We start from the raw sequence: 144,179 nt of genomic DNA, 5'->3' as shown, positions 1-144,179 counted from the left end.
GAAAGGGCAGTGTGGAGTGCAATAGAGATTGCATCATCTGTGGATCTGTTGGGTTGGTATGCAAATTGGAGTGGGTCTAGGGTTGGCTTCCCAGTGATTTTACCCACGCACTGCTAATGTTGGGGATAGAAGCTGTCCAGAAGCTTGTCGGTGTCAGACTTGATGCACCGGTACCGCTTGCCATGCAGAAGCAAAGACAACAGTCTGTGTCTTGGGTGGCTTTTTGGGCCTCCCTTTCACATTGCCTGATATAGATGTCCTGGATGGCAGGAACCTCAGCACCAGTGATGTGCTGGGCTATCTGCATAACCCTCTGTAGTGCCATGCGATCAAGAGTGGTGCTGTTGTCATACCAAGAAGTGATGCATCCAGTCAAGATGCTTTCAATGGTGCAGCTGCTTAACCTTTTGAGGATTTGAGGGCCAATGAAAAAACCTTTTCAACTTCCTGAGGGGGAAGAGGCTCTGTTGCGCCTTCTTCACGACTGTGCGCATGGACCATTTTAAGTCCTTAGTGTTTTGGACACGTAGGAAATTGAAGCTCTTGACCTGTTCCACTGCAGCCCTGTTGATGTGGATGGGGGGCATGCTCCACCCCATTTCCTGTAGTCCACGATTGTCTCTTTGTTTGATGATTTTTTGCAAATCCAATTCGTTTTCCATGTTGATTCAATGTCATCAAACAGATCTTTTGGGTTGAAATGACGTGGAAACAAAATTGATTTAACCAGTTTTTGCGCAGTAGGATACTTTAAGTAATTTTGTGAAGTCATATCTATCCGTTTCCAAAATAGAATAGAACAAGCTGATAGGCCAGAACCAGTGGAAGTCACTCCAATTTTCTACTGTCACATTCTAAACCGATCAGTTCCATACATTTTTTTAGAACTTCTGTTTTTGAGAGTTGACGAGAGTTCCCTTAAACGAAACAAGACATTTTTGTCTGTGAGCCAACAATAGTGCAAACAAGGTGAGGCAGAGCGATCAGAATGTCTAACAGAGAAGTGAGAGAAAAACAGACTTACAGATTCGAAAAGCAACTCGTGTTTTGTCTCACAGCGAGTCATCAACAACAGGTGAGTTTGAACCAGCCGGGGGAAAAACTGCTACAAGGATTTACACACGACGAGCAGCACGCTATGTAAACTGCACTTTGATTCTCTTGACAGTGTTTTGGCGCGGGAGTCTCTCGCTGATGCAGTGCTGAGGCGAAAATGCAGCAGGTGCTCATTCCAAGCAACTGCGGTGGGGACACACATGAACTCTGGGACATCTCTTCATTCTGTGGTTTACTTTGCACACTTACCCTATGCTCGACTTCTGGAACTCACAAACTCAGCTGTAAAACTGCATCTCAGCCTCTGCCACATGCAGCAGTGCAGGCCTGCATTGGCGCACAGCACATAAACTATTGCTGCCCCTGCAAACACATGCATATGGACAACAATTCCATAGCTGTCAAGTAGTCTAAGCTATCAATTCAATTATAGAATGGTCCCCATGATAATACAAAACTCATTTTTCATATTATCTCAAAATGTTCTACTTCATTGTGACTGATTATGGCATTTGAACACAACAGCTGTCCCTCTTGTATATTGGGCTTGGGCACACAAAACATAGCTTTATGTTCTTTTCAAGACATCATACAGCAGGCCTCAGAATCCTATGCACAAGGCCCATGGCCCTACCATCAACCTCACATCCCCATACTACTTTTAAACAGCACACCATCTCAACATTCAGCACAGAGGTGGGAGGATATATTCAAGGAAACGATGGTGAAGTTGTCCAACCCCCGCAAACATCAAACACCAATGGGGATAGCACAGAGGTGGGCCTGTTGACTGCCCCCATAGTCCCCCAGTAGATTGGGTTCATCCACCATGGCAATGGGTGTCTGTGGGACCAGGGACCATGACTAAGGAGACATGGTTCGCAGATGACTACACTGATCTGGGTCATCGGATCAGAGCAACAACCATCCCAACTCTGAACATTCACTTCCTGTGCCATGTGAGATATCTTATCCTCTTTCTCAGTTTGTGGGGACGGTTCAACCTTCTAACTCTGTTTCTCTTCTGCCCTTTCTCCATTGCTATTCAATGGTGACTTGAGTGGAGCAGGTGATTGTGGCATAGACAGGATAGGTGATAAGATCCCATGGTTCTGCTAGTGATAGCACTCTTAGACATCTCCTGGTGTCTTCACAGTTTTCTATGTTTGGGCATGATATATACAGTACTCTGCAAGCAAACACACACACACACACAGGGGCGCAACATTGGTTTTAGAAGTGTGAGGGACATAACCTTGCGGCCTGGGTGTCCTCCCTAAAGCTAAACCATTTTGGGGTCACTTTTATTGGAAATAAGAATAGAATATGTTTCTAAACACTTCTACGTGAATGCTACCATGATTCTGGATAATCCTGAATGAATCGTGAATAATGATGAGTGAGAAAGTTAGACACACAAATATCATACCCTCCCAAAAATGTTAGCTTCCCCTGTTATTGTAATGGTGAGAGGTTAGCATGTCTTGGGGGTATGGTATTTTTCTCACTCATCATTATTCACGATTCATTCAGGATTATCCGTAATCATGGTAGCATCCACATTAATGTAGATGTGTTTAGAAACAGTCTATTCTTTTTTACAATAAAAGTGACTCCAAAATGACAATATGTCATTTCTATTTGGCACAAAATAATCTAAAACACAATCTAAAACGCATCCAACAAATTTGTAGAGTCACAAGCTTGATGTAGTCATTGTGTGCTATGAATGTGGGACAAAATACTTGTTACTACACATACAAGTGAATTTGTCCAAATACTTCTGCTCCCCTAAAATGAGGGGACAATGTACAAAAAGTAGTCTAATTTCTAAAATGTCCACCCGATATGGATGAAAATAAGCTCAAATTAAAGCGGACAGTCTGCACTTTAACCTCATAGTCATTGTTTGGTTTTAAATCCACACTTTTGGTGTATAGAGCCAAAAGAAGATATATCATAGGCCTAGATCTCTATCATACTGTAGAGCTCTTTTTACTTGCACACAATATAGCTGGATCAACCCGTCCTGCCCCTAGGGTTCCACCACCCTGCAGCCCCCCAACACACCTCACTCAGCTTTAGGATTTTAGTGAAACATTCATTATTGGTTTCAGGTGTGTTAGGCCTCTGTCTAGAGTGACAACTAGTACGGCAGAACCCCAGGGCCGGGATTGGGCAGCCCAGCAGCTAGGGATTGCCTAAATAGGTATCTCCCCTGACGTGGGCATGTTTGCAATACAGAATCCTTTTGTCGTATAGTATCCCATGTAACGCATGACCTTATGAAAGTTACACTGTATACCTTTAATCTGTAATTAAATCAAATCTAGTGATACATAACTTGACATTTCTGACATCCATTGTGACATAGTGGAAGGCTAACCAACATTACAATTAATGGCAATGCATTTCTTAGCCACTATAAATGCTAGGTCACAGTTTCTTCAGATAAGTCTCCAGGATCAACATTTCCAAGCAAACAAAAACAGTCAAGGAAGAATCTGTAAAAATGCTGAGATAAAAGAACATACTCTTTGCCAGAATACAGCCAACCTTCACAAGAGCAGGATATATGCAAATATGTCCTCTTGTGTTTTACACCTCCAGCAGAGACATTACATTTCAGAGTCCATGATATTCCGTTTCACTGGCATCTAGTACGTTCTATGGATGGTCTTAAACTGCAGTAATTTATGACTGAGATGATATGAACATGACTGGGCATTCAAACACATCTGTATCCATTCATCTTCATCAAGAGTGTCTCCCAGGTCTTCCTCACATTTTTGTTTTACATGTTCTGTGTCATCGGGAAAAGCCTCTATCAACCCTTCATACAGTTTGGAAATCAACTTTAGAGGTTTGTCAGACTGGCCTTAATATAGTTTCAATCTTTGAAGCTTCTGGCTTTGCCAGTGTTTGCCGTACAAAGTGAATAAAGTGTTGCATCTGCAAAAGTTAATCTCAGCTCCATCACAGACTGGACTTCCCTGGTTGCCTGACCCTGCTGAGACTCCAGTCACCATCTGATCATTCTCAGATGAGGCATGACAAAGAATTATCTTGGTGTACATTTATACATGAAATTATCCAAGAATAGAATAAATGCTTCAATAATCGAAATTACCATTATTCCCAGATCCCAGACCCGAGACAGTAGCCCACCCATCAACTCAAGATAAAACTTTGTATCCCATTCACTGGTTGTTATAATATACTGCAACATTCACCTGAGCTTCGAAGACTGGTCTTACTTGGCTGTCTGACCCTGCTGGGACACCTATCATCATCTGATCCTGCTAGGACATGATGAGCATAGTGTTGTGTACCGACTATACACCATGACAATGAAGCCTGTAGAACGGACATATCAATAACATTACATTGCTATACTGACAACAACAACAAAAATGACATTGCGCTGTCAAAAAACACCAGAATATCAGTCTTCAATCATTTGACCGCTGGTTTCATCATTTGATTCAGGTCTAGACTAGTGTGATTGAGGCAAAAAATAATAGCTACAGTTACTGAGCTAGCTACCTAGCTAACGTTAGCCAACTTTTTGCTAGCTCTAATGGTATATCAACTGGCAAAAGCTAGCCAAGTTAATTTACTTCTGTTGAAACAGGACAAAACAAGGGCTACAAAACATTTCCATACCCATAACAGCTGTTAGATATTGCTTCCTGACAGATAGCTAGAGGTTAGAGCTGAACTGGCTGTGGTAGCTGCAGTACTAGCTAGCTAGCTAGCTCATTCACTTCAGAGAGAACTTCATTCGAGGGGGGATGAAACATGTAGCTAATGCATTAGTTAACGTTTCATGTCAGTCACACTACAAACTCAGCACTGTGAAAATATATATATATATTCTATTAAGTCAAGTAGAAGTTACCTTGCCAGCTAAAGCAATCAAATAAAGAGTAGCCAGTTTCTGCTCTGCTTGCTTTTACAACTCAGAGAAAAAGCACACATAAACAGCTGCCTCTATTCACATGCTCTGTGGTGTCTGCACGGTCCTAAATCCAGCCGGCTGGTACTACCAAACAGCTCACCCGATCGCTCTGAGGCGTCCGCATGTCCTAAATCACACCAATGCCTCTTTTTGTATCACAGTGCAATTATAAAACTGGGGGGGACAAAAATGCAATTTCAGAATGTGTGTGTGGGGGGTCATGTTTCCCCGTCCCCAGTGAAAGTTGTTTCCCTGCACACACACACACGAGGAAGAAATCATGCCTGAATAAGATAACAGGAAGAGCCCTTGTGCTGCAGGGAAAGATAAAGATCATATCCATTGTGTGGGTGTGTCTGCCCCTGTGCGACTGTGTGAGTCGTGTGTCCCAGTACTAAATGAAGACTACAGATGACCTGTAGCCTACTGTTGCTTACTTAATTGGGAGAGTCCCCAATGTCTCATTGACAAAGCTTGTGTCAAAACCTAGGAGGCTCATGGTTCTCACCACCTTCCATAGACTTACACAGTAATTATGACAACTTCCGAAGGACGCCCTCCAACCTATCAGAGCTCTTGCAGCATGAACTAACATGTTGTACACCCACTCAAAGGATCAGAGAATGAATATCATACTGAAAGCATAAGCTACAGCTAGCTAGCACTGCACTGCATAAAATGTGGTGAGTAGAGAAAGACAACAGTTTTGACAACAGTTTTAGACAACAGTTTTAGTTAAACAGTTTTGAACAAATACATTTCTTTAAAAAATGAAGGAGAAGCAAGCGTGAGAGAGGCTGCAGTCCCAATTCAAAGTCGACAGCCCTCGGCCCTAAACCCTCAGCCCTTGAATTACATTTTATATAGGCACATCCGAGTGTACCTTAAATGTCCCTTGCCCAAGCAAGGGAGAGTGATGATCAGAGGCGCAACATCCTTGGTGGAAATCTTGAAATTGTTTTTAAGCTCAATCAACCTAAAGCTATTAATGTACCCTGCAAGCTAACTTAGCTAGCTAGCACTCCTGTCAGGTACCTAGCCAGCTACAGCTGACTAGATAGTTTTATAGTTTGGTCATTTTTTCCAATATGTTTCAGAATTCCCCAATATATGTTTTTTTACATGTATTTTTTTATTTAACTTGTTTTTGAAGCTAGCTACGTAATTATAGGGTCCTCACTACTAGATTAAGCCAATTTGCCAGCACTAAAATCAATGTCATTTATATATATTTTTGCAAGCTAGCTTCATAATCTGACATGCCGATAAGGCAGTCGTGTTGATTAAATTTGACACTTCGCAGCCACTGGAGTATGACACGTGAGTACAGTTTGCATTGAATTGTGGGTCATATCAACCCCACAAGTGATCAAAGTTCTTAACCCTTAGATTAAATTGAGGGCCGAGGGGACAACGTTAGTAAATTGGACCTCCGATTAAGATGACAATTAAACTACATCCAGTTTCGGGAAAGTGTCTAGCGCGAGGGCTGAGGGGGGAAAATAACGTGTTTGGACTGCAACTAGAGAGCTAGCTATATTTCATATTTTTTACACTTTCACTTAAAAATACACTATGCAGAAATCGCTCCGCCATTTCCTGGTTGCTAAAATTCTAATAGTTTGCTTAATTTCAGTTTATGTGACAAAACAAGCAGGTATAGTAAAGAGAATCATTGTACCTTCTAAACCTCTGTGAAATATTTTTTCCATAACCAAAAATATTGTATTTTCAACTGTTTGAAGCTGGTGTACAAATCAAAAGTAAAAGACGCAAAAACGAAACATAAGAACGGGAAGCATAGAAATAGCGCACCTAGAACAGATCTACCGCTCCTTAGACTTGTTTTTAATAATATTGACAGATCTATAACATGCATTTCTATGTGAAAATTACATATTGCAGCGAGATAGCGATTGCAGCTAGCTAGTTTAGCTAGCTTGCTTTACACTGTTTGCTGTTACACGCATTAGTTCGAGTAGCTACAATATATATACAAAAGTATGTGTACACTTTTCAAATTACTGGATTCGGCTATTACAGGTAACAGGAGTATAAAATCGAGCACACAGCCATGAAATCTCCATAGACAAACATTGGCAGTAGAATGGCCTTACTGAAGAGCTCAGTGACTTTCAACGTGAAACAGTAGGATGTAAAATTTCTGCCCTGCTAGAGCTGCCCCGGTCAACTGTAAGTGCTGTTATTGTGAAGTGGAAACATCTATGAGGAACAACGGCTCAGCCGTGAAGTGATAGGCTATAGAAGCTTACAGAACAGGACCGCAGAGGGCAGAAGCGCGTAGCGAGTAAAAATAGTCTGGTCTCGGTTGCAACACTCACTACCGAATATCAAACTGCCTCTGGAAGCAACGTCAGCACAAGAACTGTTCATTGGGAACTTCACAAAATGGGTTTCCATGGCTGAGCAGCGGCACACAAGCCTAAGATCACAATGCGCAATGCCAAGCGTTAGCTGGAGTGGTGTAAAGCTCAGCGCCATTGGACTCTGGAGCAGAGGAAAAGCATTCTCTGGAGCGATGAATCACGCTTCAACATCTGGCAGTCCGATGGACGAATCTGGTTTGACATATGCCAGGAGAACTTTACATGCCCGAATACTTAGTGCCAACTGTAAAGTTTGGTGGAGGAGGAATAAAGGTCCAGGGTTGTTTTTCATGGTTCGGGCTAGGCCCCTTAGTTCCATTGAAGGGAAATCTTAACACTACATCATACAATTACATTCTAGATGATTCTGTGCCTTCAACTTTGTGCCAACAGTTTGGGGAAGGCCCTTACCTGTTTCAGCATGACAATGCCCCCGTGCACAAAGCGAGGTCCATACAGAAATGGTTTGTCGAGATCGGTGTGGAAGAACTTGGCTGGCCTGCACAGAACCCTGACCTCAACCCCATCGAACACCTTTGCAATGAATTGGAATGCCAACTGCGAGCCAGGCCTAATCACCCAACATCAGTGAGTGACTAATGCTCTTGTGGCTGAATGGAAGCAAGTCTCAATATTCCAACATCTAGTGGAAAGCCTTCCCAGAAGAGTGGAGGCTGTTATAACAGCAGAAGGGGGACCAACTCCAAATGAATGCCTATGATTTTGGAATGAGATTCTCGATGATGTCTAGCGGTTAGCGGTTATGGTATAATATTTTGGCTTGGAAAACGTTTTTTTCGCCAGGTCGCAAAATAGCTCACAGATGCGAGAAGTAATCAGATAATGAGCAAAGTGATCATGCTGTTTGTATGCGGCTGCTATAAAAGTTAACTATATTTGGGGAGGATCAGGGGTGTATTCATTCCTCTGATTCTGTTGAAAATTGTTTCTTAAACAGAAGCAAATGGAATGAAACGGGGATGAACATACCTGAATTTGTCCAATAGAAACTCTCATTTGCAACTGTTTGGACTAATGATTATACCCTAGATCAGCTAGATGCAGGCAAGAGCGTGCAAGGCAGTATTGAATGTGTCACTGTCTGTCACCACGATTACTCAAATGTTTCTCTCGACCTATGTTGTAAATGTTAATTTGTAGGCTAGGTGGTAGCAACCTCATGATGGGTATAGGGAACATTTGAGTATCATGTAGTAGCCTAAACCTATTGATGTTCCATTGAGCTGGGTGAATGGAAAATAAATTAAAATCATCCAATATGCTGTAATAGAAATAAGGTCATGCTCATGAAAAAAAAATATCACCCTCCATAATCTTGAACAGCACTGACCGCTACTGCAGTGTAGGTATGTGTAGGCCAACGCTTCAGAACTGATCTAAAGACAGAGGTAGCATACTGTGCTTGGGTTTTCCTGTAGTTGCTATGGTGGGTAAATTATGTGTTGAAAACATGTCCGGTCTTGGCTCTTCTCGTTCTCGTTATGTTTTCGGTTGGCTTTGGAACTTGAAAGTGTTGTTTGGAATATTCAAGCCTAACGCTCCTCAATTGTGATCCTTTTTTAATTTGTATAAAGTCTTCGAGGGGGTGGGGGGTGTCCTCTGTGGCACTACCTGGTGGCTCCCGCCTGTCAGCGGTGAGGGTGACCTAGACGAATTGATCCTGTCGAAAATAGAACAAAAGATTTTGATCAAGCCCTTGCATAAGTATCTGTGTGGCGCCACGCACCCCCTACACCTTCTTCACTTTTTATTTTCCTGTTCTTATTTACGACAAAGGATGGGGACAGACTGTACACAGAAAAGCCCCCAAATCCCCACCCCAGACATCACCGACTCTATGTCAACCCAAGCCGCCTTCTCTCTCTCTCTCTCTGTCTATTTCCCTTTATCCACCCCCCCCCACCCCCCCTCTCTCTGCGAACAATAGAACTGTGGTGGTGACAGAGGAATGTGGGACGGAGGAATGTGAGTGTTTTGGGGCAGTTTCATTTCAGCATCTGAACCAGTCTGGAATGTTTGGAAAAAATGAATCACCTCTTTACCTCCAAGCCACGGTCAAGGCCGTTATCTCAATACTAAAAAAAAATACACTACATGAGCACGTTTGGGGGCAGTTTGACCGACACGCATGCACACACACATACACAAACGTCTCTAAACTAAACCCCAGAAGACAGGATGCTGTACCTTGCAAACAGGAAGTAGTACCTTGTGATGGGTTGAAAACACAGGAAGTTCGTATCATCATGCGTGAAATTCTTGCATTGTGTTCTCTGCGCAGACCAAGACACGCACAAGTACACACACACACACAACACAAATGACGAACGACACCCACACTAAGGGCCACTGAGATATTAACCATGAATACATGGTACAGTAATTCTCATATACTGATAACAGTTCCAAAAGTGGTTAGTTGGATGAGCAGATACACACGGTCATACATTTGATGATAAGTCATTCAGAACTACAGATACAGGAATATTTCCCACGAGCCAGGCGTTAGCTGCCAACAGACAGTCAGCCAAATTACAATATTCAAATAACTGGAGACATAGCACATATAAGCAGAAACAGGCACGGGCTGGAGAACAACCAAGATTTACATTTTTTTAAAATCTAAATATGAACATACCAATATGTTTTTCATAACTTCTCGCAAAACCGAGTAAGTGACACTGCCCAATTTCAATTCAACTACTTCAGTAAAATGAATTCTCTATAACCAGGTTTACATCCAACCATTTAATGCGGATTCATTTCCTGACTGATAGCAACCAATGTCCAGTGAAGTCCACAAAGCATATTGTATGTACAGTAACATCATAAAAGTTACATGACCTACAACATGGTCAGCCAAGTTAATGATTTCGACATTTTCGGAGCACTTATTAACAACTATTGTTTTAGGACCACAGAGAGTCGCAAAGAAAACAGGAGCTGCCTCCACCATTCCATCACCATTTCAACATCATCAAATCTCTTCTGCTTAGTCTAATACAGTGACAATTAAAACATACAAACAACTATTTAGTCCAATCAAAGTAAACTGAATGTGATGTGGCTGTCCATGGTTCTGATTTATGTGTGCATGCACAGTCGTGCAAGTAGGCAAACATGTTGACTCACCCAACTTGTAGGGAAACGCCAATGCCATCCTCCTCCCTTTCATGTTGACGAAACGGTCTGTCACTCTGTCATACAGTACACACTTTTATTTGTTGTTGACCTTGGCTACCTGGCTAAAATGTCATCTCGCTAGCCTAACTTCCATTCATGGGCAACGTTAGCTAGTTAACATCCTACATCCTCTCGGGCCAGGGGGCACAATAATGTGTGAATTAATGGTTTGATCAGAATCGCCATTATAATCATTGGCCAGCACTGAGAATTAAGTTTAAAAAATTCAAAAAAATTCAAAACCCTATCTCCATCTATGTTAAATTTCGGAAAGGGACACTTTTAGCTAGCTAGCTAGCCACCGGCGGACAACAATTCAAGTTTTTCTGTCAACGCTGATTGACGACTTTTTAACTATTTTTTTGTTGTCAAGGGCTCGCATGCGTTCTCCTGTAAAATACACATATCCTTTTGCGAGTTGAAGGAAAATTATGAAACACAGATTTCCCTTGACAGACATGAATACACGCTGACGCATGAAAAAAGTGACGACGGCATGTTATAAATGCCGACAGACATTGTTTTTGTTGGACATTGAGATCTATTTGTGTCGGTATTATGTATTATGCGGGAAGTTGCAGTGGAAACGCATTTATGTGCAAAATATTGATATAACACCTATATCGAAGTAGGCTAAACTTGGGAGTCATGGGATGGTATGTGTGGCCCTCCCTCCACGACTCGGGAAACCATGCAGTTTATTAGGCTACAGATGAAATAAATTGGTGAAAGTGCACGTGATGAGCTTGATGCTCCTTTCCAATAGATATCGAGGGTCCTATTCTGGTGACATGATGATCGATGTGGCTGCCATTTGACAAATAAAAAGAATATCGCTCAACAGTTTTTGTGACGAAACCATCAGTAGAGATGAACAAGTGATGGGAACCGTTAACTTGAATTTTTCATTTGGCGGTACATGGGAATTAAAACGTAAACGTTATTTTGATGTGAACTACTTTTATCTGCAATAAGTCCGTTTGATGGAAACATCTCTGGTGGGAAAATGAGCATATTATTTTATCCAGATTTTAGAATATGTGCATGAAAATCTGTCGCAAATTGGACGGAAAACCTATCTTCAAAGTGCGGCCGAAATTGAACCCTATTCCCTATAGTGCTCAATTTTTTTGATGTTCTGTAAACTACGTGACGTAGCCCTCATCTCTACTCCACTTTTTCACGTTTTCTGGAATGATGCCAAGAAAAGCAAAAAACGGGTCCAATCGAGTAGCATTGTTGAGGCCCTTTACTTCAATAGGAGCTAAAAGGAAGAAGTAAAGTAAGGTGCCAACTTTATTGGTTAGGCTCGAATCCAGCCATGATATAAGGTGTAATGGGTAGGATCAAGTTCCCAAAAGAGCAAGGTTCTAAAGAGACTGCATAATTCAGAGAAAGCAAGGTGACAAGAGAGTGAGTGAAAGTTAGATACTCTTACTCTAGCGTGAAGGTGGGTCAAGCACATCATAAAACATAAGTAATGGTTGAAAAAGAAAGGGGGAAAAAAGGGAAGAGAGGAAAGAGGTAGTGCTGAGTGCCCTGACTAGAGGGATTATAAATCTCTGATGGGGTGTATGAACAGCTGTTTCTCTCTCACTCCAGATGTATGTCCGAGAGAGGGGCCACAGAGACAAGGGTAGACAAGAGGCTTGAATTATCCAAGCATGTACTGTACGTTATGTATATTTTCTATAATATGTGTCTGTAGCAGTGGAGGCTCCTCCACTGGAATGGAGTGAATGGATGATACCCATGTGTTTGGTACCATTCCATTCAATGCATTTCGGCCATTATTATGATCCATCCTCCCCTAGTTATTTTCCCCCTCAATCTATACAGAGTACCCCATAATGACAAAGCAAAAACAGGTTTTTAATACATTTTTGAAAATGTATAAACAATTAAAAATGGAAATATCACATTTACATACGTTTTCAGAACCTTTGCTCAGTACTTTGTTAATTAAAGCATCTTTGGCAGCGATCCTGACTTGTCTCCCAGTCCCTGCCACTGAAAAGCATTCCCACAGCATGATGTGCCTCCACCATGCTTCACCTTCGGGATGGTGACAGGATTCCTCTAGACGTGACGTTTGGCATTCCGGCCAAAGAGTTCAATCTTGGTTTCATCAGATCAGAGAATCTTGTTTCTAATGGCCTGTGAGTCCTTTAGGGGCCTTTTGGCAAACTCCAAGCGGACTGTCGTGCCTTTTACTGAGGAGTGCCTTCCGTCTGGCCATGCTACCATAAAGGCCTGATTGGTGGAGTGTAGCAGAGATGGTGGTCCTTCTGGAAGGTTCTCCCATCTCCACAGAGAAACTCTGAAGCTCAGTCACAGTGACCATCAGGTTCTTGGTCACCTCTCTCACCAAGGCACGTCTCCCCCGATTGCTCAGTTTGAACTTCTTCCATTTAAGAATGATGGAGGCCACTGTGTTCTTGGGGACCTTCAATGCTGCAGACATTTTTTGGTACCCTTCCTCATATCTGTGCCTCGACACAATCCGGTCTCGGAGCTCTATGGACAATTCCTTGGTTTTTGTTCTAACATGCACTGTCAACTGTGAGAACTTTTAGACAGGTTTGTGCTTTTCCAAATCATGCCCAATCAATTGAATTTACTGCAGATGGACTCCAATTAAGTGGTAGAAACAGCTCAAGGTTGATCAATGGAAACAGGATGCACCTGAGTTCAATTTCAAGTTTCATAGCAAAGGGTCTGAATACTTATGTAAATCAGATTTCTGTTTTAGATATTTTATACATTAGCTAAATTAAAAAATGTAAAAACCTTTTCACTTTGTCATTATGGAGTATTGTGTGTAGATTGATGAAGATTTTTATTTATTTAATCCATTTTAGAATAAGGCTGTAATGTAACAAAATGTGGAAAAATGTGTATACTTTCTGAAGGTACTGTATGTGACATATAGGTCATATCCAAAGCCATAGTCATTTTATTCTTAAATAATAATAAATGTATACATTAACCTCTGATGTTAACCCTGATAATATTAGGATAGGCACAATGAGAATCGCTATACAGAAAAAACACGGGGGGGGTCATCATAGCACATCCATCTGGTGACATTTTCCTTTACCTGAATGGAGCATTTGGGGAAGGAAAGTGTGACAGAAAGCTTGTTTCACAACATAATCTATTTGTATGATCGCCTAGAAATAGGCCTACAGCACAAAATACAGGAAAACAATTGGCACAATTTTTCATATATCAAACTACTTATCATATCTCATATAAAGCATAATATAAAATGTATATTATATTGAATATTTCAGAAATAAATAGGACTGACAAATCGTTAACACAAAGTTAAGGGCACCAGATGATCCAACAGGGCATATATAGTGTGCCAAAGACTAACATTTGCTCTGTGCTGGTGAAGAATTCATAACTTTGGGGAGACTGGGGATGGTTCTAACACTTTTAGCATTTTTGTCAATTCCTCAGATTGTTTGAGCTGCTACATTCAAAATGTGATAGGAACGGCTTCCATCTGTCTGCTACCAATAGGTATAGGTGTTATCTCTCTAAATCAAAAAGACAAGGAGTGAAATGCTACAATTTATGTCAACTCCCAGGTCAGTTGTAACAGGGCCTGGGGTGAAATGTAACAGTTAAAAAAATGCAGAAATCATGATATGCAACAAAATATTGAAAGCCTTACTGAGACCATGAGAACAACATTGCCACGTCCCCTTAAGGATCGGACCCTTTTTTTTCCAATTTTCGCCTAAAATGACATACCCAAATCTAACTGCCTGTAGCTCAGGACCTGAAGCAAGATATGTATATTCTTGATACCATTTGAAACGAAACACTTTGAAGTTTGTGGAAATGTGAAATTAATGTAGGAGAATATAACATTAGATCTGGTAAAAGATAATACAATGAAAAAAACATTCCACTGTAACAGCTACTGTAAATTGGACAGTGCAGTTAGATTAACAATCATTTAAACTTTCTGCCCATATCAGATATGTCTATGTCCTGGGAAATGTTCTTGCTACTTAAAATGTCATGCTAATCACATTAGCGCACATTAGCTCAACCGATCCCATAGAGGGTAACATTTTGTGCAGCAGAAATAATAAAGTAATAGTAAAAATCATAAAATGTGTATTATTGTTTTACGTTCCATTAACTGGCCCTTCTCAACCACTACAACAACATCTGGACTAAACAACAACATCTGGACTAAACAACTGAATGTGGTGTCCCTTATGTAAAAAAAAAACTCATGAATTCCACAAGTGAACACGTGTGATCTTGTGTGATCACGTGTCATTTTCTGTGAAGTTAATGTGATAAAATGTGACAACGTGAGCATGTGAGACATTGAAGGGACATTTGATTATCTGACACAGGTTGCCCCGGCAGGAGTTTGCCCTGGGTAAAAAGTCATTGCATTTGGTTTGGAACCGGGCTGCCTCCCGGGCGTGAACCAGGTGCCCCGCTCAACGCCCATGGCGAAGTTGGCTCAAAACAAAAGTGACATACTATAGATTAAGCAAGTGGATGTTCTCAAGACACTTGTTCTACCAGTCGTCAGGACGTCACGATGGTCCCAGATGATCCCAAACCATTATAATAAAGTAATGGTATGGTGGTTTTAAAGTAAGTGGTAAGCTGTTCATCTAAAATATAATTCCACCTGGGATTTGACCTCATAACCACTGGAGTTGAGGTGTGCTGATCTTTCTGCAGCACCAAAATGTCTGGCAGCATTCCTCCTGTGGCAATTTGCATGCCGAGCACCCAGACCTCCTTAGGCTAACCCTGACCCTTGCAGCCATGAGCTATCTTCAATTTTTAGCCACATGATCAAACTTTAGCATTGATAGCGTACATATAATATATCTACACACTGGTTATAAACCTGATAAGTTTGGTGAACGACAAAGCAGGTGACGCTATCTGCAAAATACATTTGGTCAATTTGTTTAATTTCTTACCTCAAAATCATATTTTTTTCAATAAAATCAGCAGTCTATCACAGGGTCTTGCTTCTTCACAATAAATAGTGCACAGTGAGTCACATGATTCTAGCTTGTTCCTGATTAGAGATATTGAGAGTGTTACAACTGTCCTGTGTTACAACCATCCCCGGTCTCTCCTAACTATCCCCGCTATGATAACCTTTCAGAAGAGGATACACTAAGTCTGAGTCCCAAATGGCACCCTAATTCCCTACATAGTGAATAAGGAGGCATTTGGGACTCAGCCTTCACTCACTACTGTGTGCCCTCTTCTGATGTGTAACACGGGGGATTTACATATATCTACCTATTCCTGTAGTCGATAGTACGGCACATTTCTATACGCGAGGGGAGGTCCTCGGGACTAATCTGAAACACACAGGTTATCTAACATCAGGGAGTGGAGCATGGGAATAATAGGCAGAGGTATAGTGAACAACCCACAAATATTTGACACCATAATTTCATCTTCAGCTCCAGGCATACATGTTCCTTGGAAGCTCTAGCTCGTACTGATTCCCTATCACAGGACATTAAAAAAACTTTAGGGGACAGACAACTCCTCAATTCTATTCAATATATGCCTGAGCTATGGCATAACACAGATCAGATCAATTACTCGTGTTCACAGAACATGTTGCACAATACTCTCACGAGGGAATGCCAAGGGGAGAAGGAGAGTAGGTCAAATTGGCGGATATACTTCAGAATTTGGACTAGCCCAATGTTGCCACTCCCATCCTCCCTGCGCATACCAACCTTCTCATGGTAATGCGACTATGTAGAACAACAAGAACAGCCATGTTAAATACTGAAGGCCACACCCGTAATTACGATCAACAGAGGCACAAGGCTGCATTCATCAACTCAACAGTTCCACCCTGTCATATCTTTCCCCTCGAATTTTGAAATGTGTCCTCACGTTTAACCAAGGAAGCAAAAGGTTTGCCACGCTGACCCTCAACATGTGAGCCCCTCAGGGGTGCATGCTTAGTCCCCTCCTGTACTCCCTGTTCACCCACGACTGCTTGGCTGCGCACAAGTCCAACGCCATCATTAAGGCTGCTTAGACCACCTATAGAGAGGAGGTCAGTGATCTAGCAGTGTGGTGCCAGTACAACAACCTCTCTCTTAACATCAACAAGAGAAAGGAGCTGATCGTGGACTACAGGATACGGAGGGCCGAGCACACCCCTATCCACATCGATGGGGCTGTAGTGGAGCGCGATGAGAGCTTCACGTTCCTTAGTTCCACATCACTAAGGAATAAACATTGTCCACCCAGACATTTGTGAAGAAGGTACGACAATGCCTCTTCCCCCTCAGGAGGCTGAAAATATTTGGCATGGGCCCTCAGATCCTCAACGTTCTACAGATGCACCATTAAAGGCATCTTGACTGGTAGCATCACTGCTTGGTATGGCAAATGCTTGGCATCCGACTGCAAGGTGCTACAGAGGGTAGTGCGTATGGTCCTGCCATCCAGGACCTCTATACCAGACAGTGTCAGAGGAAAACATTTGTCAAATACTCCATCCACCCAAGTCACAGACTGTTCTCTCTGCTACAGCATGGCAAGCGGTACCAATGCACCAGGTCTGGAACCAACAGGACCCTGAACAGCTTCTACCCCCAAGCCATAAGACTACTAAATAGTTAACCAAATAGCTAACCAGACTATCTGCATTCACCCTCTTTGCACTAACACTGTTGCTACTGTTTATTATCTATCCTGTTGCCTTGTCACTTTACCCCCTTTACCCCTCTACCTCAATTACCTCATACCCTTGCACATCAACTCAGTGCTGGTGCCCTGTGTATATAGTCAAGTTATCGTTACTCATTGTGTATTTATTCCTTGTGTTATTTTCTTTCTATATTTTTCTCTCTGCATTGTTGGGAAGGGCCTGTAAATTAAGCATTTCACTGTAAGTCTACACCTGTTGTTTACGGAGCTTGTGACAAATTACATTTGATTTGATTCTGTAACACAACACTTTTCAGCCCATGGGCCGACCCCTGCTGTAGAACGACAGGAACAGCCACCGGCACTGACAGAGGCTTAAGGCTGCGCTCACCAACTCAACAGTGCCACCCTGTTATACATGTACCATCCATGTGATGTGGTGGAAACCTGGGATTCTGTCCCTGAGTCACCTTACCACCCAGAGAGGAATGGCTTACTGCACTATGCTTCTGTGTTTGTAGTTAGTCCTTACAGTAGAATCCATAGGCCACCTCTGAGTTCAACATATACACAGTAAGTACAGTGCTGCCATCTGCTGGGCATTGTGAGTAATCAAGGGAGGCTACTGTATGAGGCGCCACAGTTTTCCCTCCTAGAAATAGAAGTGTTTTTCAATCTCAACCCAGTCTTCGGGGACCGCAAAATCACTAGTTTTACACGTGGTCCATTCCAACACTAACACACCTGATTGAACTAGCCCAACTAATAATCAAGCTCTTGTGATTAGTTGAGTCAGGTGTGTTAGTATTAGAATGGATTAAATATTGAGAACAGTGGCCTATAGAGGCCCTCATGTCCTGAGCATGTATACCAGCATTAGATGGGATTAGCTAAGTGGCTAGCTGGGACAGTCTGACATAGGGATCCTCCTTGCACTGCTCCTCCTGCCTCCTCTCTCTCCTCCCTGCCTGCTGCTCTTGACTGCCCCGTTTAGGTGGCCCAGAAGACTGCACATGGCCCCAGCCCCCAAGTGCCTGTAGAGCCGGGAGGAAGCAGTACCCAGAGGTATGTAGGGTAGTGTCCACTGGGGGCAAGGTGAAGGGGGTGGTGGTGGTGGGCCTGTACGCTGGAGGAGGGTCTTCATTCTCACTGGGTGGGGAGCAGGTGGACATAGAGCTAGGTTGGGGTGGGAGGAGCTCTGACTTGGGCCATGCCATGATGACGACATTGTTGCCGTTGTTGTTACCAATGTTCTTACTGTCGTCCGTTGTTGATCTGGACAGGCCAGCACTGACCTGAGGCATCACCACATAGCCCTCACTCGACTCCAAGGGGGATGGGGCAGACCTCTCCGAGGAGGAGGGAGAAGAGGGGTCAGAGTTAGAGAGAGTGTTGTCGGACTCCTCACAGGGAGGCTCCAGACTCAGAAACTCACTCGGCGCCGGTGAACTGTCACCACACAAGATGTAAGGGCCACTGAAGCTGAATCCGGATGAGTCTAGAGCAGGAGGGCAAGATCTGTCCACAGACAACAGAAGTATTGAGGAAAAGTTTGGGTCATACTTCTTCCACTCCTCCTTGGTAATAGAATGGAACAGTCCATTGGCCTTTACATCTGGGGTCAACCACAATGGATTATCTGAAGAGCTGCAACACAGAGTGAGTTACGGTTTAGGATTGAGCCATGTCACCGTGTGTACGAGTATTATTTTATAAGTGTTGGATAGTGTAGGTTAGAAGCATAAAGATATGAGCTCATTTTACCAGCTAAAGCAGAGACTGATATCCTCCCTGCTCTCCAGTGTCTGTACGCTGCAGATGTAGGTATTTTCACTTCTCTCACTCTCGGGAAATAACAACCTATCAGGAGACTTCTGGGAAAGAGAGGACATACCATTATCTGTGAATGATGAACTATGAAAGATGGATGCATGGAGGCACGTGCACAGATAGAGGTCTACCTGAGCCCGAGCACCTGCCCCTTTGCCCTTCCACACCCGTTTTCCCTCACACTCGCCCTTTTGGGTGGCGGTATATTTTTTGTATACCGTTTGTCGTTGTTGTTCTGAACCCATTGTCCCCAAGTCGTCGTGACATCGTCAAGTTCACTAACTAGCAGATGTACATCAATCGACATTCAGAGACACTATAACTAGCTTGCTTACAATTTTGTAAATGAGTGTAAATAGGCCAATGCTAAAACATGTTTAAATTTTCACTACAGAGGCTGTTAGTAGGTTATGAATTTCGAGATATTCATTTTGAGCACCAGCCCCCTGAAAGGTCTGTGCACAGCCCTGGATACATACATTGTCATTTATAGTGGTTATGAAAAATCATTTTTGTACACAGTCTAAGACCATTTTTATTATTATTGAGTGCAGTTGTCATATAGCTGAATAGTCCACAGTGAGATGCTTTGTGAATAATGCTGGATGAATACTCAGCCATTCAGATGTATTCAGACTGACCTTAATGACCTCTCCCAGTGCCTTGCTCTTGAGGGGCGACGGGACAGACACCTCCCACAAGACTAGCCTCCTATAGACAGAAAACGAATCAATCAATCAATGGATGGAAAAATGAACGAATAGAATGACAGGTAACTGCCAAAATAAAGGATAGGGTGTTGGACCACCATGAGCCAGAACAGCTTCAATGCACCTTGGCATAGATTCTACAAGTTTCTGGAATTATATTGGAGGGATGAGACGCCATTCTTCCACGAGAAATTACATCATTTGGCGTTTTGTTGATGGTGGTGGAAAATGCTGTCTCAGGCGCCGCCCCAGAATCTCCCATAAGTGTTCAATTGGGTTGAGATCTGGTGACTGAGAAGGCAATGGCATATGGTGTACATTATTTTCATTCTCATCGTGACCACTCGTGGCCTGTGGATGGGTTATTGTCATCCTATGGGGGCATTGCCCATGTAGCCAAAATAATGGTCTGCCCAGCATTTTTATACATGACCATAAGCATGATGGGATGTTAATTGCTTAATTAACTCAGAAACCACACCTGTGTGGAAACACCGGCTTTCAATATACACTACTTTGTATCCCTCATTTACTCACGTGTTTCCATTATTACCTGCAGTTTAACACTAGTAATAACACAAGGGCAAATTCAAATTATAGAAAAACAATAAAAACAGTTGGAGAAGTCTGATTAATCACCTGTGACAGGCTGGTATGGTAACATAGAGAGTGATGAAGACAATGGCCACCAGTACACTGATGAAGACGTAGAGGAAGGTGGTGATGGACCAGGAAGCTACCAGGAGACATGGGAAAAAACATGCATATGTAAGAGTGGAAAATGTAGTTGATTGATGAGTAATTGATTAGTAGTGTCTGGAAATTCCTGTCTGTCACGTGAACTGATTGAGATGGCGGTTGCTTCAAGAGAACAAAGTCACATTTTATCAGCTCCTGTATGCTGCCTTCATCAAGTCTAGTCTTAATTTCTTCTCGTTTCACTCTCTGAACCCTCCAAACGGCGTGTTACACACATTTCAGTATTATGGTAGTTCAATGATAAAACATCCAATTCATCCAAGCTCATTGTTCACATGAAAGCAAATATCATGACTTCAGATTAGACTAACACATGGAAGCAAATATCATGACTTCAGATTAGACTAACACATGGAAGCAAATATCATGACTTCAGATTAGACTAACACATGGAAGCAAATATCATGACTTCAGATTAGACTAACACATGGAAGCAAATATCATGACTTCAGATTAGACTAACACATGGAAGCAAATATCATGACTTCAGATTAGACTAACACATGGAAGCAAATATCATGACTTCAGATTAGACTAACACATGGAAGCAAATATCATGACTTCAGATTAGACTAACACATGGAAGCAAATATCATGACTTCAGATTAGACTAACACATGGAAGCAAATATCATGACTTCAGATTAGACTAACACATGGAAGCAAATATCATGACTTCAGATTAGACTAACACATGGAAGCAAATATCATGACTTCAGATTAGACTAACACATGGAAGCAAAGAAAACGCTCTTCAATACATAATGAAAGTCTCTGTTTGTTTTTGAAAACCTTCTTCAAGGGATTTGAACTTTGGTGCTTTTTCATTCAGCATCACATTATAGTTTTTTGAGCTCCACTCTTTTGATATGGATCACATCCCCTCATTTGTACTTGTTTTTGTTCAGACTGGTTATCTCTGATGATAAAATATGTTTTCAGAGTTATAGGCAAAAAAATAATAGAAATAGCTTGGTCCAAGTTTGTGCTCTTGCCAACTCCATTGCTGTCATCATCAAGCCATATATAGCAAATGACATGACAATGAATGACAAGGAGTTGGCAATGATGGCAAAAACAGATGGCAAAAAATCAGGCTAGAATAGAATAATAGAATATTATAAAAACATGCTTCAACTAGGAGATACAATCTAGGTCCATTACCTGGTTGTGAGGTCCACTCCACTGGGTCGGTCCATTCTGAGGGGGGTCCTTCGAAAGTATCACCCCTTCCCGGGACCACCAGGGCTCTCACCTTAACCAGGTAGCACTCAGAGGGGCGCAGGGACCCCCCCAGGATGGAGAGTGAGAGGGACCCCTGGGAGACATTGAGGAACCTAGTATCCTCCTGAAAAAGGAAAGGTTGGACAGAACCAAGTGAGACATCAGTCATCATCAAATGATCTGTTCATGAGATGCTTAAAAAAGCAAGTCTATCTCGCTTGATGAGCGTTCTTTAGATGATGACCTAGAGATTATCAAATGTAATACTGAAAATGAAAAGACATTGCTTTTGGATCATCCCACTTTCTCTGCAATTATAGCACAAAAATAGATCAAATAGTTATCCTACCTGAGTGTCATTACTCCAGTAGTGCACCTGATAGGTGAGTTCAAAATTTGATTTTGGCGGATTCCATTTTAGAATCCAGTTCCCATCTCTCGCTTCTATCTGCACGTGGAGTGGACGGTTTGGACGAACTGTATAGATAGATACATCAAAAATCAGACATCAAGAATCTTGAAAGAGATTGAACTTGATCTTAAACAGGCTGGTGTGATTATATTCAATCTCTCTCTATCCCAGTCTGCTGTTCCCACATGCTTCAAGATAGCCACCATTGTCCCTATACCCAAGAATGTAAAGGTAACGGAACTAAATGACTATCGCCCAGTAGTGCTCACTTCTGTCATCATTAAGTGCTTTGAGAGACTAGTCAAGGATCATATCACCTCCACCTTACTTGTCACCCTAGATCCACTTCAATTTGCTTACCACCCCAATAGGTCCACAGACGATGCAATCGCCATCACACTGCACACTGCCCTATCCCATCTGGACAAGAGGAATACCTATGTAAGAATGCTGCTCAGCATTCAACACCATAGTATCCTCCAAGCTCATCATTAAGCTTGAGGCCCTGGGTCTGAACCCCGTCCTCCTGTGCAATTGGATCCTGGACTTTCTGACGGGCTGCCCCTAGGTGGTGAAGGTAGAAAACAACACCTCAACACTGGGGCCCCACAAGGGTGCGTGCTCAGTCCCCTCCTGTACTCCCTGTTCACCCATGACTGCGTGGCCATGTGCGCCTGAAACTCAATCATCAAGTTTGCAGACGATACAACAGTAGTAGGCTTGATTACCAACAATGACGAGACATCCTACAGGGAGGAGGTGAGGGCTCTGGGAGTGTGGTGTCAGGAAAATTATCTCTCACTCAAAATCAACAAAACAAAGGAGATGATCGTGGACTTCAGGAAACAGCTGAGGGAGCACCTCCCTATCCACATCGATGGGACAGCAGTGGAGAAGGTGGAAAGTTTAAAGTTCCTTGGCGTACATATCACTGACAAACTGACATGGTCCACCCACACAGATAGTGTGGTGAAGAAGGCAAACTGACATGGTCCACCCACACAGATAGTGTGGTGAAGAAGGCACAACAGCACCTCTTCAACCTCAGGAGGCTGAAAAAAATTGGCTTAAAGATGCACAATTGAGAGCATCCTGTCAGGCTGTATCACTGCCTGGTACGGTAACTACAGCTACTGCACCCAATGTCACAGTACGGCCAAAAAGATCATCAAGGACAACAACCACCCGAGCCACTGCCTGTTCACCCTGCTATCATCCACAAGGCGAGGTCAGTACAGGTGCATCAAAGCTGGGGCCGAGAGACTAGAAAACAGCTTCTATCTCAAGATCATCAGACTACTAAATAGCCATCACTAGCACAGAGAGGCTGCTCCCTACATACACAGACTTGAAATCATTGGCCACTTTAATAAATGGAATGCTAGTCACTTTAATAATGTCACTTTAATAATGTTTACATATTTTGCATTACTCATCTCATATGTATATACTGTATTCTATACTATCTACTGTATCTTAGTCTATCCCGCTCTGACATTGCTCGTCCACATATTTATATATTCTTAATTCCATTCCATTACTTAGATTTGTGTGTATTAGGTATTTGTTGTGAAATTGCTAAACACGTGTATGTGACCAATACAATCTGATTTGATTTACGAACGTATGTATTTTTTGCAGGATGTAACATATCATACGAAATGGATAGTTGTGCACAATTCCCTGGGCCAGTTTTGGCTCATGAGCACAAATTTCTTAACTACTGGCTAAAATTATACAAAACCTTCTAGCCTCACTTTTGATAATATGCTTCCGGAATCAGCAGAAAATTGTGCCTGTGATACCACAATACAAACTCCAGGTGGCAGCACTGATACACAATCACTGAGGCAGTATACATATCATCATTAATTGAGTATCAGCTATGAGATTTTATTCTCCTTCAAATATCACCCCTGTGTCGGAGTGAAAATAACTCACTGTTTTTATGTGTTTTAAACGTTTTGCTGTTGCATGTGGGGATGAGCTCCACCTCTAGCTGTTCTGAGTCTGGGACAGGGAAGGAGCAGCTGTATTTGAGCATTGGACCCCTGGACGGAGCGCTGACCATGGTGTTAGCACAGCATTTCTGGGCTCTGGAGAGATGGCGAAAGGGATAGATAGAGAAGAGGGAGGACAATGCTGTGAAGGAGAGTAGACATCCTTGAGACTGAAGTGAACTGTTTTGTCTCTCATCCATGGGCACCCACACGTGAACGCATGCACAAACGCACACACACACAGTGCTTTGGCAGCAGATCCTAACTCACGGTGCAGTGTGGTTGCGTTTGCAGGACAGATGGAAGGTAAGGGACTGAGCCAGGTCTCTCTTCACCTCCCAACTGCATGTCACCACTTTCTCGTCATCCACCACACACTGCGCACTGGAGGGGCCTGGCACAGGGTCTGCGTGAGGGAGGGAAGGGAGGTGAGGGAGGGAGGGAGGGAGGGAGGGAGGGAGGGAGGGAGGGAGGGAGGGAGGGAGGGAGGGAGGGAGGGAGGGAGGGAGGGAGGGAGGGAGGGAGGGAGGGGGAGGGAGGGAGGGAGGGAGGGAGGGAGGGAGGGAGGGAGGGAGAAGAGAGAGACAGAGAGTCAATTACGGAGGACGTGAGTGAACAAAAGGGGAGAAGACATTGATGCACGGCTGAGCAATGCTATTCCAAACACATGACATGATGAGATCACAATGCCCCGACAATGCCTAAATCACACACAATGCTATAGTCACTCATAAGAATTTAATTACAAACTCATTACAATCCTATAAAACTAATAGATTAGGATGAAGTATGTTTATGTACAATTAATTCGGAAAGAATTTAGACACCATTACTTTTTTCACATTTTGTTACGTTACAGCCTTATTCTAAAATTCATTAAATAGTTTATTTCTCCTCAATCAACACACAATACCCCATAATGACAAAGCAAAAACAGGTTTAGACATTTTTGCAGACAAAAAAAAACAACTTAAAAAATTAAATATCATATCTTCTTGTGTATGACGCTACAAACTTGACACACCTGTATTTGAGGAGTTTCTCCCTTTCTTCTCTGCAGATCCTCTCAAGCTCTGTCAGGTTGGATGGGCACAGCTATTTTCAGGTCTCTCCAGAGATGTTCGATTGGGTTCAAGTCTGGGCTCAAGGACGTTCAGAGACTTGTAGGGAAGCCACTCCTGTGTTGTATTGGCTGTGTTGCCTTGTTGGAAGGTGAATCTTCATCCCAGTCTGAGGTCCTGAGTGCTCTGGAGCAGGGTTTCATATTTCCCTCGATCCTGACTAGTCTCCCTTTCCCTGCTGCTGAAAAACATCCCACAGCATAATGCTGCCACCACCATGCTTCACCGTAGGGATGGTGCCAGGTTTCCTCCAGACATGACACTTGGCATTCAGGCTAAAGAGTTCAATCTTGGTTTCATCAGAGCAGAGACTTTTGTTTCTCATCATCTGAGAGTCCTTTAGGCGCCTTTTGGCAAACTCCAAGCGGGCTGTCTTGTGCCTTTTACTGAGGAGGGGCTTCCGTCTGGCCACTCTACCATAAAGGTCTGATTGGTGGAGTGCTGCAGAGATGGTTGTCCTTCTGGAAGTCTCACCCATCTCCACATAGGAAATCTGAAGCTCTGTCAGAGTGACCATCGGGTTCTTGGTCACCTCCCTGAACAAGGCCCTTCTCCCCCGATTGTTCAGTTTGGCCTGGGGGCCAGCTCTAGGAAGAGTCTTGGTGGTTCCAAACTTCTTCCAATTAAGAACGATGGAGGCCACTGTATTCTTGGGGACCTTCAATGCGGAATACATTTTTTGGTACCCTTCCCCAGATCTGTGCCTCAACACAATCCTGTCTCAGAGCTCTGCGGACAATTCCTTCGACCTCATGGCTTGGTTTTTGCTCTGACATGCACTGGCAACTGTTGGACCTTATATAGACAGGTGTGTGCCTTTCCAAATAATGTCCAATCAATTGAATTTACCACAGGTGGACTCCAATGAATTTAAACATTTCAAGGATGATCAATGGAAACAGGATGCACCTGAGCTCAATTTCGAGTCTCATAGAAAAGTGTCTGAATACTTATGTAATTAAGGTAATTATTTTTTTTTTTTTTTTTACTGTTTTCACTTTGTCGTTATGGGGTGTAGATTAATGAGGGGAAAAAATATTTAATTAGTTTTAGAATAAGGCTATAAACGTAACAAAGTGTGGAAAAAGTCAAGGGGTCTGAATACTTTCCGAAATCACTTTATGTACAGTAGGATTGCCACTCACCGTCCTCAGTCATCCAGGTCACTAGAGAGCTCCACTCACTCCACAGTCCCGTCTTCCCCTTTGCCCTAACCTTGGCCTCATACTGGCAGCCAGGCACCTGAGCTTCAGGCTCCAAACTCAGCTGGGTGTCTTGAACCTTCACTGCCTGCACAGAGAGAAACAGACAAAGACTATGGATGAGTCCCAAAAGGGCCTCACAAGGCTCTGGTCTAAAGTTGTGTACTATAAAGGCAATAGGGTTCCATTTGGCACACACATTATGTGTGCATCTCAATTCACTAAAGTAGCTCTCCATTGGGCACATACATCAACTCAACGTCTATTCCACGTTGGTTCAACATAATTCCATTGAAATAACGTGGAAACAGCATTGATTAAACCCGTGTGTGCCCAGTGGGTTCCTTTGTGTGTGCCCAGTCTCATTCCCTACATATGCACTAGTGTGAAGCACCTGTTCTGGACAGGTGAAAGTAGACTTCCTGACATAATCTTTAAATTGCTTTCACCTGTCCTATAGTTTCAAATCAGTGCAGATGAAAGGGTGGAAACCACTTCAGACTATTGAGACAGAGCCCTGATCTTTATCTGACTTGGTGGTATTGTTTTCTGTACTTCCGCCGTGTGACATCCTCTCAGTCTCAGATAGTGGCACGGTAAACTTTGGTGAGGGTTTTGATGTGCAAGATGAGCGAAGCAGGAACATGGACCCTCACCAGGACCTAGCTTTCGGCACGTTAGCCCTGAATGATTTTCGGTCAGCCCCGAATCTTTCGCCCTACTGCAATGGTGAAAAACAATGGTAGTTACAGTTCATATAAGGAAATCAGTCAATTATAATAAATTAATTAGGCCCTAATCTATAGATTTCACATGACTGGGCAGGGGCGCAGCCATTGTTGAGCCTGGGAGGGCATAGGCCTACCCACTGGGGAGCCAGGCCCAGCCAATCAGAAAGATTTTCCCCCCACAATAGGGCTTTATTACAGACAGAAATACTCAGTTTCATCAGCTGTCCGGGTGGCTGGTCTCAGACAATGCCTCAGGTGAAGAAGCCGGTTGTGCAGGTCCTGGGCTGGCATGGTTACACGTGGTCTGCGGTTGTGAGGCCGGTTGGACATACTGTCAAATTCTCTAAAATTATGTCGGTGGCGGCTTATAGTAGAAAACTTAACATTACATTTTTCTGGCTGTGTTTAACCCGATCTTCTCTAAAATAGGATTAGCTCGGCCAGTTAGCCACACTTACTTACAACATTCAAGAAGATCAAAATCCATATTCCCATGAAACTGATTGGGATCAATTGGTTGGCATGCATGCAGCATGGACGTTTAACCTGTAAAACGCGAAGAATTATACATTTACGATTGACAGTGATGATGGCCTAATTTATAATAAGGTAGGTCTAATTTGGTGTTTTAGGATTTTGGCTTAATAATAATTTATAAAATGGCGCTCCAGGAGGCTACCTAAAAAAATAGCACTGGTTATAATAAACGTAAAGCAATCGCCATGTGTGGTCAACTGATCCCCCCCAACACCGTTTTGATTGGGACAGGTTCCTTGTGCTGCTTTGGGACAAGCATGGGAACTCATCTTGATAAATCAATCAATGTCAGATTTTTTGTTTTCACCGAATCTCCGTTTGGATGTTAGGTTACAATTATGCTGGGTAATGTTAGCTAAGTTGCGGTGAGTGCTCATGGTCATTAGTCTAGCATTTAAAAGCATTGCAGATATTCTCTACACACATACACTAGACCTATAGCCTACCTGTTGAGCTACGCTGATATTTTCCTCAACTTTCCAAGACTTTTCTGATGCATTTCAGTCACTTAGCCTACTGATGTGAATACACATTGTACACTATTCAAGTCATTTGACATATTTTTTGTTATTGTTTAAAAAGGTCATGCAGTAAGGACTACATTGTTTTAATAACAATATAGCTGAAACCACTATTGGCTTCATTGATTTACTGATTTTATGCTATTGTAATTTTAGGCTAGGCTACTAGCTGATATATTACTTTAAATATTACTCTAACAGTAGGCCTTCCTATACAATAACAATTGCGGGGAAATTCTGTTTAAATACGTGAGTGCCACTGGAAAGTTGGTGTGCTATAGTTTCCTACTCATATTGTAGGCCTAAGATCTGTGTATCCACTCTTTTCATTGGCCTATGCTATGTGTTGCATTTAAGATATGGGTTGTTTGACATTTACATATTGAGATCACTAAAACAGAGTAGCTTGACATTTTGATAATTTGTGTGGTATAAAAAATATATTATTGGAATGTCTCCAGTCATGTAAATTATAGAATTATCATTAGAATTACAGGAAATGATTTCAGAAAATGTCTTGTTTTCTCACACAAACCCCTCAGCCCCTGGTGTTCAGGACTGAGCCCCCAAATGTTATGAAACTCTGGTGACACCCCTGGGCAGGAAGCAGAGAGGTTGTAATGAAGGATTCTAAAGAAGTGATTAATGAGCAAAACTACCCTATGCTTGTGCTTGTTTTGCGTGGGATAGCTCATGCCATGATGAATAACCATGAGAATTAGCATGTCTTTTTACAAGAGGGTCGGAAAACATAAGCAATATGTTAACTAACAGTCCTCCTACACTCTTAGAAAAAAAAGGTGATATCCAGAACCTAAAAGGGTTCTTCAGCTGATCCCATAGGAGAACCATTTTGGGTTCCAGGTAGAACCTGGAAGAACCTTCTACATGAAACCCCAAATAAATCTAACTGGAACCCAAAAGAGTTCTAACTGGAACCAAAAAGGGTTCTCCTGTGGGGACAGCCAAAGAACCCTTTTGGAACCCATGTTTCTAAGAGTTTGTATTGTATTTATGAAGATTCAGAAGCACATGTCTTAGATGAACAGGAGTCTTTGAGAGCACATTGTATGTTAACCTGGTCCCAGATTTGTTTGTGCTCTTGCCTGCTATCCGTGACAATGAGTGATAGGGAATTGGCAATATATAGCACAAACAAGATATGGTACTCAAGCTAATTGTTTGTTACATACTGTCCAGTCATCCTGGTTAGACCTCTTGTAGTTGACCTGATAGTTGAGAGTGGGGGTCAGGAGGGACGTTGGGGGGTAGGGGCTTTCCCAGCTGAGCAAACGGCCCCCTCTCTCTACAGGCTGCTGTGATAAATGGACTGGTGGACGCACCCTCACTGTAATACACAGAGGCAAATCAACACATAAATGAATAGTCAAATATAGATACAGGATCCTATATATTTGGTCATCTGCTAGCTAACTTGTAACTAAAATTAAACATGTAGATGTAAAATGATTGAGAAGCAATGATTTATGACAAGGCCCTGTAAATGTTTAAACTCACAATTCTTAGACAGAAGCAGGGCAGGGGGACAGGAGGTCTTGAAGAAGAAGACATGGTTGGTATTGATGCCAAAGTCACAAGTGTTGTACTGACACTGGGCGGTGAGCTTGCTGTTGTTGGCATTCAATGCTGGCTGACCATAGGGTTTACACAGGGACTCACTGGAGGGACAGAGAAAGAGAGGGGAGAGAAAGCGAGAGAAAGAGATAGAGAGAGGCATGAGTTAATTGAGTACGTTGTTTCTCGGTGTCCACATTTTCCTTCTCCCTTCCCTCCCTCCCTCTTTCTGTCCTCTCATCACCTCTATCCTTACCGGTTCTCAGTGTCGTCCCAGTAGTATAGGGCTAACAGGGCTTGTGAGGACGCGTGTGGACTCTCTTCCCAGCTACAGCGGACGTAGGAGCTGTAGTCATTGTAGCAGCGCAGGGACTCAAGCACAGGGGACACTATGGAGAGAGGGAGTGGGAAGAAGGATATAGACATAGAATTGGACCGCATTGTGCTGTATGATGTAGTGTACAGTTCTCTCTATAGGGCATAAAAATACATTTCCAAGTGGGTTGCAGTGTTGTGATATTGTCTCAGTATTAATAAGACTTTCTATAATGTCCACAATTAAACATTTAACCATATGACCACATTACACATTTTGTTGTCATCGATATCTGCTAAAAAAAAAAGACTTTTAGACTTAAACCCTACCATGATATTGTTTGTTCTCCTGGATTGTGCAGCGGTCTTTTCCATTATAGCAGAGGACCAGGAGAGGGAGAAGTGATCCACAAGACATCCAGAAGATAAGCATGTTTCCTGGGGAGCGCAGGAGGACAGGTCCCCTGGAGCAGAAGAACATGGGCAAGGGTCAGCAGGTGGGTCTCAGTAATTAACCTTCCAGATCTAGACCATCCTGGGCACGCATTATGTGGACTGACTGCTATATCTGTCAGGGTTCAGAGAAAAATGGCTCAGATACAAAAAGCCTCTCTCTCTCTCTCATGCGCACACTAATATCATAATTCTCAAAATTACACCATTACCACTCACTTCCCTTACAGTATATTCTTCACTAAGTGACTCTGATGTTCCTCACACCATCCACTGTGACCACACATCCGTTCTTCTCACCCTGGTTAGCTTTCTCTGTCTGTATGTGTTCCAAATGCCCCTCTATTCCCTATATATAGTGCACACTACCCTATGGGACCTGGTCAAAAGTAATGCACTTTATAGGGATTATGGTGGTATTTTGGACGTCGCCTCTGTTTCTTATGACAGTGGTAATGTCTTCATTGTAAAGCCATTTTATCAGGCACAGACACTTTGGAAGAGAAGAATTAAAACAAAGTGACAGACAGTTGTGACTGTAGTGGTGTTGAGAAATCCCCCTCAGATACAGTGTGTGTGTGTCTGTGTCTCTGTGTCTGTGCATGCATTTAATGATAAGCATTCTAAGAATACATTGTGGGATAATAGAGGTTAAAATACAAAGAGATGGTAAGAATCCCAAAAAATGATCACTTATATGTAAGCTTATTTATACAACTTAAGTTATTCTCACCTAGTCTCCTCTTAAGTGTTCAGTGAATTCGGTAGTCCTATTTCCAAGAAGTTATGGTGTGTGAGGAAATGTCAAGACTCAAGCCAGATCTGTTCTGTCTGTAGCCTCAACTTTATCTGCTTCCTCTTTTCATGCGGCTGTTTACCATGTGGTCATAAATGACACTTAATCAGCATTCAGCTCCATCACAGTGTGATCAGTGTGCTCCTGGTGAGCACAACACATTGAAAAAAAAAACACTTTTCAACCAGAAATACATCTTTTCAACATCTTTTCAACCAGAAATACATCTTTTCAACATCTTTTCAACCAAAAAGGCTTCTTTTCAACATCTTTTCAACCAAAAAGGTGTCTTTTCAAAAGTTTCAACATCTTTTCACATCTTGTGCTATAGTATGGAAATGAAATGCTGCCCTGAGGGTAGTATAAGTAGCATAGTAGGTATAGTATGCATGAATTATGAATATCACTTTCACACAATTTATTTCAAACTAACTTATTCCTTTTCTGTCATCTTAAAATTGTATTGTTGTTACACAAGGGTGAGACTCTAGCCCAGGTATTTTATGAGTGATGGGGATTTCCAACGAGGTGCTACTAAACAGTGTGAAAATTGATCAATGAAGTATCTTAGTTGGTTGAGGCAGTGGCATGTCACTACAGCAATTGACTGCATCACAAATGGCACTCTATTCCCTATATAGTACACTACTTTTGACCAGAACCCTATGAACAAAAAAATAAAAAATAAATGCATAAGAGATATTCGACAATGTATTCTCAATGGAGTATTACATGAAATCAAATGTACATATTCATTTGCAAATTATTTGTATTAATTAAAGTAGGTGCAAGACTTAACATGGGACACAGGCGAGGGACACTACAGCAATTGACTGCATCACAAATGGCACTCTATTCCCTATATAGTACACTACTTTTGACCAGAACCCTATGATTCCTGGTCAAAAGTAGTGCACTAAATAGGGAATATGGTGCCATTTGGGATGCAAACAATTGATGTCATTTAGGTCCCTTTGGCATGCCAGGACTGCACTTCAGTAGCAGAGCAAATCCACCGTATAATACACCGATCCTTAGCTAACGCACAGACAGACAGGGAAATGCCGGAGTCTGGATGCTATGTCAAAAATGGCACCCTATTCCCTACATATTGCACAACTTATGAACAGAGGCCTATGGGGTGCCATTTGGGACGGAGACTGGAAACGGTGCTGGGCTGCTAGAGTAGCTTATCCTGCTCCCTGTGGCGTGAAGGGAGAGGCACAATATCTGTAGAAGAACTCATGTCTAGTCCCTAGCAGGGTGATGATTTGACTCTGTTAAGTGTATGATACTCACATAGACCACTGATGAGGTTTATAAGCGGACTCAAAAGGCCAAAACCAACAATCGAACATCATTACTGTGACACAACACAGAAAAAATATGATTTTGCGGTAAGAAAGACATTTTTTTGGACCAAATTTACATTGTTGTTCGATTCAGAAAATGTATACCAGGTTTATAACCAGTGTGTGTAGATATATTTGATGTAGGTTAGCAGTGCTAAAGTTTGAACGTAGCTGAAATTGAAGATAGCTAATGGCTGCAAGGGTCAGGGTTAGTTGGAACAAACCTCAGGAGGTCTGGGTGCTGGGGATGCGAATGATGGGCCCACCAAGCCTGTATCCCAGGACTACCATACCACTGTCACAACTGTGACTCTGATTGAGTGAACATGTCCAACATTCACTCACACACACACACGCAAACATGGAAAAAACACGTGGCTTTGGAAAACTTCACATGACATTTCACATGTGAATTTACATGTTTTTAGAACACTTCACATGTGAAAACGTGTTTTTGGACAACAACAAACAGTGTCTATGATACACACACACAGTGCTTTTAACAGTGTTTTCATCTTACATATTTGACACACTTGACTACATTGTGTATGTTATTTATACAATAATTATTATTCAATATGTCATCATCTGGGATTTGATCTCACAACTGCTTGGTTCACGGCATTATGATATTTCTGCTAAGCCACCACACCTGTATTGCTACACTTTGGAGTTATATACTCAAGAAAAACTATACTACTGTATTTATCATAGTGATTCAGGGGAAACATTAAAACATAATAATATGACCCACCAACAAAAAAAAACAGAAAACCGAGAGATTGCTGAGATAAGTCAATTAAATCAATGTTGAGAGAATAGTCCGATTAAAATGAGAACTATTTTGATAAATGCCTACTGTAGATCAGTGGTCACCAAAATTTTCTGAGTCAAGATCACTTTCGCAGTCAAAAAGCAAGCTGAGATCTACTGCTCTGATGATTTATTTGTATATTAACCTCACACAGTTTTGTAGGAATGAGGTTTGTGCTGTAGGCCTAATACATTATCACAGCACATTGGCTATATGATTGGCCTGCCAATATTATTAATCAGACCATATTATATTTCAAAACTCGAGCTTTGATAACAAAATAGATCAGTTGGTTTAGCACTTGGGAGGCACTGTGGAGCATGAATTGAAATAATTAGCTTTTTTATTTTACTGGACTGATGGAACCTGCATCTGGTCGTCAACGAGATCAAATTACGTCGTGAGTGGTCTTCAGGTCGAAAAGTCGGAGCTCTAGAAAGATGACCGACTTTCCGACTTGGAATTCTGATTGGATGACCGTTTAAAACGATTTTTCCCAACCGCCTCTCACGGTCCCCGCTCTCTCCTTCCTTTCCTCCGGTGAGACTGACCAGAGCGAGGGGACACCGTCTTCCACCTGATGGCGAAACTCGAGTCGCACCGCATCTGCCTCATGCACAAATTATTATGGTTCCTATGACCAGAGAAAGTGAAATATTCCTTAATATGAAAATCAACATGACGAGCTGCTAATAATAATAATAAAACGCAGGGCTATCGGTACTTGGCTACTCATTCATTACAGCTGCATCTCGAGCGGAAGTACGGAGACGCGCGTTTTGTAATATTGTTGAATAAAAACAGTGACAGTGCTGAATATAAACTTAAACATGAACTCACTCAAAAAACAACAGTTATTAGCTGTATTCGTTGACAGTCTCTCTGTGGTCATGAATTGAAAAGTTATTCAATCTTACGTAGGCTAGTAGCCTATTAACCTTGGCTCTGTAGGCACGGTGATTTGAGCTATCCGATTGGGCAGAACAGTAGTTGCACTCGATTTAGTCACAGATTTGCCGGTCCGCCGGGTTGGCGGAGTTTGTCTCATGGGAACACTTCGCTACACGGTGCGCAGGACTTTTGAATCAAGTGCATCTACTGGCAACAGCTCAACACGGTTTTAAAAAAGGAGCGCAAGCCTTTATCGTTCGTTGGCTTTTCCACAATAAAATATTTGGTGATATTCTAGGAATGCCTTGAAGATCAATTGTACTAGATGGCAATAGGCGCTCGCGTTGCCACTAGTGACGGTAGGAAATTGACATTGAAATAAAACGAAACCCAGTGCCATAATTTCGCAATTTCAATTATGGCACTGGGTGTCATATTCCATATTATAGTGTCTGGCCTGTGATCAGGTTAGGGCCTGTGTCACAAATGGGACCTTATTCCCTACATTATGCACTACTTTCACCCAGAAAATGAGTGCACTCTATGTAGTAGGTTTCCATTTGGGATGCAACAAGGCCTTATTATGTTGTTTTTACTTAACTTCCATAACTACCACAAATAAACCAGCCCTTTGCCATCTGTTCCTGGCTGTAAGCTCTCTGAACATCTACTGTTGTATTCAAATAAAGTTATTCTATTTGATTCTATTCATTTCTATTCAATTTGATTCCATTATATTTCCTTAAGGCCCCTCACCCCTATCCCTCATGAGCAGCAGTCATACAGTTCCCTTCTAATGACAAACCTGGCATGTCTGTGTCAAAGTCACACATACAATTAACCCCTGAGTCCCTGAGCTCAAATCAGATTCTCTCAGCTCACAGCAACACTGTTCACTTCACTCGCACCAGAGTCCACCTGGTCACGTACTCAGAAACACTCCTCTAGTCAGTCAGGTGTGTTTGTTGTTCTGCATTTGAGAAAACACCACTTGAGAGAACACCTGACTTTTCACAAAAGCATCCCTTTCTGTGGCTTATCAAGTATACCATGTTGGACTATGACGTTGTTGTTTAGGTTAAAACAATCTGACATACTCTTAATCTCTACTCAGTCCAGTCAGAAGAGGATGGGCTACACATCTGACCCGGGTCTCCTTTCTATGTTTCTTCCCTCGGCTGAGTTTTTTTCTGGCCACTGTGCTCTCGCTTCTGCTTTTCTTGGTCTTTGGGGACTAGGCCGGGTTACTGTAAAGCACTGTGACAACTGCTGATGTCAAAAGGGCTTTGTCAAATAAATGTTATTGATTGGTTGATTCAGGTCAAATAGTGTGAATGGGAGGCAACAGTACACTGCAGTTTGTTTGTGTTCAACTCCCTTTTCCATTCACCGTCTGTCTGCAAATGAAATGCTTTAACATTGTGTAACTTGTACACCGGGAGGACCAAACATGAGACACATATTGAATATGAGAGAAAACAATAACACCTAAGGGCTGATAACAACTGAGGGCTAAATAAAGGGGGAGTAATTTGGGTAGTGATGAAGTCCAGGTGTGCCTAATGATGGGGCGAAGGTGTGCGTAATGATGGGTTGCCAGGACTGGTGGTTAGTAAACCGGCAACATCGAGTACCGTAGCAGGAGTTGACATGACACATTGTAACTATCTGTCATTTGGAGACTGGCAGGACTAAGGAGGATCAAGGAGTTAGCCAGATTTAGGGAAGTTTTCATTAAAACATTTTTTTTTAAATTCAAGATAATCTTGACATGGGCATGGTCTTATTGGCTCAACAACCAAAAACACATATCTAAGTTTATCTTTCTTAATTAACTAGAAAATCAATAGTTATTTCTGGTTATTTATAAAAGTTAGCTGTCTAGATTCTGTTTTGTAGTATACCCCTCTGAAATGTTTGAATGTGTTGTTGTGTCTCACTTTCTTTAACTTCCTGTAAGCAAGTGTCAAACCAAGTAGTTCCTCTTTTCTTTCTCTGAAAAAATGTGCTCTTAGAATTGTTTTGTGGGTATTTGATGGAGATTTTATTCTATCATCTAATGTTAGTTGTTGGTTTGCACTTTCACACGTTATAGTGTTGAGAGAAATGTATACATACAGTAACTAATGAGCAAGTCCTTACTGTTCTCAACACAAGTTCACAAATGCCCTTCCCATCCTTGATTATATTAGTGATATGTGTATGATTGTAATTCGCACTCTGCGAAGCCTACTTCTATATCACCATTATGCAGAGTGCGAATTACACCATGACATTCGGAGTCTCTGTATTGAAACGTTTTTATGAGCATAATAATAAATAATCCATTACCTTTTAATGTGGCATGAACACAACCAGTCATGATATTTTCATCTGATTGTCAAACAAATCACTTCAAAAAGTAGGCATGTTCGTCCACTCCAAAATAATTCCAGCATCCAAACTGCCTGTTTACCAGTGCCATTTGATGAAAGGAAATAGACATCTGTTACAAAACACCAAAAAGTATGCCTAAGGACATCTGCAGATTGCAATTGATTAGGCCTACATTAATTAGTTCTATATTGGTTAGGCCTACATTAATTAGTTCTATATTGATTAGGCCTACATTAATTGATGCTCTTACTGACAAATGTACCTTTTTTTTTGTAGCCTGAAAAGTCGGGACACCTGAAATGGGGCTGAAACTGTCCCGGGAAATACAGGATGGTCAATTTACTAGATTAGTCTACAATGTATATTACCATGAACTTCAAAAACGTCTACCAGTAGCCAGTGATGTATTGTTTAAAAAAATATGTGCATAAACTCTGACTGCCGGTTGCGGTGAAAAAAAGTAATACTGCTTATACCTTAAACGCATAAAAAAGGTGGTTAACAGTGTTTGCTTGTGCTTACCTTGCGCTAGGTCTACACTACTGCCACATGAACACACCCAGAATAGGTATCCTACATTCAATATATAGTAATACGAGTTGAATCAAAACATGTTTTACACCCTAGTTCATGAGTTGCCCATAGTTCATGTGTTAATGCTTGGAGTCTTCACAAATCGTGAAACACACCTTTCTTTCCTTACACTAATGACATTTATGACAGTGCTATTTGTCATTAAGCATTCAACATTTGAATTAGAACACTGAACTTAAACCCTGTACGAATCAAAGATCTTGGAGATCAGCAAAAATGCACTGTAAGGTCTGTCTACGTGACGTTTCATTACGTTTCATGCCGTTGCAAAATGTAATGCTTCTAACCGAAAGAGTCAACTATAGAACCACTGTTATTATCGTATGTTGGATGGATTGGATGCGCATTGGTGTCTAGCTGTAGGCTAGTTGTCTAGTGATATTGTCGACCATCATCAGCTGATCCAGGAAAGAAAACAAATATTATTATTTTTATTTAACCTTTATTTAACTAGGCAAGTCAGTTTTAAGAACAGATTGACAATGACGGCCTACACCGGGCAAACCCGGACGACGTTGGGCCAATTGTGCGCCGCCCAATGGGACTTCCCAATCATACAGCCTGGATATTGATGGAATAAAGAATAGCAGTACCCGCGAGCACCTGAAAAACAAAGCAATGAGCGCTCTAAACAGTTGACTGACAAAAGCAAACAACGATAAATCAATGGATACATGTAATGCATTGGAATAAAGGCTTCTTTTTATTATTATTAGGGAAGCATGGCGAAAATGAAGACTCACAAAGGAAAATCTATGAGCAAAGGAGCTCAGCCTAGGGCGAAATTCAACACTACTGGATGGACAACTCTTGTCACATAGAAATAAATGGTTTAAACCATTACAGAGAGGTGCGGGTGTTTGTTTAATTTAAATATTTTATGTTTATATTTACCACTGTAAAATATATTTACCACTGCATTTTAAACAAATAGGAGAGTGGCTAAATTAGCATTATTTAGAGACCCCCCCCAAAGTTAGACTTTTGTTGCATTTTGGGGAGCTAACGTTTCATTCAGGGAAGCTGAGCCCCCAGCTCCCTCGTTATGCCCTTATGCTAATAAACCTCTAAATTTCCCTAGGAAAACGCAATTCATATTAACCTCACCACTCCCATCTAGTGACAACAAAATGTTACTCTCATTCACTTGATCAGAAAAGGAATCATAATTTTCAGTTGATTTTCAATGTAATGTTTCTTTTTAGAAAACCATTCCATAGTGAGTTCACAATCATATGGACTGTTTTCCTAATAGGCACTCTTCTCAGAAACAGATTTTCAGAAGAATCCTTTATTTTCAGGAGATAATTATACACATCTCATAAAATGGCTTTTCTCAAGGGCTTCTTCTTTTTGTTACTGATAGACATTTCATCATGCATCCTTTCCAGCTACTAGGTCACATTAATGACTTGCACCTTAGTGTGTCATCATTATGAAATATTAGAGCCAATAGCATCCCACACAGAGGAAGCTGGTGGGAGGAGCTATATGAAGAAGGGCTCCTTGTAACGGCTGGAATGGAGTTAATGGAACGGAGTCAAGCATGTGGTTTTCATATTTTTAAGATGTGCTTGATACCATTCCATTACTTCTATTCCAGCCATTACAATGAGCCCGCCCACCTATAGCTCAACCCACCAGCATCCTCTGATCCCACAGCATGACACACAAAGTAGCGTCTGATTGATTCACCCTATTCTATTCCGATATGTTTTATAGCAGGTTATTATTCAGAAGTGGAAACATTTTAAATGAAGTCTTCCTGTACGGATAATGAGATCATAATGTAACTGTATAGGACCATTTAGACCAATAGATAGAGAGGGATGGATGGGAGGGAGCTGTTAAGTTCGGCCTCCCCTTTATAGATACATTATTGTAATTATAAGGCACCTGTGGTTTTAATCTAAGTGAATTGCTTTGGGGAGATATGGCAGTGGGCTGGCAGAGCAGAGGAGAACTCTCTAAAACTGCCTTTGAATGAGATATATAGAGGGGGGGGGATGCGAATCCACAGCACATCGTGTTGGCGTTGTCTTAAAGCAGCCCCATCTCTATCTCATATCTCCCCCCTCTGGCTATTTTATGTCCTATACTGTTGTAGCGAGCAGCACTGTATCTCAGCTTTCAAGTCAAGTCAAAATCCCTATGCTGGACCCCTGGACCTAAAGCCTTTCCAATCACTAAGGTAGAAGTCCCCTCTGACTTCTCAACATCTCAAACACTGCAAATCAACTGGGACCCCTTCACCTATTCACAAAGCAACTTATAGTAGGGATGCTAATCAAGGATCAGGTCCTCCTGATCAAAATCATTTTGATCTAAAACTCTAAGTTCATCCTAGATCAGCACTCCTGTCAGAGACACTTTGTGAATTCCAGAACTAATACTGAGCCAAGGTCTAGAACAGCCAGCCAAGTCTAATAGATAAGACATAACATAATAAATGTAAATCTGGGACACTCATATGAGTATGATATGTTACATTTGGTATGGTTGCAAAAAACAGATGGTCAAGCTGGATGGATAGGCATATAATGCGAACGTGTTTGAATCTCATCACAGACAACTTTCGCATTTTAACTAATTAGCAACTACTTACTACTTTTGAGCTACTTTCAACTACTTAGCATGTTAGCTAACCTTTCCCCTAACCCTAAACCTTAACGCTTTAACCCAACTCCTAATCTTAGCCGTGACCTTAACCCCTAAGCCCTAGCCTAGCTAACGTTAGCCACCTAGCTTTCCCCTAACCCTAAACCTTAACTCTTTAACCCAACTCCTGACCTTAGCCGTAATCTTAACCCCTAAACCCTAGCCTAGCTAACGTTAGCCACCTAGCTAATGTTAGCATTAGCCACCTCGCCACCTAGCTAACGTTAGCCACAATAAATTGGAATTCATAACATATTATACGTTTTGCTAATTCGGAAACAAATTCTACGTATTGCAATTCGTAACATATTGTATGAGTTGCAATTTATAACATATCATTAGAATTGTAATATGTAACATATCATACGAAATGGGGTGTCCCAGATTTACATTTACTATGTTATCCATGAGTCCAGGTTGGAACAGCAGGTTGATATGGGGATATTTCTCATTCTGTAATGCATATGGTAAGGATATAAGCTATCCTCAGGCACTGATCTAGAACCAACTCAGCCTCCCCCAAAGCCTAACTTAAACCATGAGGGTGACAACACACACCTGACCCAAGATCAGTTTCTACTGTCTAGAGGCATCTTGTATAAAATAGCCTCAAAATAGCCTTCGAAATAACCATACGACAGATGACAGAGAAGGGGAATTTCAATTTAATCTTTCTCTCTATTTATTCATGTTCTTTTTTTCCTCTGATCTCCTTTCACTCCTAAGTGCACTCACCCCCAGCCCCAGGCCAAACTGACATGTTCTCTTGTCTATCATCACCATCTCTCCATCTCTCATCAAAACTTCATCTGTAGGAGGTTCATCCCTCGCTCCACTTTGTGCTCCTCCTCCACACTCTTCCCTTTTCCATCACCTTTTCATTCCTTTCCTGCCTCAAGTTCTTATCCTCTACTCCCCTCCCTCCTCCCTCAACTCTTCTCCATCTCCCTAGCCACCCTTCCTCTCCCCATCCCTTCTTCCACTCTCTCCCTCCACTACTCTGCTGCAATCCCTCCCTCCTCTTAAACATCACAAAATCCCCTCCTATCCCAATCCAGCCCTCTCTCCCTCTCTCCCTCCCTCTCCATTTATCTTTCCCTCCCTCTCTCTCTCCCCTTCATCTCACCTCTAGCCACTCAGCGCTCTCTCTCCCTCTTCAGCAGCACTGCCCGCTCTCTTTCTCTTTCTACCTTTCTTTATTTCTCTCTCTGTCTCTCTTTTTTTTCTCTCCTCCTTTCTTTGGCTCACAGAAGGTTCCCTGGCTCCTGGTCCGTCCATCTGTCCCTCTGCCCGTCCGACGATCCCACTGAAGCTCTAGCACCAACCGGGACACAGACTCTCACAAAGGTAAGAAACAGGGGAAGAGGAGAGGAGAGAGGGGCTCTACTTCCCTCAACTATCACTGATGCTGGAGGCAGACAGGACGAGGGAAAGGAAGAGAGAGGGAGTGGGGAGAATCCGAAATGAGAAGAGATGAAGTGGAAAAAGAAGAGGGAGAGAGGAGTGGAGAGGAGAGGGAATATAGAAAGAGATTTAGTTTGAAATGGTGTGTCTTGAAGAAACTGTCTGAGAATAGAGAAAGAGATTGATGCATGCAGCGGGCAGAATTGCAAAAAGGGAGAGAGGGATGGAGATGGATAGAGAGAATATCATGAAAATGTTGGTGTATCAGCTGTGCGGCTACAGAAAGCATAAAGCAGCGGCAGCTCTGCCTCTCCGTAAAATCCCATTCACAAATAAGACCTGTACTCTGGCAACTCTGATTGGTCCCCGAAATAGTGTATGTTTGATTCAATGTGTGTGTGCACTGTACTTAGAGAAATAGATTGAGAGAGGGTGAGAGGGAAGGAGGGAAATGGGAAGGGAGGAGGGGTATAGAACGTCTATTAGATAGCTCTTCTGTGGGTCTGGTGCTAATGCTGTGCTTGAGCGGCTGCTCCAGCAGCACACACCATGCAGGCTAACAGAGAAAGAGAGAGAAAGCTGAACTGAGTTGGAGTGTACGCTTTAATACGAGATGCAATGTGGGGAGGGGGGTCCAAATGGAAATAATCAGTGATGTCGGCTCTGCGGATGGGTATACTTGTCATAATGCAGGCTTCAGATACAGAGACGATCAGTGTGACTTTACGACAGACTTTGGGACACTTCCCTCCTGCCCGCCTCCCTACCCTTCCTTTCCCCTTCTCCCCTACTCCCTGATTGCCTCATCTCTCACTCCAGATTGCTCCCCTTTGATAACATCTGTAGAAACAGAGCTGCACTCCTGGCATGCAAACAGCAGCCTGTAAGAGTGACGTTATATTTCTGGGAAACTGTCGTTGGTGCGGCAATGTACGGGCAGCCTGAAGTATATATGGGGGAGAGAGAGGAATGGAGAGAGAGGGATGGAGGGATGGGGAGAACTTCAGCAACCACAAGGGAGTTAATGGGACAGAGAGGAGAGGGAGAAAGAGAGCACGTGAGAGAGGGGAGAGAAAGCATAAACTGACATATGGAGGGAATGAGGGGAATAATGAGTTGGCAGGAGAAAAAGAGGAGGGTTGGGCATCCAGAATAAAGGGAGTAGAGAGAGGGGGGGTAGCGATGAAGTGAGGGACAGAAGTAGAGAGAGAGGAGGGAGAGAGAAAGAGAGCGAGACGGAACGAGAAAGAGAAGGAGAGGCGGTAATGCAGTGCACAGTTACTTGTGAGCAGAGAGGAATATAGAAAGAGATGTGTAGATTGAAATGGTGTGTCTTGAGGAAACTGTCTGAGAACATTGAAAGAGAGAACAGGTTGATGCATGCAGCGGGCAGAATTGCAGAAATGGAGAGAGAGAGAGATAGGGATTGAAAGAGAGAGGGATGAGGGGACAGAGAGAACGTCATGAAAATGTTGGAGTACCAACTGTGCTGCTGCAGAAAGCCGTAAAATCCCATTCACAAAATAGACCTGGAATAGACGTTGAATTGACATCGGTGCCCATCTCCTTTTCACTACATAGAGTATCTCACACCCCATCACTCCTCTTTCATTAGAAGTGAATGTGAGGGGTGTGATGCATGACTCTAGACTATATCACATCAGGATTTTCTAGGAATTCACTGATTTTGGAGTGTGAAATACAGCCTTGTGAAACATACCGTCGTATTTGTGGCAGCTGGGATCGACTGGGATACCCAGTACAGCACAGGAGTGATGGGGATGTGCACAGGAGCGTGGTGGAAGGGTGGGCTGTGGGGAGATTTACCGGATGTGTCAGTACAGGTAACTGAGTTCTTGTGTGGTACACCTTCCACTTGGCGGTAGCTATGTGTTCAAGGGTTCTGCCTCTGGTTTGGTTTGCTGCTGCAGTGTGTGATAGAGTAACTTTCGTCCTCCTTCTTCTTGAGGTGTCTCTCCACAAACCCTGTCTATAATAGTGGAGTAGAACAAGCATGTTATTGTGTGTGTGTGCCTGCAACCAAACCAGATCAGACCAGAGCAGGCCTCTCCAGGGCGATGTAGCACCGCAGTTAATGAAGCATATTTCATCCCCGATCCCTGACTCGGGCACGGGCAGATTAATGACCATGGAACATGGATGGGATTAGAGCACCAATCCAACAGAGATGATCAATCTAGCCAGCTAGTACCAGTGTACCAGTACCAGTGTAGCAGCCCCACATACATCAAACTACAGTTATACTTATTATCTACTGTATATATTTTCTACAATTCCACATAGACGTGTGTGGGTGCCTTTCTGTGTGTGCAGTGCACGTATGTTTGAGTGAGTTTGAGTGAGTGGGTAGCTAGCTGTGTGCCAGTGGGTGGAAGAATAGGAAAATGTCATGATTACTTGGAAGAAGAGTATTTGTTTGTGTGGGATTGTGTAGGTGAGAGGTTGTTAGATGTTAGATAGGACCAGCTAATTGTGTGCGGACGGATCCAGAGTGCATGTTTGAATTTTTACGTGGGCAGTTTTATACTGAGCTGTAGGAAACTAAAGCACAGCTGCATTCTACAGTCCGAAAGGCATCACTCCCAATTCAAAAACTACCTCACACACACACGCACACACACACACACACACACACACACACACACACACACACACACACACACACGCACACGTGTACACACACACACACACTCTTAGAAAAAAGGATTCCAAAAGGGTTCTTTGGCTGTCCCCATATGAGAACCATTTTGGTTCCAGGTAGAACCCTTTTAAGATCAATGTAGAATCCTCTGTGGAAAGGGTTCTACATGGAACCCAAAAGGATTCTTCAAAGGGTTCTCCTATGGGGACAGGTGAAGAACCCTTTTAAGTTCTAGATAGAACCTTTTTTCTAAGAGTGTAACAGAGATATGATGAAAATATGTATCTTCCCCCCACTTAAAAGGTTACCTGCAATTAGCCATCATTAGCCAACAGAAAGTGACACATTCAATACTGCCTTGCACACTCTTGCCTGCATCTAGCTGATCTAGGGTGTAATCATTAGTCCAACATTTGCAAACGTTTGCTTCCGTTTAAAAAATGTTTGAACAGAATCAGCTGAATGAATACACCCCTGATCAATCGTAAACACAGTTCACTTTCATAGCAGCCACATTGTATTCCTTCTCACCTCTATACGCTCTCCTCTTCTCACCTTTCCCCTTAGTTTGTGGACTTCTGCTGTATGTGGCCAGACAAAAAAAACTTTCCAAGCCAAACCATATCATAACCGCTACACACAGCCTACAATGCTGTCACCATATTAGCTAAAGTAACGTCATTGTCAACATAGCTAATAGAACTAATGTGTTAGTAAACCCGCGACAATCATGCAGTAAAATTACAGTCTACACTCAGTAAGCAGTTTAGAACAATAAATTAGTAAAACAAAAAGCTCACCTTGACTTGGAAGAGTTCCGGTGTTGTGTTGGAAATTCATAGCCAGCTAGCTAACATAGCATCCCTCTGTTTGAGCAGGGTGTTTGAGTCGTCTAAACTAGCTAGCTGCATTTATTAGCTAAGTAAGTGAAACTAAATGTTAAAAAAATATATGAAATCTCAACCTCTCAATCTCTCTCTTGCTTGTCCTACATTTTGGAAGAAATTAATTTGTTCAAAATTGTTCAACTATTGTCTTTCGCTTTCTTTTAGTCAACTACTCACCACATTTTATGCACTGCAGTGCTAGCTAGCTGTAGCTTATGCTTTCAGTACTATATTCATTCTCTGATCATTTGATTGAGTGGACAACGTCAGTTCATGCTGCAGGAGCTCTGATAGGCTGGAGAACATCCTCCGGAAGTTGTCATAATTACTGTGTAAGTCTATGGAAGGGCGTGAGAATCATGAGCCTCCTAAGTTTTGTATTGAATTCAATGTACCCAGAGGAGGACTGAAGCTAGCTGTCCTCCGGCTACATCATGATGCTACCCTGCAGTGTACTGTTGAGGCTACTGTAGACCTTCATTGCAAAACAGTGTGTTTTAATAAATTATTTGGTGACATGTGAATATATTTAGTAGAGTTTGATCTGAAAAGTAAAACTTTTAAAATGTTTTATTGAAAACAAAAAAAAAGGAAATTCACTGAGGAGGATGGTCCACTGCTGTGAGGAGTGGGAAACTCAGAGGCTGCTGCCTGCCTGTCAGTATCATGGGGATTGATCCCATTGTAGTTTGACACTCATATCAACTCATTATTGCATTAACCACCACTCGTTCGCACATATGCGCACGCACAAACACTCACTTATAAACCCCTTCACCTAGATGCACACATAGTGAGATGTTACACATGCATTCATCTCTTGAACTTTGGCCAACAAAATCCACTTGGACCTCCCATCATCCTCCAACTCATAATGCTTCGGGGTTAAGGGGGATACCTAGTCAGTTGTACAACTGAACGCCTTCAACTGAAATGTGTCTTCCACATTTAACCCAACCCCTCTGAAACAGAGAGGTTCTGCCTTAATCAACATCCACAGCCCGGGGAACAGTGGATTATCTGAGTTGCTCAGGGGCAGAATGACAGATTTTGACGTTGTCAGCTCGGGGAGTCGATCCAGCAACCTTTCGATTACTGGCCCAACTTTTTAACCACTAGGCTTCCTGTTGCCCCTGTCGTTAGGGTTATGTTCATGGTTAGGGGTTAGAGAAAGGATGTTGAATGGGACTGAAGTGTGTCCCCACAAGGTTAGTAATACAATACCGTGTTTGTGTGTGTGTGTGTGTGTGCGTGTGTGTGTGTGCGTGTGCGTGCGTGTGTGTGTATGTGTGTGTGTGTACGTGTGTGTTACTGATCAGATGAAAGCACGTTTGAACAAGTGGCATTACATGACTGGAAGTTGGAAGCCAGAAGCTGGAAGGGAGCCATAACTTTGAACCACCTGCTAATAGAGAATTATGGCTGTGGTGTAATGTAGCCTGGTCCCAGATCTGTTTGTGCTTTTCCCTACTCCATTGGCATTCCATAAGGAGTTGGCAAGAGAGCAGAAACAGACTGGCACCCATGCTAGTGCTAATGGTGCATGGTGCTGGAACTTCAGCTGTTGTACCATCTACATTTGCCTCTAGATCATATGATTTCAGACATTCTAGTTTTACAAACTACCTGTGTTATCGTGCAGTAAGCATATTAACGTGTGGAGGGGAAAATTGTTGTATTGTTTTGATGGATGAGGCATTTTTCTGTTGTTGAATATCCAGGTGCTGATTTAATTGCCACCACACCTGCAATACACTCACTTTCTTGCATCTTATTTTACTCTCTCTCTCTCTCTTCCTCAATATTTTACTTCCTCACGTTTTCTTTCTTTCTCTCTATCACCAGCGCTCTCCCTATCCAAATGAAGGTGTAAAAAGGGAACACTTCCCACTTTGTGCCAAAGTTCAGTCGATCTATTTTAGAGATTTGGCCATGTATTTTTTTAAGGCCAACGTATTTTTAAACCGCCCGAGCAACAGAGGTCGCTTAGAGCGAATCTAACTTTAGTAGTGACACAGAGGTCACCGCAGCGCTGCAGGAGTCAGGCCTAGCAATTAAAACATCCACAAACTCCTAAATGAGATCATTAGTGTGCTGGGATGGATGGAAGTCATCTGGGAAGAGGCAAGGGAGACGAAAGAGGATTGAGATGTATTTTTATGGGTCACGGAGAGAGGGAGTTTTTGGTGAAATGAATGGGATGATAATGTAACATTGTGACCTATTTTGATGCTGTGTGACTTAAAGTCCTTACTCTTTTGGGAGAGTCAGTGGATGTGGATGATATATAGACACACACACACACACACACACACAACAAACTACGCTTCTTACCCAACATCGTTTGTAAAGGTGTACTCCTACTCTGTGACCTTAAAACAGCAGCCCTCTGCACCACAGTTCATCTAAGTGAGACAGGGGGCACTGTTTCACAGGCAAGTGGATGAGTAGATGGAGATACTGCTGCATTCCCTATATGGGGGCTCAAACTTCTGCTCCATCTCCTCCTGAGGTTTCTCATGAACCTGCCACTTACCGGCTACATAATTAGCCCCTTACAGAAGACTGCTGCCTGGTCCCTGGCTGAACAGTTCAATCTTAGAACTACTGTTCTCTACTCCCTGCATAGAGAATATATGCCAAGAATGGCCAATTTAGTGGGCAAAGTGCAGGAGTTACCAAACTCTATTCTATTCCGTTCCAACGTATTCTAGTATGTTGCTAGCAATGACTACGATGACCAGATATCATTACATTATCAGCGTGATACAAGAGATAAGCATGACTTGGAATAGCGGTCGTTGTGACCAATACACATCATATTCTACATCAGCTGTGGAATATCAGCTGTCCTATATACTGCTGAAAATAGAAGTTTCCTCCACTCCTCTCTCATTGCTTTGCCGGCCTGCTACTATATTTTAGATGAAGGTGACCAGATTTCTGAAATTAAAACCGGGACATTTCCAGTTCGGTGGTCAATATATCATTAAAATATCCAATGTTGTCTATGAAATGAAAAAGAGGGCCAATTCCGGTTTAATGTATTTAGTCTAACGGGCCCACTGTGATAGAGAAAACAACTATACTACAGAAACACTATAGACAAGACAGAACTGTCAGATCTGAACAGTCATTCAGTGGTCCTGGTAGTCTGGGTAGAATAAGAGTAGAAGAGAACATGGAGCAAAATTGAAAAAACACACAATAGTATATGTGAAATACTTAACAACATAATAAGGAAATAAGACGATGATGTGATTGGTAACTACATAATATAATTATACCAACCTAATCTGTATATTTCTCAGAAGAATGTATTTTCTTCAGGATTGCTCTGTCTTTGGCCAGCTTCTCCATGAACTCCTGGCAGGGGAGGTTGAAGTTTGTCTTCACTATAAGCGTGGCCTTGATGGTAGGAACAGTGTACCTATTTCTTTCTGCTGTCCATACGGTATATCATTCATTTGAAAGAACACTTTCTCGACTGGTGTATTACCTCCAGGTAAGCACATGACAACAGACGCTAATCTAGCCAGGCAAGTGTGTGGGATGTCGTTCTCTTTGAAGTGGGTAACCACCGTGCTCCATCTCTGACTGAGCGGTGTCTCAGATGTTTTCCATTCTTCAAGCGATCCCCTCTTTGCAGGCCAGTAACCTCGTCAAACAATGCATCCTCATTGATGGTCACATTGGGGCATTTTTTTCTGCAGTGTGGCTGCTGCCTTCTAGATCTCTTCACACTGAGGTTGCCTTTTTAAAAGGAGACCATGTAAATCTTTTAGATTATCTGTCTACTTTCCCCATGCTTTGCAAGTAGTTCACAGCCGTAGTGAAGAATGATTGTGATGTTTTGAGGAAGCCCTCTTTAGACATTGCTCCATTTCCCTCTAACTCTCTCAGAAGTCCTCTGACCAAAACTGGAATGAAGTTGTCATCACATCTTGCAGTCAATTTTGCCTCAACGTTTCTCAGAATTGCAGCTGACTCCACAGCCCAGCGGTCCTGGCATTCAAGAATCTTGATCGTGTCACTGAATACGGTCTAGATTTTGGATGCAATCGTTATGTCAGTGTGAATAAGGGGCTTGCAGTATAGCCAACGCTAAACGTCTCTGTTTGTCGCGTATTACACTGATGACCTTCATTCACTTGAATGTCATTCTCTATTTGGGAGTGTTAGGTTGAAGCCTTATCAGTGAATGGGCTTTGGACATTATACTGTAGTACTGTAGACTCTCACACGTGTGTGTGTGTGTGTGTGTGTGTGTGTGTGTGTGTGTGTGTGTGTGTGTGTGTGTGTGTGTGTGTGTGTGTGTGTGTGTGTGTGTGTGTGTGTGTGTGTGTGTGTGTGTGTGTGTGTGTGTGAATCTACAGTACTACAGTAAAATGTCCAATGCCCATTCACTGATGGGGCTTCAACCTAACACTCCCAAATAGAGAACGACATTCAAGTGAATGTATGTCATCAGTGTAATACGCGACAAACAGAGACGTTTAGCGTTGGCTATACCGCAAGCCCCTTGCTCACACTGACATTATGATTGCATTCAAAATGGCACCCTATTCTCTAGATAGTGCACTACTTCTGACCAGGGAAGTAGTGCACCATCTTTTCTATCTTTATGAATAACTGCACATATCGTTCCTTTGTAGGACCATGAATGTGTGCATCCCCCTTCTCCCTCTTTCCTCTCCTTCTCCCCCCCTCTTTCCTCTCCATCTCTCTCCTCCTCCTCCTCCCTCCCTCTTTTTTATGTGGAGCTGTGAGCGCTGGCTGGACACAGTCAACTCAGCTTGCCCCGGGGCTCTGCCCCGGCTCCCACCAGCAGAGTGTGAAGATTGTGTCAGAGTAAGAGAAGAGGAGAGCAGTAGAGGAGTGGAAGCCCAGTGCTGAACTGGCTATTATAATGCAAGGTCAATGGAGGGTTTATGTAGCCGAGAGCACACACACATACACTTCTGTAAGACAAGAGGAGTTGTCAGGTGGCAGAGTTTCTGCTGCCAATACTGCTGCCAATGGGACAGGGGCTTTAGCCTCTCTCTCTCTGAATACACACGCTCCGACAATCTACATTGAAATACATACACACGCACACACACACACACACACACACACACACACACACACACACACACACACACACACACACACACACACACACCCTGACTCACTCATACACTCAGTAAAAGCATGAGCAGAGGAATGTGCAGTTATGCGTGGATGGTGGTCACCCACCCAGTCACCCACACTGCACCAGGAAACACATCAAGAGCTAATGCAAATACATGAACACACACTCAATATCTGGTTTATATTTAGTCTGATGCAAACAACCACACACAACAAAGCATAGTTAAGTAACGTGATGTCATGTCAAAGTTCTGACGGATAGGCCACTTATGTAATGTATTACTTCTTTATCGATAATCCCGTCATCCCGATTTTGAGAGTCGTACAAGCGAAAGAATGAATTACGAGTTATTACGATAACAGCATAATTATAGGGCTTGGGGCTTTTGTGTTTGCAGCCTGCAGGACCATGGGTTAAATCCCAGACAAACAGAGAATGTGCTGACAATGTAAAGCCCAAACTGTATGTTCAAGGATTTTAAGCCGCCTATGACTGGGATTTTAAACCTTGTCTCCCCCCCATCAAAGACTAGTGCAGAACATAAATTGTGTTGCGTTTTAGTTTTTTGGTACCGTAAGCCAAAGGCATGAGGAGAATGGGGAATAGAAGTGAATCTGTCCCAGGAAGAGAAAGAAAGGATCCAGCACAATAGAGCAGGGTAGACCGTCCTGATGCAGACAACAAGCTGAGAGGAGGAGGAGAAAGGCGAGAGAAACAGAGAATAAAAGAGCAGGAGAAAATGGGAAGAAGAGGTGCTGGAGGGTACGTGAGGAAGAAAGAAAGTAAGAAAGAGAGGAAGAAAGAAACAGATAAGAAAAGGAAAACGCAAACCAGACACAAAGGAGAGGGGCCAGAGTAGCGAGGGATAAAAGACAAGAAAATAAAGGAAGATAAAGGCGTGTGTGGTGGATGGACAGGCAGTGTTCTGCGGATGTATGAAGCCTCAGCTTCAGCACCATGCTAGTTGGCTAAGTGATACACAGGACCCTGATATCCAGCCCTTCCCCATAGTCTCATTCTCTCTCTTTCTCTCTCACCCCTCCCCCTAGGATCCTCTATCCTCCTCTACTCCGCACACAGGGCTGTGTGGACTCAAGCCTCAGCGGCCATCAAAACCCATCAGACTCATCCTGGACAGGCCTGGCTGCCACTCACATTATTCAAAAGGAAACAGGAATCCTCTTCATACACATAGACAAACACGCATTGACTAGTGGAATGCAGTCATATTCAGACTGTAGGTACATTCAGACTGAAGGTACAAGAGTTAAATACCAAAAGAGAATGTCCCATCCCTGCCCATCTGGCACTCAAGACTCAATCAAACAATCTTAGAATATTTGTGGGGGGGGGAGCCAATTTGAACCATAGGAAGCTGGTGGACAAATAAATGGGAGGATAGGCTCATTGTAATGGTTGGAATGGAAAAAAAATGGAATGGTATCAAAAACATTTGTTGGGAGTTGTTCCCATGTGGTGAATGGATGCTGAGTTCAGAGTTCTACAGAGTACTCCTGCCCCGCTGCTGATATGAGGTTTGTCTCATATATTGGGTGTTAGGCTCTGAGACTACAAGGCAGCAACAGGTCAGTCAGCAGTGTGCTGCGTTGCCTACCTACTCCTTCACCCACTAATACTACTACTCTGCATTGGCACGCCCCCAAGCTATCAGTCAGTCATCCAGGAGGAGGAAAAACATGCCCAAGTAGCAAAGGGAGATGGAAGGATGAAGGGAGGGATGGAGGGAGACGGAGGGAGGAAGCAAGAGAGATGGAGAGTGGATGGAGGGATGCAATGAAGGAAGAGAGATGGAGGGAGGATGTACGAGAGATGGAGGGATGAGAGAGGAAGAGAGATAGTGGGGTGAAGGGAGGATGGAGAGAGGAAGAGCACTACTGACTGTCATAAATCCTTCACTGCCAGGGAATTACCGTAAACTGGAAAGACCTTATCGTTTTAACTTTTTACCCATAATCCCAGATTATGTATGTTTATAGGGATCACGTGTCATGATGTCATTACCAATAAAGGCAAATCAAACGTCCCATCTCAAGACCCACCAAATCAAATCAAATAGCAGTGGAATAACATAACAGGAGCACCAAAATATAAACAATACTGGCACCCAGAATTAATACCGAAACCTATTTAAATCCAAGTCAAGCACTGCACGACAGTGATGGAATGGTCTGAGTGTTATCAGAAATACTGTCTCTTAAAATAAAATGGAGTAATTAACATAATAAAAAACATCCCCACCAACACCCGTCTGTTTAAGCTAGAGATATGTTTTTTTTTGTATGGGCTGCGTCTCAATCCACCACATCCACCGATGTCAGCCTTCCACATCTACGGTGGAAAGTGGCAGAGCTACGGCTCTGTTTGTCAGACCAGGAGACGTCCCAAAAATCGATCCTCTCGCGAAAATGTCTGTAGCGTCAGAACTGTTTGGCCTTACCAACTAATACACGATGGTGTTCTACTTTTTGTTCAATGACACCCACAAGCCCCATGAGACTCGTCTGAAGTCAGTGCCGCCAATGTGCCAACTTCTAAGGCACTTCAGAACCTTATGATTTATTTTTCGACAGTCTGTTTTGCCATTTATCCAATGTTATTCAATGCATTTCTATGGGCTATAGCAGTAAAGGCCAATTTATTTACAGTACCAGTCAAAGGTTTGGACACACCTACTCAGTCCAGGGTTTTTCTTAATTTTTACTATTTTTTGCATTGTAGAATAATAGTGTAGACATCAAAACTATGAAATAAAACATGGAATCATGTAGTAACCAAAAAAGTGTTGTTGTTTTTTAGATTCTTCAAAGTAGCCAACCTTTGCCTTGATGGCAGCTTTGCACACTTTGGCATTCTCTCAACCAGCTCCAGTCACCTGGAATGCAATTTCAATTAACAGGTGTGCCTTGTTAAAAGTTAATTTGTGGAATTTACTTCCTTCTTAATGCATTTGAGTCAATCAGGTAGGGGTGGTATACAGAAGATAGCCCTATTTGGTAAAAGACCAAGTCCATATTATGGCAAGAACAGCTCAAATAAGCAAAGCGAAAAGACAGTCCATCATTACTTTAAGACATGAAGGTCAGTCAATGCGGTACATTTCAAGAACTTTCAAAGTTTCTTGAAGTGCAGTCGCAAAATCCATCAAGCGCTATGATGAAACTGGCTCTCGTGGACCGCCACAGGAAAGGAAGACTCAGAGTTACTTCTGCTGCAGAGGATACGTTCATTAGAGTTACCAGCCTCAGAAATTGCAGCCCAAATAAATGCTTCACAGAGTTCAAGTAACAGACACATATCAACATCAACTGTTCAGAGGAAACTGCGTGAATCAGGCCTTCATGGTCGAATTGCTGCAAAGAAACCACTACTAAAGGACACCAATAAGAAGAAGAGACTTGCTTGGGCCAAGGAACACGAGCAATGGACATTAGACCGGTGGAAATCTGTCCTTTGTCCTGATGAGTCCAAATTTGAGATTTTTGGTTCCAACCGACGTGTCTTTGGGAGAGTGTCACTAGCAAAGCACCGTCACACCTCCTCCTCAATGCTTCACGGATGAACGAATGATCTCCGCACGTGTGGTTCCCACTGTGAAGCATTGAGGAGGAGGTGTGATGGTGTGGGGGTTCTTTGCTAGTGACACTGTCTGTGATTTATTTAGAATTCAAGGAACAGTTCACCAGCTTGGCTACCACAGCATTCTGCAGCAATACGTCATCCCATTTGTTTTGCGCTTAGTGGGACTATCATTTGTTTTTCAACAGGACAATGACCCAACACACCTCCAGGCTGTCTAAGGGCTATTTGACCAAGAAGGAGGGTGATGGAGTGCTGCATCAGATGACCTGGCCTCCACAATCACCTCACCTCAGCCCAATTGAGATGGTTTGGGATGAGTTGGACTGCAGAGGGAAGGAAAGGTAGCCAACAAGTGCTCAGCATATGTGGGAACTCCTTCAAGACTGTTGGAAAAGCATTCCAGGTGAAGCTGGTTAAGAAAATTCCAACAGTGTGCAAAGCCGTCATCAAGGCAAAGGGTGGCTACTTTGAAGAATCTAAAATGTAACATATTTTTTTGTTTGTTACTACATCATTCCATATGTGTTTTTTCATAGTGTTGATGTCTTCACTATTATTGTACAATGTAGAAAATAGTAAAAGTAAAGAAAAACCCTTGAATGAGTAGGTGTGTCCAAACTTTTGACTGGTACTGTATATACTGATAGGGGTCCTACAATTCCAAATCAATTAGCTAATTGAGCCATGGTATGACCATCTTAAAACAGGGGTTATTTATAGAAAAGATGCATTTCTCCATTTCAAAGGAAAGAGACGAGATACCGGAGAGAGGGAGCATTCGGAAATAATGTATCTAGTAATGACTTGTCAGGAAACCTGGAACTGTTCACGAGGAATTCACATTTGTCACCCGACTGACTGGCTACCACCAAGAGAGGACACCAAGAGAGGACACCAAGAGAGGACACCAAGAGGGGACACCAAGAGAGGACACCAAGAGAGGACACCAAGAGAGGACACCAAGAGAGGACACCAAGAGAGGACACCAAGAGGGGACACCAAGAGGGGGATGACGAGGCCAGTAAAGAAAAACACAGCTAAAGCAGAAACAACGTAACATAAAAACCAGGGTCATATTCACTAGATACCAAACTGAAGAAAACAGTTGGAAATGGGGAGGGACTGCCTGAGTTTATAAGGAATGCTCGTTTTTTAGTTGCAAAACGAAGTGCAATAATGAATACGACCCTGATGTTATTTAATGCAAAGCCAGCGGCTCCCTGCCAAGGTACATCTGGTCCTATATCTAACCCACCTGGAACAGAGGGGGCAGGAGCCAAATGATACAGTCATGATAATGGATTGAGTGAGAGATACAGAGAGAGCGAGAGAGAGAGAGAGAGAGAGAGAGAGAGAGAGAGAGAGAGAGAATTGACTGCCAACATGGCTGGCAGACAGTCACATAATTTCTTAATATCTTAATCTCTGCTGTTTCAAGAGGCTCAAAGAGAAACTCCTGAGAAGACATTTGACAATTAGATAAAAAGGAGGTGCCTCCTGTCTGTAATGTATTGTAGAATACTACTCAGCTCCTCGGATTCCCACTCCAGTTGTACAATTGACAGAAATAAATGGGGAAGAGGAGGAGAGGAGAAGAGAGGAAAGAAGAGGAGGTGGCACTCTTGCATTTTAATTGGCTCTGGTTGTATGTGGAGGAGCAGAGCATTGAGGAGAAAACTCAGCCGTGCCAGCAACATGGCACCTCAATCACACTGTATCTATCTCTGCTCAGAGCAGCATTAACTGGGCCGTCCGTTACTGAAGCAGTTTAGCTTATCAGCTCCTCTCCTCCGAGGCCTCTCTCACTTCCATTCCTCCCTCTGGGGCACTGCCACCTTACAAGCCTCACACGCCTCTCCTAATTATGCCCCCTGTCTGTCTCCAAGCCTCCATCCCCCTTCCTCCCCTCTCTCTACCCCCTCTCATCTTGTCAAATACAATTTTAGTTCAGGTGGTTTATTGGCAGGGCCACTCCAGGTTCAAAACCAATGCTGGCATCCTGAGCAGATTCCATTATGTTCACGGCAACAGTAAATAGAGGTTGGTAGCAGAATGGTAACAACAGTGGCCAACTTCAAAATATTGTCATTGTTCTGATCCCTGGTCAGTTCCTTGGGATTACCTTGTTTAATTAGGGGCGTTTCGAAATGCAAATAGCCAAGGTCGTGCACGAGCACTGAGGCTGAGAACAAATGCCATTTATCAATGGTGATCGCCTACCAGTGTGTGTATGACACTCATTGGATTGTTTTATAATCACACTTTTTCTATGCGTATTAACATTCTAAATTCCATTCGGAAATAGTATTTGAGGTAAATTGATAAATGAGGCCCCAGGTGTTCCTTGTCTATGTTCTGTCCACTTACCCACAGCCTATGCTCTATAAGAGGAACGAGACAAAGAGAAAGTACTGGTTAAAAAGTTTAGCTGCATCAAACGTCCTTACAACCCAACACAATTATGCTTATTTTGCCCTCAGTCGGATAGTCTTTATCATGTGTGTCTTTCACTAGTAGAAGAGCTTCTAGCGAAGCCTGGCTACAGATGAACTAGTCCCCTCTTTATGTTCACATTCAAACCCCTCTGCCCATATGCGTGAGACTAAGATATATAGAGAGAAATAGTGGAAGACATGAAAAAAAGAGAGGGAGAGCGAGCCAGTGGAAGGATATGAGAGAGAGACAGCTCGTGTGAAAGTGTGGGCATCTAAGTGCCTCGGGAGAAACAGGCAACATAGTATGTGAGTAACTGAACTGAGCTCTCGTGGCTCTCTGCTCTAGCGTGATGTCTTTAAAAAGTAGGCTCCTTCAAATGCATTGTTGTCCCTCCACTAGCTTGCCTTTTGGCCAATTAGTATAACCTCCTAGACAACTCTTCTCCTTTCACCAACCTGTAATTGTGTGGAAAGAGTCACGATAGAGTTTACAACTCAGTTATTTATTATGCGTCAGTATTAACCAGGGATGGGGTCAATTCCATTTAATTTCCAGTCAATTCAGGAAGTACAATCAAATTTAAATGATCTTCAATGCTTTTCAATTAGGAAACATTTGAATTTGAATTGGAGTTTGGTTCACTTTTTGGAATTGACTGTAATTGATATGGAATTGACCCCAACTCTGGAATTAACCTCCCGACCCTACACTACACTTTTCCTCTCCTCTCAATTCCTCTCTCCCCTCATCTCCTCTCCTTTCATCCCTAGGCGACGTGGACCCACCCTACATCTTAACACAACAGTGATCCTCATCCTACATCGACTCAGGGACTACTGACGCGAGGGGAACCAACAGGGTCATGAACCCTCCTCATTATACAGGCAGGCCTATAATGTAAACAGAAATGTGTCTTCTCTATGCCTCCATCTCTCTGTGTAGGCAGAGAGATAGCAGAAGAAAACACAATGGACAGGCACAGAGAGAGATATACACGGCAGGCACAATAAATAGCCTACAGTGGCACGATAATCTAAGAGCGAGCACTATCGGGTCCTTACTCGCTAGCTGCTGACAGTATGGGCGTAATATCAAACCCTAGTCCTTCCTCTGACCGTCAGGCTCTGAAAAGCACGAGAGGGTGTGAGTGTGTTTAAAGCTTGATCAATAGCTCGACCTTTGGGCCGATTTGGCTGAATAGTATCTGTTACTCTCCTGGGACAATGTCAATGTTCTCGACTTCCAAAAAAGAGAGAGAGTGTGTGTGTGTGTGTGTGTGTGTGTGTGTGTGTGTGTGTGTGTGTGTGTGTGTGTGTGTGTGTGTGTGTGTGTGTGTGTGTGTGTGTGTGTGTGTGTGTGTGTGTGTGCGTGCGCGCGCGCGTGTGCACGTATGTCGTGTATGTTTAATCTGTTATTTCCGAGAACAAAGAACGAGTAATAGTACGCATAGTTTAAGAACATAAGAAGATGGCAGAGAGAAAGAACAAAAGAGAGTGAGATGGAGATTGTGAGAAAGGGAGAGTGTGTGAAAGAGAAAGTTGGAGAGATACCAAATATTTTAACCATATACAGCACGTTTGGGAATTATTCAGACTTTCCCCCCCCAAAATGTACTTTACAGCCTTGTTCTAAAATTGATTAAATAAAAAACTGTCCTCATCAATCTACACACAATACCTCATATTGACAAAGTGAAAACAGGTTTTTTGAAATTCTTGCAAATGAATAAAAAATAAACATAACTTAATTACATAAGTATTCAGACCCTATGCTATGAGACTTGACATTGAGCTCAGGTGCATCCTGTTTCCATTGATCATTTTTGAGATGTTTCTACAACTTCATTGGAGTCCACATGTGGTAAATTCAATTGATTGGACATGATTTGGAAAGGTACACACCTGTCTATTTAAGGTCCAACAGTTGACATTGTATGTCAGAGCAAAAACCAAGCCATGTGGTCGAAGGAATTGTCTGTAGAGCTCCGAGACAGGATTGTGTTGAGGCACAGATCTGGGGAAGGGTACCAAAAAATGTCTTCCGCATTGAAGGTCCCCAAGAAAACAGTGGCCTCCATCATTCTTAAATGGAAGAAGTTTGAAACCACCAAGACTCTTCCTAGAGTTGACCGCCTGGCCAAACTGAGCCATCGGGGGGAAGGCCTTGGTCAGGGAGGTGACCAAGAACATGATGGTCACTCTGACAGAGCTCCAAAGTTCCTTTATGGAGATGGGAGAAACTTCCAGAAAGACAACCATCTCTGCAGCACTCCACCAATCAGGCCTTTATGGTAGAGTGGCCAGGCGGAAGCCACTCCTCAGTAAAAGGCACATGACAGCCCGCTTGGAGTTTGCCAAAAGGCACCTAAAGACTCTCAGACCATGAGAAACAAGATTATCTGGTCTGATGAAACCAAGATTGAACTCTTTGGCCTGAATGCCAAGCGTCACGTCTGGAGGTAACCTGGCACCATCCCTACGTTGAAGCATGGTGGTGGCAGCATCATGCTATGGGGATGTTTTTCAGCGGCAGGGACTGGGAGACTAGTCAGGATCGAGGGAAAGATGAACGGAGCAAAGTACAGAGAGATTCTTGATGAAAACCTGCTCCAGAGCACTCAGGGCCTCAGACTGGGGCGAAGGTTCACCTTCCAACAGGACAGTGACCCTAAGCACACAGCCAAGACAGCACAGGAGTGGCTTCGGGGCAAGTCCTTGAATGTCTTTGAGTGGCCCAGCCAGTGCCCGGACTTGAACCCAATCGAACATCTCCAGAGACTTGAAAATAGCTGTGCAGCGATGATCCCCAACCAGCCTGACAGAGCTTGAGAGGATCTGCAGAGAAGAATGGAAGAAACTCCTCAAATAAAGGTGTGTCAAGCTTGTATCTTCATACCCATGAATTGCTGCCAAAGTACTGAGTAAAGGGTTCTAATACTTAAGTAAATGTGTAAATTTATATATATTTTTTTTAAATAAATAAAAAAATATATATATTTATACATTTCTAAAATGTTCTAAAAACCATTTTCTTCTTTGTCATTATGGGGTACTGTGTGTAGATTGATGAAGTAAAAAAAAAAAAATGTAATGTGGAAAAAGTTAAAAGGTCAGAATAGTTTCCGAATGCACTGTATATGGTCAAAATCACCCCATTAAAGCCTGCAAGGAATATACAACACCATACCATGAAATACTATGGCACAACCTAAAAAAGCTATGAAAAACAAACTGACATAGAGGTTGAAGTTGAGTACGACCAAAAGGTTTTATTTGGGTCGCTCAGTTGTGGCTTGACCAGTAAAACATTTAAGTACTAAGAGAGGACCATTAGGACAATTCAAGTTGCTTTAGCTATGGCAAATATACCTAAAAGGAGTAGGCAACACTCACCAAAAGGCTACCCATCCTCAACAGTTCCCCCCTGTAGGCGTATAGGCCAACATTGCCATTCTGCAGAATGAACGAGTCGTGCTATTGCTGTTCTGCAGAATGAACGAGTCGTGCTATTGCTGTTCTGCAGAATGAATGAGTGTGCTCCACCTGGCCACCTTGCCATCTTGCCACCACATTCAGCAGCATCTTTTGCGCATCACATCAGGTAACCATAGTTGATCTCATTTTGGGATAGTGCTTTTATGGCGATGTGGGTGACGTCTATTGCTCCATTCGAATTTGGGAACCCATTGAAGGCAAAGAAACCCCTCTGACATCAACCTGTTGTGCGCTAGTGTATGGAAAGTGTACATACAGTGCCTTGCGAAAGTATTCGGCCCCCTTGAACTTTGCGACCTTTTGCCACATTTCAGGCTTCAAACATAAAGATATAAAACTGTATTTTTCTGTGAAGAATCAACAACAAGTGGGACACAATCATGAAGTGGAACGACATTTATTGGATATTTCAAACTTTTTTAACAAATCAAAAACTGAAAAATTGGGCGTGCAAAATTATTCAGCCCCTTTACTTTCAGTGCAGCAAACTCTCTCCAGAAGTTCAGTGAGGATCTCTGAATGATCCAATGTTGACCTAAATGACTAATGATGATAAATACAATCCACCTGTGTGTAATCAAGTCTCCGTATAAATGCACCTGCACTGTGATAGTCTCAGAGGTCCGTTAAAAGCGCAGAGAGCATCATGAAGAACAAGGAACACACCAGGCAGGTCCGAGATACTGTTGTGAAGAAGTTTAAAGCTGGATTTGGATACAAAAAGATTTCCCAAGCTTTAAACATCCCAAGGAGCACTGTGCAAGCGATAATATTGAAATGGAAGGAGTATCAGACCACTGCAAATCTACCAAGACCTGGTCGTCCCTCTAAACTTTCAGCTCATACAAGGAGAAGACTGATCAGAGATGCAGCCAAGAGGCCCATGATCACTCTGGATGAACTGCAGAGATCTACAGCTGAGGTGGGAGACTCTGTCCATAGGACAACAATCAGTCGTATATTGCACAAATCTGGCCTTTATGGAAGAGTGGCAAGAAGAAAGCCATTTCTTAAAGATATCCATAAAAAGTGTTGTTTAAAGTTTGCCACAAGCCACCTGGGAGACACACCAAACATGTGGAAGAAGGTGCTCTGGTCAGATGAAACCAAAATTGAACTTTTTGGCAACAATGCAAAACGTTATGTTTGGCGTAAAAGCAACACAGCTGAACATACCATCCCCACTGTCAAACATGGTGGTGGCAGCATCATGGTTTGGGCCTGCTTTTCTTCAGCAGGGACAGGGAAGATGGTTAAAATTGATGGGAAGATGGATGGAGCCAAATACAGGACCATTCTGGAAGAAAACCTGATGGAGTCTGCAAAAGACCTGAGACTGGGACAGAGATTTGTCTTCCAACAAGACAATGATCCAAAACATAAAGCAAAATCTACAATGGAATGGTTCAAAAATAAACATATCCAGGTGTTAGAATGGCCAAGTCAAAGTCCAGACCTGAATCCAATCGAGAATCTGTGGAAAGAACTGAAAACTGCTGTTCACAAATGCTCTCCATCCAACCTCACTGAACTCGAGCTGTTTTGCAAGGAGGAATGGGAAAAAATGTCAGTCTCTCGATGTGCAAAACTGATAGAGACATACCCCAAGCGACTTACAGCTGTAATCGCAGCAAAAGGTGGCGCTACAAAGTATTAACTTAAGGGGGCTGAATAATTTTGCACGCCCAATTTTTCAGTTTTTGATTTGTTAAAAAAGTTTGAAATATCCAATAAATGTCGTTCCACTTCATGATTGTGTCCCACTTGTTGTTGATTCTTCACAAAAAAATACAGTTTTATATCTTTATGTTTGAAGCCTGAAATGTGGCAAAAGGTCGCAAAGTTCAAGGGGGCCGAATACTTTCGCAAGGCACTGTAACTGTTTGTTTTGCTGATTATTGCATCCAAAACATTGTCTCATCAAAGGCTGTGAGATACAGATCAGCAAACTCCAGCTAAAATGTGCCCATTGCCATAACCCGCCACTTGAAAGCACTTGGATGTGCACCGGAATGGCATATGTTTGCCTTTTTTATAGTAGGTCTAAAACCTTGCTAAAATCTTATAAGATTGGTTTGTGAAACAACATCTGATGACCAAATCTGTACTTTCTGCAAAAAAGTCCCACCTGTCTCTAGAAAGAGATCATTACCTCAGTCTTTTATAGTATTTCAACAATGGTTTCACTTTCACACATGCCTCTAATTTAACAAACTACTTAGCATTATATGGATTATTATCTTAACAAATGCACTGATGTGGTCAACATGTTGCATGAATTCACAATGGAAATACAATGAAATAGAAAACTGATTCAATTATTACTCTCACAATTTCACAAACGTTCAACATACAGTGCACATATTACATCTACAACGGAGTTCAATTTGATTTTGTCCCACAAATCTACACAACCTACTCCAGATTTTCAAAGTGAAAGAAAGTTATTAAAAATGTTCCACAAAAAAATACAGTGTCCTAATTGGATAAGTCTCCACCCCCCTGAGCTAAAACTTGCGGAAAGCACCTCTGGCAGCCATTACAGCTGTGAATCATTTTCATTAAGATTCTACCAACTTTGGACAACTTTTATGGCAACATACAGTGCCTTCAGAAAGTATTAACACCCCTTAACTATTTCCACATTTTGTTGTGTTACAGCCTGATTTTAAAATGGATTAAATATAGTTGTTTTTTACGCACGCTCATGAAGTGGAATTATGTTTTTCAGAATTTTGACTAATTAATTCAAAATGAAAAGCTGAAACGTCTTGAGTATTCAACTCCTTTGTTATGGCAAGCCTAAATAAGTTCAGGAGTAAACATTTGATTAACAAGCCACATAATAAGTTGCATGGACTCACTCTGTGTGCAATAATAGTAATAATAGTAATAATTTTTGACTACCTCAATTCTGTACCCCACACATACAATTATCTGTAAGATCCCTCAGCCCAGTAGTGAATTTCAAACACAGATTCAACCACAAAGACCGTTTTCCAATTGGTAGATGGGCAAACATTTTTTTTAAAGCAGATGTGGAATATCCCTTTGAGCACGGTGAAGTTATTCATTTCACTTTGGACTGTGTATCAATACACCCAGTCACTACAAAGATCCTAACTCAGTTGCCCGAGAGGAAGGAAACTGCTCTGGGATTTCACCATGAGGCCAATCACGACTTTAAAACAGTTACAGAGTTTAATGGCTGTGATAGAAGAAAACTGAGGATGGATCAATAACATTGTAGTTACTCCACAATACTAACTTATTGACAGAGTGAAAAGAAGGAAGTCTGTACAGAATACAAGACATGCATCCTGTTTGCAACAAGGCACTAAAGTAATACTGCAAAGAAATGTGGCAAAGCAATTCACTTTTTTGAAGGTTGTACCGTACGCTAATAAGCTAATGCTAAGCTATTTGCCAGCTATGTGGGGCGCCATGTTGATTGACATTATACTGTATAATGAATTCTATCAGACCAAAGATGTTAAAATGGGGTGAAGGAATGGTTCACTCATCTTTCGCATAAACTTCCGGAAGTGAAGTGAATGATCGTAGACAACACACCCCCTTCAACAGGCATACTGCAAACAGATCAAACTCATCTTCTCTTATTATCTTTGGTTGACGTGAATGGTTGACGTGAAAAACCGAACATGGCGGAGCGCACAAACTACCCATCGTGGGAATACTCTTGATTTCTAGAAAGTGTTTTACTCAGTCATTACGATCAATGTTGAGCTCACCTGTGATGTGATTCATTATAAATAGTAATTGGTATTAGCTAATTCATGTTGTGGTTTCTGTCAGCCCAGAATTCTCTAAATATGACCGCTTGAATTCTTAAATATGACAGCTTGTGTTACTTTAATCTTCCCTCAGTTAGCGCTAGAACTAATGTAGTCTACATTTTCCGGTTTGGGTGATTGTGTATGTGGTAGCTACTTCTGTGAATGTCTGAACATTGCATCCAAAAATAAACTGGCCACATTCAGGACATAACTTTGTAAGAACTGTGCTTTTGAAAAATGTTTCTGTGAAAAACCAATGTGTCTAGCTCAAATGCTGATTTGCGTCAATCGACACTGGACGTTATAAATAAGCGTTCTAATCACACAGGTTTGAGTGTATGCTGCAGGGACCACTGTAGAATGATCACACGTATTTTTTGTTGTATTTTTTTATTTAATACAATTTTAAAATGTTTTTTGGTACTGTGAAAATGTCAGGGGGGGTAGCTCAAACATTTCGGACGATACAGACAGAAGCTGGCAGATAGGCTGTGCCGACTTCAGTCTCCTGACACTTGTGACAGTCGTAGAGGAAAGCGGAGAACATCATCGTGCTCGTAAGAGTGTCATCTTTCCATGTAGGCCAAACCGTTCGGAAGCTACAGAGGCTTTTGTTAGAAGACCGATTTCCGGGATGTTTCATGGTCTGACAAACACAGCTTTAGTTCTGTCACCTTTCACTTCAGATGCGGAAGTGCGGTACAGATCTTTAGGGGATTTTTTTATTCTGCTAATTCGTTTCCTCGGGGGCGCGGAATGTCAATTTACGCACACTCTCAAGTAAACGTTTATATTGATAAATCTCACACTTTGCGTGGAAATGATCTCACGCCTGTTTTACGCACAGATTTGTGCCTATGCATGACTGATACATTAGGTCACTGGAGCGATGTCAGCTACTATTCTATTTTTTATTTTTATTAAATTGAAGCTGGGAGTATTAACTTTTATGTGAGTTTCAAAATTATTTTATATTTTTTAACCAGCGATCCCTCTATGGCTTTTCTCAGATGTAACAGCAGGGGTTGGTTATTCTATCTTTTTGGTAAAATATTCATTGTTTCTGTTTGTTCACACAAATCATGAATGATTCTGAAGAGAGTTGTTCAAAGACTATGAGACAAATCCCCTGACACCCCAATTAGAAGACAATGGCTTGTGTGTGTGTGTGTGTGTGTGTGTGTGTGTGTGTGTGTGTGTGTGTGTGTGTGTGTGTGTGTGTGTGTGTGTGTGTGTGTGTGTCTCGCCTATTAAGTTGGAATTGTGTCGACTGGAATCCCTCAAATAAGTGTGAATAAAATGAACCAACATTTTAGTTAGTTTAAAATGTTGATATTTGATATTTTGTGAATGTTGCTATCTCTTCTGAGAGAGATGGCAACAATTACTGTCATTAAGCTCGTTCTCTATATTGAGCGCATCTGAATAAGACCCCCTCCCCCACCCCACTTCAAAATCTGCTACACACTTTTAAACCTAACACCACCTATACACTACTAAATAAATATCCATAAACGATGGATGCTTCTTTAGGTAATTACACTATGGTGCGGTTGGCTATTGGATCGCCTGTAATAAATTTAATGGGTACACCCTATATAGTGCCATTTTGGACACATTCTAATGACTGGGACTGCTGAGGGATATTAGAGTATAGTGGATCGATGTGCACGGGCGACGGTGCATTAGCTTGTCTTAATTGCTCTATGGTGGCCACCCCTGACTCACACACACACACACACACACACACACACACACACACACACACACACACACACACACACACACACACACACACACACACACACACACACACACACACACACACACAGAGAGAGAGAGAGAGAGAGACACGCACACTCAAAGACACACACACCACCCTCGTAGCCCATGTAACAGCTAATTGATTGTGTGATGTAATAATACAGGCCTTTCCAACCAAGCAACTTAAGGCATCCTTCACCTGTGAACAGACTTCCATTTTAACTGCAATGCGGCTGGGTCTCGGAGCAGAACAGGGAGCGTAGAGTTAATGGCAGTGGTTTGTTAATGGGCCCTTCAAGAACCTATTGTATTTGTTAATATGTGAATACACTCCACTCCCTCCTAAATGGATGCACCCCTGACTGAATGGATGTCCAGGCCAGCCGGACGTTGTTGATGTTTTAATTTCAGGGGTGTGTGTTCCGTCTTTGTGAGCGCTGCTGTCTCTTGAATGTTTTTATAATGTAGTACATTTGGCAACACAGACAGAGATAGCATATCCCCCTAAATCAGGGGTGTGCAATTGCAGTCCTTGGGGATGTGATTGTTGTCACAGTTTTGCCCCAGCCCCAGCTAACACACTTGACTCCAATAATCACCTAATCATGATCTTCAGTTTAGAATGCAATTTGATTAATCAGCTGTGTTTGCTAGGGATGGAGAAAGAGTGTGGCACCAATCAGGCCCCCAAGGACTGGAGTTGCCCACCCCTGCTCTAAATGGACACGAGCCATAAACCAGTGGCAGTCTTTTAAATCTGTTCAACAGTAACTAGTACTGAACAGAAATATAAACACAACATGTAAAGACATTTCCGTACGCACATAAAACATATTTCTCACAAACATTGTGCACAAATTTATTTACATCCCTGTTAGTGAGCATTTCTCCTTTGCCAAGATAATCCATCCACCTGACAGGTGTGGCATATCAAGAAGCTGATTAAACAGCATGATCATTACACAGCTGCACCTTGTGCTGGGGACAATAAAAGTCCATTCTAAAATGTGCAGTTTTGTCACACCACACAATACCACAGATGTCTCAACTTTTGAAAAAGTGTGGAATTGGCATGCTGACTGCAGGAATGTCCACCAGAGCTGTTGCCAGAGAATTGAATGTTAATTTTTCTACCATAAGCCACCTCCAACATCGTTTTAGAGATTTTGGCAGTACATCCAACCGGCCTCACAAGCGCATACCCCGTGTAACCACGCCAGAACTCCACATCCGGCTTCTTCACCTGCGGGTTTGTCTGAGACCAGCCACCCGGACAGCTGATGAAACTGAGGAGTATTTCCACCTGTAATAAAGCCCTTTTGTGAGGAAGAACTTATTCTGATTGAAGCCTGGCTCCCAAGAGGGTGGGGCTATGCCCTCCCATGCCCACCAATGGCTGCGCCCCTGGCCAGTCAAGTGAAATCCATAGATTAGGGCCTAATAAACTGATTTCCTTATATGAACATTAACAGTAAATTTGTTTAAATTGTTGCATGTTGCATTTATATTTTTGTTCAGTATACATTTAGGGGAATAATGATCATTGTAGTAGTTATTTTAATGCTGTGGTGTGGCCATTTGGAGCTGCAGTTTAAGCCTGACTGCTTCTTAAGTCGAATGAACATTATTGCTCTCTCTGCTTCAGGCCTTGATCTGGTGTAGTGCTCGCTATATATATAAGAGCTACTATTTAGAATCTTATCCCAGTTCATTCACACTACACACATCTGACACACGTAGCCTACAATGTCAAGGTCAAACCGATCTTGGTGTGTGTGTGTGTGTGTGTGTGTGTGTGTGTGTGTGTGTGTGTGTGTGTGTGTGTGTGTGTGTGTGTGTGTGTGTGTGTGTGTGTGTGTGTGTGTGTGTGTGTGTGTGTGTGTGTGTGTGTGTGTGTGTGTGTGTGTGTGTGTGTGTGTGTGTGTGTGTGTGTGTGTGTGTCTGTGCATGTGTGTTGACATGCATGCTTGCATTTTTGCGCTTGCTTGGTGGTGTGATTCTCAAGTGACACAGTTCTAAATGTAATTTTGTTGGTTAGCCTACAGAGGAAGAGAAGGTATCACTGACCCGCTGACATGCTTCCTAAAACAAACAGGAACACACTGACATTCGAACCCAAGGAGAGCTAGAAAATGTATGACAAAAAATGCCTTTGATAGTCAACACACTAATAATAACTCAAAAAGAGAAAGAATGAATTTTTAGAAAAGTGGTTTTGTTTCCATCCATTACCCATACTGTGATTACACATTCACGCACATTGTTCCGCAAATGCAAACTTGCCAGCTTCCAACATTAGTTATGACGACATTGCCAGGGATACAGCGTCTCCCCATATTACATTTGTAGCATCGCCGGGTGCAACTCAACAACTATCTCTTGAGTTGTAAGCCGACAGACGCTCCTGAGGAATCTCCTCACCCCTCTACTCCCTCTCCCCCCCACCTCCCCCTCGCTCACTCGCTCTCCTTCCTCAAACTCATATTTCTTCACCTTCCTTTCGCTTAGACCTCCCTCCTCAAATCCCCACACCTTTCTACTCTCCCTCTCTTCCCTCTCCTCGTATCGTTTTCCCCGTCTCCCTCTTTCCTCATATCTCCCCTTCACAACCTCCTATTCTCCCAAAGCCTGTCTCTCTGGTCCCAAGGCACCTGTTCAAGGGATTACACACCTTCCTGTGCCAAGTCCAGTACAGACCAGCTCTGATACTCTGCCTGCGTCCCAAGAGGCACCTTATTCCCTCTATGGTTCACTACTTTTGACCAGAGCCCATAGGAACCTGGTCAAGAGGAGTACATTGCACATAGGACTAGGGTACACGGTGTCAATAACCCACCCCATCGTCTCTTTTGAGGTTCAGCTTTTCTATTGCGGCCACCGTCATCACAAGGGGCTTTCAAGATTTATTGGAATGATTTAGTTCAGATTTGTTGGCAAAATTCACATTGGTTGTCTATACTGGTGTGACCAACTGGGTCTGTTAGCATGCTAAGCTAAAGCCTAGGCATTAACTTGAGGAGCTAACACAAGTCTTCAGGTCTAAGAAAAGGTTAGGCTACTAATCATGTGAGCGCAGTTCACCAAATCACCTCCATTACACTGTCCATCGTTGATGATTGGGCTAGTTAACTTTCAGCCTGACTGTAATGGTTGTCCTTTGATGTTGACGACAAGACACTGTCGTCCATCTTATGTTTTTCCCTATAGATTGAGCAACCTTCCTTCACCACATCTGACCAAAACTCTATTTGACCTCTTTCTATCCCTGCCTCTCCTTTCTCTTTCTTACTGTCTCTTTCCTCTATATCTTCTGCACACTATTTCTCTCCTAGCCTCCTGACTGGCCCATCGTTCTTACTATATCTGTGCATCTCTTGGTATTCTCTTTTGGGTATGTCTTCCTCAGCCCTGTCTTTTCTTGCATCAGAAGATGCTCGCGGCACGAAAAATCGTTACGTCATTGCAACGGAATGGCTGATCACACGGCGAGAGAGAAGAGGCCCATCCGTCTTAATGTTTCAAATGCAGACTCCCATTTGTTAAGGCTAAGGGAGGATCCCTGCAGATGGACGACCCAGTAGCTCCTTTATTAAACAACTCATTCATTTCTGTCCCATGGCGGTCCAGCTCTCATTCTCCTATCATTCCCTCTGTCAGGACCCATGGATGTCCTTGTCCATCTTGTCCTTTCTCTCTCTCTATCTCTCGTTGTCTCTCTCTTTCTGCCTCTCTCCCTCTCTCTTTCTCTCTCTACCTCCCCTTGGACAGTATCTCATTCTATTGCCTCTCCATTTCCTACCCTTGGTCTTTCTCTCTTTCTTTACAGCTTTCATGTTCATCCCTTGTTCCCTTCATCACTCTAAGTGTCATTTTTCGCTCTGTGTCTCCTTTGGAGAAAATGCTGAAACAGAAATGTAATAGTTGAAGGGAGGACGATGATTCTCAGTAATGGGTCTATCATGTGATGTCCCACAGCAGGCCAGACAGACGGCAACAGTAATGCCCCTACATAATCACACCTACTGCCAGGTGGCAAGGCTCAGCGCAGCACAGCTAAATAAGTAAACAATGCATTGCTTTCAGTGGTTTGCTGAAACAGACTTCCCCACTGTTTCACTGGATACTGATGATGCAGTAAATAAACCAGGCGACAAAATGTACATAAAAGAAGAAGAAAAATATATAGTTTTTTTTTCAAACCTCGTTTGAAAGTAAAAATGCTGACGCATTTATGTAAACCGCGGTTGTTTCAAGCCTCCATATCGTCCAACTTTTCATCCAGACCCACACTGTTCTGCAAAGATGACATTTGGAGATCACACTACCTCTCATCTCACCCTGGACCAGCCGCACAGCCCCGACTTCTGCCTCTTCAAAAGCTGTCAGTTTCAAAGGGACTGAGATTTTGTCTGTTTTAGCTGAGCTTTTTTAGGACTTTTTCAAAGCTTCCCTACACCCCCCTCCCCCCGCTCTCTTTCTCTCCCTGGAATTCGGCTTCCTCTAGAACGTATTCAGTTTTATCCTCTCACTTTGTCTTCCTTAGAATAACTCTGCCTTTGTTATTCCAGGCAGGGCAACATGGAAATATGTAAACCTATTTGTGCTTTCTTCAGCCACAGGAATTGGATCTCGCTAGGAAGTGTGTTATAAAGAGGAGGCCTTCGAACGACAGTCGCCCACCAGAAACGTAAAAATTAAATACGTTGTTTGGAAAGATTTATTGACATATTTGACATTTTGTTTCATATTGTAACTTTGTTTCAGAGTGTTCAACAAACAAACCGAAATGAACTGAAATCAAACACTCAAAGACCTTTACTGGAAATGACTTACAACTGAACTCATTACAGTTTCAAATCAAATCAAATGTTATTTGTCACATGCTTCGTAACCAACAGGTGTAGACTAACAGTGAAATGCTTCCTTACGGGCCCTGCCCAACAATACAGAGATAAAGAAAAAGAGAAATAGTAGCACATTTCTGAAAAATAACAACACAGGGAATAAATAAATAGAAAAAATAATAACACAAGGAATAAGTACACAATGAGTAACGATAACCTAGCTATATACACAGGGTACCAGTACCGAGTCGATGTGTAGGGGTACGAGGTAATTGAGGTAGATATGTACATATACAGTGCATCTGGAAAGTATTCAGCCCTTTCTCTTTTTCCACGTTTTGTTACGTTAAAGCCTCATTATAAAATGGATTAAATAAATAAAAATCCTCGTCAATCTACACACAATACCCCATAATGAGAAAGCTAAAAACAGTTTAAAAAAAAACATTTTTGCACATTTACTACAAATATAAAACAGAGATACCAGCTCTTGACCTGTTCCACAACAGCCCCGTGTTGTACTTTGTGTTATTTGTTGGGGATAAACAACACAAACACACAACCTGTCAAGAAACCGACAAGGAACTTTTGATTTCCCTATTAACATGCTAATCAGAACACAATTTATTGATACATCCATGTTCAAATAGTCAACCTCAACAAAAACCTTTCAAATGAACCAACAGAAATCTAAACAAAAAGCCTGTTTGAATCAAAGGAGCAGAGAATTCCATGAACTTCCATCAATTCCCTTACAAAACTACTCAAAACATGTTTGATGGTTTCAGGAGCCATGCCTGTTAATGACAGCTAGGGCATTGGGATGGAGGTTGAGATTTGGAAGAGAACAGATGTCATTTCACCCTCCACCCTCCACCCTCCAGGCCCTTGGGGTGAAAAACCCCCCATCAACACTGATTTTGATATAACCTGTTTATGCATCTCACCACCCTTCAGCTCGCCTTTCCGCTTCCCCCTTGCACCACCCCTCCACCCAGGGAAAGTCAGTGACCACAAACCGGCCTGGCATTTCCTTGAGACCCCACACCAGTCCATTTTCTCTTTGCAGACCCTCAATATTAACTCCTAAAAAATGTATCACCGACCCACTGAGCTAAAGATGGACCAGCCCATCTGATATTTTCCAGAATTGCCTTGTGGCCAGTCTGTTTCTGCCACCACTCAGGCTCCACCACTGAGCACCACTGTCATCTCTCCTTGGGAGAGCCCCAGACAACAACCAAGCACTATGTGGGGTTAAGTCAAGCCTCTTGGTGGCTTTTGGTTGCATGGCCCTGAAAGGCAGAGAGAGGAGGATGATACATTTAGTCTAAGGAAGGCTGGAAAACACACAAGTTTAGTGGAAGAAAGAGGCCCCTTAAAAGGAGGGTGCTTTATATACCTCTTCGTGCGGTGAACAGAAGGCAGATGGGATGATATGTTGAAAGGAAAGAGAGGAGAGAAAGAGTTAAAAAGATAAAGTGCTTGAGCGTATTAGAATTGGACGGGGGAATAACATTCCCATGAGTGGTACCAGAGGGAATAAGGGGTAGGAGAAAAAGAGGGATAAATTATAGAGTGGCAAATTGCAGAGATGTACAGATGGGGAGGTGTTCCATATCAAATTCATTGATTGGAAATATGTCACGATGACTCAACGGCGAATCAAACTGCATGATTAACCTAATTTGAGAAATGCATGTCATTCCAGAAACAAAACTTTATCAGGTTTTTAGAAAAGTACCGCATCTGCTCCAGAAAACAGTCCCAATGAGATATGGTAATAAGGCTAAATAGCAGCAGTCACTGAGGTCCCCTACAGAGCAGCAAATCCCTCCTCATCCCTGTACATCCCAGTACATTTATACATGGGAACTCAGTGACCCACACCACCACCACAACCACCACCATTGCCTCCCCATCCTATCCTATAGTAAACCTGTTTATTGATCTCTTTAAGTACAATACAGCAGCACCACAGTCCACATCGCAGGCCCCATTTCTGCCTTCAAACCCACCTTTACAAAGGTCAACGAGTACACACACACGCATGCGCACACACACACACACACACACACACACTGTACAGACACACAATAACCCCCAAACACACACACTTCAATAATACCTCAGACATGGAAACAGCTGATGTGTGCAGTCCACTGGTACAGCCATATTCAGTAAGACATATCTATATATGACAGGCTTTGGCGATTCCTGGGGGGGTGCTGCCTGCGCCAGAGTGACATAACCCACCAAGCCTCCATGTTTTATGGTTAATTGATCCCGAGAGCCTGTTTGGATTCTTTCCCCACAAAATAATGTAGCTTGTGTCCCAAATGACACCCTGTCCCCTATATAGTGCACTACTTTTGACCACACTACACTGTACATCTACAGGATCTTAAATTGATCCCCCTTTTGTTGCTGAGAATTCACATTAAAACACGGTTATATTAACAGTATTGCACTTTTCATATAGCCTAATTTTGACCAGCTAATAGCCTAACCGACGATCAAGCAACGTTCAAATCCTGTTGCTGCATAATTATTTTGCTATCACAGCAGTGGTCAAATGAAGATGCTACACCTGCATATAGGACATAGGGTGTTATTTGGGACAAACTCATATGAACACAGAACATAAGGCAGCCCACGTATATCAGATGTCACAGTTCTGATCATGGACGTTCAGGATCTACCTTCAGCTTTGCTTTGACTTGTGTCTGCTATATATAGATTCATTAGGGTCAGACAAAGAAAGGAATAAAATAATGGATAATGGAGGTGGATATAAAGGGATGGATTAAGGAAGTTGGCTGATGGTTTTAATCCCCCATGAGCAGGAAAGGTAAATGAGAGAGACTTTGAGATAGGGATGGGCATAAATAAGAAATTACAATTAGAAAATACAACTTTAAAATACCCTAAAGACCTATGTATCAAAATAAAATATAAGATACTTTTGTAAATTATTGTAGTTCATTGAAATGTATGTCTTTTGTATTATAAAGTATACAATTATATTGCTAGTACGGTCGAATAGAAACAACATTCTCAGTAATGGTTACAGAAACGTCTTACTTGCTATGACTGTGATATGTTGTTGTTTATCTAAATCAAATCAAATCAAATTTTATTTGTCACATACACATGGTTAGCAGATGTTAATGCGAGTGTAGCGAAATGCTTGTGCTTCTAGTTCCGACAATGCAGTAATAACCAACAAGTAATCTAACTAACAATTCCAAAACTACTGTCTTATACACAGTGTAAGGGGATAAAGAATATGTACATAAGGATATATGAATGAGTGATGGTACAGAGCAGCATAGGCAAGATACAGTAGATGGTATCGAGTACAGTATATACATATGAGATGAGTATGTAAACAAAGTGGCATAGTTAAAGTGGCTAGTGATACATGTATTACATAAGGATGCAGTCGATGATATAGAGTACAGTATGTACGTATGCATATGAGATGAATAATGTAGGGTAAGTAACATTATATAAGGTAGCATTGTTTAAAGTGGCTAGTGATATATTTACATCATTTCCCATCAATTCCCATTATTAAAGTGGCTGGAGTTGAGTCAGTGTCAGTGTCAGTGTGTTGGCAGCAGCCACTCAATGTTAGTGGTGGCTGTTTAACAGTCTGATGGCCTTGAGATAGAAGCTGTTTTTCAGTCTCTCGGTCCCAGCTTTGATGCACCTGTACTGACCTCGCCTTCTGGATGATAGCGGGGTGAACAGGCAGTGGCTCGGGTGGTTGATGTCCTTGATGATCTTTATGGCCTTCCTGTAACATCGGGTGGTGTAGGTGTCCTGGAGGGCAGGTAGTTTGCCCCGGTGATGCGTTGTTCAGACCTCACTACCCTCTGGAGAGCCTTATGGTTGTGGGCGGAGCAGTTGCCGTACCAGGCGGTGATACAGCCCGCCAGGATGCTCTCGATTGTGCATCTGTAGAAGTTTGTGAGTGCTTTTGGTGACAAGCCGAATTTCTTCAGCCTCCTGAGGTTGAAGAGGCGCTGCTGCGCCTTCTTCACGATGCTGTCTGTGTGAGTGGACCAATTCAGTTTGTCTGTGATGTGTATGCCGAGGAACTTAAAATTTGCTACCCTTTCCACTACTGTTCCATCGATGTGGATAGGGGGGTGTTCCCTCTGCTGTTTCCTGAAGTCCACACCACATCTACCTTAGTTGAATGCATTGACACTCTGGATAAGAGCGTCTGCTAAATGACCAAAACGTACTGTAAATGTATATGTGAAAATTAACAAATGCAAAGCACACTGGGTATTGTCATTGGCCTTGTTTCGGGGTGGCGCTCATTAGAATAATACTCAGCATGCCTTGCAATTGTTCATTTTTACATATACTGTACATTTACAGTATACCTTTATTTAGCAGATAGTCTTATCACACCATAGTGCCATCATACTTTTTAAAAACAATGTAGGGTGCAAGGGGGGCACAAAATGTTTAACTTCTATAAGGAAATGGTATAGAAAATCATTTAGTATTTTGAAAATTACAGCTTTTGAAAATATCTTGTTACAAAATACATTGGACTGTAGTTCAGACCAGTGTAATACAACATATGAAATACTCAGAAGTAATTCAAATACTGTACGTATTTCAAATACATGTAACAGAACTACTACCCATCTCTGCTTTGAGAATGGTTAAGTGTGAGAGACAGGGGAAATTGGAGTAAAAGGAGAGCTTAGGAGATGAAGAAATTGACAGAGAGGAGGAAAGATATATATATATATATAAACACAGAAAGAGAGAGTTCGTGAGAAAGAGAAATATCAAAAGAGGATCTAAGGACAGAGCCCCCTGAGTGGGAGGTGGGAGAAAATGAGGTAAGAAAATCAGATGCGTGGAGGGCGAGAAAGAGAGAGAGTAAAGAAAAAGGTGTCAGGTGGAATGGGTGCTGGAGACTGAGCAGGTGATTATTAATAGCAGAGTTTTGATTAGTTAAGTGTGGTTAAGGGAAGCGATAGGGTTTCCATCTTTCCCTCCTAAAATAGGCGGAGGGGAGGGGTATAAAAAAGAAAGGAGTGGACCCTTGTCTCTTTATCAGACCTCCACCCTATCTCTCTGGCCCCTTTCTCCATCTCCTCCATACTACTCCTCACCTTAACTCAGGTAAGGCTGCGTGCTTTGGTCAACAACCAGGGTTGGGGTCAATTCCATTTTAATTCAGCCAATTCAGGAAGTGAACATTGGGATTTCAGTTTACTTCCTGAATTGATTGAATTGAAATGGAATTGACCTAGTAATGACATGGAAAAGGCTTGATATGTGATATGCAAAGTTGTAAGGGTAAGATCTTGTTTAAGTATGTAGGTAGTTACGTGTTGGAAAATAGCATGAGCAGGTGCAATTTGTGGTGTTAGTTAGTTGTGTAATGGGAATGGCTACTGTATAGAGAATATGAACCAAACAACCAAACCTTTCAACAATTATATAGAGGACATTAACTAAGTATGGTGCAAATTGCTGACACTGTGAAATAGTATTTAGTTATTACATTTTTTAACAAAGATGCCTCTCGGGACCATAACCTTCCCTCATTAACATTCTGTATGTGATTATGTTGAGTATGATTAGTGCATTTGCATGATACTCATGTGCTGATATGTGCTGTTAATGCATATTCATGGAGTCAGTAAACTGTTTTAGTGGCTATAGCCTCTGTTAATTAAACAGAGACAAATAATTGAATGCATCCCAAATGGCACCCTATTCCCTATAGTGCACTACTTTTGGCCTAGGCCCAATAGAGCTCTGGTCAAAAGTAGCGCACTATATAAGGGATAGGGTGCCATTTGCTATGAATACAATGTGTTGTTTGTGTGTCATGATGAAATATGACCTCAAGACTTCAGATGTTGCTTTAAATGCTAACGGATAGCTTAAGCGATTGACACATTTTTATTTATTTAATAATACTATATTACTCTGTTTGTGTTTTATGTAAATGTCTCGTGACGTGGTTTAGTTATTGACATGTTTGGCATTTGCATGTAGATGATTGATTGTCCCATTGTTCCAGATGGATTTATGAGACGATGTGATTAGTTGATTAGATAAGATGGCATTATTATTCTGCGAGTCATAGCGGTACCTTTGTGTGCCATCCAGGAGAGTCCCTACTACTACGCAAGGCCTATTGTTGTGGCTGCTCAATCATTGAATTGGGTAACTGGGTCATTTGGAAGCTAGACCTGGGTACAGATACTATATGAAATATTTTTTGCATTACCCTACCTGGATAGCCAGGTGGGCAAGGTTGCACTGGGACCGCTCTAATGGTTCCATTGCTACGGTCAAATTTATCTAGTCAAATTTAGATAAAGTCGTTTTTAAAGTATTTGAACCCAGGTCTGATTGTTCAGTTGTACTGTGGCGGTACAGTAGGTAGGCAGCTCAGCAGTTATTTTCCGCACCACGCTGTCAGATAACATAATGGACTTTGGTGTTATGTCCAAAGATAATCCCCCACAATCCATCTGGATGTTGTTTTTATGGCCGTGCCGCACAGAACACTGCTCTTTGGGTATTGGTATTGTTACCATGACAAGAGAGGTTGACTCCACTTTTTATGATGAAATCAATGACTTGCAGAATCAATAGCATTTGTTGTAGCCACCCAGTTGAGCTGTTCTGTACACAATTTCAACTATTCAGTTACAAGTTGGCTATCATTCTGAATCAAAATCCTCCAATGTTTCTGCTGTACAGAATGCTAAAACAAGCACAGTCCCCAATTTGTTGTGTTTCAATCATTCTGATTCACTTACATAGTGGGTATTTATATGTCAAATCAATTGTAAGTAAGAGCCCTACAAAGTATATGAATCCAGACACACAAAGTTGCAAAACATTATCTCACCAACAGCACACAGACGTACAGTACATACATGTATATGCATGTACATAAACACACACACAAACTCATCCCCGCCCCATGAGCGCGAGCACACACACACACACACACACACACACACACACACACACACACACACACACACACACACACACACACACACACACACACACACATAAACTCATCCCCGCCCCATGAGTGTGAGCACACACACACGCACACAAACTCATCCCCGCCCCATGAGCGCGAGCACACACACACACACACACACACACACACACACACACACATACACACACACACACACACACAAATTCATAAACATGACCACAGATCAAATCTAAGTTCACACACGTCACAGACATATCAGCAAAGCCACGCATTCGTACACACAAACACACACCCTCACTCACACACTGACACTACAAAGGACTGCATACGAACATACACATGCTATAGTAAACTGAGATCGAGGGGGCTTAACTTAAGGGGCTCGAGTTTCTTGAGAGGCTAGTACATTCTCCCTTGATACCTCGATCTCCTCACCCACATCCGGCCTGCCCAGACCCAGAATCCCCAGACCCCCTCTTCCAAACACACACGCACACTCACACACACACACGCACACACAGACATACACACACACAATGCAGCTGTTGTAATGAAGGCTAGGAGTCGGTCTCCTGAGGCACGGTTGGGTTTCCCTCACCTCTGGGTGAGAAGAAGGGCACAGCCGGCTCTCACGCACAAAAAAAGTATAAAGGTTTCATATTTATACTTTTCATTGGAGCCAAAGGGTAAGTCAAACTTAGGAGTGTTAGAAAGATGTTGGGTGAAAGGAAGTGCTAGATCTCACTAAGATGAGGCTGACTGTTGAGGCATTCGCATAGGACAAACTGTGGAAAGAGGCTAACTACTGAATAGGATATTGTAGGCTCCTATAGAGAGCAATAGTAATGGCAAAGTTTTGTAGGCACTAACTCCACCATGGCTCATTGGCCAAAGCCTATGGAGAAATTAATGTTTTTTTTGACGGGGTTTTGGATAAACTGCAAAAATAAGGTCTGTGTAAACACAGGCTTAGGAGATTTTATACGTTTTGTTCTATGAGCCAACTGGCTGGGTCAAAAATAACACAACACGTGTCTGTCCACAATGGGTTGCTTTTAACCCAGCATTTAAAAAAAAAGTGCAGTAGTAATTGTACCCAGAAAAAATGTACGTTATACTAGATTATCTGCACATGTACCCTAAAAGATATTGACCAGTACCCAGGGCCAGATGAAGAAATCTGTCAAAATGATGCTCTCTGGTGTATTTTGAACATTGAGGACGGGCTCCTGTGGATGGATAAAAAAAGAGATTTAAATAATAATTGTTTTTGCCTCTTGGGTCCGTTATGGGCTTGTGCCATGCCCCTGACTCACACAATTGACCAGTCACATGTATCTCCTCCCCCGATCTAATGATTAGCAGAGTAGCACCAGGCAGCAGCAGGCTATCTACATTCATTGACAATTGGCTCCTGAATCCTCCTGGGGTTGGCGGTTGCAGAATATTATATATATAATATATACTGTGTATTTTTTGGGTAAGCCCCTGCATTAAGCCGGCCCTGAAGGTACCTTATGTGTACCTTTGACCTTGTATTCTTGCCTATTAATCTGTGGCCACAGATTTGGTTGTGTAGCAGGAAATTCAGATTGCTGGCATCCCCATTACGGAAAAAAACACATGATTTCACGTGAAGTGTTCCAAATGTGAAGTATTCCAAAAACACGTTTTCATGTGATTTCACATGTGAAATGGTGTTTTTCTGTTAGGGAAAGGCTTCATGATTCATAAAGGTCACCTTAACTAGCTGATATTATTTTACAGAACAAAACGTATAAGATCTCCTAAGCCTGTGATAAACTCAGACGTTATTTTAGGCGTTTACCCCAAAACCCCATTCTTTCCCTATTAATTTCCCCCATAGGAACGGCCGAACGAGCCAGAGGCTGTCGAGCTGGGCCTTTTCGCTCACTTATCCCATGAGCCTTTGCTGCAGCGGTGTCTTAGGGAAATATCTTAGAGCACCCTACTTGGCCCTGCGGTCCTGACGCCCTGGAGCAGGGCCACCCCTCGGGGGCCATTACAGACATAAACTAATCCAAAAATAGACTTAAAAATTGCCCTCGCACGATATCATAGGACGGCCACCACATGGCAACCACACCTCAACCTACTAATCCATTCCTCAATAACCCCTTAGTCAACACCACTCACCATGACTCTCCTCCTCCTTTCCTCTCTTCCTCCTCTCCTCTTTTGGGAGACAGATGGGAGCGGGGGGGGGGGTGTAAGTGAGAAGCAATTGGCTTCAATGGCACACAGGGTTGGACACACAGGGCCAAGAGGTTTGGACACAGTTCGCATTTCAAAGTGTGAGACATAAGGAGCCCCCTGTCCACACTATTACTCTACACAGCTCTAACTCTGTGGTGTGTCCAATGGCCTCCCAGCTCCACAGCTCTCGTTCTTGTTCTATGGTATGTCAGACACAGCACAAGGCACAGATCCTATGGCTAACCCTGCTGAATAGACGCCTGGAGACCAGCCACGTTTCTCTTATAATACCCCCAACCTCAACCCGCTCCCAAAAAACACACAGAAACTAAATGGAGAACTGAGCACCCCCCACCCCCTCCTCCATTTTCTCCTCCTCCCTCCTCTCCCTCCTTTCTAATTCGTTCTCTCAATATCTCGCTCTCGCCCTGATTTCTTGCTCCAGTACACAAGTCTCAGCAGTGTAATATGAGAATATCTCTCTCTGTTCCCTTGCTCTCATGTTTAACTTTGTTCCCCCCTTTTCTTCTCATCCTTCCATTCCCCCCTCCCCCCTCTTTCCTGACATTCCAGCTGCTGAGATGGCAATGAACAGCATTCTCAACGCTGCCGACATCAAGAAAGCCCTAGAGGCATTCGCAGGTGACCAAACACCCTTTACTCCATTTCATTTTCTTACATCACATTTAGGAACAGTTTCCCAGACATACATAAACCTAGTCCAGGACTAAGAAGCACTCCCAATGAAGATTCTCCATTGAAAGTTTTCATGTTGTTGTGCAGGACTAGGCTTAATCGGTGTATGGGAAACGGTCCCATAATGTGTAAACAAGAAAACACTGAATAGAGGCCAAATAAATGGCTAATAATACTTAGTAAAGGTATAATTCACTTTTTGTATTGAACGTTAGTGGCGAATATGTGTTCTCTCTACTAATGTGGTCTTAGTATTTTGTGTTTATATATTTATTTGGTCTGGCCAGGGTGTGACATGGGGTTATTTTGTGTTGTGTTGTGGTATTGGGGGTTTTAGTAGGTATTGTAGGTATTGGTATTAGTAGGTATTGGGATTGAGTAGGGGTGTCTAGCATAGTCTATGGCTGCCTGAGGTTCTCAATCAGAGTCAGGTGATTCTCGTTGTCTCTGATTGGGAACCATATTTAGGTAGCCTGGGTTTCACTGTGTGTTTGTGGGTGATTGTTCCTGTCTCTGTGTTAGTTGTCACCAGACAGGCTGGATTAGGTTTTCACGTTTCTTGTTTTTGTATTGATTGTGTTTTGTCTTTATTAAACATGTATCGAACTAACCACACTGCATTTTGGTCCGACTCTCCTTTGACGGAAGAAAGCCGTAACACCTTGGTTCCAAAAATACACATCTGATACGTCCCAAAAGGCACCCTCTTCCCTATAGTGCCCTCCTTTTTGACCAGAACCTCATGTGTCCTGGTCAAAAGTAGTTCACTATGTAGCAAATAGGTTGCCATTTGGGATCAACACATTTTTACATAATTATGATACTGTAATAGCACATCATATCTGACATAATTCAGATAGTGTAACTGATATTGTGTAAGACATATGCCAGAGGATGCCAGCTAGTCCTGGGGTTGGCACAGTCCTCTAACCTATAGAATTGATATGTCCACTGGCACAACAAATGCTCTGAATTCACACACGCACGTACACTCAGACAAACGCTGTATCATAGTGTAAAAATAGCAATTTCTTAATGATTGTTTGGCATTAACGTTTAGCCTCTGGAGTGTTGCATCCAGGCAGTCACCCATGCTGTTTTTTGTCCTTTGTGTGTGTGTGCAAGCATCCGTGCGTGCGTGCCTGTCTGTCTGCGTGCATGCGTGCCTGTCTGTGTGTGTTTGTATGTAAGTGTGTGTGTGTGTCTGCCTCCATTTGTGTTTGTACTCTGTGTGTGTGTGTTCACTAAACTGTGTGTGTGTTATGCCGTGCAGCGGCTGACTCTTTTGACCATAAGAAATTCTTTGAGATGGTGGGTCTGAAGGCCAAGTCAGCTGAGGATGTGAAGAAAGCCTTCCTGGTGCTGGATGCTGACGCCAGCGGATTCATAGAGGAGGAGGAGCTCAAGTAAGAGACGCACACACACACAGGGAGACACACACAGGGAGACACACACAGAGAAAGACACAGACAGAGAGAGAAACACACCAACACTTTGACTGACTACACACTCCGTGATTCATTAAACAATATACAGTGCGTGGTGACTGACCAGTGACCACATGGACATGCATTCCCATCCTATATACACACACAAACACTCATGGTTAACTGTTTAGGCACCAGAGCATTCCTAGTTGTACTGTCTGTTCTCAAGTCTCTCTGCCCTCTCCCTGTTGCCCATAGGTTCGTACTGAAGGGATTTGCCTCAGACGGCAGGGACCTGACCGACAAAGAAACCAAAGCATTCTTAAACGAAGCTGACAAGGATGGAGACGGCATGATCGGCATCGATGGTAAATAAACTATTTCTCTGACCGATGGACACATGTATCATCATAGTGTGATCAGATTTTCCACAGAGTCTACAGAGTGCTCTAACCTCTTGTCTCTTCTTGCTCTCTTTCAGAGTTCGTTGCCCTGGTGCACGAGTAATAGACACCTTCCTAAACCGACTAGCGCTCCACCACCCAGCCCCGATACTCCCCCTCTTCCAGTCTGCAGCCGACCCTCACACGTGCCCCTTCCTCCCCCACCTCATCCCTCCACCTGCCCTCACTGACACCCAGCTCTCTCCCACTCAAGCGCACGGCTACTACTGCACTGGAGGAAGGGTGTCGTGGCTTCCGCCCCCACCCCGCTAACTTACCCCTCTCCCCCACTCCCACCCACAACCCCATCCTATTGATTTTTTCCTTTTTATACAAACGTATGTGTTTCTGTTTATGTATAGTTATCAGACCGCCTGGAAGGCCAATAACCTCAAGTTAAAATAATAATGTAGATATTTCAAAATGAGAGAAAGTCACATCTCCTTTGAGTTGATTTTACTTCATCCCCCTTTTTCTCTCTCCACCCACTCTTTCTCTTTCTCTGTCCCTTGTTTCTGTCTCTTTCTATCTCTCTTTCAACTTTCTGGCACTGCTCTCCTCCTTTCCTTTCCTCCCCATCCCTCCGTCCCTCTCTCCTTTGGTAATGAGCTGTTGTAAAAACACACCAAAAGATGAAACTGTGAAAGAACAAAATAAAATAAAATATAAAAATGCCTCAAGAACAACTGACTCACTCCGACGCTTCCTGTAATGTCTCCTCTGTTTGTCTCCTTCTCTTCTCCGATTGGTAGTGCTGAGCGATTAGTGCTTTTTTGAGGTCGGTTCGGTTTCAGTTTGATTACAAAAAAGCAATCACGGTTTTCGATTTTGGTTTCGATAATATATTTTGCCTTTTACTGCAGTGGCCTAAATCAGAGTCACACAGAGTGTTGGTAGCCTTAAACAAATCTACTTTGAAACAAAAGTATACCTCTCATTCACATGTTTATGAAATGTATTACGTTTTGAGTTTGCATCCCAATATTACATCACAGAAGATGGAAATATATCAAAATAGTTTGATAGATTTCTGGTGGCTTTTTAAAACGTATGTTTATAAATTATGTAAACTATTCATAACATTCCACCAATGAGGCAACTAGAGAGTCATTTGGTCATTTGAATGCAGGAAAGGGGTACACGTTAAATGCATTACAAAATAAAACAATTTAAATGATTTAAAACTTTTTAATGGAAATTACAAACCAAAAATAGTGAACATTCAATTGCCAAAACATTACAAATATTCCATTGTCTCTGTCAGGTCCACATTGGGTAGACATCAATAGAAAATTACTATGATAATAATAACATATTTCAGTTGTGTACATTACTTTGTTTTATCTGATGACTTTATCATTTTTCAGTTCTTAAAGTCATCATCTCATCTCTGCTCAAGTAGTAGCAGCCAGCCAGCCTGACCATCTAACATTACATTATCTCTGTGCTCCTCATACTGTACTGTCTTTTGTCATCCTGTTTAGCTAGGCTAGCCTGTCTAATAATGCTGCAGGGCAGCCTGCTGAAATCATTTTACTAGTTCTTCAAAGGAGATAAGGAACACTTTCACATATTGTCTCTACCTCTCTCGTCGTTGTGTCGTGTACATTCCTCTCATGCGGTCTGTTTGGTCTGTGTGTATCTAACATTGTAGTTAATTACCAAATTTCTGTGCTGAAAAAAATACATTTTGGTTAATCGCTCAGCACTACCGAGTGGCCCTCAATAACTAGAAAATAAATGTGTAAAATATCGCCAGCAACTAAAAAACTTCAGAATCAGGGGATGTATTTCTGTCTGATTAAAAGGAATTTGAAACCATGTGAAAAGCAGCTGCCATTTATATTCTAGCAGTAAAGTAAAAGTAATTTGTTTAGTTACAGCTATAACATTAGCTCAACACTCTCATGTCAGCCATTTACATACTGGGTACACACTAAGGGTAATTTAGGTTAAGTATCCCATTAGTGGATTAGAATTGACAAGCCCGGGTTCTTCACTAGAGTAGTAGGCCACCCTACTGCCTGCATGAACAAACAAACACATACAGATCTTATAGTACATTTACTAAAGGCACTGGACAAAACAGCACTGTTAAGTTAGTAGCTCAAACTCACTTGTCATAATCTATCTACATGGCATTCCTAAGAGAAAGATTAGCTCACTGTGGTTCACTGTAGTTTAGCATCAAAGTTACGTATTGGTTTAAACTGCCATATTGTTACTGTACAAGCAAAGCTAAATAAAAGAGCTACTTGAAGACAACAATGCAAAAAGCTTTAATAAAAACAACTTCTTCTACCATGATATTTCCTGTACCTGACATGTATATCCCTGATTCTGAAGAAAAGTGCATAAATGAGCGCTCTCAAAGATTTGTCTCACTAATGAAATAAAAATGATTAATGCACCTTTCAATCAGTGCACCAGGCATTTATTAGGGATTCTGGCATCTTACATTGCCCCCTGAACTTCCTTTATCACTGTAGTCATCCGATAAACTCCATAATATGGATATAAATAACCTACTTTACAAGATTGGTATTAGGGGCTGCTTAGGGAAAATTTGGGGCAGTTTTAAGACAGATTTCAACCATTTGGGAAGGTTTGGGGCAGTTTTAGGGCATCAACCCTAAAACCCCTGCTGCATGGTAGTGGACGCGTTTCAGGCTGACTACATTTCAGACCCGCCTGGATAAATATTTATTTAACAGATCAGTGAATCATATGATATAGCAGTCGGCTGCACAGTCAATAAAGTGGCATGAAACCATTTTTTGATGCAATCCAACGACTGAAATGTAGTCAACCTGGAACGCGCCCAGTACCTCTCCAGGGCGTGGCCTCTTCACCGACGGAGCTGTGGAGCAGATCGGTCATCTGTGGATGTGGGCTTCAGCTTGACAGTGGCGAAAGGGTTAGTGCCCCTATACAATCAGATTAGAGATATTTCAGTTCACACATGATATTGTAACAATATTATTTTAAAACATTTATTAAACCTTCATTTAACTAGGCAAGTCAGTTAAGAACAAATTATTATCTACAATGACAGCCTACACCAGCCAAACCCAGACAACGCTGGGCCAATTGAGCGCCGGCCTATGGAACTCCCAATCACTGCCGGTTGTGATGTAACCTGGAATCGTACCAGGGTGTCTGTAGTGACACCTCAAGCACTGAGACGCAGTGCCTTAGACAGCTGCACCACTCAGGAGCCCCTGTCTAATTTCGAAGTCGCTCCAAATATTTTTGACAGCCTGGGTTGACTCCTGCTCCTCTGTATCGTTCCGTTTCTCCAAACATCAAATTTTGAAGTTAAGGGTTAAGTTTAGGCACTCATATCAATAGTTAAGGTAAGGGTTAAGGTTTGGGATATGGTTAAAACACGAAGTTCAGGCACTCATTCCAATGGTTAAAGGGGCAATCAATCCATTTTTGGACTTATAAATTCATGATATGTACCCATTGATTCTTGAAGAATATAATTTAGAAATGCCTCATGAGCTTAGTTCAACTGTCATACCCCAATAGAACTTAAAATGTAAGCTTATTTTGCCTCAACATTTGTAAACAAAGAAAATCAAATTGAAAAATCAAATTGATCAGAAACACAGTGTAGACATTGTTAATGTTGTAAATTACTATTGTAGCTGGAAACGGCTGATTTTTAATGGAATATCTACATAGTCCCATTATCAGCAACCATCACTCCTGTGTTCCAATGGCACGTTGTGTTAGCTAATCCAAGTTTATCATTTTAAAAGGCTAATTGATCATTAGAAAACCCTTTTGCAATTATGTTTGCACAGCTGTAAACTGTTGTTCTGATTAAAGAAGCAATAAAACTGGCCTGCTTTAGACTAGTTGAGTATCTGGAGCATCAGCATTTGTGTGTTCGATTACAGGCTCAAAATGGCCAGAAACAAAGTACTTTCTTCTGAAACTCGTCAGTCTATTCTTGTTCTGAGAAATTAAGGCTATTCCATGAGAGAAATTGCCAAGAAACTGAAGATCTCGTACAATGCTGTGTACTACTCCCTTCACAGAACAGCGCAAACTGGCTCTAACCAGGATAGAAAGAGGAGTGGAAGGCCCCGGTACACAACTGAGCAAGAGGATAAGTACATTAGAGTGACTAGTTTGAGAAACAGACACCTCACAAGTCCTCAACTGGCAGCTTCATTAAATAGTACACGCAAAACAACAGTCTCAACATCAATTGTGAAGAGGCGACTCCGGGATGCTGCCTTCTATGCAGAGTTGCAAAGAAAAAGCCACATCTCAGACTGGCCAATAAAAATAAAAGATTAAGATGGGCAAAAGAACACAGACACTGGACAGAGGAACTCTGAACTATTTGTTTCTGTCCATAACTGGGATCCAACACACAGTCTTATGATCCAGAATCATGGGATTACACCCAGCCACCGTACCTGTCCATAACGCCCTGGCAAAACCCAAGCCTACTTGATGGTAATAGCGTTCACTGTTGCCCTTAGTGGCTGGTTTTGATGGCATTTCCCAATGTTCTCGGAACATGGATAAACATCCAATTTCGACGTCAATCTCGAACAATCTCTCTAGATATCACTTCTTAGTAATGAATAAACACATATAGGACTGATGAGAACTGCAATGGTTGTTCCTTACTTTGGGAAGAGGTTTGGCCCAGGTGCACCATGGCACTCTCCTCTCTGCATGGAGAGCAAAGAACACAACTTTAAAGGTATCAATTCCAACCCATGCAATCATTTTTACATATAGACCTGAAACACAGAGAGGGGGGCAGAGCATCTATGGGTGTGTAATCCACACCATGCAAAGATCCAACACCATGCAAACACACACACACACACACACACTCCTCACCCCCCTACACTGTCAGCAGCTGGAGCTTCTCTATTTTAAGCCTTCATTAAACCTCTGCATCCACCAGAAAGAGGGCTGTGGCATCATAGAGAACAACACATTGCCACAGTGCCCCTGCTGGCCGGAGGACAAACATGCAGCAGATTTTAAATACTAATTTCTGTATTTGAAGCTTTCATTAAACCTTTACCGCTTTAACTCAATTCTAACTAGCTTTAACTATAACTAGCTTTTCATTACTTCTTATGCCTCACCAAAAACCTGAATAGACACTTTCCTCAGACTATCATAAAAATAACAAACCAACATTGATTTACCAGAACCACTACGTTAGTGTAGTACAGCAGGCTCACCATAGTGTAAACACTCTCAACACGAGACTTTAATAAGCCCTTCATGGCCAACATCAAACCTCAGTGATCATTCACCCAGGCAGCACTACCTTGTTGTCAGAGTGAGACTCTGCCCTTCTCTCCATGATGGGTGTGATTGGACGCATCTCTGTCTGTCTATTGGGTGGAGGCGGGGGCGGGGGTCTGCCGTGGCTGCTGCTTCCTGATTGGTCCAGCAGGTTGTCCATACTGTGGGCGCTCCTAAGGGTGGCGCTACTGAAGGGTCAAAGGTCATCAAAAGTCAAAACAGCATTAGCATCAGCAACTATTTTTAGAATATAAAACACGATCAACATAACTCACTAGCAATGTTTCATAATTCACATATAATTTCCCTTGAGGGGAAATTTGGGTGAACTGTCCCTTTAACAGTGGAGCTAGTGGATCACCTGGAGCCAGTTGATCTAGGGGCCTCCTCCAGTGGCCCCACATAGGCAGCTGGGAACCAGCCCTGACTGTGGGGGGAAACAGAGAAGAAATACATTTCTATGAGTTTCTATGAAGGACAGAGAGCTATGGCAGGCTAGCATTCAGCAAGTCATAAGCAAGTAAGCTAAAAATATATATATTAAAATGGTATTTAACATTTTCTGATACATATCCCAAATACTACAGTATCTAGTGGAGTATCTCTCAAACGGATTGAAGTTTTCCTTATACAATGTTGTTCTGTGAGTTCAGCTCTGCCACGAAGGCAGGGGCATCTCTCTCTCTCTCTCTCTCTCCCTCCCTCCCTCTCCCTCACCGTGAGCTGTTCTCTGCCCGGCCGTAGAGCCAGCCGTTACGGGGATTCTGCACCAGCACGCTCACCACCTCCCCTCGGGAGAAGGGCAGCAGGGTGGGGCTGTTGGAGTTAGCGGGGTGGGACACCAGAGCTATCATAGGTCTCCCTCCTCCACCTCCACCCAGACCTAGGGACTCAACAATTGAGCTGGAGCAGGAAAGGGTGTTTTGGGGTGATGGGCCTGGGGGTGGGGGGGGTGGGGGTGCGAAGGGTGAGAAGGGAGGGAGGAGAGAGGACAAGATGTGTGAACATCAGAGGGCCAGGAGGGCAGGTCATAGGAGAGGAAAGACACCTGAACACTTTGGGTATGGTATATACATAGTATTAAACATAGTATTTATTTATGGTATGGTTATAGAGCCAGATAGAGGACTCCTGATGGACATAATGTAACTTGTTTTATCATGGACATTGCCATTCCACCAAAGTAGTCAACTGGGCACGAAGATGAGTACTCTATCTAACTCTATAGGTTTGGTATACTGTAGTGTAGATATTCAGTATATCATGCCCCCACCTCTGGAGGGCACTCTTCCCAGAGGCTGCTCCTCTTTGCCTTGACCATTGACTCCCCCTTTCCTCCTCCCTCATTCTGGACGTGTTGTCCTGGTCCAGGCGAGAGGGGTTCTGGGATCCAGGTCCTCTGGTGGCGTTGACCTGGTCTCTCCATCCATCAGCTATCTGCTGTAGGCCTCCCCCTGCCCCTGTCTGGCCCATCGAAAACACACACACACATTACATTACTTTCATTGACCTTCTTTATTCATTGACTTTAATCTAGTCAGGAAACTCACTCTCTCTCTCTCTCTCAAAAAAAAAAATACCCAGAGAGCATCAAACTAGGAATGGTGGAGCCTACTTATTCATTCCCTTTAAATCCACAAATTTGGAGAAAACAAGAAAAAGGCCAGGAGCAGGTTGTCATATTGGAAACCAGCCAAGGTTATTTCTGTGATGAATATGGTTTATGACACTATTGGAGAGGGTGGTCCTCTGTAGCTCAGTTGGTAGAGCAGGGCACTTGAAATGCCAGGATAGCGGGTTTGCTTCACGGTACCATCCATACGTAAAATGTATGCATGCCTGACTGTAAGTCGGTTTGGATAAAAGTGTCTGCTAAATGGCATATATTATTGTGTGTGTATGATTAAATGAGAATGTAGTAAGCTACACTACCTTGTTCATGAGATAGACGATGGACTGAGTGAGACCACAGTGTTTCTCAGCCAGGAAACGTTATCTCCTTTCCTCCTCCATCAGAGCCTCACGCTGACTATCCCTCAGGAAGTGAATGTACTCATCCTGTGGGCGCACACACACATGCAATATGTAAATATAAAACTTTCTCAGACACACACACACACACTGTGGAAATACTTTACAGGAATGTAAGACAATGGAGTTCTCAATGGTGCACTCTTAATCTTTATTTTTTATTTTATTTTACTCATACTCTTTATCTGACACACACACACACACACACCAGTGGAGGCTGTTAGGGGAGGACAGCTTATAATAACGGCCGGAATGGCATCAAACACGACACCATTCCACCTGTTCCGCTCCAGCCATCACCATGAGCCGTCCTCCCCAATTAAGGTTCCACCAACCTCCTCTGACACACACACACACACAGAGAGAGAGAGAGGACTGACCTGGTAAGCCCCTCCCCTCAGCTGCCTCTCCAAGATGTGGCCTGGGTCCGTACCTCCATCTCATATCGCCTCCTGCTGCCCTGGAGGACACATTACACCAAATGCCAGATATGGTTACACTGAGTGTACAAAACTTTAGGAACACCTGCTCTTTCCATGACATAGACTGACCAGGTGAATCCAGGTGAAAGCTATGATCCCTTGTGGATCTCGCCTGTTAAATCCACTTCAATCAGTGTAGATGAAGGGGAGGAGACAGGTTAAAGAAGGATTTTTAAGCCTTAAATCCTCTCTGGGGTACGGGGCAGTATTTTGACATTCGGATGAAAAGCGTGCCCAAAGTAAACTGCTTGTTACTCAGGCCCAGAAGCTAGGATATGCATATATATTTGGTAGATTTGGATAGAAACACTCTAAATGTTTCTAAAACTGCTAAAATAATGTCTGAGAGAATAACAGAACTGATTTGGCAGGTGAAACCCAGAGGACAAGCCATCCAGGGAAAAATAAATTGAGGTCATAGGATTTTCCAATAGGTTTCTATGGGATGCCCTTTTTATAAAGAACCTGGTTGCAGCTCCTATGGCTTCCACTAGATGTCAACAGTCTTTAGAAATTGTTCGATGTTTTTCTTTTGGTAAATTAAGAAGTAGTGCTATTCATTGTAAGTGTCACTCCAGGTGTTTTGATGCACATGAACTGGAGCGCGCTTCATGTTGTTTTTATCGGGTATTAGAAACAGTTTATTCCATCTTAAATTTGATCGATTATTTACGTTTTGCGGTACTTGAGGTTGGATTAGGAATGTTGTTGGAAATGTTTGGACCAAGTTTACAGGTAACTTATTAGATACTTTGTAGGCATGTTGGGTGAGTTGAAACCGGTGTATTTATGAATCAAACGCACCAAATAAATTGACATTTTTGGGAGATAAAGAAGAACATTATCGAACAAAAGGACTATTTGTGATGTTTCTGGAACATTTTGGAGTGCCAACAGAAGAAGATCTTCAAAGGTAAGGCATTAATTATATCGCTATTTCTGACTTTTGTGGCAGACCTACCTGGTTGAAATATCTTTTTCATGGTTTTGTATGCGGGGCGCTGTCCTCAGATAATCACATGGTTTGCTTTCGCCATAAAGCCTTTTTTAAATCTGACACAGCGGCTGGATTAACAAGAAGTTAAGCTTTTTTTGATGTATAACACATATATTTTCAAGAATGTTAAATATTCTAATTGAGTATTTTTGAATTTCGCGCTCTGCAATTTCACCGGATGTTGGTCAGGTGGGACGCTACCGTCTCACGTACCCTAGAGAGGTTAAGACAGTTGAGAGATGGATTGTGTATGTGTGCCATTCAGAGGGTGAATGGGCAAGACAAAATATGTAAGTGCCCTTGCTAGATGCACCAGTTTGAGGGTGTCAAGAACAGCAACGCTGCTTGGTTTTTCACGCTCAACAGTATCCCGTATGGTCCACCATTCTTGAGCACTGCCCACTACTTCTCTACTCCCTTCTGATTCCGTCTGTGCGCCATCCCATGCTCTTTACTACACTACCTCTGTACTGTCAACACAAGGGGGTACCGTATGTGAAAAAGGGGTATGTACAGGAGAGTGGCTACTCACTGCTATGTAGTCCTTATCCAGTTTGACATTGTTGTCCATCTCCTGCAGCACCTCAGAGTGGAACCAGCGGAACTAGAGAAACACAGAGAACAGTTATTATGATCGCAGTAGTTGAAACATCACTGGTAAGCCAAACAATCACATCTCAAACTGACAGCAAACCGTGTTGTGACACCATCTAGTAAAATATACAGTACAATATCTTAATAAGTGGGTTGCTTAGTTGTGAGTTGTTTTGACAGGTGAATAACTACAACCAAGGTACAATTGCAATGCGCTCTTAATTATTCAAAATGACTCGTGCAGTGCTACTGTTCTACTGTTTGATGAGGAGAGTAGAGTAACCTACTATTGCTTCCAGTTCAGCGGTGAGTCGCCTCTGGTTCTCTGACATCTGAATCAGGACATCTCCTGTGAGACATAATGCAAAATTATTATCATAGGTAGGCATTAAGACACACACGTGCGCGTACACACACATCCCAAAAAGAGAGACACACAGTCAAAACACACACATACTCACTCCCTCCAGGACAGAGAAGAGCTTGGACTGGGCTGAGTGGGAGCTGCCCTCCCATATGGGTGGGAAGGCCAGAAGACCAGAGGTGGCAGAACAAAGTGCTCGGGTTGGGCTGTAGGGTTTAAGCATAGCCTGAAGATAGTGAGGAGCAGTTCCTCTTGCTTCTCCGTGGGCAAGCACCATGGTCTTGTAATGGATGCGCGTTTCGACTGGAAGCCAGTGGAGTGTGCGGAGGAGCGGGATGACATGGGAGAACTTTGAATGCCAGGCGGGCTGCAGCGTTCTAGAAACGTTGCAGGGGTTTGATGGCACAAGGCAGTAAAACACTGTAGAATGCACAGAAAAATACCTTAAATGTGTTTTACAGAATGAATGATGGTGTATTGTGAGAAAATGCTGTGGGCGGGGAATGAGTCTCTGGCCCACTAACATATTTTAAGGCATGCCTTGTAAAAAGCTATAGTTTTTGCACCCGTGAGTGAGAATGCTCTACCCCGAGAATACAGTAATATACTGTACAATGTTTCAGGAATTTTACAAACCTTGTTCCAAAAATCTACAGTAACTTACTGGTCCATTTCTGCCAGTAATTCACTAATTTGATATTGATTACTAGTCTGCAGCTAGGAATTCGGTATCATTGAACGCGAAGAACGACAACTGCCGAAACAACCATTCTATAACAAATGAATGAATGTAACTCTGAACTATCCCCTCTCGCCAAGAGAGAGAGAGAGAGAGAGAGAGAGAGAGAGAGAGAGATCATGAGAGAGAGTGAGAGACAGAGAGACGAAACTCTCCAACAGAAACAAACTTTTCACCAGCGATCAAGACGACACACTGAGCGTAAATATATATTGATTGCAATTGTTCCCGAATGAGTGAGCGTTCATGTGCAAAGGATTAGCATTTCAATTGTTATAATTATCACTCTGTGGTGACTTCTTAGTCGACCCCCACTTCCCCTTTTGTCTAACAAGCCGCCATGCCGGTTTAGCCCACTAGGGCACATTCTCCTATCATTTCTTGTAACCACATTTACCTTGTTTGTTTGTTTATGCATTTCTGTGAATTACTTAGTAATAAATAAATTATTTAAGACACTTGATGTATGGATGACTCATAGTGAAGACTGGGTCCATGCAGATAACCAACAATTTACGACGTTTCAAATGAGACTAACGTGAGGTAAAGTAAATAATTCATAAGATCAGATATGAAAATATCTGAAAGGATATATTAGGAAATTATAACCTTGTAATCTGAATATTTTTCCTTGGTGCCCCGACTTCCTAGTTAATTACAGTTACATGATTAATCAGTTGATCGCGTTATATTAATTACAGAGAATCTTTGATAAAAACTATAAGTCTTCAATTTAATGATAGTAAAGACACAACACTGGTATGTGTAAAATTGTGAAGAGTTGTAACTAGAGGGGGGTTGGAGGGGGTGTATTTGTTTTTGTGTAATTAAATAGGTAGAATTATTGTCCTGTAGCTAATTGACCTTGGAATCTGTGATTTATTACAACAAATATTATAAAATAATGATTTTCAAGCTCGTTTGATGCCTGCATTTCTACATATCTGCAAAAGTTATTTGAATTCATATTAAGAAGTGTTGATTATTTGGTGTCAGGCAAGCACAGCAAGGAAGAACGCAGTGAGATATGCAACATAGCATTATATTTTTGCAAAATGTTCACTGCAAGAATGTGGGGCGCTTCATTTCAGTCACGCAGGGATCAAATTCCCCCCGGAGTCAGCACCAGGTCTTCAGGACTAAGCCCCGGATGTTCTGAATGTCTAGTGAAGTTCCTGGTTCTGAATACTTTCTGAATGCACTGTATATATGGGTCTTTCTACAAACTAGGGTACCAGTGAGGATTTCCCACACTGGAAAACGTGTTACGACTAAAGTTACAGTTAAAGTCATTGATAATAATCAGCCATTTGTTTTTCTTTTTTTTTCTTTTTTTCTAGTGGGTGGATCAGCTTAATATTGCGGAAAGAATGTTGCTTCCAATGTAATTGTCTGCATCATTTCCAATCCCCCATATTTTTGGGGTAAATATATATATCCATACACGCATGCATATATATACACATATATACATACACATACCTATATAGACATATATACTTTTTTAAAGAATATACCTTTGTTATTATTCCCCGCAAACTCTTCCGCCGATCCCCCAATTGGAATAAACTAATAAACACTTCTGCTTCTACCTTCAATCCATACATCTTATACACACTCTACAGACACAGTCTACTTTACAATAGTTCTCTCTTGTTTGTTCTTAGTCCTTCCTCTATTTCTGATGTCCATCCAGTTTGATTTGTAACTATGCTATTTCACAAAAGCTCCGAACCTATATACATTCTACAGATCCCGTATGCCCTTCATTGTTTATCTTGTTATTAGTCCCACCCTTCAGCTCCACTCAACCCCTCCCATCTGTCTCTCAACATCATCAATTTCAGATTTCTACTTGCCATATATTTTTCAACTGTGCTGTGATGCTTCACAAAATAATTTAACCTTCCTATTCTCATAGCTTCTACAGATTGTAAATAAAAAATAAACATTTTTGCTAAAATAATCATTATATTATTGATTGATATACTATGGCTTTTCAAACCACCCAGTATTGCTATCTGTAGTGTTAGTTCTAGGCAAATGTTGCAATTCTTCAGCCATTCCTGGACCTGTGACCAAAAATGAGCTACATATGGACAATACCAAAAAAAATGATCTAATGACTCCTCACAGCAGAATCTGCAGAGCTGGGAAGATTGTACCCCCCCCCCCATATATATAATATTCTATTAGTTGCAAGAATTTTGTATAGTAATTTATATTGAAAAATTTGAAGTTTTGAATCCGGTGTTGTTTTGCGTATCAATTTATAAACCATGTGCCATGGAATGGGTACATCGAAAATCTCTTCCCAACTATTTTGCCATTTATATGGCACAGCTGTCAGTTTTTTGGTCCTTGAATGAAATTGGTATATGTTTTTATTTATCACACTTTTCTTGAACCATTTATGTTTTAATACAGGGCCGACATACAAGTTCCTTACTTTTTCCCCTTCTACTTGCCTCTTCCATTTTTGTGGTAATGCTGCAATTAATTGGTTGTAATTTTGGGTAGAGCAGACATTTCCATATGTCTGTGTTAGCTGCATGTGTGACACAACTCCAGTTCTATTTATGATATCATTCACTAAATTTATACCTTTTTTAATAATTTCTTCGATAAATACAGTTTTTTTTAATCAATTAGTATATTTGAATTTAACCACAATATTTGTCGTACTATTTGTTCCATCCTTTCAGGTGGATTAAACTGAAATTGCAACCAACCTTCTAAGGCTTGTTTAAAAAATAAAGATATTTTGGGGATGATTTCCTTTTCAAACAAAAGAAAGTGAGCAGGTGTAATCTGAATAAAGGGGAAAAGGCCCTTCCTGAATATAGGATGAGACATTCGTACCAATTGACTAGAGAACCAGTTTGGATTTAAGTATAACTTTTGTATGACTGATGCCTTTAGTGAGAGGTCTAATGCTTTAATATTTCATAATTTCTGCCCACCGAATTCATATTCGTTATATAAATATGCCCTTTTAATTTTATCTGGTTTGCCGTTCCAAATAAAATTGAATATTTTTTGTTCATATAATTTAAAAAGCAGGTCACTAGGTGTAGGCAAAACCATAAGCAAATAGGTAAACTGTGATATAACTAAATTGTTAATCGGGGGGATTTTTCCACAAATAGACAGGTATTTTCCTTTCCATGGTAGCAAGATCTTATCTATTTTTGCTAACTTTCTATAAAAATGTATTGGAGTGAGATCATTTCTTTCCTTTGGCATTTGTATACCGAGTATGTCTACATCTCCGTCAGACCATTTAATTGGTAAACTACATGGTAGTGTAAAATGTGAATTGTTTTGTGATCCAATACGTAATATGGTACATTTATCATAATTTGGTTTTAATCCAGAGAGGATAGCAAAAGTATCTAGATCCTCTAAGAGGCTGTGGAGAGACTCCAATTGTGGTTTAAAAAGAAAACATGAATCATTAGCGTACAATGACACCTTAGTTTTTAGGCCACTGATTTCTAATCCCTTAATATTATCGTTTGATCTGATCTTTGCAGCTAACATTTCGATGGCAATAATAAATAGATATGCCGATAGTGGACAACCTTGTTTTACTCTCTTTTTTAAACTTTCTGAGATGTAGCCATTATTTACTATTTTACACCTAGGGTTACTATACATAACCTTAACCCATTTTATAAGAGATTCCCCAAAATTGAAATATTCTAGGCATTTATATATAAACTCCAGTCGTACTTTATCAAAAGCCTTTTCAAAATCAGCTATGAAAACCAGGCCTGGTGTCCCCGATATTTCATAGTGTTCTATTGTTTCCAGTACTTGTCTTATATTATCTCCAATGTATTGTCCATGTAAAAACCCTGTCTGATTAGGATGAATAATATCTGACAATACTTTTTTAATTCTATGTGCCAAGCATTTTGCTAGGATTTTTGCATCACAACACTGAAGTGTAAGAGGTCTCCAATTTTTTAAATGGACTGGATCTTTATATATACCACTTGTGTCCTGTTTCAGTAATAATGATATCAGACCTTCTTGTTGCGTGTCTGATAATCTACCATTTATATAGGAGTGGTTAAAACAAGCCAACAATGGTCCTTTGAGTATACCAAAAAAAGTTTTGTATACTTCCACTGGTATGCCATCCAGCCCTGGAGTTTTCCCATCCTTAAAGGCCCCAATTGCCTCAAGCAGTTCCTCCTCTGTAATTTGGCCTTCACATGAGTCTTTCTGTACAGATATTAATTTTACATTATTATTAGGAAAAAAATCCATACAATTTGTTTCAGTTAGTGGAGATGGAGGAGACTGAAATGAAAACATATTCTTAAAGTACTTTACTTCATCTTTCAAAATATCATTTGGTGAATCATGCGTGACTCCATCATTTGTAACAAGTTTTAATACATTTTTTTGGTAGCATTTCTATATTGAAGATTGAAAAAGAATATGGTGCATTTTTCCCCATATTCCATCCAGTTTGCTTTATTTTTATAATATATTACACTAGATCTTTCTTCAATAAGTTCCTCCATTTCTTTTTGTTTTTCCTCTAACTTATTCTGTGCCTCTATAGTACCGTTTTTATTGCTATCTAACTGTACTGTTAGTCCTTCAATTTCCTTTGTTAATATGGACTCTTTTGATCTAAATTGCTTTTGTTTTATAGATGAGTACTGAATTGCATTGCCTCTAAAGGCACATTTAAAAGTGTCCCATACAGTAAGGGGATCTGCTGTACCTACGTATGTAACTTCCGGCGCCGACAGAGATGGCCGCCTCGCTTCGCGTTCCTAGGATACTATGCAGTGTTTTGTTTTTTTACGTGTTATTTCTTACATTAGTACCCCAGGTCATCTTAGGTTTCATTACATACAGTCGAGAAGAACTATTGAATATAAGATCAGCGTCAAAGATCACCATCAGTACGACCAAGAATATGTTTTTCGCGACGCGGACCCTGTGTTCTGCCTTTCAAAGAGGACAACGGAATGGATCCCATGCAGCGACCCAAAAAAATGACTCAGAAAAAGAGGGAAACAAGGCGGTCTTCTGGTCAGACTCCGGAGACGGGCACATCGTGCACCACTCCCTAGCATTCTTCTCGCCAATGTCCAATCTCTCGACAACAAGGTTGATGAAATCCGAGCAAGGGTAGCATTCCAGAGGGACATCAGAGACTGTAACGTTCTTTGCTTCACGGAAACATTGCTCACTGGAGAGACGCTATCGGAGGCGGTGCAGCCAGCGGGTTTCTCCACGCATCGCGCCGACAGAAACAAACATCTTTCTGGTAAGAAGAGGGGGGGGGCGTATGCCTTATGGCTAACGAGACATGGTGTGATGAAAGAAACATACAGGAACTCAAATCCTTCTGTTCACCTGATTTAGAATTCCTCACAATCAAATGTAGACCGCATTATCTACCAAGAGAATTCTCTTCGATTATAATCACAGCCGTATATATCCCCCCCCAAGCAGACACATCGATGGCTCTGAACCAACTTTATTTGACTCTTTGCAAACTGGAATCCATTTATCCGGAGGCTGCATTCATTGTAGCTGGGGATTTTAACAAGGCTAATCTGAAAACAAGACTCCATAAATTTTATCAGCATATCGATTGCGCAACCAGGGGTGGAAAAACCTTGGATCATTGTTACTCTAACTTCCGCGACGCATATAAGGCCCTGCCCCGCCCTCCTTTCGGAAAAGCTGACCACGACTCCATTTTGTTGATCCCTGCCTACAGACAGAAACTAAAACAAGAGGCTCCCACGCTGAGGTCTGTCCAACGCTGGTCCGACCAAGCTGACTCCACACTCCAAGACTGCTTCCATCACGTGGACTGGGATATGTTTCGTATTGCGTCAGATAACAATATTGACGAATACGCTGATTCGGTGTGCGAGTTCATTAGAACGTGCGTTGAAGATGTCGTTCCCATAGCAATGATTAAAACATTCCCTAACCAGAAACCGTGCATTGATGGCAGCATTCGCGTGAAACTGAAAGTGCGAACCACTGCTTTTAATCAGGGCAAGGTGACTGGTAACATGACCGAATACAAACAGTGCAGCTATTCCCTCCGCAAGGCTATCAAACAAGCTAAGCGTCAGTACAGAGACAAAGTAGAATCTCAATTCAACGGCTCAGACACAAGAGGCATGTGGCAGGGTCTACAGTCAATCACGGACTACAAGAAGAAATCCAGCCCAGTCACGGACCAGGATGTCTTGCTCCCAGGCAGACTAAATAACTTTTTTGCCCGCTTTGAGGACAATACAGTGCCACTGACACGGCCTGCAACAAAAACATGAGGACTCTCCTTCACTGCAGCCGAGGTGAGTAAGACATTTAAACGTGTTAACCCTCGCAAGGCTGCAGGCCCAGACGGCATCCCCAGCCGCGCCCTCAGAGCATGCGCAGACCAGCTGGCCGGTGTGTTTACGGACATATTCAATCAATCCCTATACCAGTCTGCTGTTCCCACATGCTTCAAGAGGGCCACCATTGTTCCTGTTCCCAAGAAAGCTAAGGTAACTGAGCTAAACGACTACCGCCCCGTAGCACTCACTTCCGTCATCATGAAGTGCTTTGAGAGACTAGTCAAGGACCATATCACCTCCACCCTACCTGACACCCTAGACCCACTCCAATTTGCTTACCGCCCAAATAGGTCCACAGACGATGCAATCTCAACCACACTGCACACTGCCCTAACCCATCTGGACAAGAGGAATACCTATGTGAGAATGCTGTTCATCGACTACAGCTCGGCATTCAACACCATAGTACCCTCCAAACTCGTCATCAAGCTCGAGACCCTGGGTCTCGACTCCGCCCTGTGCAACTGGGTACTGGACTTCCTGACGGGCCGCCCCCAGGTGGTGAGGGTAGGCAACAACATCTCCACCCCGCTGATCCTCAACACTGGGGCCCCACAAGGGTGCGTTCTGAGCCCTCTCCTGTACTCCCTGTTCACCCACGACTGCGTGGCCACGTCAATGTTAGTGGTGGCTGTTTAACAGTCTGATGGCCTTGAGATAGAAGCTGTTTTTCAGTCTCTCTGTCCCAGCTTTGATGCACCTGTACTGACCTCGCCTTCTGGATGATAGCGGGGTGAACAGGCAGTGGCTCGGGTGGTTGTTGTCCTTGATGATCTTTATGGCCTTCCTGTAACATCGGGTGGTGTAGGTGTCCTGGAGGGCAGGTAGTTTGCCCCCGGTGATGCGTGTGCTACCCTCACTACCCTCTGGAGAGCCTTACGGTTGTGGGCGGAGCAGTTGCCGTACCAGGCGGTGATACAGCCCGCCAGGATGCTCTCGATTGTGCATCTGTAGAAGTTTGTGAGTGCTTTTGGTGACAAGCCAAATTTCTTCAGCCTCCTGACGTTGAAGAGGCGCTGCTGCGCCTTCTTCACGATGCTGTCTGTGTGGGTGGACCAATTCAGTTTGTCTGTGATGTTTATGCCGAGGAACTTAAAACTTGCTACCCTCTCCACTACTGTTCCGTCGATGTGGATAGGGGGGTGTTCCCTCTGCTGTTTCCTGAAGTCCACAATCATCTCCTTAGTTTTATTGACGTTGAGTGTGAGGTTATTTTCCTGACACCACACTCCGAGGGCCCTCACCTCCTCCCTGTAGGCCGTCTCGTCGTTGTTGGTAATCAAGCCTACCACTGTTGTGTCGTCCACAAACTTGATGATTGAGTTGGAGGCGTGCGTGGCCACGCAGTCGTGGGTGAACAGGGAGTACAGGAGAGGGCTCAGAACGCACCCTTGTGGGGCCCTAGTGTTGAGGATCAGCGGGGTGGAGATGTTGTTGCCTACCCTCACCACCTGGGGGCGGCCCGTCAGGAAGTCCAGTACCCAGTATATCTCACTAGGTCAGGGTATTTAAGTCTCCATATATCCACTAATTCCACTATATCCATGACATTCATGATTTCCTTAAATGCCTGAGGGTGATAGTTTGTAGTGTGATTTCCTTTCCGGTCCATAGAGGTATTTAAGACCGTATTAAAATCTCCCACCATAATAATAGAGTCTAGTGTTGCTTGTAGAGTTGATAGATTCTTATATATATTTTCAAAGAAGCTTGGATCATCATTATTCGGACCGTATAGGTTAATAAGCCATATCTGTTTATTGTCCAATAACATATTTACAATAATCCATCTACCTTGAGGATCTGTTTGGACAATTTTAACATTTGGATCAAAATTATTGTTCATTAAAACCATCACCCCTTTTGAATTTCTTGCCCATGGGAGAAGTATATTTCGCCCCCCCAGTTCTTTTTCCACAAAACTTCATCTAAAACTGTTGAATGGGTTTCCTGTAAACAATAAATATTATATTCCTTCTCTTTTAGCCAGGTAAATACTGATTGTCTTTTCTTATTATCTGCTAGGCCATTACAATTGTAACTGGCTATACTTATTTCACCACCTATCATAATGAGACACAACTTTCAACAACTTTTTTTAAATCAAAATATATGTTTGTAAACGTACCATTAAAAAGTAACATGATGATGGTGTGTCTATATAGCTGTACCATGATCTTTGCTTTTCTACTAAGTAAACCTCCAATTGGTCCCTACTATTCCACCCGCTAAAAGCCCTCCTCATCCCGAGTTGGTTTGTCAGCTATTTTCTTTACATGCCATTACATTAAAATACAATTACACCCAAAACCGATATTTTGGTTTCATTAGTCCATTGTTGACATAGTCACAACAAGTTTTTCTTGTTAGCAATCACGTTTTCAAGATATGTAACTTTCAAAATACAGAAATCGTCACCTTATGATCAGCATCAAATGATTTGTGTATTTTGAAAGTTACATATCTTGAAAACTTAGAACCCCCCCGAGTGGCGATGTGGTCTAAGGCACTGCGTCACAGTTCTATTTGGGCCACTGGAGATTCTGGGTTCGAGTCCAGGCTCTGTTGTAGTCGGCTGCGATTGGGAGACCCATAGAGGCGGTGCACAATTGGACCAGCGTCGTCCTGGTTAGGGGAGGGTTTGACCAGCAGGGATGTCCCATCACGCACTAGTGACTCCTGTGGTGGACCGGGCGCAGTGCACGCTGACAGTTTTTTTGTATAGCGATCTCAGATACGCGGCATAATTTTGCGTATCCTTATGTAGCCAACGCTTTTCCTATTAATTATTCTGTATATAATGACAACAAGTTACATAGTCTAGCCAGCTAATTCACAATATGATATATTAATAAAAAAACATGATGAATACATTTTGTTTTCCAGATTACACCAGCAATTTTAAATCAATACAAGGGACTTGAACGGTCTACTTGAACCACCACATACGGTATACTTTGATCTCGTGAAAAGTGTGAGATGCTGTCAAGAAACACTGGCATGTTTTATCATCGGACCCAGCTTTGCCAGCTGAATTTAAGAATCCACCACTTATTTATTGTATATAGGAGAGGTCGCAATTTACGCGATAAATTGATCCATGCCAAATGCCAGCCACAAAATCAAATCCGCCAGGCTATTTTACGCCCTCTTCCGAATGGTAGCTGTAAATGCAGAGTTTACGCACAGTGCAACAATATGAAGTGTGAATATTTCTTCCACCCACATATAGGAAAACGGTTCCAAATTAATGACATTATTACGTGCTCCACCACCCATGTTATCTATATTATTAAATGCCCATGTGGGCTGTGCTAAAACCTCTTGTTCTCTTAAACAGAATCAGTGAAAACAAAAGTTCAACTAGGAGAAACGACAGGGATTATCCAGTCGCAGTACATTTTAATGACCTTAATGACATGACATTTCTACCTTTTTAGATTTTGTGGCATAGAGAAAGTTAATATATCAGACAGTGGAGGTGATGTAAATAACTCTGAGCAAAAGAGAATGTTTATGGATTTTCATCCTCCAGACATTATTTCTTGAAGGTCTTAATGATGAAATGCCTATGTGTATTATGTTGTAAATGTGAACTTGAATTATGCCCCTGTTTCAGATTACTCTGACGTTTTTCTTGCGGTGTTCCCAATGATTAATGAAAACTTGCTTGGTAGGTCGATGTCCCCCATTGTGGTTTTACAGACGTGTTTAATATGTTTTATGTACACACTTTATTCGAATATTTATGAAATGCATATTATTATTTTTGGTTATTTGGTAACATTTATTTGTTTTTCTTCGACTCCAACCCCATTCGATGCGTGGAATGGATGTGGGTGGGGCTATGCCTACATAACGGTGCTCATTTAAAACACTCATAAAAGCTCTGAAGAAGGCCGTGAGGCCGATACGTAAAGTTTATTAAAGGTCAGTGATACTATCAAGAGCAGTGTGCTGGTTTCTTATTTTTTCTCACTTCCCCTGTGAGAACCATGAGCAGGGGCTGATTTGGCTATACCTTACTATATATTTTACAGGAAATGTTTTACAATGTGGGAGAAGTCCAATCAGTGAATGCTCAACTAGACTGAATCAGTTTATGTGGGCTTCCATAGCCAACCTTACACAGATGTAGGATCTTAATTTGAGCCAGTTTGCTACAGCAGGAAAATAATCCTGAAGCAACAGGAAATGTGAATTATTATGTATAGTTAGTTCACTTTTTTGTTGGGGTTGATACATTTTCTGTAAGGTAAAATCATGTCTGAAATTTCTAAGTGGAAATTGCAAACTTCAGAAGCCTTTTTAAACCTCAAATCACATGTTTTACATGTACATGTAGCAAACTGGCATTACAGGAAAGTTCTTCTGCAACAGGGTGATCAAATTAAAATCCTACAACGCCTTTTAGCCTCAGTGTCTGTAAGTGGCTAGGTTCAGGCTGGATTAAATGAATTTAACAGGACCCACAGTCTGTCCCTGGATTCCACTGCTATTGTACAGACAACAAGGGCTCCGGTTGCATTATACCTCTTATTAGCATTATGAGTGAAATGGGAAGACTGACTCTGGACCAGGTGTTATGGTTAGACTCACGCATAAGTTGTCTTGTTATCTCAAAATGCATCAACATTGATGTGAGCAAAGTTCATTTTAATTCATATTCCACTATGGGGTAAAAAAATAACATAGATATACGCACCTACACCCTCTGTAACTCTGCTCTATACAAACAGGAACAGACTGTGTATGGCAACAAAAAAAGAAAATAACTCACACGCATACAGACTGTGCTATTCAACCCCACTCAACCCAGTGTCCACCCTCTGTCCCATACACACACATGCACACACGCAAACGTCTAAGAAAGCTACAGAGTTATTGTGACGGTAAAAGGAAGTATACCAATGTGCTGCCTGTCAGATAAACTTTGCTCTGTGTGGTTCGGTGAAGGACACTGCAGTGATTGGGGTAATAACCACAACCATAAACAACACAAAGGACCAACACAGTACATGTTTCTCTAGCTTTGTTCCTGCATCTCTACCTTTCTCATACTCTTTAACTGACCTGATGCACACCATACGGCAGACACACGCACATATGTCATGTGCAGGCGCACACACACACAGGGAATTAAGAGGTTCTTACCAATCAAGCGAGACGACATGGTGTGGAAGGCCTGCTCCCCTATCTTAGCAAGGGTGCTGAAGTAAGCCTCACTGGTTACCGCGAGGGCTAAACACACACACACACAGAGAAACAAGCAGGCAATTGAATTGCATATCCAGCTGATATGATTCACTTAGCTGACAATCCCAGAGTTAGACTCATGCCAGTAAAAGCACAATGAACACATTCATCAGAAAGCAGAAAATTGCAGAAAGGTTGTTTAATATGCATCAACAGATTAATCTATAATTCATTCAAATAGCTGGGTCCATCACATATACATGTTCCATATCTCATTGCTTTGGAGTGGAAAAGGACAGGTGCAGACAGAACAATAAATGGACAGACATATTTACATTCAGCAGCTCAACCAATAGAAACATGTGTAGGTTACATTATAGCCTACAGGTCCATGGTAATAAATATTCCCAGGTGATATGGCAGCACTTTACGAGGGAAACCTTATGTACTCTGACAAAATGAAAATACATTTGCATTTATTTCCAGGAGGGGCACGGCCAAGGATCTTTCATTGATGGGATTTAATAGCAACGATGTGGAAGCATCATATAGATCTGAGAAGGACCTCTAGTAGAAATCAGAGTCATATACTGTATGTATGACTCTACTGAGAATGACTCTTTTGTCACATTTACTCTATTTTATTGGAACACTTCATCGTATTCAAATGCATGCCACAAAGGTAATCCGTTTCACTTCCTTTCTTTCTCATGCTCACCTTGGAAAGCCTGCATGTAGCTGTTTCCCAAAGACACTAGCTTCTGTAGACTTGGGTTGAACTGATCCATCAGGCTCTGTTAACACACACACACACACACACACACACACACACACACACACACACACACACACACACACAGAGAGACACACACACACACACACACACACACACACACACACACACACACACACACACACACACACACACAGTGAGACATTGAAAGGCGTGGTGCTTATCTTGGACAGTTAGCTGTATAGATACACCCTGTTCATAAGTCATATTGTATTTATTCATAGAATACAGTACTGCTCACAAGTATAGTGCGCCAAATTTAACAGTATATACATCCATTAAACAACAAATGTGCATTGCAAGTTAGGCCTTCACTTTAAGTTTATATCTAGGGCCATGCTAAAATTGCCAAGAGTTCAAACCAATCTCACTCACCGCATATATGCCCAAAGTAGAGCGATGCAACTGGTCGATGTTTTGTCCAGACATTCGGACGCTCAAAGTATTCCCACTTGCTGAAATGTTTAATCTATTTATTCATACGTTATGAAACATAAGGCGACAGTCCCGAAAGTCCCCTATCTGTATCAACGTGGATGTTCTAATTCACAGGAAACTGGGCGAGGAGCACAACAGAACATGTGAGGAATTGACACTGGAGCTCAGAGAGGACTATTGTAAATTATTAATCAAGTCAAAGCTATAAACGACTCACCAACACAGAACGTGCAGCGACTAGTGACCTGGCGGGAAAAATACATCTAATTAAGCTTTACAAAGATAGGTTAGTAGTGTAAGTAAGGGCCTTAAAGGGCCATTTTCATTGTTTCCAGCACAATACCAGTGTCTACATGAAAATGGTGCATTTCTACATTTTGTAGAAAAATATATAAAGTTCTACCTGATGACATCATCAAAAGTTAAACAGTTTAAAGATAGTGATTGTCAAAAAACTATGGGTTTTAGGGGGTATTGGGGGTATTGGGGAGCAAGAAATACCCGTCCCTCTGGCTAGAAACTAGTTGCAGGTTTAGAAAATAAGTTTTTCCTACTTTTAATCCTACCCTGTGATGTCACAGAGAAGCATTTCTTTACCTTTTTAACCACAGATTATAGAAACACGCCATTTTCAAATATGTAGACACTGGTATGATGCTGGTCACAAGTATGGTCACTAATGAATATTAGGTTAAAAAGTGGCGGAATTTCCCTTTAATGCTACATTTCAACCTTCATCAACACTTTACAGTTTTTAACAATCACTTTGGCACTAATTTCAGAACCTTGTGGTCATTTTTCAAAACTCTAGACACAAAACTCAAAACGGTCATTGTAATACAGGCTGTCCAATGTTCAAAACATTGCATTGTGCATTCATATATTTAAAGAAACCTTGCACTTGCAGAATCATTGATTCAAATAACTAATTTATCATGAAATACCATAGGAACATTCATTTAGATCACACACACACACAAGATACCGATAGATTCACTGTGTGGTTGTTCGTACAATCATTAAATATTGTAGTACAAAATATGTGATACATGTTTCATTATGCTACTACACGTAAATACATCACTGTAAAATAACTAGCAGAGAGAATACTACAGACACAGTGGAATCATTGAACAAATATGACATTTATTGATGAAATACAATAAAATCACAACTTAGGTTTCTTTGAATCAAAGCAAAAATAATTAGCAACAAAAAAAGAAAAAACAGTTAAAGGTCAACTGCAGTGTTCCTCACCTGGCTTACTGTAGAAAGCAAAACAAAAGATTGATTACTGTACTTCTAGATTTCCCTCAACCCTGTCTTGTGGATTTGGCCACAGGTTCTCATCCACATCACAATGGATGTTTTCATTAGCCAAACATCCTGGGAAGAATCTTCGGGCATGGCGAATCCAGGCCTGACACTGGTCTGCCGTGATGTCATTGCATGCGTCATCCATGGCCTGGAGAAGGGCGGCTTTTTCTCCACCTCCATGTGGAGAAAAATTCCTCAATCGGGTTAAGGAAAGGAGAGTTTGGGGGTAAGTACAGGGTGTTAAATTGTGGATGCGCCTGAAACCATGCTTGCACCACTTGAGAATGGTGGAACCTGACATTATCCCACACAATGACATAGGTCATGCCATCAGCTCTACAGACCTGATTTAGCTAATCAAGGAAGGTTACATTCGAACAGCGAATCATGTGGCTGCCTGAAACTCAATATATCGTGTATATAGAGTAGAGAGCTTTAGATGTTGTTTGACCAAACATTAGAATGGGCAAGATGTGTAATCTAAGCAACTTTGACCGTGGTATGATTGTTGATGCCACACATGGTGATTCCAGCATCTCAGGAACAGCTGCCCTCCTGGGATTTTTACGCACTACAGCCTCTAGAGTTTACAGAGAATGGTGCGATAAACAAAACACATTCAGTGAGTGGCAGTTCTGTGGGCAAAAACACCTTGTTAATGAAAGAGGTTAGAGGAGAATGTCCAGACTCATTCAAGCTAACAGAAAGGCCACAAATGCTCAAATAACAGGTGTTTAAAACAGTGGTGTGCAGAAGGGCATCTCTTAACGTACAACACCGTGAATAATTCAGGCTGTTGTGGAGGCAAAAGGGGGTCCTACCCAATACTAGATAGGTGTACCTAATAAAGTGAGTACAGAGTGTACAGTAAGGTCAAATCTGAAAACATGATCTGGAAAAGTAGTACATGGGACCATAGAGACAGTGATAAAGAATGATGATGAAATTTTACATCCATAGATAATGTAGTCCAATTGGTTCATGTTCCACTGTAATTGGTGTCAATGGATCTTGTTATCCTGAAACTTTCATGATCTGAACATGGAATATTGTTTGTCAGTTTCCACAAAACTATGCATTAAGAGTAATGCAACAGTTACTTATCATTTTGAGCAGTTGTATCAATTGATAGTTAGATCATTGTAATGAAATGAGTAGACGGTCATTTCAGATGTAATCTGTGAATTGCATTTTGAAATGGTAATACTTTGATATTATGAACAGGTGATTTTAGTTCAGTGAACAAATGATCTTAGCTTTATGTGTATTGTATCCAAGCAATTGGAAAAAAGTGTTAGAGTTTTGAAAAATGTGCATTTTGATCATTGGTTGTGAGTTTTGTGTCTAGAGTTTTGAAAAATTACATCAAGGTTCCGAAATTAGTGCCAAAGTGATTGTAAAAAACTGTAATCAAATGCCAAAGTTAACCGGAATGATTCAATTAGTGATTTTTATAACATTCATAATCTGATGAGCATGAGCTCATGTTCACACCCAGGATAGTGTGTGTGCGCATCGGTGTGTGTGTGTGTGTGTGTGTGAGCTATCCCAGCATGAGGGTTCAGATGTATTACTGGGGAAACTATAGGGGCCTTGACCCAATCAAAGAGAGAGACCAATAGAGAACAATTTAGCAGATTTTCCTGTGACCTCAAACACATACAACTCTCAGGTATGTGAGCTGAGGCAGTGAACTAGTCAATAATAAATAACCTTCCCATCTCCCCACAGACTACTATTAATAACCTTTCTGTTCACGTACAATAGATTCATACCGAGGCGCGGGATAGTAGCTAGAACTATAGTTCCCAATTTCCAACTATGAATAAGATTCATGATTACAATATGTTTGAAGAATCATTGTAGTTCCTATTTATATACAGGTAACTGCCAAAATGTATTGTAAACGTGATGATAGTCTCGTCTATATAGGTATTGGTTGAAGCTCACTGTTAAATTCAAACCTCCCAATCATCATATCTAAGCCAATATGACACCAATCTCAAATCAACTTGATTCACACTCCCCGCCTCTCGTTCTGGTCCGTCCATCCGTTACCTAGAACCACATGGCAATTTTTTTTTTAAAGTGTCATTAGCAATTGAGTTTTAAGAGTATTTTCTTGTGGCTACCTACCTCAATCTAGAAGTCGGATTAAACGAGACTATAGAGTGACCATTGAATTTAAACAATGTCGGATAGACTAAGTTTGTAGGTGCAACAGTTTTTATGAAATGTATCATTTTTCACTCTCATGTGCACATTTCTGTCCATTAAAAAGCAATGATGTGCTACCTTTTTGTAGCATTTCTGACAATGCTAACATTTTTTCATCTGAATCTCAGAGTTCTATCAAGCCGGGCAATCAACTTTTTGGGTAGCATTCCTCAAGCTTCCCACAATAAGTTAGGTGAATTTTGTCCCATTCCTCCTGACAGAGCTGGTGTAATTGAGTCAGGTTTGTAGGCCTCCTTGCTCACACACGCTTTTTCAGTTCTGCCCACAAATTGTCTATAGGATTGATGGCCACTCCGATACCTTGACTTTGTTGTCCTTAAGCCATTTTGCCACAACTTTGGAAGTATGTTTGGAGTCCTTGTCCATTTAGAAGACCCATTTGCGACCAAACCTTAACTTCCTGACTGATGTCTTGAGATGTTGCTTCAATATATCCACGTAATTATCCTTCCTCATAATGCCATCAATTTTGTGAAATGCACCAGTCCCTCCTGCAGCAAAGCACCCCCACAACATGATGCTGCCACTCCCATGCTTCACGGTTGGGATGGTGTTCTTCTGCCTTTTTCCTCCAAACATAACGAAGGTCATTATGGCCAAACAGTTCTATTTCTGTTTCATCAGACCAGAGGATATTTCTCCAAAAAGTATGATCTTTGTCCCCATGTGCAGATGCAAACCGCAGTCTGGCTTTTTTTATGGCGGTTTTGGAGCAGTGGCTCCTTCCTTGCTGAGCGGCCTTTCAGGTTATGTCGATATAGCACTCATTTTACTGTAGATATAGATACTTTTGTACCCGTTTCCTCTAGCATCTTCACAAGGTTCTTTGCTGTTGTTCTGGGATTCATTTGCACTTTTCACACCAAAGTATGTTCATCTCTAGGAGACAGCATGCCTTGCTTCCAAGGATGAACCAGATTTGTGGAGATCTACAATTTTTTTTCTGTGGTCTTGGCTGTTTTCTTTTGATTTTCCCATGGTATCAAGCAAAGGGGCACTGAGTTTGAAGGTAGGTCTTGAAATACATCCACAGGTACACCTCCAATTGACTCAAATGATGTCAATTAGCCTATCAGAAGCTTCTAAAGCCATGACATAATTTTCTGGGATTTTCCAAGCTGTTTAAAGGCACAGTCAACTTAGTGTATGTAAACTTCTGACCCACTGGAATTGTGATATAGTGAATTATAAGGTCAATTATCTGTCTGTAAGCAATTGTTGGAAAAATTACTTGTGTCATGCACAAAGTAGATGTCCTAAATGAAACTAAAGTTTGTTAACAAGAAATAGGTAGAGTGGTTTAAAAACAAGTATTAATGACTCCAACATAAGTGTATGTAAACTTCCGACTTCAACTGTAAGGCTGAAGTCATCTGTGTAAACAAACAGATAAGCTAGCTAATGTCCTTGCCTGCTATAGCCAGTTAGCTAGCCAGCCAATAAAATCAATGTTGACAATAACTTAGCTAGCTACAGTGGGGCAAAAAGTATTTAGTCAGCCAACAATTGTGCAAGTTCTCCCACTTAAAAAGATGAGAGAGGCCTGTAATTTTCATCATAGGTACACTTCAACTATGACAGATAGTTTTTCACCATCATTTTCCATTATGGTGGAAAATAAATATTTGGTCACCTACAAACAAGCAAGATTTCTGGCTCTCACAGACCTGTAACTTTATCTTTAAGAGGCTCCTCTGTCCTCCACTCGTTACCTGTATTAATGGCAGCTGTTTGAACTTGTTATTAGTATAAAAGACACCTGTCCACAACCTCAAACAGTCACACTCCAAACTCCACTATGGCCAAGACCAAAGAGCTGTCAAAGGACACCAGAAACAAAATTGTAGACCTGCACCAGGCTGGGAAGACTGAATCTGTAATAGGTAAGCAGCTTGGTTTGAAGAAATCAACTGTGGGAGCAATTATTAGGAAATGGAAGACATACAAGACCATTGATAATCTCCCTCGATCTGGGGCTCCACGCAAGATCTCACCCCGTGGGGTCAAAATTATCACAAGAACAGTGAGCAAAAATCCCATAACCACACGGGGGGACCTAGTGAATGACCTGCAGAGAGCTGGGACCAAAGTAACAAAGCCTACCATCAGTAACACACTACGCCGCCAGGGACTAAAATCCTGCAGTGCCAGACGTGTCCCCCTGCTTAAGCCAGTACATGTCCAGGCCCGTCTGAAGTTTGCTAGAGAGCATTTGGATGATCCAGAAGAAGATTGGGAGAATGTCATGTGGTCAGATGAAAGCAAAATATAACTTTTTGGTAAAAACTCAACTCGTCATGTTTGGAGGACAAAGAATGCTGAGTTGCATCCAAAGAACACCATACCTACTGTGAAGCATGGGGGTGGAAACATCATACTTTGGGGCTTTTTTTCTGCAAAGGGACCAGGACGACTGATCCGTGTAAAGGAAAGAATGAATGGGGCCATGTATTGTGAGATTTTGGGTGAAAACCTCCTTCCGTCAGCAAGGGCATTGAAGATGAAATGTGGCTGGGTCTTTCAGCATGACAATGATCCCAAACACACCGCCCGGGCATCGAAGGAGTGGCTTCGTAAGAAGCATTTCAAGGTCCTGGAGTGGCCTAGCCAGTCTCCAGATCTCAACCCCATAGAAAATCTTTGGAGGGAGTTGAAAGTCCATGTTGCCCAGCAACAGCCCCAAAACATCACTGCTCTAGAGGAGATATGCATGGAGGAATGGGCCAAAATACCAGCAACAGTGTGTGAAAACCTTGTGAAGATGTACAGAAAAAGTTTGACCTCTGTCATTGCCAACAAAGGGTATATACAAAGTATTGAGATAAACTTTTGATATTGACCAAATACTTATTTTCCACCATATTTTTCAAATAAATTCATAAAAAATCCTACAATGTGATTTCCTGGATTTTTTTCCCTAATTTTGTCTGTCATAGTTGAAGTGTACCTATGATGAAAATTACAGGCCTCTCTCATCTTTTTAAGTGGGAGAACTTGCACAATTGGTGGCTGACTAAATACTTTTTTGCCCCACTGTATATCCCACAATGTATAGCTAGCTAGCTAAGTAAAGTTCATAGTCAACACCAACATTTGTCTGACAATAACTTATATCCCACATTCTTCCACAAAGCATAGCTATCTATCTAGCTAGTGTCTTGTTTTGCACACTTTGTACAAAATAATATAATGCAGTACTACAGGATATTTCTTAACGTAGCTTTTTATTAGCTAGCTATAACTGGCATGTTCACGTATCCCCAACCAGGATCAAACTGACCATGACCTAACCATTTGGGTGGTCTTAACCAATCATAGCACAGGCGGTAAAATGCATCCAATTACAATTCAGTATGTTTACACATATGAATATTACAGCTAGCTAGCAAAGTAAAGTTCATAGTCAACACCAAACAGCTCATTTATAATACATCATGCAATGGACATTGCTCATCTGACGTTAGCTAACTCCATAAAGTCAAATTGGCTTGCGTGCTAATATTACATGTCCACCAGATTTCAACTTATTACATAACAGCTGCTAGCTAGCTTGCTCATTTAACTTTAGCTAACGTTACAGACCTTATGCACTGATTCAGTACGCTCCCTCTTCTCAATGCAATTGTATTCCTGTCATTGTAATCCAAATTTACACTGACTGATCAATACTTTTCAGTGTGTTCCCAAAAAGGCGACCTTGCCACACATGCACCCAGTTAAAACTGGCTAATGTAACCGAATCTGAACGCAGTTAAAAGAAAATGCCATGCTTGCTAACTTGGTATATTACCTAACTGAAATTATACAGTTTTCAACACATCAACTGTTTTCAACTATTTATTTCTAAGCAAGCAAGATAAATACACGTTCAATCAGTACTGAGTGAATGAACAACAAAAACGTTGTGCAAGAAAGCTTCCAGGCGCATGCCCACAATCCGCCCCCCTGCCACACAGCACTGTGTTCCTGGGCAGTACTCACGGATGAGGGAAACGATCTCTTTCATACTTGAGAGTCTGAGAGCTAGCCTCTTCTCCGTTCTAGTAAGACGGACGCAGTTGTACATACCACCCCACTCACTGCCACTTGCCTGCCACTCCACGAACCCAAAGGCTCTTTTAAGAGCCACCTAATAAATGCAAATAAACACTGTGTGTCAAACTTATACACCAAAGAGAATGGTCAAACTGTGTCCTCCGAGAGGAGGACCCAGAACCTTCAGTTCCAAAGATGGTGACGCTAACCATTACACAAGGAACCTTGTTATAAACACATCAGCTTGACACTCTATTTATATGGACAGTCTGGCCTATTTAACTAGACATTCTGATGATGACAGGAGTTATCAATATTGCTCTTGATGATCCACAGCATTATGCAGGCTTTTCTGATCAAGCTCAGTGCTACCACATCTGATTCTACTACTCATCTGTTCATCAAGACCTCAGCTGTTCATCGAGCCCGTGAATAGCAGAATCAGGTGTGGTAGAACTGGGCTTGAACAAAAAAGCCTACATAAACCTGTAGCTTGTCAAGAGACATTGTGGCCATCCCTGAAATGTATTTACAAAGTTAACTATATCTGATGCATCTACATTTGGTGGTAAATTTGATATTTAGTTATAACTCACTTTTGTTTACAGGCAGTTTACTACTAGGCCTTTCTTCAACTATTATGTACATTTTCATGTAAATAGTTAATGGATACTGAGGTTGTTCAATTGTCTTAAAATGTCTTAAAAAGTAACATGACAAAAAAATCCCCATCAAAATCTGTTAGTTTAATGTAAAGTCCATTATCCCTCTGAAGAGTAAGAAATAGTCTGTTTGAGAAGGTTTGAATCCATCGCAACCTGCCGACATATACAGTAGTTTTAAGTACAATACCAATATAGCTACTGTAGTAGGTCATAGCTGTGTCCTGGAAAACCATGGTAGAGCATGGGTGGAATAGGTATTATGGTGCTCATGTAAACTTCCTTTATTTTTTGGCTTCAGACCAAAGCCTATTCTCACTTAAATTGTAGTTTTTTTGTTTTTAATATATAGGTAACTGCCAGAAACACTTGACTAAATGAGGGATACAAAGTATATTGAAAGAAGGTGCTTCCACACAGGTGTGGTTCCTGAGTTAATTAAGCAATTAACATCCCATCATGCTTAGGGTCATATAAAAATGCCCAATTGGGTGTGGGGGGCTAGATAAGGGGGAGGAGAGAAAGAAAGACGTTGGTGGGAAAGTGGGGAGAGAGAGAATGATGCAGAAAAATTAATCCATGCTTTTGTCACTTTTAGGCTAGACTACTGCAATGCTCTACTTTCCGGCTACCCGGATAAAGCACTAAATAAACTTCAGTTAGTGCTAAATACGGCTGCTAGAATCTTGACTAGAACCCAAAAATTTGATCATATTACTCCAGTGCTAGCCTCCCTACACTTGCTTCCTGTAAAGGCAAGGGCTGATTTCAAGGTTCTACTGCTAACCTACAAAGCATTACATGGGCTTGCTCCTACCTATCTTTCCGATTTGGTCCTGCCGTACATACCTACATGTACTCTACGGTCACAAGACGCAGGCCTCCTAATTGTTCCAAGAATTTCTAAGCAAACAGCTGAAGCAGTGCTTTCTCCTATAGAGCTCCATTTTTATGGAATGGTCTGCCTACCAATGTGAGAGACTCAACTTTTAAGTCTTTACTGAAGACTCATCTCTTCAGTAGGTCTTATGATTGAGTGTAGTCTAGCCATGGAATGTGAAGGTGAACGGAAAGGCTCTGGAGCAATGAACAGCCCTTGCTGTCTCTGCCTGGCCGGTTCCCCTCTCTCCACTGGGATTCTCTGCCTCTAACCCTATTACAGGGGCTGAGTCACTGGCTTACTGGTGCTCTTCCATGTCGTCCCTAGGAGGGGTGCGTCACTTGAGTGGGTTGAGTCACTGACGTGGTCTTCCTGTCTGGGTTGGCGCCCCCGTTTGGGTTGTGCCGTGGCGGAGATCTTTGTGGGCTATACTCGGCCTTGTCTCAGGATGGTAAGTTGGTGGTTGAAGATATCCCTCTAGTGGTGTGGGGGCTGTGCTTTGGCAAAGTTGGTGGGGTTATATCCTGCCTGTTTGGCCCTGTCTGGGGGTATCATCGGATGGTTCCACAGTGTCTCCTGACCCCTCCTGTCTCAGCCTCCAGTATTTATGCTGCAGTAGTTTAAGTGTCGGGGGGCTAGAGGTCAGTCTGTTCTATCTGGAGTATTTCTCCTGTCTTATCCGGTGTCCTGTGTGAATTTAAGTATGGTCTCTCTAATTCTCTCTTTCTCTCTTTCTTTCTTTCTCTCTCTCTGAGGACCTGAGCCCTAGGACCATGCCTCAAGACTACCTGGCATGATGACTCCTTGCTGTCCCCAGTCCACCTGGCTGTACTGCTGCTCCAGTTTCAACTGTTCTGCCTGCGGCTATGGAACCCTGACCTGTTCACCGTACGTGCTACCTGTCCCAGACCTGCTGTTTTCAACTCTCCAGAGACAGCAGGAGCGGTAGAGATACTCTCAATGATCGGCTATGAAAAGCCAACTGACATTTACTCCTGAGGTGCTGACCTGTTGCACCCTCGACAACTACTGTGATTATTATTATTTGACCATGCTGGTCATTTATGAAAATTTGAACATCTTGGCCATGTTCTGTTATAATCTCCACCCAGCACAGCCAGAAGAGGACTAGCCACCATGCATCTACACCTGCATTGCTTGCTGTTTGGGGTTTTAGGCTGGGTTTCTGTACAGCACTTTGAGATATCAGCTTTTGTATATATACATTTGATTGATTGATGAAAGAAAGAGAGATGGAGAGAGTGAAAGAAACAAAAGAAGGGAAAGAGAACAAGAAAGAGAGGGAGAGAGAGCTGAGACATGGAGAACGGAAAACGGGGGAGAAAGAGAAAGTGAGAAGCGAGATAGAGAAGGCCCTTGAGCTCTCATGAAACTAGTGGCGCAGTAATCATGGTCTGTCTGTCTAATGGCTATTTGTACACTAGGTGGCACCATAAAACCACCGGAGACATGACTGGAATTTTAAACAGCTGCACTCTCCATAGAGATACATCATTGACTCTCACAATCAGCAGCAGCGGTGTAGCATACCCTACCCTACACTAAAACCCTTTACAGTTTGAATGGAACCCTGAAGGCTGCCTACAGATGTAGGCCTATGCAGCAGCAATACATACAACAATTATGCATGTCATCCCTTATGGAAAAAACACATGTGAACACGTGATCACGAGATCAGCCACTTTAATAATGGGAATTGATGGGAAACTAGCCACTTTAAACAATGCTACCTTATATAATGTTTACATACCCTACATTATTCATCTCATATGCATACGTATATACTGTACTCTATATCATCGACTGCATCCTTATGTAATACATGTATCACTAGCCACTTTAACTATGCCACTTTGTTTACATACTCATCTCATATGTATATACTGTACTCGATATCATCTACTGTATCTTGCCTATGCTGCTCTGTACCATCACTCATTCATATATCCTTATGTACATATTCTTTATCCCCTTACACTGTGTATAAGACAGTAGTTTTGGAATTGTTAGTTAGATTACTTGTTGGTTATTACTGCATTGTCGGAACTAGAAGCACAAGCATTTCGCTACACTCGCATTAACATCTGCTAACCATGTGTATGTGACAAATAAAATTTGATTTGATTTGATTTGATTTTTTAAGGGATTACATGCATAATTGAAGCAACATGTGATAACATGAAACTACACAAGACAACATGTGAGAACATGATCTCATGTTAAAGAAATGTGACAACTTGGGGATGCAACACTTCAACATGTGATACCATTCAACTGAAATCATATGTTTTTGGAAAACTTCCCGTGATATTTCACGTGAAAACGTGTTTTTGAAACATTTCACATGTGCCATTTTACATGTGAAATCAGGTGAATTGGGGTTTTGGAATAATTTACATTTATGAAATTTTTCAAATGTACATTTATTTTTATTTTTAAGTGTTATATTTTCACACCAGATGGGTGCAGTGAAATGTGTTGTTTTACAGGGTCAGTCATAGTTGTATAGCAACCCTGGAGCAAATTAGGATGGAGTGCCTTGCTCACCAAGGTTGCCAGGTGCATGGTGTTTCCTCCGACACATTGGTGCGGCTGGCTTCCGGGTTGGATGCGCGCTGTGTTAAGAAGCAGTGCGGCTTGGTTGGGTTGTGTATCGGAGGACGCATGACTTTCAACCTTCGTTTCTCCCGAGCCCGTACGGGAGTTGTAGCGATGAGACAAGATAGTAGCTACTAAACAATTGGATACCACAAAATTGGGGAGAAAAAGGGGTAAAAATTCAACAACAAAAAAACAAAAAAAATATTCAGAATGGTGACATTTGCGCAATCTGTTTTCTATCGCTCATTTGCACGTCAGGCTAATGATATCATGCCACGGTGTGGGACTGTGGGTCAGTTAACCTTGTCGGAGTGGGCGCCCTGATTCTAGTTTGTGAGCTAGGCAGGCTACTGCCTGGGAACGTCTCCCACTCAGAAGTACGAGATGGGGAGGGGGCGGGGGTAGGTTGACCTCAGGTCTCCCCACTGGAAGCCAAAGGTAGGGGGAGCGGGGGAATCTATCAAATAGCGTATCTCTAACTTTGTACAGTACTAATGCAATTAGTTGTGTAATTTATTTTGTGTGTTTCTTGTTTTGAAGTGCAATAGTGTAATAATCAGGTTCTCTTCTTTATAAGTGTGTTATTCTATGGCTGTATTTGTGTGATACAGGATGTGCAATGTAGTTTTATTTGTGTGTTTTTTGTTAGCAATAGTGTAATAATTTGATATTTTTTATTTGTATTTATATACTACAATTTGTTTCTATTTGTCTTTGTTACTTCTTTTTTTTATGAGTCTTATTTTTGTATAAATATTTATATAGTTTTAAATGTTATGATTATTTATTTGTGTTGCTCCAAATGTCTGAATAAAAATGACTGCTAGTGCAGAATGGCGCTTTTGGGGTGGGTGGGTGGGGGGGTCGCCCAGGGAGCCATACAAACTAGAACCCCCACTGCTTACAACACTTCCACCATCAGTATTCCTTTCTCCCGGGAACGTTGGATTTGACTAATGGGGGCGCGCGCTAGAATGTGTGCTATGTGCCCGCGCATCATCCCTGATGAGAACCCGCTGTACGAGCTTTATGATACCCTAGGCTACTACAGTTCCACGAGTTGGACTGTTTTGCTATTTAGGTTATGCATTCATCGACATAAATACATAACATCAAGCAATAACAGCATATGAAAAGCACCCCCAGATCTAAATGTGATGCGAGACACCGTATCATATTATTCGCACCATCTCCCGTTCCCGCCTCTTAATATTGACTTGCATACTGTTTCGCTCTCTCTCTCTCTCTCTCTCTCTCTCTCTCTCTCTCTCTCTCTCTCTCTCTCTCTCTCTCTCTCTCTGGTTGTCCTGGTGATAACGAGATAGAGGAGCCTTACAACACTGAATCCAAGAGACAGAGGGATGAGATAGAAACGGTTGGAGCGTGTATCTGCATTCATTATAGCCTAATTATTAAATGATGTGGGACATATCCTATATATATTGACTAAAAGCCTAGCAAAGCCATAAAATGCGTCTTTCATGATATGTTCATGGATTGTTTGACCTGCCAAAAAAAATGTTTTACTCGGGCTGCGCTATTTCAGTGTTGTTGAACTAGATAGACACGTTTTTTTCTCATAATTATTGATTTCTTACGCCGCCAACCTGAAGTTCATCGTTATCATCTTGGCCGCCGGGATGGTGGCCTTCGTTGGAGCAGTCATCTGCATCATCGCCGCGGTCCATACCGGCTCCGCTGCCGAATCTACCCAGCAGCCTGTGACAGACAACCAGTCGCAGTCTCCATACGCTGGAGTGCAGCAGACTTTCCCCGGGGGCTCCGTGGCGCGAGCGGGTCCCCTGGGCGCTATCCATGGTTCTGAAAGGCAGCACGGAGAAGCGCCCACCTTCTTCCACGTCGCCAGCGGCTTTGATGCCGTCGGTGGAACTAGGCAGGTTAGTCAACTTATCTGCACCCCAGTCCCCGCCGGAGAATGCCACCCCAAAAACTTTCAGCAACAAGCCGAAGACCCGTCACTGTACGCCGGAGAAGACTGGGGATACCTACGCACCACGGCAGAGGAACTACAACAGACAGTGCTCCAGCAGAAGGACCAGATTATCACCGACCAGCGGACCATTAGGGATCTGTCAGGCAAGCTTTCGGAGTGTGAGAGCGGAATAGAGGGGCGTAGAGGCGCGGGGCTCTGGGGAGGTAAGAGGGTAGATGAGGTCCGGCTCGTAGTCCGGGACCGTGCTCCGTCGTCGACTGTGGCACAGCTGCTCACCGCTCAGGCTGTGGACGAGCTGGAACAGGCTATCGTTCAGATGAAAGACCGCATAGAGAAACTGGAGGTAAGGAGAATGGGAGAAACGTGTGTCATGTCTGTTGGTGTTGAATTCCACTATCACATATCTTTATTTTAAACGAACTTGTTATTGTATCGTTAAATAAATCAGTGAATAGGCTAATTCTGCCGCTCTTGTGTGTCAGCTGACCTGCTTGGCAGACCTCGATAGCATTCAGTCAATCTGAATTTCTACTCACGTCTCTGACCGCAGTATGTCGGTGTGGGTGTGGCTGCGTGGTTTTACTGTTTAATTGAGACCATTTCCAGTTGATAGAAATCAGGGACAGTATTAGATTAGGTGAGATGACCGCCTACAGGTAACTGCCAAAATAAAGGAAACACCCACATCAAGCCACCACAAGCCGCCAGAACAGCGAGTCTTGGCATAGATTCTACAAGTGCCTGGAACTCTATTGGGCGGATGTGACACCATGCTTCCACAATAAATTCTATAATTTGGTGTTTTGTTGATGGAAAACACGTCACAGGCGTTGCTCCAGAATCTCCCATCAGTGTTCCAATGGGTTGAGATCTGGTGACACACACACACACGCACACACACACACACACACACACACACACCCTTTAAACATCCTATGCTCCTTTGAGACCCCATCTTTCAAAGTCACTGAGATCTATTTTTGTAGCCATGGTTAAAATAAAGGTTATTGCTATCTGGGATCCTTGGGACATCCCTACCCTAAACCCTAACCTTAATCCCTATCCTTACCGTAAACCCTAACTTTAACCATAACCCTTACCTAACCCTGAATTTAACCCTGACCATAACCATTTTGAATGTCAACTTCAATGGGTTAAAGTCGAAGTCCCAAGGACCCCGGATAGCAAGGACTCCCAAATAATGGGCAACTGGGAATTTTTATACATGACCCTAAGCATGGGATGTTAATTGCTTAATTAACTCAGGAACCACACCTGTGGAAGCATCTGCATTCAATGTACTTTATATCCCTTGTTTACTCGAGTGTTTCCTTTATTTTGGCAGTTACCTGTATATCAACATCTGACTTATTGTCCATGAAAATTGATTAGCTGCATTATATTGAAATTGATTAGATACATTATATTCGACTTGGCTATAGCTTATTAGAGTTCAACTCAATATTGAGGAACCAATCAGTTACTTCACCAAAATCTATTTACATATTTTGGTATCACTTGTTGCTGTTGCATCATTACAATGTCTTCTCAACACTGCTTCACAACTCAAGTTACATTTAGCCAATTTGATGAATGGAAACCCCAAAACTAGAATGTTGTAGGATAATTGGTTAGGCCTAGTCTGCAGATACATGAGGATTTGTTATTCCAGGCACCTCTGCTTCCAACATAACTAGCCCAGGGGAGGAGAAGAGGGGGGATGGAGGAGGGAGGGGAGAGTAGAGTAACACAAAGCGGCTTTATAGCTGCCTGCCAAGCAACATGTGATGTACAACCCCATTTCTTCTGGAGAAAATATAATACATTATTCTTACGACCAGTTACCTATATTTGTTGAGAGCAGAGACCATCATATTCTTTTTTCAGCCTCTGCCTAGCACACTACTATTATACTATATCAGTGGTGTACCTCTGTATCTGTGGTCCTACCATCTTTGGTCACTGAACCTCCAGTCATAGTGCAACTGATCATTAGGCCTATAGTCTTAACAAATGTACCCCACGTGGAAAGGTGAGGTACCCCTAAGGGTACTAGTACCTCATGTTGAGAACCACTGCTCTATATGTAACAGCATGTGCCTCACTGTAAATAATATGTTGCGTTGTCTGTGTGTCTATTTGACTGCACTTCGCTTTGTTGCAGTTGTAGTGTTTTTCCTTGGCTGACTATTGACTGAGAGGGCCTTCAATTACTTGTTTTCCTGGCACTATTTCTGCATTTCTCTGCACATAATTGATTGTCCATAATAAAAATAATAACAAATCCGGAGATTAGAGTGCTTATCTAACACAAAGGCCCACATTAATCACAGCACATTAAAAAGTGTGAGTGCAGCTCTAAAAATTTAACTGGCGTCCAGTGTTGCGTTCGAAACCACCTAAAAGCGAGACCGATTCAAGACCAAAACCGGAGCAAATCGGGTCAGAGTCAAAACCAAGATCGGGGGGGGGGGTGAGACCAAGTCAAGACTGAGACCGGGAGGGGGACAAGGGGTCCGAGACCGAGTCAGGAGCGAGACCAGAAAAATTTGAGTCCAATTCAAGACCATGATGGTAATTTAGTCAAATCGCTACCATAATAAGAGTTCAAATGTCCAGTATTTCTGTGTTCATATTTCAGAAGAACACACAGTATGGATTTCTTAGACATTCAGAATGGTGAGAAAAACATGCATACGGAGGGCAAATAGAGCCACTCTACAAATGATTACTAACCCAAACACAGTGGGAAACAATGAGGGCCTTCTACACCTTCAGAGAAGGGCAAAGGATTTAGAAAATAATAATAACAATAATAATTACAATTATATTACTCTTTTCAATTATGTTCTGATTTATAATCGCTTCAGTTTTTGTTGGAAAGGAAAGGGTTAACACATATCCAATCAGGATTTTTCTTTGGTTATTTCTGGGGCTAGCTAAGTCAGCCATTGGCTAGGCCATCAGAAGCTAGATAGAAGGCATCTGCCATTCAACTGTGTTAGGGAAACATTTTGAAGTGACAGTGGAATCAACCAATCACATTTTGACTTGTAATTGGTGGGATCATTTTAACAAAAAAGCATTCTCTTCTCAAAGGCCAATGGGTCACTGCGCAATAGCAAGCAGTAGTTTTCACATGGTCTAGCTAGCTATCCTTTGTTGTAAACTAATTTGCAGCATCTGCAGCAGGTGTTATCAAAGAGGACGTTGTTGCAAATTTGTTAGCTTCTCCCTTTTCAAGAATAACTTTCAACAAGAAGTTAACCTTTACTGCAGTGGGCTCAATCAGGGTCACATAGAGTGATTCTTGGTACTTAAACAAATCTACTTTGAAACAAAAACCACACACATGGTTATGGGATTAAAAAAAGACACCTGTACCATGTCAGATATAGAGTTAAAATGTATAAAAATATATGTGCAATACCCACTGGACAAAAAGTGGGTATACGGTGTATACCTGCATATAGTGTCACACCCTGATCTGTTTCACCTGTCCTTGTGATTGTCTCCACCCCCTCCAGATGTCGCTTATTGTGTTTATCCCTGTGTTTCCTGTCTCTCTGTGCCAGTTCGTCTTGTAGGTTTCCAAGTCAACCAGCGGTTTTCCTGTTCCCCTGCTTTTTGCATTCTCCTTTTTTATAGTCCTCCTGGTTTTGACCCTTGCCTGTTTCTGGACTTTGTACCTACCTGCCTGACCATTCTGCCTGCCTTGACCACAAGCCTGTCTGCCACTTTGTACCTCCTGGACCTCCTGGTTTTGACCTTTTTTGCCTGTCCACTACCATTCTCTTGCCTACCCCTTTGGATTAAAAAACATTGTAGGACTCCAACCATCTGACCCCTGTGTCTGCATTTGGGTCTCGCCATGTGCCTTTGATATATAGTTTCCACCTCACCACTGGCCCTTTGTGTTTTACAAAAAGTGCGCTCTCGTACATGAGTGCGCTGGTATTTCCGTTGCTGTCCTTTCAGAATCATAAACCTGTCACACACTGAAGGCCAAGGTCCAATAGGTTTGCCACTGCCCAAACATGTCTATAATAGATATAAAGACTGTTCAGGTATGAATGTTTCAAGACAGGAGTGTATATATTTGGCCTGGCTAAGTGGTTTTATGTGCTTATTGAATGGAAGCTTATAATTCCACGTTTTTTATTCCGCTGGTCTCGGGAAGAAATTACGAGTCCTCACTGTCCTCACCGAGACCAGACAGAGACACTCAAAATGTACTACACCACTGCTGGCTTCATTTGTCTTTGTATTTCAGTGTCTGCTCTTCCCTCCCTCCCACACTCCCTCCCATGAAGTCAGATATCGGACCGCTGGCGTTCCCTCACAACCACACAGATGCAGCAACTGCGATGACTTCAAGAGGTGGTGGTGGTGGGCTCTCTGAGGCCCCTGATGGTTGGGGTGAGGCAGGGCCAGGGGGACAGGCAGGGGATGGACCAAAGCAGTGGCCACGGGTGGAGGATCTGGAAGGAGAGCTTGAGAGGAAGCTGGAACTCCTGGAGAAGGAGAGGAAGGCCCTGCGAAAGGAATCCCAAAGACACAGGCAGGAGATCGACCAAGGGATGAACTCCCTACACCACCGCATCGCTGGCCTGGAGGAGGGTGAGAGGAGGGGCAGAGGGTTAGGTGTAAGAGAAGATCAATAGTCATGAGTGATAGTCATACCTGTATGATATTCATTTATATGGTGGGGGAGGTTAAGAGTCGGGGACATGAAACCATAACTGATGTACCAGAAAGGTAACTTATTATCAATCTATGAAAACGACATCAACACATTATGATACAGAATAAGAAAAAAGTACATAACAAGAAAGAAAATCCAAGTGGATATATCACAGAAGAGAGATGAGATATCCTGGGGGCAGGAAAGAAGTCAAATGTGTGATGTAGCCATTGTATAAACCCCCAAATACACTACAAAGTCCTAATAAGACAAGTCTATTCAACATCCCCCCCCATACCAAATTACTTCATTACTCAAACACTCTCTCTATCCCTCTCTATTTCTCCACCCATACCTCCTTACCCCAGGACTTTCAGAGTACACCTATCCCGAGGGCTACAAGCTGTCCTTCCCAGCGCGTACCAACTATATGTATGCAGTGGTGCAGCACCCCATCCCTGAGCTGCGTGCCTTCACCGTGTGCCTCTGGCTGAGACCCACCGAGGGGGGCATCGGCACCCCCTTCTCCTACGCTGTAGCGGAGCAGCCAAACGAGCTAGTTCTGCTGCAGGGCATGCACACCCCTGTGGAACTGCTCATTAACGACAAGGTAATGGAGGAAACAGAGCAGAAATATTTTAGGGCACACTGAGTTAGACACAGCACAATTTAAGATGGAGCTATAACAGTACCTGAGAGTTTACTGTCGTATGATTTCTGCGACCAAAATGGCACCCTATTCCCTATGTACTGCACTACTTTTGACCAGAGCCCTGGTCAAAACTAGTGTGCTACATAGGGAATAGGATGCCATTTGGGACAAAGACAAAGCACCGTTTAGGCTAGAGCTGGGAGTGTAGTGTAGATCAGCATGAGGCCATTATGGTAATACATTGCCTGGAAGGCATAGAGAGCCACCTAGCTGGCTGTGCCCTTGAGGAAGGGCAGTCCGTGCCTTTGAAAAAGTAATACTGCAGTCCTCAAATGTTACTGTAATAAAAGAGCTGGATTAATATATTCCAGGGGGAAATTTGTTTAATGTCTCCATACAGTGTGTTAAGCAGCAAGATATCAACATTTAAAAAGTACAATATTTTATTTAATATAATATTGAGTTTTAGTGTAGGATATTCTTTACAACACATGGTTTAGGATCAGTACTGAGAACCACTTCGTCGTATGATTGATTGTCCATTGAATTGTTTGCTATTGCCATCTTAAATACTCAATTTGCAGTCTAATATAGTCTGCAGTATCACTGCACCACCTGCTCTATAGCACTAACACTCACACTAACCCAAACTGTTGTCCTCCCACCCCTAGGTGGCGCAGTTACCTCTGAACCTGTCTCGGGGCAGCTGGCACCACATCTGTGTAAGCTGGAGCCAGAGAGGTGGGGCGTGGCAGGCCTACCAGGGGGGCAAGCTGAGAGGAGAGGGGCAGGGCCTGGCAGCCTGGCACCACATCAGGCCTGGGGGAGTCCTCATCCTGGGGCAGGAACAGGTAAGACCTGGAGGGGTTGGTATTTTGGTGAGGAGTGGCAGGTTGAAGAGACCGCAACGGCATAGACCTATAGGGGGTTGTTGTTTTTAAAGGAGAGCATATTTTATTGTTCATTGAGATATAGACACAGGGATGAAATGAGAAGGGGCAGGTGAGAGGAACATGCCAAGTTGAAGTGGGGGACTTGAGCATCAAACCCCAGTCTCTCAGGGCAATGCCAAGTCCGGAGTTACCACTAGACCAAACTCTGACACATCCCTTCCTCTTTTCACCCCTTTCACTCCTCCACCTCCTTCTGCCTGTAGGACACTCTGGGCGGGCGTTTTGACTCGTCCCAGGCCATGGTGGGGGAGTTATCCCAGTGGAACGTATGGGAGCAGGTCCTGACCCCCAGTGAGGTGTCCAGCCTGGCCCACTGCAGCCAGCACAGCCCCCAGCCAAAGGGTAATGTGGCCCCCTGGACCAACCGGGAAGTAGAGGTGTTCGGAGGAGCCACCAAGGTGCCCATGGAGCCCTGCGCTGCCAAACGCACCAACACCCCACTGTGAGGGGAAGGGTGATATAGGATCCAGGGACCTTATTTATTTGGGTAAAAATCAACACAGTTACATATCGCAATATTTTTTGGGACAATATTATAGTGATACTTTTTGTTGTTGTTGCTAGGTAGTGTTAGCTAGCACTAGTCAGCTATGCCTGCTCCAGAACACTGGTATTTTGTTGCTCTTCATTTTCTTTTAAAATAGTGAGCCAACATGTTTTCAATGCTTTTATTTCCATGACTGATCAAAACTCATTTTCTCATGCTCTCTCGTTTCTCTTCAGCAGACATATAGAGAGCAATCTCTTTGGAACATCAAATTGCAATAAAATCGCAGTATCGAATCGCAATACATAAAGAATTGTGAGAATCAGTATTGTCACCTACATGTATTATAATATTCGTGAGATCCCTGGCAATTTCCCAGCCGTACTGTACGTGTCATATTATACAGCTGTGTTGAAGTAGGGCAAAACATTGTGGAGGTAACATATTTCTATCTGAACAACTAGTTATGTAGAACAGCAGGAATGCCTAACTGACAGTAGATTAAGGAATCATGTCAGCTCTATTCATCACATTTCTATCTGCAATGTTCGGTGTATTATACATTGTGAATTTGTGAAGTGAATATATGGGTGGAGCTTGGGTGAAAGGGAGTAAGGGAATGGGGAAATGAGGCGCGTGTTTAGAAGTGGGAGTGACACTGGTTTTGTAACTACTCATAAAGACTTTATTTATCCCTCAAAGGGGTAATTTTGTTTTGTTTTGCATGTTTGATTTTTCTATGTTTTACGTCTATTGTTTAAGTTTATTCAGAGCTACAGGACACAGAGTGGGTCGGCTAGGCATACATACTTTTGCATTTCAACTGCTGCTTTGGACTTGGTCTATGGCCAAGCACTAGGTCCGAGGAGCCGATTTTGTTTTCTCAATAGGAGCAAACAATTGGGTATCTATAGCTTTCTCTATCATCTGACTTGTGTCTAACCGAAGGGGATAACTCAAGTGTACATTATGATTTTATATAACATTTTATATGCAGACATTAAGAACAAACAATCGTGTCTGTCCAGCGTTGATTTTTTAAATAACTTTTTGTATCAACTTGTTTCAAAATAGCATTCTTACTGTATGTCTTTTCATATTCCTTCTCGTTAACATTTTTATAAATAGTCTATCTTAGTAATACAGCATGTCTAATCATTCCCTATGACTAATAAGAACTACAGAAACAGAGATATGAACGAATCTCTTTGGCACTAATTCAAATTCAGTAACTGTATCCAGTAATGTCAATGTGTGGCTTGAATTGATCCAGAAAATATGTCTTAGAGTTGGGCAGTGCTGTTACCCAAGCTCATTGAATAACTGTGTTACACAATATGGTATAGCACAAAGTTTGATACTTTCTAGAACACCAGAATAAGTATTGGTACCAAGTTGTACTGTCATGTATAAACTGTGTTATATAATGCTTTTATATTCAATGTAAACAGTGATATGAATAACAATGGGTTTAAATGCATGTCATTATACTGCAGACGTGTATTCATTTTACATATCAATGCACATTCATATATAATTCAATGTATGAAAGCCCTCTTCATCTTCTACACCTTGCCATCCAATGACGTGAGGTCTGAGGCCGGGTAGGCACATTCTATTGAGGCTCATAAAGCTACGGTGGTACGGTGTTTATCGGTATGACACGATCACAAAGATAACCATCAAACAGCAGCAACCATTAGACTCGCATTCACAAGCCGTAATTGCTTGTGCCTCACTCAGGGGACTTTCAGCACCACAGACAGCGACCCAAATGCAAGTGAGTCGGTCTACTTGTAAACAGCGCTACACACACAACATCAAATCAAATGTTATTTGTCACATGCGCCGAATACAACAGGTGAGTGATATGCTTACTTACAAGCCCTTAATCAACAATGCAGTTTTAAGATAAATAAAATAGATAAATAAAAGTAACAAATAATTAGAACAGCAATAAAATAACAATAGTGAGGGTATGTACAAGGGGTACCGGTACAGAGTCAATTGGGGGTAGAAGCTGTTAAGAGGTCTTTTTGACCTAGATTTGATGCTCCGGTACCGCTTGCCGTGCGGTAGCAGAGAGAACAGTCTATGACTAGGGCTTCTGGAGTCTTTGACAACTTTTAGGGCCTTCATCTGACACCGCCTGTTAAAGAGGTCATGGATGGCAGGAAGCTTGGCCCCAGTGATGTACTGGGGCATATGCACTGCCCTCTGTAGTGCCTTGCGGTCGGAGGCCAAGCAGGTGCCATACCAGGCAGTGATGCAACCAATCAGGTCTCGATGGTGCAGCTGTAGAATTTGAGGATCTGAAGACCCATGACAAATCTTTCCAGTCTCCTGAGGGGGAATAGGCTTTGTCGTGCCCTCTTCATGGCTATCTTGGTGTGTTTGGACCATGATAGTTTGTTGGTGATGTGGACACCAAGGAACTTGAAGCTCTCAACCTGCTCTACTACAGACCCTTCGATGAGAATGAGGGCGTGCTCAGTCCTACTTTTCCTGTAGTCCACAATCATCTCCTTAATCTTGATCATGTTGAGGGAGAGGTTGTTGTCCTGGCACCACACGGCCAGGTCTCTGACCTCCTTCCTATATGCTGTCTCGTTGTTGTTGGTGATCACGACTACCACTGTTGTGTCATCAGCAAACTTAATTATATTGTTGGAGTCGTGCCTGGCCGTGCAGTCATGAGTGAACAGGGAGTACAAGAGGGGACTGAGAACGCACCCCTGAGGAGCCCCCGTGTCGAGGATCAGCGTGGCGGATGTGTTGTTACCTACCCTTACCAGCTGGGGGCGGCTCGTCAGGAAGTCCATGATCTAGTTTCAGAGGGAAATGTTTAGTCCCAGGGTCCTTAGCTTAGTGATGAGCTTTCAGGGCACTATGGTGTTGAAAGTTGAGCTGTAGTGAATGAATAGCATTCTCACATAGGTGTTCCTTTTGTCCATGTGGGAAAGGGCAGTGTAGAGTGCAGGTTACCTTGGTGTTCTTGGGCACAGGGACTATGGTGGTCTGCTTGAAACATGTAGGTTTTACAGACTCAGTCAGGGAGAGGTTGAAAATGTCAGTGAAGACACTTGTCAGTTGGTCAGCGCATGCTCGGAGTACACGTCCTGGTAGTCCTTCTGGCCCTGCGGCCATGTGAATGTATACCTGTTCAAAGGTCTTACTCACATCAGCTACAGAGAGCGTGATCACACAACAGCTGATGCTCTCATGCATGTTTCAGTGTTACTTGCCTTGAAGTGAGCATAGAAGTAATTTAGCTCAACTGGTAGGCTCGTGTCACTGGGAAGCTCGCGGTTGTGCTTCCCGTTGTAGTCTATAATAGTTTGCAAGCCCTGCTACATCTGACGAGCGTCAGAGCCAGTGTAGAACCATTCGATCTTAGTCCTGTATTGACGCTTTGCCTGTTTGATGGTTCGCCAGAGGGCAAAGCGGAATTTCTTATAAGCTTCCGGGTTTGAATCCCTCTCCTTGAAAGCGGCAGCTCTACCCTTTAGCTCAGTGCGGCTGTTGCCTGTAATCCATGGCTTCTGGTTGGGGTACAGTCACCGTGGGGACGATGTCGTCGATGGACTTATTGATGAAGCCAATGACTGATGTGGTGTACTCCTCAATGCCATCGGAAGACATATTCCAGTCTGGGCTAGCAAAACAGTCCTGTAGCTTAGCATCTGTTTCATCTGACCACTTTTTTATTGACCGAGTCACTGGTGCTTCCTGCTTGAGTTTTTGCTTGTAAGCAGGAATCAGGAGGATAGAATTATGGTCATTTTTACCAAATGGAGGGCGAGGGAGAGCTTTGTACACGTCTCTGTGAGTGGAGTAAAGGTAGTCTAGAGTTTTTTTCCATCTGGTTGCACATTTAACAAGCTGGTAGAAATGAGGTAAAACGGATTTAAGTTTCCCTGCATTAAAGTCCCCGGCCACTAGGAGTGCCGCCTCTGGATGAGCGTCTTCCTGTTTGCTTATGGCCATATACAGCTCATTGAGTGTGTTCTTAGTGCCAGCATTGGTTTGTGGTGGTAAATAGACAGCTACCAAGAATATAGATGAAAATTCTCTTGGTAAATAGTGTGGTCTACAGCTTATCATGAGATACTTTACCACAGGTGAGCAAAACCTTGAGAGTTCCTTAGATTTTGTGCACCAGCTGTTGTTTACAAATATACATAGACCCTCACCCCTTGTCTTACCAGAGGTCACGACATCCTCCGAAGTTGGTCCCTCTCCTTGTTCAGGCGGCGTTCGACGGTCGACGACCTTCTGGCCATCGCTGATCCACTTTTCATTTTCTTTTGGTTTTGTCTTGTCTTCCATCACACCTGGTTCCAATTCCATCAATTCCATGTTGTGTATTTAACCCTCTGTTCTCCCCCCATGTCCTTGTCCGTAATTGTTTCTTGTAGTGCTTGTGCACGGTATGCTGGTTATTACCGGGTTTTGTTTGACACATTTCATGTATTCTTCTGTTGACGGTGGTTTATGTTTATTAAACGACACCGTTGTAAATCAGTTTTCGCTCTCCTGCGCCTGACTTCTCTGCCGCCAGTATGCACCTCATTACAACGGCTGTTCTATCCTGCCGAAAAAGTGCAAAACCCACCACCTGTATGTTATTTATGTCGTCTTTCAGCCACGACTCGGTGAAACATAAGATATTACAGTTTTTAATGTCCCGTTAGTAGGATATACGTGCTCGTAGTTAATCTATGTTTGTTATCCGGTGATTGTACATTGGCTAATAGAACCGATGGTAAAGGCAGATTACCCACTCGCCGTCAGATCCTTATAAAGCAGACAGACCTACGTCCCGAATATCTCCATCTCTTTCTCCTGCAAATGACAGGGATGAGGGCCTTGTCTGGAGTAAATCCTTCGCCTCCGACTCGTTAAAGAAAAAATCTTCCAGTACGTGGTGAATAATTGCTGTCCTGATATCTAGAAGCTATTTTCGGTCATAAGAGACGATTGCAGAAACATTATGTACAAAATAAGTTACAAATAACACGAAAAAACACACACACTATAGCACAATTGCCGTAAAACAGCAGCCATCTCCTCCAGCGCTCTGTGCCTAGTAGTCAGCACTACTAATTGACATATATACTTACACAATAGACATGTAATGTCATAGTAGTAGACGGCGCTACTGTAAATAAACTCTTGCATTTACATTTACCTGTTAACAAAGTCCATTTGTCTATCCTTCTGGGTAAAGACATCAGTGACTGAACTGTAAAACTCCTCCCTGTTTGCCTTCAGTTTTAAAAGTCTCTTGGTCTGAATGTGATGGAGATGATGGCAAGGGATGAGGGTCATCCTTGATTCCGGTTTTCGACTGTATGTCTTTATCTGTTTCAGCGCAGAAAATAACTTCTCAATATTGTGGCTGGTATAGTGAGGACCAGCTGCAGTAACTTTGTTGTCTCGGGATAGTCTGTATCAGTTCATGCTGGAACAAAAAGCTGAGGAGCTGTCCAGGTGTTTTGTCTTGTACCATTTGTGAACTGTACAATCCGACAAGATCAGTCTTAAATCTAACAAAATCAAAGTACTTGGCATATTTTGACAGGCTCTTTGTTGGCTGATGTCAAACTTTTGTGACATTGTTTCACCTTTTTTGCAGTCCAAACTTGGCTCTCATCTGAACATTGATATTGTCCAGTATGTTGCTATAGATTTGCCCTCTTCTTACTAGGATCGGCTGTTTACTACGAGTTTTGCTTCTTGCCAGGCCCAGATCATTGCATTTCTGCTCAAATCACTCATAGAAGCTATCAAAGTCTTGTTGCTGCCGTTCCAGTGCTTTCATTGTGTCGCTGATCTGGGGATGGCAGACACTCATATCCATCACTTTGTTCTGCAGAACACGGAAGAGCGCATCAGTTTCCTTGAAAATTCCATCATAGGCCATGAGCAAAAAGGAAACACGGTGGCGGTCTCTGGATGGGTTGCTAACTATTCATTTCTTTCAGCAAAAGCATGTAATAGTTCCACATAGTTGCCCCTAGGCCTGTTTGATGTGCTGGCACTCTCATCGTTGCCGCAAAATGCCACCGTCTGTTTACCTAGGTAGCATGCCGTAGCATTAATTAGCTAGGGCTTTCAAAATCTCACTGTTCTCTTTTACCTTTGTATTGTGCATGCTGATATTCAATCTCCATTGTTCATTGAATGCCAGATCTATCCGTGAGCTGCCAAATGTCTTAAGTGCTATCTGGCTTTTGATGTGAGACACAGGTTTCTCACGCTTGTTGAACGCCATAGACAAATTGTTCAAGTTGCAGTAACCGACTCTTGTCCACACGCTGTCACTGGTGGAGAACAGCAGGCAGGGGAAGCAGTAGAGTCGGCTGCTAGCAGTGCAGCCACAGAGTCAGTCTTTCCATTGATACAACTCAGTTTGAAATTATCGTGTCATTTTCTGTTCCTTCTTTAGATGTAGGTCGCTAAACTCAGGTGTTGGTCTTCACACTGTTTCTCTAGAAAATCCAATGTGATGACTTCTATTTATCGAATAATTACCTACTACTTATAATTATTACTCTATTAAATTAATCATGTAACAATTAACTCATTAGGAATTTGGGGCACCACGGGAAAAGTTGTTTCCTGAGTTACTATCTCCCGACTTAAACTCTACAGATGATCTAAATATCTCTTGCATCAATAACAGTACATTATTAATTATTACCTCATCAGTATTACCTCATATTAATTATTACCTCTCATTCTGAACGTTGTTGACTTCGTAAATCTGCACGTACCCTAACTTAAGTGATGAATACAAATTGCCTTCATTATTTATTTACTAACTAAACAATCACACGGAAATACATAAACACACACACACACACACAGTATAGGTTATTGATTACTAACATAATGCAATGACAACAGTCCCTATTTTTATTTTATTTTTATTTCACCTTTATTTAACCCTTGTACGCCAGTTGAGAACAAGTTCTCATTTACAACTGCGACCTGGCCAAGATAAAGCGAAGCAGTGCGACAAAAAACAACAACACAGTCAATAACACAATAGAAAAATCTATATACAGTGATTATATAGTCCCTAGTGGACTAACCTGATATGACGGATTGATAAACAATGGAAAGGGGGGTTGTGTAAGGAGAGGGAGAGACAGAGTCAAATTCTCATACATACATTTGGAAACTACGCTCACCGTAGTCAGAATATTTAGCACCCTAACAACCGCTCATTCGGATTAGAAATGCAACATATATTTACACGTTGATGTCTTTCTCTGTCGTCTCTCTGTAGTTTGATGTAAGTCTCTGGTTGTCCACCATAGGTCACAATGTCCTTAGTTGTATGCTTCTTTGTTCTGGAGTGTTATTAGAATGTATCCTTCAGGTGTACCACGCGGTGGTGAAAGGGATCTATTCCTCCCTCCCGTCTTTGGTCAATTGCCCTAGACTACTTCACATACCAGCTGCAGACTGTGAATGTTTGGTCTGGTCTTCACCTTCTTCACTCTTCGAGAGTTTCAGAGGGTCTTACCATTTTCTGGTCTTGTAGTTTCAACTATTTCAACGTGTGGACCACATCCTCACGTTCTCTGGTCTGTATTTAAATTCTCAGCGAGTCCTTTTAAGCACTCTGGCCTTGGAGGGCGTTCCGTCCTGTTGACACAATATATGTGCTCACGTGGACGGGGTTACTGACTGGGATCAAGTTTATATGAAAGTCAATATCTCATTCAGAAGGCTAAAATCAAATTTCTATCTTCACAAAAGTATTTTATACTTAAAAAGTATTCTTATATCTAATAATGTATTGTATACAACATTTAGATGCAAACCTGACATATAGACGTTCAGAGTTACAGTTATCTTGTAACTTGATATGACATGTTACTGTTTGGATCCCCACCAACAATTCCAAACGTTTCGATTTCAAAACAAATGTTCCAATGTCCAATCTTTTGCTGTTAGAGTTCTTAGCCAAGAGTCTCTCTACCCACAGCACATTCCTTTTTTCAGTACTGCAGGGCAAGAGAAAGAAAGTTTACGACTGACGTTAAGTCATAAAACCAGCCCAACTCCCCTTCCTCTCTGGTGGGAGAGGGGTCTGGCTATCTGTCAACCCTGTGCCGAGCTGATCTGGCAGCTTTGAGCCTCACCAAGGACAGAGAGTCATGACAATAGGCAGGGGCGAGCTCTGACTATCCTCTTGCAAAGCTCTCTACCTGCCTTCATCCGTTAGCTGGCAGTATAAGGTAGAAACACGAATGTGCAAGTCATGTCAATTCCTTTCATTGAGTTTGAATTTGAAGGGCGGGGAAAAGGTACATGACGAGGCTGCCTTTCCCCTCGCCTCCTTGTGCATTTTGTACTAGATCACTGCAAATTTGGGTAGTAGTACTAGTTCAGACATCTATTTTATCATGCAGAAAAAAATGAAGTTGACAATGAATATTGATAAAAAGTATATTTATTTATTTTTCATTAGTTATTTTATCATATATTTTCACACTGCCTACCCTTCCTACCCTAACCGCACATCACTGTCGCTTTCCCTGGTTATGACTAAGTGGCAAGTTCCTGTCTGGGTATCTTTACCCATATTAAAGAAATGTCCATTCATTTCTCTACTGTAGTTATTATTCCAACATCATTCTGCAGTGTGATCAGTGTTTTGCCTGCCTCTGGTCTGTTCGGCTCATGTCTGCACTTCTATGGTCTCTGTGATATTGTGGCAAACTGTACAGCTTAGAAAATGAATAAACAAGATATTTTCTCTATTAACCAAACAATGTCTTATAGTCGGTGTTGGGAAAATTACTCTTTGTATTACCTGTATTTTTTAACAGGTTTTTACTCTATGTTTAGGCAAATTTGGCATCTCTGTCTTTTTCCTCTTCTTTCCTGTCAGAGTTGGTATACTCTGTGTGTTCATGTCCTTGTCTTCACTGGTTTTGAAATGCACAGCCCGAAAAGCTCAAATGGCCAAAAGTAAAGTCTGTTTCAAATGTGAGTTATGTGTATTTCCTTCCTTTTCCTCTTTGTGTCAATGAATAACCTACTACATCTCAGTTTCAAAATGATTGATTCTAATATCAGCCTTAGATGGTGGCTATAACATATGAATAGGAAATTATATTAATTGATGTTCACTGTGCATGTTCTACATGTGATTGCATATATTTGGACTTTGCGTGTTGATGTGTTTGTGTGTTGCATAGGGGTAGAGCTTTAGGTATTACTGTAGCAGTAGAGCTCATACATACTTGCTTGCACAGGCTAGATACGTGTGGTTTAAGCATATCTAGGAAGTAGACTTTTACTGTATGGTGAGAGAGGTGCTTGGGCGTGCATGCTTTTGCACACCTGTGAGCAAATAAATTGGCAGGATTAAGTGTGTGTAAGTGAGAGCGAGAAAGAAATAAAGCTATTTGGACAAACAGTGGGATTATACATACTGTGCAGATTAACAGTGTGTGTGGGACAAGGACGGTTCCTGCTAGGCTACTTAGCAGGAACTACTAACCACCCTGTTACTCACTGACACACAAACCCTCGCTCACACTGCTGCCAGTCACATCCTGTGCTGTCCAGGACACACGCCACAGGTTCAATTTAAAACCCCACTGCTCCAAACACACTGAATTGGAAACACACACACCACACACACACACACACAGACACGCAAACACACACACACACATTCAGCATCAGTGTGAAGCCCTTTCTTCAAGCCCCAGGTGCTTGAATAGGGCAGGGTCAATGGAAACCTGCGTACTGGATATGGAAAAACACAACACAGGATTATAGAAAATATATAGCTTTTACTACAAAGAATCAATGTATACATTTATGAATATGGATGTAGTCTGGTAAATGCAATAAGTATCAGGCAGGACCAAAACACAACCGTGTAAACCCTAAATAGTCTCCAAATCCAAACAGCCACAAGACAAAAGTTGTACTGAGAATACTTACAATTGCTATTTCACAAACAACGAGACTGGAGAAATGATTATCGTTGTGACATTGGAAATGTTGATTGAGACTAGTTGCTCGGGGGGGCTCTGGCAGGCAGAAAGAAATGCATCACCATTCTTCTTTGTGTGGTTTTCTGGCAGACTAGAGGCTGTGTTGCGTATCCGTGCCTTTCGCAGGTCGGAATGCGGATTGCACATTTTGGTCACCCCCAAAAAAGAAAAAGGGAATGGGACAACTTCAATTGCACCACCCTCTAGCTCTGCACCTATACACTATACCAAAAACCCACCACCCCATTCCGCTACTTTGGCAGTTGGCCTGGGAGGATGGAACCCCTTCTCTCAAAACTTCCTGTAGATCTTCTGCACTCATCTCTCACACCCAAATTTTTCTCTCCTGCTGCAACTAGGACATCTATCTTCTGTGATTTCCGCTTCATCAGTGCAGTGCAGTTGATCACCATGGCTATAAATGCAAGAAATCCAACCCTACTATAATTCATCCTCTCTGGCTCTCTCTCTTCAGGCCTACTCAGTCAGGGGCTACCAGTCATCTCACTCGCCCTTGGGCTATCCTCTACTCTATTCACTGCCTCAGCATAGGAAACTTTCTGCCCCACTCAAGCTCTAACAATCTCAACCTGTCTCTCTCTCACAGGGCACTTCGGATCCCTATCTGCATGGGGACCCCCACAGTTGACACGCAGTGCTTTCTCTATCCCAACTGTATACTCCCTCTGAATATGTTCTCCTGCCCATTTCTCACATCGTCGGATCTCCACGCTGCTGCAACATGTCCGAATCCTTGGCACCTAAAGCACCATATCGGGTTCGGAACATAGGCCCTCGCAGAATAGCAAATATAACCTAACCTGACCTTATCAGGTCGAAACTCTCATAGCTCAACAAGACAGACAGGGTATTCTTAGTCTCACCATTGTCACTGGGTCTAAATCTCACTAAATGGCAGGCGTCACAAACACTAGGAATATTCCTTTTCATTTGATCCACCTCAACACTCAAGGCTACCACACTGATCACCTCTTTTAGCAGCTCCCTGCTCCGGAGTCCATAGCAGGCCACAGGTTGAGACCCTAGCTGTGTGACTCAAAGCGCCGCTTCCTCTGGGAGGCAGATACACAAAAAATCTAAACAATTCTACTTCTCGAAACATTCACAGATGTAGCCATTTCCAGTTTGTCCTTTACCCAGCATGACACAACATATGGTTTGGCCAAAAAGCAGGAAATGGAATCCACTCATTCCAAAAGTCTCACTCCTACTGGCCCAAAATCATCTCTGGTAAGATTCTCAGGGCAAACATTGGAAGTCTCTACCACACCTGTTGCTGCGGGTAGACCCACTACATCCTGAACTGGTTCAACTTCAGAGCGCTCACCACTGCCCACTGACTCCATTTCGAGATCATCAAGGTTCTCAAGAGACCCTGAAGACCTGTCATACCACTAGCCACCTAGCAATTTTATGAAGATGGCTTTAGCTAGCCCAGATAGGTCCCCAATCTCCTAACCTCATAACTAGCTACCAAGAATACATTTTTAGGCTATCAATCAAGTTAGAGTAGCTTGCTTGTCTAACTATCTTCGCTGGCATGCCTGCTAACAAGGTTAGTAGACTTTAGAGAAGTAAGCAATCACTTAATCTACTGAATAGGACTTACATTTCTTTCAATATTTTACCAATATTTTGGCAGAGATGCAGAAAAGCATATTTAGTTTCTTGAAATAAATAACCACCAGTCAGGAGGATACAGACAAAGGTATGCTGAAAAAGAAAAAAAAGAGTTTGATGTTTTTAAGTCTGTTGAAAAAGTTTGGTTACTAGCTAGCTACCTTTGGAGTTTGGATCTCGCCACGCGGTTGGCCTCAGTTGCTGGGACAGCTACTATCTGTCCAGCTTTCCTGCTGACCAAGGCCAGGTCTGAGGAGCTGCTTGGTGTAGCAGCTAGCCTAGTTGCTGATCAAGCTAGCTGTTTTTTCTAGAGGGCTTGAACGCAGCCCACAACGCAGTTAGCCATTGTGGCTAGAAGCGTGGTCTATCCCGCACTTATGGCTGTCTAGATCCCTGCTGTTTGTTGTTGTTGTTTCCAATCTTCCCTGTGACCTGCCCTGTCTGGAACTGCGAGGAGTAACAGCGTAACCTAAAAGAAGGTTATTTTAAACAAACAAAAATAGCTTCATGTGCTGTGTCCAAATACTGGTGGAGTCAACTAATAAAAGAATGGACGACCTGACCAGAGAGGTTCAGGACCTGAAGAACAGTTTGCAGTTCTCCTAGGGACAGTTCGATGAGTTTAAACAGGAGAACGGCAAGATGACAGCAAAGTCATTGAGAAAGAGGACATCAGTTCTGTATGTGAATCCATGATAACAATGACAGAGAAATCTGATTATCTCGAGAGACAATCATCAAGGCGGAACAACATGGTTGTGGATGGAATTGCAGAATCACCACATGAAACCTGGACGGAGTCTGAGGATAAAGTGAGGAAAATGATCTCGGAAAAACTGAAGATGGAAAACAGGAAGGTTGAGGTGGAGTGCACCCACAGGACTGGAATCCCCACCACAGGCCCAGGTGACATACCCATGCCAATAGTGGTCAAGTTCCTGAGGTTCAAGGACAAGGTATCTGTTATGTAAAGTGCCAAGAACTTGAGAGGAACATACATCTTCACCAACAAGGACTTTCACCAACAAGGACTATCCTGAAGCTGTGTGTCAGAAGAGGAATGAACCTGCCTGCCTGTCCAACATCACTACTCTGGATGGCTCTGACTTAGAATATGTGGACAACTACAAATACCTGTGTCTGGTTAGACTGTAAACTCTCCTTCCAGACTCACATCAAACATCTCCAATCCAAAGTTAAATCTATAATTGGCTTCCTATTTTGCAACAAAGCATCCTTCACTCATGCTGCCAAACATACCCTTGTAAAACTGACCCTCCTACCAATCCTCGACTTCGGCGATGTCATTTACAAAATAGCCTCCAATACCCTACTCAACAAATTGGATGCAGTCTATCACGGTGCCATCCGTTTTGTCACCAAAGCCTCATATACTACCCAACACTGCGACCTGTACGCTCTCGTTGGCTGGCCCTCGCCCCATATACTACCCACCACTGCGACCTGTACGCTCTCGCTTCATACTCGTCGCCAAACCCACTGGCTCTAGGTCATCTACAAGACCCTGCTAGATAAAGTCCCCCCTTATCTCAGCTCGCTGGTCACCATAGCAGCACCTACCTGTAGCACACGCTCCAGCAGGTATATCTCTCTGGTCACCCCCAAAACCAATTCTTCCTTTGGCCGCCTCTCCTTCCAGTTCTCTGCTGCCAATGACCGGAACGAACTACAAAAATCTCTGAAACTGGAAACACTTATCTCCCTCACTAGCTTTAAGCACCAGCTGTCAGAGCAGCTCACAGATTACTGCACCTGTACATAGCCCATCTATAATTTAGCCCAACCAACTACCTCTTCCCCTACTGTATTTATTTATTTTACTCCTTTGCACCCCATAATTTTTATTTCTACTTTGCACATTCTTCCACTGCAAATCTACCATTCCAGTGTTTTACTTGCAATATTGTATTGACTTCGCCACCATGGCCTTTTTTTTTGCCTTTACCTCCCTTATCTCACCTCATTTGCTCACATCGTATATAGACTTATTTTTCTACTGTATTATTGAATGTATGTTTGTTTTAATCCATGTGTTACTCTGTGTTGTTATATGTGTGATAACATGCGTCTTGGTGAGAAGTGTAGGAGTCAGGCGCAGGAGAGCAGGGATGTCTGAGAAGCGTGTTTAATAATATAGTCCACCAATACAAAACGGCACAGACAAAATCCCAAAACTACGCTCTCGAATACTCAGAAACTCGTGCAAACGCACGGAGGAACAAACACAGTTCAGACACTTTACATACACGTGCGTAATAGCGAAAACACAACAAACATCAAATACAATCGCGCGCAATACACACAAGTCTAATCCTGCACGAATTACGGCAGGTAACAGGTGCCCTATATACCCACAGAAATCAAAGCAATTGAAAACAAGGTGTGAAAAGGAACACAGACAAAACAGCTGTGCAGGGTGGAGATTATAGGAGTACATGGTCATTTAAGGCCAGATAGTTCTTCAAGATGTTCAAATGTTTATAGATGACCAGCAGGGTCAAATAATAATCAGTGGTTGTAGAGGGTGTAACAGGTCAGTACCTCAGGAGTAAATGTCAGTTGGCTTTTCATGGCCGAGCATTCAGACAGCAGGTGTGGTAGAGAGAGAGTTGAAAACAGCAGGTCCGGGACAAGGTAGCACATCCGGTGAACAGGTCAGGCAGGGTCCCTAGCCGCAGGCAGAACAGTTGAAGCTTGAGCATACTTAAATTCACACAGGACACCAAACAAGACAGGATATTTACATTAGATATAACAGACTGACCCTAGCCCCCCAGCACGTAGACTATTGCAGCATAGATACTGGAGACTGAGACAGGTGTTGGTTCGGTGGACACTGTGGCCCCGTCTGATGATACCCCCGGACAGGGCCAACCAGGCAGGATATAACCCCACCCACTTTGCCAAAGCACAGCCCCCACACCACTAGAGGGATAACAACAGACCACCAACTTACTACCTTGTGACAAGGCTGAGTATAGCCCACGAAGATCTCCTCCTCCGCACGAGCCCGAGGGGGTGCAAAACTGGACAGGAAGTTCATGTCTGTGACTCAACCCACTCAAGTGACGCACCCCTCCTAAAGACGGCATGGAAGAGCACTAATAAGCCAGTGACTCATCCCCTGTAATAGGGTCAGAGGCAGAGAATCCCAGTAGAGAGAGGGGAGCCGGCCAGGCAGAGACAGAAGGGCGGTTTGTCGCTCCAGTGCCTTGCCGTTCACCTTCACACCCCTGGGCCAGACTACACTCAATCATAGGACCTACTGAAGGGATGAGTCTTCAGTCATGACTTGAGGATCGAGACCAAGTCTGCGTCTCTCACATGGATAAGCAGACCATTCCATAAAAATGGAGCTCTATAGGAGAAAGCCTCCAGTTGTTTGCTTAGAAATTCTAGGGACAATAAGGAGGCTTGCGTCTTGTGACCGTAGCGTAGCGTGCAGGTATGTACGGCAAGACCAAATCGGAGAGATAGGTAGGAGCAAGCCCATGTAATGCCTGTAGGTTAGCAGTAAAACCTTGAAATCGTCCCTAGCCTTAACAGGAAGCCAATGTGGAGAGGCTAGCACTGGAGTAATATCATCACATTTTTTGGTTCTAGTCAGGATTCTAAGCAGCTGTGTTTAGCATGGATAAGCTTGTCTGCATCATTTTTGGATAAAAGGTTGCTGATTTTTGCAATGTTACGAAGATGGAATGACAGGCTCATTGTCCCCCCTCCCTCCCAAAGCCTGGAAGGGATGAGCAAGCCAAGCCTATGGGTTCGTAGCTTCAACCCCACAGAACACACACACACACTTACACACATCAACTGATTAATGGATTGCTGAATGTTTATTTTTTTCTCTTGCTTTTTTTTTCTCTTGACAAGTGCTAAATAATATGTATGAAATGCCTGATGTGATGTAAACAGAGAGGTCTATTTTCTTGGAGACCTGAACATTGACTGGTTTTCATCAAGCTGTCCGCTCAAGAGGAAGCTTCTCACTGTAACCAGTCGCCATTGGCGTCGGCTAATGACGTGGATGTTGATTAACAGGAGTTGGGTTAATTAAATACGGAAGACACATTTCAGTTGAACACATTCAGCTGTACAACTGACTAGGTATCCCCCTTTCCCTTTCCCTAATGGGGATCCTAATAAATAAATAAAATAAATAATGATTATTGCTCTAGATTGCAGGAAAAGCTGTTTCAGGTGTTGGAAGAAAAAAAAACTCTGGACCATCCCTCAGCCATACTCACATACTCGTGCCCCCTCAGACGTTTGGCTGCCATAGAAGAGAGTCACATCCACCCTGTTACAGTAGGACTGTACAAGACCAAGAAAATGTTTTGGACATTAACTAGTGTTTTCAATGTTGGCTAGAGACTACAGCGAATACATTTAGTTATGGATTTCATGGATTTGATCACTTTTGATTTCCGGAAGACATACCATCACGTGCTCGTTCCTCTATGTAATGAAAGAGAAACACTAGGCAAGTTTGATTGGTAAGGTGAAAGCAACCGACTGTAGACGAAAGTCGAGGAGTGAAGTCGGGGGAGGTTCATCTGCAACAGCTGATAGTCGGATACTGATGTGGTTTTCCAACAGCAAAGCTCAGTGTAACAAGTTAATGAGCCATTGTTTATAATAACCATTTCTCCAACCCCCATATCACAAACTGAAAATATATACACTACCGTTTCTAAGTTTGGGGTCACTTAGAAATGTCCTTGTTTTTGAAAGAAAAGCAATTTTTTTGTCCATTAAAATAATGTCAAATTGATCAGAAATAAAGTGTAGACATGGTTAATGTTGTAAATGACTATTGTAGCTGGAAACGACTGATTTTTTATGAAATATCTACGGTTGCCCATTATCAGCAACCATCACTCCTGTTTTCCAATGGCACGATGTGTTAGCTAATCCAAGTTTATCATTTTAAAAGGCTAGTTGATCATTAGAAAACCCTTTTGCAATTATTTTAGCACAGCTGAAAACTGTTGTTCTGATTAAAGAAGAAATAAAACTGGCCTTCTATAGACTAGTATCTGGAGCATCAGCATTTGTGGATTCAATTACAGGGCTCAAAATGGCCAGAAACAAAGTACTTTCTTCTCAAACTCATTATATTCTTGTTCTGAGAAATGAAGGCTATTCCCATGAAAGAAATTGCCAAGAAACTGAAGATCTCGTACAACGCTGTGTACCACTCCCTTCACAGGACAGCGCAAACTGTCTCTAACCAGATTAGAAAGAGGAGTGGGAGGCCCCGGTGAACAACTGAGCAAGAGGACAAGTACATTAGAGTGTCTAGTTTGAGAAACAGACACCTCACAAGTCCTCAACTGGCAGCTTCATTAAATAGTACCTGGAAAACACCAGTCTCAACGTCAACGATGAGGAGGCGACTCCGGGATGCTGGCCTTCTAGGCAGTTCCTCTGTCCAGTGTCTATTTTGCCCATCTTAATCTTTTCTTTTTTATTGCAACTCTGCCTAGAAGGCCAGCATCCCGGAGTGTATGTGCACATTGTACTGTACAATCAACTGGTGACAGAAACCCAAATATCACATTCATTTGTACATAATCCACTGCATACATGAATTGTGGCAAAGTTGGTTTCTGTTTCAGTCACATCTTTGGTCACGTTCATGTGGGTCAAACAAAAACACCCTAATGATTGGTTGACAATAGAGCCTCCCACAATGCAGGTGAAGGCTGCAGGATGAAGTTGCTGTTGATGAAGTGATTTTTGTCAAGTTCATGCAATCGACATGTAGGTGCAAGTCGGAAAACTATTATAACCCCATAATGCAACGATGGTCACCGACTTGACAAGCGTGGTCTGCTCAAACACAACCACTTTTTCCACGCCATTTCAATACAGCTACGACCGGAAGTGACTTTTTCATAGCAGGTTAGGAGAACTTATGCAGCAGGTCAGGATTATTTATTTAACAGAGTAGGATAATTAGGTTAAGGTTAGGAAAAGGGTTAGGGTTAGTGAAAATGTTCTCCTAACCTGCTACGAAAATCACTTTTAGTCATAGCTGTCTTGAAGTGTCGTGAAAAGAGTGAGTGCGTTCATGCAGATCCCTTTTGCCAAGCCTTACAAAGAGTGTTGCATTATGTGCAACGAAAATGTCAGACTTGAGCCTACTCCACAACTGCATGAAATTTACAAAAAACATGTGATCAAAGGTCATGACTGCAATCGACTGCAAAGTTCTTCGGTTGATCTTCACCAACTTCATCCTGCAGCCATCACCTGCATTGTGGGTCAACCAATCATTAGGGTGTTTTGTTTGACCCACGAGAACATGGCCAAAGATGTGATTGAAACCAGAACCAACATTGCTGTGATTCATGTATACAGTGGATATGTACAATTGAATGTGATATTTGAGGCTCTCTCTCACTAATTGATAGTATAACATACACACATATATTTACAGTTTGTGAGTGTGTGATATGGGGGTTGAAGATGTCTTTTTTTTTTTTTTTTTTTTTTTTACATTACAAAGAAAAACTTTAATAAACAATGGCAACACTGCCATGTTGCACTGAGCCTTGCTGCAAATAAGGTAGCAGAGGTAGCTCTGAAGAAGGAGGAGGTAGATGTGGTGGTCCTGTTTGGGGGGGTGGAATGTAGGATCATCATAGCAGAGGGGTTGACCCAGAAGTGGCAACGTGAGTGGGATAGAGAGCAGCGGGG

The 144,179-nt window shown here is 42.4% G+C and overlaps 3 protein-coding genes and 1 pseudogene across 7 annotated transcripts; 2 read left to right on the top strand and 2 right to left on the bottom strand.

Annotated features, from left to right (window-relative positions):
- Positions 1 to 17,478: 17,478 nt before the first annotated feature.
- On the bottom strand, positions 17,479 to 31,542 carry LOC112225880 (interleukin-3 receptor class 2 subunit beta). Of its 4 annotated transcripts, none has more exons than XM_024389986.2 (14): positions 31,415 to 31,542; positions 30,559 to 30,796; positions 30,170 to 30,302; positions 29,857 to 30,017; positions 29,568 to 29,686; positions 26,493 to 26,637; positions 24,497 to 24,632; positions 24,168 to 24,322; positions 22,164 to 22,291; positions 21,755 to 21,938; positions 20,472 to 20,568; positions 19,764 to 19,833; positions 19,057 to 19,166; positions 17,479 to 18,939 (listed from the first exon to the last, which is right to left on the bottom strand). In XM_024389986.2, exons 2-14 carry the CDS (start codon positions 30,707 to 30,709, stop codon positions 18,183 to 18,185), a joined length of 2,346 nt encoding a protein of 781 aa, XP_024245754.1. In that variant the 5' UTR covers positions 30,710 to 30,796; positions 31,415 to 31,542; the 3' UTR covers positions 17,479 to 18,182. The 4 variants fall into 4 exon arrangements, with proteins under 4 accessions (XP_024245754.1, XP_024245753.1, XP_024245752.1 ...); XM_024389985.2 differs by having other exon boundaries at positions 19,057 to 19,163; positions 29,532 to 29,686; positions 31,415 to 31,541; XM_024389984.2 differs by having other exon boundaries at positions 17,480 to 18,939; positions 29,532 to 29,686; positions 31,415 to 31,539.
- Positions 31,543 to 41,327: 9,785 nt separating this feature from the next.
- LOC112225879 (parvalbumin-7) lies at positions 41,328 to 82,620 on the top strand. Of its 2 annotated transcripts, none has more exons than XM_024389983.2 (5): positions 41,328 to 41,509; positions 79,987 to 80,055; positions 81,383 to 81,515; positions 81,795 to 81,904; positions 82,018 to 82,620. In XM_024389983.2, exons 2-5 carry the CDS (start codon positions 79,995 to 79,997, stop codon positions 82,041 to 82,043), a joined length of 330 nt encoding a protein of 109 aa, XP_024245751.1. In that variant the 5' UTR covers positions 41,328 to 41,509; positions 79,987 to 79,994; the 3' UTR covers positions 82,044 to 82,620. The 2 variants fall into 2 exon arrangements, with proteins under 2 accessions (XP_024245751.1, XP_024245750.1); XM_024389982.2 differs by lacking the exon at positions 41,328 to 41,509 and adding an exon at positions 75,238 to 75,341.
- Positions 82,621 to 83,153: 533 nt separating this feature from the next.
- Positions 83,154 to 106,076, bottom strand: LOC112225878 (annotated as a pseudogene).
- Positions 106,077 to 118,634: 12,558 nt separating this feature from the next.
- On the top strand, positions 118,635 to 127,635 carry LOC112225706 (neuronal pentraxin receptor-like; the record flags this gene model as incomplete). Its single annotated transcript, XM_024389830.2, has 5 exons — positions 118,635 to 119,348; positions 123,319 to 123,625; positions 124,058 to 124,299; positions 125,013 to 125,192; positions 125,498 to 127,635. Coding segments are annotated over 5 exons (1,686 nt in total), but the record flags the coding sequence as incomplete, so codon positions are not given.
- Between the last annotated feature and the right edge of the window lie 16,544 nt (positions 127,636 to 144,179).

Source organism: Oncorhynchus tshawytscha, linkage group LG27 (genome assembly GCF_018296145.1).
Source record: "Oncorhynchus tshawytscha isolate Ot180627B linkage group LG27, Otsh_v2.0, whole genome shotgun sequence".
In the NCBI taxonomy this organism is placed as follows: Eukaryota; Metazoa; Chordata; class Actinopteri; order Salmoniformes; family Salmonidae; genus Oncorhynchus; species Oncorhynchus tshawytscha.
This window is presented reverse-complemented; position numbering and strand designations above follow the sequence as displayed.

Excerpts from the sequence above, each read along its gene's own strand:
- LOC112225880 (XM_024389984.2), bottom strand. The coding sequence starts at position 30,709 with ATGTTCTTCTGCTCCAGGGGACCTGTCCTCCTGCGCTCCCCAGGAAAC. Across the intron at positions 24,323-24,496 it reads AAACGCAACCACACTGCACC|AGCCCAGAAATGCTGTGCTA; the intron begins GTGAGTTAGGAT and ends CCATCTCTCCAG. Across the intron at positions 22,292-24,167 it reads GTTTAAAACACATAAAAACA|TTCGTCCAAACCGTCCACTC; the intron begins GTGAGTTATTTT and ends CTATCTATACAG.
- LOC112225879 (XM_024389983.2), top strand. The coding sequence starts at position 79,995 with ATGGCAATGAACAGCATTCTCAACGCTGCCGACATCAAGAAAGCCCTA. Across the intron at positions 80,056-81,382 it reads AGCCCTAGAGGCATTCGCAG|CGGCTGACTCTTTTGACCAT; the intron begins GTGACCAAACAC and ends TATGCCGTGCAG. Across the intron at positions 81,516-81,794 it reads ATAGAGGAGGAGGAGCTCAA|GTTCGTACTGAAGGGATTTG; the intron begins GTAAGAGACGCA and ends TGTTGCCCATAG.